At 40.9% G+C, this 121182-nt stretch overlaps 6 protein-coding genes across 8 annotated transcripts; 3 read left to right on the forward strand and 3 right to left on the reverse strand.

The window, feature by feature from the left end:
• Positions 1-4837: 4837 nt before the first annotated feature.
• Positions 4838-80334, reverse strand: ALG9 (ALG9 alpha-1,2-mannosyltransferase; the record flags this gene model as incomplete). Of its 2 annotated transcripts, XM_084251471.1 has the most annotated exons (16): positions 4838-4875; positions 5161-5279; positions 20465-20595; positions 51091-51220; positions 52349-52496; positions 53114-53243; positions 56126-56280; positions 59211-59333; positions 67163-67268; positions 67419-67506; positions 71405-71540; positions 73593-73681; positions 74452-74522; positions 77429-77563; positions 78643-78781; positions 80204-80334. In XM_084251471.1, 16 exons carry the CDS (start codon positions 80332-80334, stop codon positions 4838-4840), a joined length of 1869 nt encoding a protein of 622 aa, XP_084107597.1. The 2 variants fall into 2 exon arrangements, with proteins under 2 accessions (XP_084107597.1, XP_084107598.1); XM_084251472.1 differs by lacking the exons at positions 4838-4875; positions 59211-59333 and having other exon boundaries at positions 5156-5279.
• A 2942-nt stretch (positions 80335-83276) lies between these two features.
• FDXACB1 (ferredoxin-fold anticodon binding domain containing 1) lies at positions 83277-87644 on the reverse strand. The gene is made up of 5 exons (XM_084249250.1): positions 87381-87644; positions 86258-86414; positions 85175-85378; positions 84851-85009; positions 83277-84491 (listed from the first exon to the last, which is right to left on the reverse strand). Exons 1-5 carry the CDS (start codon positions 87550-87552, stop codon positions 83309-83311), a joined length of 1875 nt encoding a protein of 624 aa, XP_084105376.1. The 5' UTR covers positions 87553-87644; the 3' UTR covers positions 83277-83308.
• A 340-nt stretch (positions 87645-87984) lies between these two features.
• Positions 87985-91829, forward strand: CFAP68 (cilia and flagella associated protein 68; the record flags this gene model as incomplete). The annotated part of the gene is made up of 4 exons (XM_084249818.1): positions 87985-88029; positions 90593-90823; positions 91078-91144; positions 91395-91829. 4 exons carry the CDS (start codon positions 87985-87987, stop codon positions 91568-91570), a joined length of 519 nt encoding a protein of 172 aa, XP_084105944.1. The 3' UTR covers positions 91571-91829.
• A 9526-nt stretch (positions 91830-101355) lies between these two features.
• On the reverse strand, positions 101356-104308 carry CRYAB (crystallin alpha B; the record flags this gene model as incomplete). The annotated part of the gene is made up of 3 exons (XM_084248675.1): positions 101356-101749; positions 102864-102986; positions 104108-104308. 3 exons carry the CDS (start codon positions 104306-104308, stop codon positions 101546-101548), a joined length of 528 nt encoding a protein of 175 aa, XP_084104801.1. The 3' UTR covers positions 101356-101545.
• A 1080-nt stretch (positions 104309-105388) lies between these two features.
• HSPB2 (heat shock protein family B (small) member 2) lies at positions 105389-106588 on the forward strand (the record flags this gene model as incomplete). 2 transcript variants are annotated; one of them, XM_084248826.1, is made up of 2 exons in its annotated part: positions 105389-105482; positions 105964-106588. In XM_084248826.1, the coding sequence occupies 2 exons, from the start codon at positions 105389-105391 to the stop codon at positions 106416-106418; spliced, it is 549 nt and encodes a 182-aa protein (XP_084104952.1). In that variant the 3' UTR covers positions 106419-106588. The 2 variants fall into 2 exon arrangements, with proteins under 2 accessions (XP_084104952.1, XP_084104953.1); XM_084248827.1 differs by having other exon boundaries at positions 106216-106588.
• An 8174-nt stretch (positions 106589-114762) lies between these two features.
• LOC311181392 (uncharacterized protein C11orf52) lies at positions 114763-115332 on the forward strand (the record flags this gene model as incomplete). The annotated part of the gene is made up of 2 exons (XM_084249819.1): positions 114763-114846; positions 115087-115332. The coding sequence occupies 2 exons, from the start codon at positions 114763-114765 to the stop codon at positions 115330-115332; spliced, it is 330 nt and encodes a 109-aa protein (XP_084105945.1).
• Positions 115333-121182: the final 5850 nt, after the last annotated feature.

A 121182-nucleotide genomic window follows, 5' to 3' on the forward strand; every position in this document is an offset into this window, starting at 1 on the left:
ATACTTTTTTTATGATTTTATTTATTCATGCATACAAGAGCTGGGGTGCAGGCCAGAGATGCGGGGGTGAGAGGATTCACCAGAGACAGAGTGGGGAACAGAACAGGCTAATTGACTGAAATACACTGCTGAGGGGAGCAGCGGGCAGGGCAGGAGAGGTCTGCTGTGCCATGTAGGCCTTTGGAACTTGTGCTGCAGTGGCTGCGGATTGCTTCATAGTGCTGTGTCTTAACCCCTTGCACCACCAGGGAGGCCCCATTTTGGTTTATACTTTTTATCTCCAGGTATGAAATGACAAACCCAGAAACTAGAAGTAAAGCCCAAGCCAAACAAACAAACAAACAAAAAAACCCTAGTACTTTAAGGTACTTCATGCAGATACCTTAATATTTGCTTAAAAAAAAATTTTTTTTAAGATTTATTTATTTATTTATACAAGCACTGGGTACAGTCAGAAGCGCGGGAGGGCGAGAGAATTCACCAGAGCCAGAGTGGGAAATGGAACAGGCAGAGTGATGAAATACACTGCTGAGGGGAGCAGCGGGCACGGCAGGAGAGGTCTGTCGTGCCATGTGGGACCCTCACCAGTGGGGTGGCCGGGATCGAACCGGCGCTGCAGAGCCTGCAGGCAGCTTCGCAGCCCAGCGCTCAACCGCTGCGCCACCAGGGGAGGCCCCTAAAATTTTTTTAAAGGCTCATATTCAGTAGTTTAAAGGCTGCTTATTTTTCACACAACCTAGTTCTAAGAAGCTACAAGAGGAATGCCCAGATGTCCATGTCACTACAATTCTGTAATCTCATATTCCTTATCTGAATTTCCCTCATTTCATTTATCAAATTTATTAATCTGTTTCAACATCAGATCTCTGCAGAACTCCACTGCTCAAGAGAACCAAGACAGCTTTCCGCTTTCAAAATCACTCACTACTTGATATTATTGAATTGAATGTATCACTACAAAGTCATCTTGCAGTTGAGATTTCTTTTCCTGGCAGGGCACGTAGTTGGTAGGACTATTCATATTTATGAATATTAGACTCTTACACCCACAGATTCTTAATCCAAGAACATAAGGTGGATCCAGAAACTCCCAGGCACAACGTGGACACACTGATTAATTCCTACTGGTACTTAATTTTCTGCAAGTAAAATAAAACTCACGCTGGATTTTCTAAAGTTGCTGTCCTTGAGTTTCCAGAATAAACATTCTTCTGATCTCTTTGGCCTGTGGAAGGCAGGTCTGTATACTGAACAGACTGGGGATGATGGGAGGAGTTGAGCTCCTCCAGTTTCCACCAAATGTTTAAAAGCAAAAGAAGGTGTCACTTTAAGAAAAGGAAAATCAAACCGCCAAGATTTATTTAACTTTTTCTTTCACAGAAAATACAGTATGTTTGTAATGTAAACACTGACATGAGATAAAGTACAAGGCTCAGGAAGACAAAGGAACTGGACAACACTCTTACTTCAACTATAATGCTTCCTGATTTCATGTGCATGAACCACATGCCCATAAAAACAGGGAAAATTAAAGGCAACATTCATTTAGATTTAAGAAACACCCAGAGGGCCACTGAAATCCATACGAGAATTCTGACCTTTCTGTTGCACAAAAATTAAAGCTGAGCACATGTCCATTTATCCATTTGCCCAAGGCATTTGATGTAGAAGTATAAAAATGAATTAACACATGAACTTTAATATGTCTGTGGAGGCAGAGATTAAATTGAGTCTCTTTTCCCCATTTCAGAGAAAATTAATTAACCAAATAAAAAGCAGAGCTGCATGACACTGGCTAGAAGACAGCACAATCACAGTCAATTCTTACTTCAATAAATCCCAGGAAATGCAAACCACAATAAAGAATTGCCCACTGGGGCTTAGCCCAAATGGTCGCTCCAGATCTAAAGGTGCAGAATCAATAAAGTTTTCAAGGTTCTTTCCCAGAACTCCAAACTACGGGGGAATGGCCCAAATAAATGCTTGGGATGAAGAACCACCTTGGTCTAAAACAAGGGGTCTGTTTCTGAACTTGAGTTCAGCAATAAAGAGTATGGTATCTGGGCTCCAATTTTGTGATTCAAAGCAGTAATGACTTTATCAGATGGCACCTAACAGATGCCAGAAAACTTTGATAATGGATATCTATCACAGTCTGGTTCAGTAATGGGACTCTGTCCTACAACCTGGGGCTCAGACAAGGCTGCTGAAGATCTGGAGATCAGCGAGCCCAGAAATTGCCAAGTACACCCACCACTCTCTCACTCAGATCTATTATCAAAGGCTATTACGAATAATCTTCATTGCTCGATACCCAAGAGTCTATCAGGAAATAAGGACCTCAGACACTTGAACCTTACAGTGAGCAGAGCAGTGACCCAAGCTGAACAGTGACTCCCTGGAAGAGAAAAGCCACTCTGACCAGGTGTTTTGAAACTCCTTTTCCCAGGAAAATGTAACTTCCCCGCACTGCTGAGGTGGAGGTTTTCAAATGTGTTTGTGTAGTATCACATGAAAAATACCTTCACAGACCATTTTTCACAATACCTAAATACACACACACACACACACACACACATCCCTATAGTATTTGGCACAGTGTTTTGCAATTGATTGTGCTCTCTAAAGGTATACGTGGAACAGAAAAAACCAAAATCAGGTTTTAAAAGGGATAGGAACTGCTATTTCCAAGGAATGTCTAGACCTAACACCTTTTTTTATGCTATAGTACAAGAAATTCTTGCTCAGAAGCCTTTTCCCTTTTTAATACTCAAGATGGTAAAACTAATTAGCATAGATAGGTAACAAAGATCAGAGTAGTGGATTTGATAGTCATCCACCATGGAGCTCTATTTCTGAACTCTCTTATTTCTGCAAAAAGCAGAGGGTATTTGCCATTGTGAAGGACATACACTATTGGACTTGCAGGGATGGCAAGATTTTTTTTTTAAGATTTATTTATTTATGCATACAAGAGCTGGGCTGTAGGCTGAAGATGTAGGGGTGAGAGGATCCATCAGAGACAGAGTGGGGAAGAGAACAGGTAGATCTACTGAAATACACTGCTGAGGGGAGCAGTAGGTGAGACAGGAGAGGTCTGCTGTGCCATGTGGGTCAGCTCCCTGCCCAGGGATTGAACTTGTGCTGCAGTGGCTGACAGTAGCTTAATAGTGCTGAGACTTAACCTCTTGCGCCACCAGGGAGGCTCTATGGCAAGATTTTTTACTGAAAACTCTCCATCCTATCCTGTAGTCTGACCATGCATGCCTATATTCTCAGAAAACCAGAATCAAGTGCTGAGAATTAAATATCAGTGATCTTCAAAACAGCACGTGGGTTGCCAGTCTATTTCCTCTCCAGCTATCACGCTATACTGTCCAGAACTATTGCCTCTCCAGGGTTTCAGGTCCATCCCAGAATTCCTTTGGATGGGACCCCAAAATAAGAGTTTTTATATGGTAATTAGCCATTTCTTCCCTTATCTTGTCTTTTCTCCCTTCTTGGGATCAGTTTCTTTTGAAAAGTCCTTCTCTTTATAAAACGAAAGATGGAAAATAGAGCCATCCTATTTGCAGATACTGGACACAATTACACTTAGGGAAATAAGGCACCTATAATGTAACCCCAGGTTGACTCTAGGAATGGTACTGATTCTGGATCCTGTATGGCTATAAGGAAGTGTAACTTTCCAACATAAGCACTCTGTTCTTGCCATAGGCCAGGCTGCATCGCAGACACTGGTGTGACAATCTGACCAACAGAGGCTAAAAGCTTCAAATAACTCCAAGAAATACAGAAAAAACGTCTTCCTTAAAATAAAAAATTACATTCCCAGCCAGGTGTCAGGCCAACCTCATCACTCTTTCAGGTACTGTTTTCAGAGTCGAGTGAGGAAGAAAGAGAGAATGCTAGAGGGGAGAGCAGCAACCTGGGTCCAGACCCACTGCTGATACCCACTGGCTGTGTGAGCTGGGACAAATCTCTTCACCTCCCTCCTTAGTCTCAGTGTCCTCATTTGTAAAATGGGGGGAAGCCCACCTCCCTTGTCTACTTCACATTGTGACTGTGAGGATCAGATGAGATCATGACAAAGTGTCTTGTAAACTATGAAATACTGTATGTAAAGGTGGAGAAATAGTATGTACTTTCTACATTTTAATTGGTCCTTATCACAACTTATTTGATCAGAAGCACTCCATGCAGGATATGCTTTGAATACAGAACTCAAAAATAGGTGCTATAAATATATATTGGGTTGTTTAAAAAACTGGGGGGGGGGATTTTTAATTTCCTCAGAAATGGCCTCTGAATTCATTGCTTAAAAATCTGATATTATCCAAACCTATCAATTGATAGAATGAATTTTCTCCAAATGTGTCCTTTACAGGTATAGTATGGTTTGTTATTACCTTTACATAGAGAAGTCTTGAACTCAAGAAATAGCATGCTAAAGCTTAAAAAAAAAAAACAGCCCCATAGAGTTACATTTTGTTGTACAATACAATAAATAAAATGAAAATGAGACATCCTATATCATGGATTCAGTCACAATTCCTCAAATGGTTGCCTTTTTCCTGAGATAGCTCCAGGACAGGGTCCTAGTCTTGTGAAGTACTTTACTTTAGTGTAGCTTAGTCTTGTTGGAGGTGAAAAGAACATGTAGGTTGGCAATTAGGGTGCGTTCATTTTCAGCACTAGGATTTCAACAAGAAGGTCTGCTAGGAGCTGTCGAAGAGCTTTGGTGGAGAAGACCACATGGCCCAAGAGAGACTTGCTAATTCTCGGATGACAGGCCATAGTGTGGAGAACAGCTTAACACAGCCGTCCAGAAGGAGTTTCAATTCTTCCTGTAAGTTGGTTCTGCTCTTCTCTGCTCTAGTAAGTAATTGAACAGAAGAAAAACAATGAGATTTGGAGCGATATATCTACCAGACTTTAGGGTCGTTCTCTGCCTACCTGTGAAAAGTTGACATGCAGAATAGAAACACAGGCAAAGCTGAACATGACTGACTTGACCTTCCCAAAGCACCCAGATTCCAGTACTTGTGTCAGAAGGTCTTTATTACAAGCGTTACAAGTGATGACCTGGAAGGAGCCAGGTCCTTCGAATCACTGGTGAACAGGATGGTTGTCTTTTGGGGCCACAGGCGTGCTGCTAACCTCCACTTTTCTTCCTGAGTTGCTTTGCTTTCCGAGGTTTGAGGATGGTGTAGTTTGCGTACACTGTATATTGATCTGACAGGAAGGGCACGTAGAATGCCCGCAGCAGCTTTGAAGATCTGAAAAACAAAGGCAAAAAAAAAAAAAAAAAACCAAAAACCTCAAAATACAAATTGATACTTGAGAGCATTTGCCATTGGTATTAAAAGTGACTAAAGGAGGGCCTCCTGGTATCACAGGGGTTAAAGTCTCAGCACTATCAAGCTATCACCAGCCACTGCAGCAGGAGTTCAATCCCCAACCAGGGAGCTGACCCACATGGCACTGCAGACATCACCTCTCTCACCCACTGCTCCCCTCAGCAGTGTATTTCAGTATATCTTCCTGTTCTGCTCCCCACTCTGGTGATCCTTTCACAGCTCCTGCACCTCTGGCCTACACCCCAGCTCTAAAATAAATAAATAAATAATGATGAAAGGAAATAAACTGAGAACCATATTTTCCAAAAGTAGAACATTAAAATCTGTTATTACTAGGACATCATAAAAAAATTAAGACCAAGTACCTTGTTGCCCACACCAACAAGATGTGGTGTGGCTTCCCCAAGAAGCCACAGCATGTCCTTCAGAATAGCTCTAGGTCTTTGCTTTGCATTAGAATACGCCACAGAAAAGATCCAGTTCAAGGGACAGACTGCTATTATGGAAATGAATTCATAACACCCAAATGGTTTCTGTCTCTAAGAAACTACAGAGATGTTAAATGCTCAAATGACCCTGACTCCAGCTCTAAGTGTTCCTGGAGAGGTGAAGAAAACTGTTCCAGCAATGCCTAAGTCAAAGAGAGAGTCTGCACACAAGCTCATGTTGTGACACGACCCTGGCAGGTTATAAGATATCCTCTCATTACTGAAATACAAGAACGGCTGAAAGGCTGAATTCTCATGACCTTGTGAAGAATGTGAAAAACACACATTTATTGAACATGTACCATTGGGTAGGCACTGGGAAAAGTACTTACACTTTTAAATATATTTAATCCATCCAATAGTGGATGGGGGAAGGGTATTTTCCCTATTTTGTAGATGGAAAATTGAGACTTAAGTTGATTCAGTAAGTGGGCTCAGGGTCACACATTAAGTGATAGAGCCCTCAATCAAATCCAGATTTCACCCCACAGTCTGCATTCTTAACCATTATGATTTATCCTGCACCCCAGGAACAGGCTAACAGGATTCATCACCTCTTAGAAAAAGGAGCAGTGATAGTTTCAAATTCCATATGAAGTATTACTTACTGATTATGATTTCTGAGTTTGAAAATGAAAAATTGGCCCGGTTACTGCCATCCTAAATGAAGTAGCTGAAGGGTGTTCCACTGCCAGTCCTAAGCTTGTAAATGTCATGTCAACGTGGCATTTGTACTGGCAGCCTACCCCTAGGCTTGGCAGACTCCTGCAATGCCTGCACACAATGATATCGTGCTTGGCATACACACCTCTCAAAGATTCTTCCCAACTGGGACGCTGGCAGGGCTCTGTGATCATCAGAGATGCACTTCACTTCAATAGCCAACAGTTCAAGGGCTTTGACAGAGAAAAGAGGTTGCAAGATAAAGCGGGGCTTCTGCAAACAAAATGAACATAAGGAGAAAGCACCTACCTTAGTCAAAAAGAAGTTAAGCTAGCCTTTCTGTCCAAGCTGCACAGATAAGGGGAGGGTCTGGACAGAAAGACATAAATGTAGTAAAGAATAGCTAAAACTAATTAAGGATTGTTTCCATTCCAGCTCATTCCACAATAAAAGTTTCATTAATACAGTAGTAGTTATTTCTAGTCAGCTCAGTCCTTGGTATAACTTTAGGTCTACTGGATGCCAATTCTAGTTTTTTTCTTTCTTGGACAATTCCTTACTATTTGGGAGGCTGTTGTTTCTTAATTTCCTTTCCCCCACCCCAGAATCTTGCAAAGAACAAAGAGAAATTATGCTTATTCTTAAAAATACAATAAAACTTATTGTATCTTGTAACTATGGTCCATTGCAATCATTTGTACGTGTAAGGTACTTAGTGGTCTTATTTTTTTCTGTATCTTGGATTATTTACAACTACGCTTTAGAAAAAAGACTAATAAGAAAAAAGGAAGAATAATTAAATCACTGAAAAGGATGATGCAAAAGTGAAATAAACCAACACTATTGCATTATCCTTTTTTCTTATTTCATCGTCCAAAGTATTGCATCATCTTTCAATAAGGTATAAAAGACTGGCAACATTATCTTTGGGTTCTGCTTTTAGTTTTCACTGAACACAATTGAGAATTCAGAGTGTTAAGTTTTTCTGTCCATAAAGGCAACGAGAAGAAAACTTGACACAGGAAGACGTTTCACAACTAGATGTCTGAGATGAACGCAAAAAGACAAATAGCAGCACTCCACACTGCAATGAAGATGGTGAAACTGATCGCAAGCAAAATTTAGACTATGGATCTTTAGATGAAAAAAAATATGACAAGGATTTTCTCAAATTCAAGAATTGGCTAGTGAACAATGTATTTCTAAGAACAAAAAGGAAATAAGGTATTTTCATCCAGTTAGTCATTCAACAGGAAGGACTTAATCATATGCAATGTTTTACAACAAGAACTTGGCCCATACTGTTATGCTAATGGGGCATATGATCATATTCTTTCCTTTTTTTGTAATTCTGTATGCCAAATTTGATTTGGTAAAGTTCATAAGTGAATGAATATTGCAGGCAGGTTCGTATACAAAGGTGTTGGAAGGCCATAGTGATGAAAAAAAATTTTAAATTCAGTGGTTTGGGCATTCTCATTGCTTATGACCTTGCGAAGGTCAATGTTTGACTTATGGACCAAAGAGATAACTGATCTCGTACAAATTTATGAGACAAAGAAGTTTTCAAAAAATTCTTCGAGTTTTGCATTTGATGAAGCAAGTGCAAGGAGAGCCAGCAGTAATGATAAACTAGAAGCTACCGGACATATTTATATCTGAAATCTGGACTCAGGCATGTGTGAATGTATACATCACATTCATGTGCTCAAAACCAGGAGAACCGAGTAAAAAATTGGGGTTGTGATATTCAAATGAGATTAAAATTTCAAATAAAGCAGTTTTTTACTATCCTTTTAGAACTTTTTGGTACGTTATTTATAAAATAACTAGAAAATACAAAGAACAAAAGGGTCTGTTAGAAAGAGACAATAGAAATGACTGCTGCAGACCACACAAGGAATTCTAAAAGATCATTTCAGAAAAACAATCTTGGGATATACATGGGACACACTATTATCAAAAGTACTGAGTACACTGAAATAGAAGAATGGCAATTACTGTTACGTGCAAAAGGCAAGCTAATAAAAGGTAAAAGATAAAAAAGAGACTGGGACAAAATATTTGTGACATATATAACTAAGGGTTACCTTAAAAAATATATAAACTAACAAAAAGCAAATCAATAAAATTTGATAAAAAAGAGAATATATAAAGTGTTCCTGCAATCATTAAGACTACTCACTAAGAAAAAATGACAAAGGACAGACAGAAACTGAGCCAAGAAATGTAAATGGCATATAAATATATGAAATAATGTTCATTCTTAAGCTTGACCACTACCTCACACCATACACAAAAATCAACTCAAAATGGATTAAAGAACTAGACATAAGACCTGAAACCATAAAATATATAGAAGGAAATATAGGCGAAACACTACGTGATTTGCACATCAAAGACATCTTTACAGACACATCACCCAAAGCAGTGATAGTGAAGGCAAAGATAAACAGCTGGGACTACATCAAATTAAAGAGCTTTTGCACAGCAAAAGAGACAATAACAAAAACAAAGAGAAACCCCACCAACTGGGAGAACATTTTTGCACCCAACACTAATGATAAAGGACTGATCACAAAAATCTGCAAAGAGCTGAAGAGACTCAACAACAACAAAGAAAATAATCCAGTCAAAAAATGGGCAGAAGAGCTTAAAAGAAACTTCTCTGAAGAGGAAATGCAAATGGCCAACAGGCATATGAAAAAATGTTCAACATCACTTGTCATCAGGGAAATGCAAGTCAAAACTACCATGAGATACCATCTTACACCTGTGAGAATGGCACATATTAAAAAAACTAGCAACAACAAATGTTGGCGAGGGTGTGGAGAAAAAGGAACTCTTCTGCACTGTTGGTGGGAGTGCAAACTGGTCCAACCACTGTGGAAAGCTGTGTGGAGATTTCTGGACCTACTAAACATAGAGCTTCCATATGATCCAGCAATTCCACTCCTAGGTATTTACCCAAAGGACACAGAAACATCAATTCCAAAGAACACCTGCACCCCTATGTTTATAGCAGCACTGTTTACAATAGCTAAGCTTTGGAAACAACCCAAATGCCCAAAAATAGATGACTGGATCAAGAAGATGTGGTACATATATACCATGGAATATTACTCAGCATTCAAAAAAGATAAACACATGCAATTTGCAGCAACATGGATGGCGCTGGAAGGGATCATGCTCAGCGAAATAAGCCAAAAAGAAAAAGAAAAATACCGGATGGTCTCACTCATAGCAGGAATCTAGAAAACTTAAATAAGGGACCAGGAAAATGAATAACTATAAGAAAGTGAAAATCAAAATCAACAAAAAACTATGAACCAGAGACACTTTTGGGGGGGCGGGGGCGGGAGGGGAGGGATTGGGGTCAGAATGGGGGGGCTGCAATTGTATGGGGAATATAACAATAAAATTTATTAAAAAAATAAATAAATAAATAAATAAATTAAAAAAAAGAAATAATGTTCATTCTTACAGTAATCAGGGAAATGCAAAACCAAATATAATTTTCAAAAATCAGATTTGCAAAAGTTAAAAAGTCTGACAGTATCAAACACTGGCCAGGAATTAGGAAATAGATGTTGCCAGTGGAAGTGGAAATATGCAAAGCCACTTGGAAAGGCAATTTTAGCAGTATCAAAACAGCAACTATGCTCTCCCTATAAGAGACCAAAGGTTTTCAACTCCGTACTCCTACCACTCTACTTTCTTTTTATAGCTCACTTTGTTTTTCATTTGTTATCATAGAAAACTTCAAACATACATAAAAGTAGGTGAATTACTTGTAAAAAAATTCTTTAAAAAAACAGTAGTTTTTTTTTAAACAAATTTGTTTAAAATAAATTTGAAAACACTTTAGTGCCTAATATGTGTGGGATTTTTTGTGCTGGTCCTAAAGACAGAAAAATCTTTGTTCCCAAAGGAATAATAATCTAGTTGGAAGAAACAAAGTATGAATGATGCACAACCAGAACTTAGCATGTACTAAGTGATAATACACACATTCAGAAGAGTGGACAAATACTGAAGATGACATAAGTATGGAAGAAGTATTTATTATAGACATCATTTCATTTTCCCAATCAACATTCCAAGGTACACCAAGCAAGAAAAGCAACTTACCTGTCCATAACTGAATCTAGGACATCTTAGTTTTAAGTGCTGTCCACTGAGCAACAGCTAGACAATGACTTAAACAAAATCCAAACTCTTTCTCAGAGCCTACAAAGCCCCAGACCCTGGCTTACTGGCCCTACCTCACTGTGTCCCACTTTCTTGCCCACCATATTCCCTCCACACCAGCCTTTTGATTGCTCAAGACTGATTCTTGCCTACCTGAGGGCCTTGGCACTGCTTTCCTGCCTGTGTCCGGAGCACCTATCCACTCTGTTTTTCTCATGACTGAATCTATCTCATTTTTCACTACGCAGCTTCAGAGTTACCTTTGAAGAGACCTTCCAATCATTCCAGGACACCCTATGTTCCCACTTCTATCACTTTCTCTAGTGTGTGTGCACATTATATTCTCACAATTTATAATTACTTAATTATTGTTTTACTCTTTTCTACCCAACCCACACCCCCAGATTTCTGGGACCAAGTAAAGCCTGCTTTACTTGCCAATAGCACATGGTCTGACACAGTGTTAAAAAACAAGTGATGGCAGGAAAGAAGGGTGGACAGATAAAGACATTAAGGAAGGGATAGTTACACAAATGAGATCTGAGTTTTATTCCAATTGGCTCAACCACAAGGGACTGAGCACCATGTCAAGCAATGGGTTAAGGTCAGGAACACAATGAAGGACAAGAAAGAGCTTCTACTCTCAATGAGGAAGTACAGTTTGCTTGAATTTGTGGTCTGGAATAACCATTTTGCTGAGGACAAGCATGGGACTGACTTGGCTATGTTAAGAAACCCAAGCAGCATCCTCATTCTGCCATGCTTCCTCAGGGTACAATCATCAGAAATTCAGCATCAAATGCTAGGTTTAAGAAGAAAAGAGGCATTTTCAGATAAGCCTGAACAAAACTACTATCAAGGTAAGGATTAAATATAAGGAGTTAAGAAGAATCTATTTATCACTAGAGCTTGGCACTGGAAAAATCCTTATTAGGAGATGAACTTCCTTTCCTGCTGCAGATTTTCCTTTAATAGTATTGTCTATTTTTAACAAATAAAGGTACTAATTTCTTCTAGAAGATGAAGTGAGGAAACAGTCAATATACACAACCTCTGAGTAGGAGGGGAAGATTCTATAATTTTTTTTAGCCAAAAGAACAAGTTAGCTTGAGTTCTTCATTTCTAACACTATAGCTATTGTTCTAGATTAATTTCTTTACCATCAATATGTTGAACATGACTGGGGCCTTTTAAATTTGTTATACTGCATTGTTGCTGGAAAAAGGGAACTCAGAAAGGTTATTTGCCTTTGTAAGAGTTGGGCACTGGAATAATATGTATGTGTGCACACACATTCATCTACATGGAAACAAAGATCAGAACCAATTAGAACAAAACCAACACCTATCACAACCCATACAACAATGTCTGTTAATGAGGTGAAATGCCAAAGTATTGCCCTAGGGGAGCAGAGCAGCACAATTTAGGGAGACATAAAACCTGTGCCTCTATCCTGGAAACTGAAATACTTCTCTCCCAACAAGGAGGCCACCCAAGGGATTCAAGGATGAAACAGACCTGGACAAATCAATTGCCTGAGTAGCATAATTAGCTGACAGCTCAGAATGATTTCTAATTCAATTACCAGCCCTATTTATCAGGGCTAGGGAGCATTCTGCTGTGGAGATTTAAATCTGCTCTTGCTGACGTCAATGGAAGACTGGTGCCAGTCCCTGGTGTCCCCAGTTCAGCAGGCACAAATGGAAATGTCGGGTCAATTTTTTCATTTTAAAAAGAAAACATCCTAGTACTCAGGTTCTCGCTTTCCTTTTTATCCATCCATCCATCCAAACAAGAATATCCCCTGCGAGCAAGTCATCTAGCCCACTGCCAGTTCTCTTTCTCTTTTTAAGCTAGCATCTTCCCTCCCCCACTTAGCTCACATTTCAGTGGCCGACTCTGGACAACCCACAGCACCACAGAACTGGCCTTCCACAGCTGTCTTCAGTACGGAAGAGTCAGAGTTGCCTCAAAACCTAATCTTAGCACTAGTCATCTCAGAGTCCCATAGCAAAGAATTTACAAACTGCTCAAAAGCTGCTATAAGGTAAAAAAAAAAAAGTAACTTCTTAATATTCTTTCAAAGGGAAAGGGAGTAAGGGCCATTACCCTGATGGCCAATAAGTAATGCAGATGTGACATTTATAACTCTTTTCCATCAAAGAGAAAGGGACACAGGAATTACTTGCTATAGGATACACTAGAATGTCAGACCCTTGAGGATAGAACTTTATCTAACTGCTGTATCTCCAGCTTTCAAAACAATGCCACAGAAAGTGCTCTACAAATAACCTGTGAATGAATGACTCTGCCCTGACTCTTACATCACATTGCATTTACCTCTCTCCCTTCTGGAGATATTTTATCTTCCACAAGGTAAAGGCAATACAAAAATCATATGAAGCTCTTCTTTCGCTTTCTTACCTAGCGATTCAGTCCTAACCTAAACCCATGACCAGGTGGGGAAGAGCAAAATAGAAGAGTACAGTGTGTGGGGCAGAGGAAGTAGCTGAGGTTCACGGGGTGTTAGCAGAAGTGAGATGTGGCAGCATTCACACTGGCAAATACCAATGCAAAAGGTAATCCCTCCAGGTTCAGTTCACACAGGGTTTGCTGAATTATCATGACCCATGTGATCAGAATGACATGTAATTTTCAGGAGGTATGTCCAACAGACTTTTGACATCTAGTGAATGCATTCATAGTTTTGACTATTTGGTGGCAGCCTCCAAAGAAGCACACAGTGCAATGACTTGGCAGTCTGCTCAGGCACACACTGGCAGCACAGGGCTGCACCCAAGACTGGTGAGAACTACACAGCGAATCATTTCGCTGGTTTGTGGCCCCAGTGAGTCATCTGATATAACATCATAACCTCCTGACCAGTCACCTTTTGCCAACATTCAGAATGAGGGAATTAAGGATTGCTATAAGGCAACCAGCCATTTTATAACCTGCAGTCTCAGCCAAGGTTGCTAGTGAAACACTTTTCCAGTCTTTTTTTGATCTTAAAATTACTTAAAAGTGCAGGTATATATGCTACATTCATCATTCCTATAGAAAAGAGACACCTAACAGCATTCAAGAAGGTGTCTGCCCCTGCTCTTTGAACCCTCATTTGGGCTACCTCTATGTGACAAATACTAAGCAGCACCAGAGGCCACGTCAGGTATTTGATTCTAGCCAATCTTTATAAAGATAAAATAAACAATGAGTATACTTAAAGTAGTTTGGCCATCTTTATTTAACCAAATAAGGACATCTGAAGCTCCTGAAGTCCTTATCTCCTCCTTCTTTTCTTTTCTATTCTGGAATAAATCTACTTTTGAGAATGTGACATACATGAAATAATTGAAAAATATTTTCTAAGACCCCGCTATGAGCTGGGGGTCGTAGGGAACCAATAAGAGATGGGTTCTAACTCTCAAGTGCTTAGAGCAAACACCTCTGATGGCACCAGCTGTGTGGCCCAAGCTAGCTAAAAGCAGGTAGCCATCAAGAACACAGCATGCATTCTTCAAACCTGAGGATCTCAGTAACATAGACTTAGAGCACAGATGGTCTCTAAATGTCATTTGAGAACACTAATTTTACAGCAACAGAAAACAGACTATCTGAGCTTCAAGAGAGTAAGGTTCATTCTTCTTTAAATGGCAGCGTATCTCAATCTTTAAGTAGTTGAAGAAAATAATGAGCAACACACCAGTGTGGTCTGTAGCCAAATCTAGTCTGGGGTTGATTACGCTGCCAAACGAAGGGTCTAGGGAAAATATCTCGGGGAGAAGGAAAAAAGGAAAAGCCAGGAAAGAAATGGAAAGCACAAGAGAATAATGAGTAGATAAAGAATGAAAGATGTACATAAACTCTGATCGCCTCTTCCCTACAGTTCCTCAGTGTTCTTGGCATAGATGAAAGAGCTGGAGACACCACTGTGATTGACGTGTAGGGAGAGACAAGCGTACTTCAATTACTGGTGAGGAGGGAGAACTAATTCTACCCAACGGATTTGAACACCATCTGAAGCATGTCAAACTGTTGGCCTGCAACCAAATCCCGCCATGGGGTGCAGTCTCCCTTTCCACCTGGGTAGTAAGAAGCTACAGATGGAAACAGCCTGCTGGACTATTTTGTGTACCATATGTCTCTTCTGCAAGAAGCCTTTAAAAAGAAAAATTTCAAAAATTATCCAATTTGTATGAAGAATGGCATCAAAAGAGCTGTGATGGTTTTAAAACATGTCCATAAATTCTTTGACACTCCTATCAACAAGGAAAGATTAACGCCTCTCCCCCTGAACAGAGGCTACTCAAGTGGTTTGCCTTCAATGACCAGAATGAGGCAGCCCTTGGGTAAAATAAAAGATATGTGAATTCCAGGGTTAGGTTATAAGGAACGATGTCTCTCTTGGAAGCCAACCACCATATTGTAAGGAAGCACAGGCCACGTGGAAAAGCCATATGTAAGTGTTCTGGCTAACAGCCCCAGCTGAGATCTATTCAACAGCCAGCAACAGCCAGTGTCAACTGCTAGACATGTGAGAATGTCTCTGAGTCGCCTCCAGCCCCAACCGCCATCTGGTGGTCAATGCCCCCAAACTCTAAGAACTGCCTCACTGAACCCAGTTAATACCCAGAACCATAAGGGAATAATAAGCAATTCTTTTCTATCACTAAGTTTGGGTGGGTTTGTTATTCAGGAATAACTAGAATAAAAGCTTCCAACTAATTTGTCCTTTACAGTGATTACTCCAACTGTTTTATATTCCAGAAATAATCAGTTCTGCTTGCATTGGGGTTAGTGCCTGGGGACACAATGACTGACATCAACTGGACTATCACACAGGACCAAAATGGAGGGACAGATGCCACAGACTCTACTGGGTTCATTTCTTCTTGGAAGCTAGAAAGAAAGTCATAATCTCAGCAAAACAAAAAACCTCCACAGCTCAATGGCACTGTGGTGGGTTCCTGTGAAAGAACACAAGCAGAGCCTATCAACACAGCCCTGCCTTACTGCTATAGAGGCCCTCTGACTAGAAAACCTCTCTCTCCTACCATACCAGCTAACAGTGTTGCTTTTAATGCCACACTTGCACTGACACTTCACCAGAATTATAAATTTGCTGGACTTAGAAATCCCACCTTACCTAAATCTCTCTAAATTATCTCAAGTCCCTAATCAAGCCAGCCTAAAATTCAGTTAGATGAGGCTAAAATGCTCCCAAACAGGAAAGAATAAAATCTCACAATCCAACAACCAAAGGTGAAAGTAAAGCAAGCAAGACAAAAGAGAACTATAATGAAGGAGGAGAGAGTGGGCAGAGAGAGGCAGCGTGAAGCAGTGGCAGGGCCTCCTGACTTGTTTCCAAAGCTGTCACAGGACCTGTTGCTCACAGAGCCAACTCCAACATCCTGCAGAGGCATTTCCTACCAGGCTCCACAGCCAAACCTCCTCAGCACACTGAGAAAGCACCCACCGCTGGGCTGCTGACGTGCTGCCCTCCTCACACCCCTCTCGGGAGACATTACATCCACCCACTTGTCCAGCTATTTTACACAAGGAGCAATTATATTGTGCTTCAAAGGAAAAGTCCTTGTTGATTTTAGAAAGTATGTAATACGAGACAACCACAGAGTGGGTGGTGTACCTGGCTTAAAAAAGTGATAGGGTATGACAGGTGTTCTTTAATGAGTATCTCTGAGCTATCAGTCTCTGGCTATAGGCTCATTTAATCTTTATAACAGAGGTAGCTAATGTCTCCCCCATTTCACAGGTGAGAAAAAAAAAAGTGATGCTGTAGAGAACACGGAAGCAAGACACACATAGCCTGGGAGTTTGAAAAACTTTTACACAATCAGCTAGAGAGAGACATGGCAAACTCAGCAAGAGGAAGGTATGGCGATGGTACCAGCCGTGCAAGGGGTGAATGAAAAGTGATTATTAAGGTCTTATGCCTGGATCGTCTCTCAAACAAATGGAATCTGGGGGCTCCAGTCCTCTGATAAAGCAGTCTATCAGGGAAAGAATGGACGGACATCTGGGCTACCATTTTCCAAACAAACTGACAACACCAAGCCCTGTTTAGACAGTCCCTCTCCATTAATCTGAGAGTAAAAAGCTTTGCTTATCTTCCAACAACTTCAACAGAAAATTAGCCTTCTCACATATCTGTAGATCATCAAAATTGCTAAATCTGTACCAATCAAATTATTGTACTGATAATCTTCAGGTTGTTTCTCTCTGGAGCTGAGTCTCCACTGACAGACATGCATTTGGGATAAGAGTGCTGATAGTGCTGATAATGTCTTCAAACAGATTGTTTCCTTCCAGACATCTGAGACCCATCTAGGCTACCCTAAGGAATGTCAGCAAATTAAATCAAGAAGTAAACAATGGGCAAATCCATATGACAAACACAGATTGGGCGAAGGAGATATATCTGTGTGTTCCATGCTCCTGCCCTGCTTTCTGGACAAGACCCTGAATTTTGGATGCCCATATATCTCAGTCTGCCCAGGACAGGGGCCCTTTTACTTTCAAAAGATTCTGATCTAGATGATAAATATATGTTACTTTACCCAGTAGCACATTTAAACCAGCCAAAGAGGTAAATTAAGCTATTCTTTACTAACCCCGTGCCTATCAGAGTTCTTTTTATTTTATCTTTCTATTTGTCCTCATAATTTTTTTCTCCTGAATGACAGACATGATTCTTTCTTGTTCAACCTGTTCCTGAAGACCACCTGCTTCAGGAAGCCTTCTTGATACACGCCAACCTCCAGAGTTCTCGCCTTTCTTTGAAGTTCCAGCACATCACCTGGTATCTAAGTTGCTTTGTATGTATAACTAGAAAAGTTATACTATGTAAGGGCACATTATTTTTTTTTTATACCTTTGAATAATCTAGCTAGTTAGTAAATATTTTCTGATTTCCAAGCTTGCCTAATCAGCTGGCTTTAGGACACAGCAGGTAGCTGCCAGATGCCATTCACTGCTGACTCCTTCCCACACGGCTCCTGTGTTTTCCTTTAAAGCACTTAACACGGGTTGGAATCATCTATTGATTTGCAAGGTCCAAGTTGCCCAACATATTGTAAGGTCCAAGAGGAAGGGGAGTTTGTGTACGCTGTTCATCACTGTACACCCACAATCCATCACAGCACTGGGTAGTGATTAATACATATCTGCTGATTGGATGGATGTCAGCTGGATGGATAGATGGATGGACAGGTAATGGCAGACAGGAAAAATCTCAGAGTAAATATAAAGAAAATAGATTTAAATTTTAGGGAGCCCCTAGTGGCGCAGGTGGTTGAGTGTTGCTCTGTTAAGCTGTCCACAGCCTCTGCAGTGCCAGTTCGATCCCAGCTGACCAGGGAGAAACTCACATGGCGTGGCAGACCTCTTCTGTCTTGCCCGCTGCTCCCCTCAGCAGTGTATTTCATCAGTTTGCCTGTTCTGTTCCCCGCTCTGTCTCTGGTGAATCTTTTCACCCTCCCACACATCTGGCCTATACCCTGGTTCTTGTATGAATAAAAAAATCTTAAAAAAAGTAAATAAATAAATAAATAAATAAATAAATTTTAGGGAGCCATATATTTAAGAAAAGAACGCTAAAAAGCTCATTTGGCAATAAAGCACATGCTTATTAAGACCTTCTCCCTTCCTCAGAAAGACTCGGAGAGTAAGCATTTTGGCCCCTTCTGGTCTGAAGCCTAAGGCATGAGTGATCAGCAAGTGCAGGTGGTGTCACTATTTCTCCTGGTTAGATCATGTGCTGAGGCACAAGAGCCACTGTTGCAAGAAGCCAGAGGAAAGGCTTGAAGGCACTCCAGGATTACACTCCCAAGAACACAGCCATGCACCCCTCCGCGGGCCGGCTCCCAGACACAGCCTCTGACAGTGCAGTTGAACTTAATCGGCCCAAAGTCAGCAACGTGAGATGTCTCAGGGCTGACAGTTATAAATTGCTGTGGCAAACTGGGCTGAGGGCTCCTGCTGCTTTTGCAGTTATATCAATATATACTTGGAAATGCTGAGGAAGAGAAATGTAAAGGAAATCAGCATAATTTTGGAACCCGGGGCAGCCTAGTCATTAACTGAAAGGCCTGACATTTATATAATGCTTTAGGATTTAAAAGCACTTTCCTGTTTCTGCTCTGAATGAATCCTTATGACATGCCCATAACGTAAATAAAATATTATTATCTCTGTTTTACTGATGTGGAAATTCGGGAAGCAGACAGAACCACCAGCAAGTGGCCAGGACTAAATATATGCGCAGCCTTCTGACCCCCATGCTCTTTTCTCTGCACTTGGCACCCTCAGGTGAACTGTACCTTTTCGGTTCTTAAAACAATTGGTTTCTTTCTTTCTTAGCATAAAAATAATGCCCTGAGTACTACGTATGGGACATGGACAAAATCTCTGAAGGCACTCCCCAATAACTGCCCCCATCTCTCCATCGAGGTGCACTCTGTGGGTGAATGGGACATGAAGAAGCAGCAGGCACCAAGAGAAGAAACAGGACACACGAGGTGGTAATGTCAGGGTCTGGTCTCTATAGCCAATTCTGCTTGCCTTGCAAAAGCCTCTGCTCAGGGGGCATCTCAGCTAAAGAAAGCAATCCACAGGAAAGACTAGCACTGCATTTCAATTGCTGTAATGGAAAATAAACACAGGCCACTGAAGAAAGTCGTGGGTTTTTAGCACCTAAAATTTGGCCTGACCTTTTTCTGTGTGACTCATCTTGTCTCCTGAGTCTAAACCCCAATTTGCAGTCAAGATCACTCCCTCATTATCTCTCACTTAGTCGAGCAGAAGAGCCTCCTAACTTGTTTCCATGCTTCCCTTCAATCCACTTCCCACACTGTCACCAATGCAATCTTCAGATGTGGTCTTGTCTTGCAATCTTCCTTGGTGCCTCCCACCCTAGTCTTTCTGGAGTTAACCCCTTCCTCCTATACTCCAATAGCTCTTCCTCTGGACTGCATCTCCTCAGGTAAGCAACCTCACCAAGGGCAGCAGTCTTTTCTGCCCACTGTCTAAAATGTTAGGTGTAGCTAGTACTCAATATCAAATTGAGCCAGGTGTGCTTTATTTCTACCCTTAAATTCTAGCTTGTTTGGGAAGCAGGACGTTGAGAAGGCATCAGCACCTAGTATCTCTAGGAAAGGCATTGGCATGGCACAGTCTCCCAACCTGTCACCTGCTCCCAGCTGGCTCAGGAAGTGCTGAAGAGAGAGGCCGGCATCATCCCTGACCAAGTGCTGAGCCTGAAAATAGGGAATATGAACTTCTAGCCTAGGGGTTAGGTTTCAGTGCTATCACCACCATGGCCCACCGAGATGGCCTGGGTTTGATCCTGGCCAGGGAACACCCACATATGGTGCAGCAGACCTCTCCTATCTCACCCGCTGCTCCCCTCAGCAGTATATTTCAGTAGAGCCACCTGTTCTGCTCCCCACTCTGTCTCTGGTGATCCTCTCACCCCCTGCACCTCTGGCCTATGCCCCAGTTGTTCCATGCAAAAATAAATTAAAAAAAAAAAAACTTAAAAAAAAGAAGACCAAAGTTTAAAAAAGAGAGATTGTTTAGATTTTTAAGGAAACTGAACAAGAGATAGAAAATATGTTTAAACCCAAATAAAAAGAAAAAGATGGCTATTAGCACCAGCCCAGGACTAGAAGTTACTCAATCCTCAATTCCAATTTTTGCCCTTACTATAATCCTGGTACATCCCTCAGGGTTAAAGCAACATACCTCGAAGCATCAAGGAATGGTCTGTAGGCCAAGTTGATCCATTCTTCTTTATTGGATGAATATCTTGGCTCTCGGGGTGTTTCTCTTATGGTGTCCAAATCCACTAAGTAATGGCATTTGCTGATGTCAATCTGTAATGGAGAAAGGCCAACTGTTAATCAGTAATCACAAAGGTCCTTTCACAGTAGGTAAGAAACATTGACTAAAACCCTAAGAATCCCCAAAGTGTTTCAGAAAAACAAACATCCATGTCCTCAGACCATGTTACTTGTGCTCTTTCCATGCACCTAACATGAGTATTGGGAAGTGACTTAGGTCCCTGAATTGTGGGGAAGACATGCATTCACCTAGCCAGCTAGGTATGTAAGCTTTGGGAATTCTGATACTAGTTTGGGTTATAAATCCCTGCAGTTCCATAGACATTTCTGAAGCTACCACAAGTTTATAACCTGCCTCTCATAAATCTGCCTTCTTCTGCTCACTATTGTTCCCCTCCACTCTATCATGTCTTATTTCAAAGAGACAGATCATGACAAAAAAACAAATGCAACTGAGGAACACTGACTCTGCTGACAGAATCACGTGAGGTTACAACACACCCTGCAAATGGTACAGAAATGCCATGGATAGCATCTCCTTCAAAACTGCAGCAGAACTATCAGAGACATGGGAACTGAGCCCATAGCAAAGACCAGTAAGCAGACATCAAAATGCAGGACTAAAGCTTATGAAAATAATATAGTAACTATTAGCAAAACTACCATCATCCAGTTGCTTACATCTGAATCATAAGAAAGCACTCCTGGGTGCCCACAGGAAAATATTAATCCATTTCATCTCAAGGCACGTTGGTACTGTGCTTCTCCCAAGTTGATTAATTCAAAGGAACACGCTGCAGAAACTGCAGGTAACTTCTTTGGTGAAACAGTTCATTTCAAACTATAATCACATTCTCTTCAGCTCTCCTTCTTCAGAATATTTAATTTAATTGAACAGTCACAGGGAAATTTTTTAAGCTTTTTGATTTTTTGTTTTAACTTTTAAAAAATAAGACAATACACAAGTTTCCATGAGGCTAAATAAAAACTCAAAGATAGAGCCCATCACTCATGTAGTCAGCTAAAAAAGGTAAATCTGAAGGGAAGGAAACTATTATTTTTCACATGCAAACAAAATATCATTTTAAATATCACATCAAAGTCTATAAAAGAGTATTACCTCTATTTTATAAATGAGAACGCTAAGATTCAGAGAAATTAAATAATTTCATTTTTCAACTTAAGCCCCTATTATAATGTACTAAGCATTAAGTTTGAGTTAAGGACACAGAATCAAATTAATAAGACAGTTCCTGGACCTCCCTCGTGGCGCAAGGGGTTAAGCACTGCACTATGAAGCAATCTGAAGCCTCTGCAGCACGAGTTCAATCCCCGGCCGGCCAGGAAGCAACCCACACAGCACAGCAGACATCTCCTGTCTAGCCCGCTGCTTCCCTCAGCAGTGTATTTCACTCAGTCTGCCAGTTCTGTTCCCCACTCTGTCTCTGGTGAATTCTCTCACCCCCTGCATCTCTGGCCTGTACCCCAGCTCTTGTATGCATAAATAAATAAATCTTTAAAAAAAAAAGAATGCAAATTTCTTAAAAAAAAAAAAAAAAAAAAGACAGTTCCTTCCCCAGAAGAATTTATAGCCCTGACCAAAATGACATTTGTAAATACCAGAACCATATTTGAACCTAGGTCAGTGTGACTTCAAAAGTCATACCTCAACCCTATCAAAAAATAACTGACCAAAGAGCAAAGTGCTCTCAGGAGCTCATCTAAATGTCTCTCAAAAAGTAAAACCAAAGAAAAGTCTTAGAGTGGCAGGCTTCAGCATGAACAAAGGCCATTTGAAATATGAATACATCTAGGAAATCTCAGAGTTAATGAAGGGTTAAAAACTTTTTCTTTGGGATCAGGAAGAAGTCAAAACTGCTTACAAAAATTTTTCTATTAACCACTGCACTTAAGATTACTAGTTAGTAGGTAAGACAGGAGAAGGAAACAAATGGCAGAAGAAATGGAAAGGAAGAAACAAAATTAATTCATTGCAATATGACTAGCATACTATATAAAAATCCAAACTAATCTACAATAATTTTTTAGAATTATTAAGATAATTTACTGGGCCTCCCTGGTGGCGCAGCGGTTGAGCGCAGGGTTCCGAAGCTGCCAGCAGCCTCTGCGGCACCGGTTCGATCCCTGGCTGCTCCCCGGCCACCGGAGGAGGGTCCCGCATGGCACGCAGACCTCTCCTGCCGCCCGCTGCTCCCCTCAGCAGTGTACTTCGGTCCTTCTGCCTGCTCTGCTCCCCGCTCTGGCTCTGGTGAATTCTCTCACCCTCCCGCGCTTCTGACTGTACCCAGTGCTTGTATAAACAAACAATAAACAAACAAACAAATAAATAAATAATAAAACTTAAAAAAAAAAGATAATTTACTAAACTTTAGATTCATAGGCTGCAAATAAATGCCACATATTCCTATATAACAGCAGTAAACAAGTCATATTTTTAAAAAATTACATATTTTCAATATATTTTCACATAAAAACATATTTCACATTATATGAAAATACAATTCACAAGGATCCAAAACCATGTGACTTAGAATAAAACAAAATATGGGAAAGTTCTCTATAAAAAACATAGAATTTTATTGATAAATGTCTATCAACTGATGTATAAATATAGTATATTGATCAAGTAAAATGTGGTATATGCCCACGGTGGAATACTATTCAGTTTTAAAATGGGCAAATGCTATAACATGGGTGAACACTAAAAACATATAAGTGAATGAAGTAAAAAACAAAAGACCACCCACTGTATGATTTCATGTAAATTCACATGAAACATACATGTAAGAAAATCCACTGAGACAGAAAGAAGATTAGCTAGGGACTGGGGAAGTGACATTTAATGGGTCCGGGTGGGGGCCGGGGGAAATGAAAATCTTTTGAAATTAGTGATGGTGGTTGCATACCAGGAGTGTACCAAAAACCACTGAACAACACACTTTAAAGTCACTGATTACCATCTAATCCGGCAACTCTGATACTGAACACCAGCCTCAGTTTCCCTCAGCCAATGAAAGGAAACAGAGTTTGAGAAGGAAAGTAGTTTATCGACAAACTGAGGAGGGCAGCAGACTCGTGTCTGAAAGAACCCCCATTCTGCTCCTTGGCAGAGTGCTTATACAAAGGAGTAAAAAAAAAGAGGGGGGCTGAGCAAGGGTCTGCAAAGGAGAGATAGGATCCTTTAACGCAGGCATATGGAGATTTCAGGTGGGCGCCAACTTGCTTTAACACCTGTTTAACTTCCTTATTATCTTCTTAGAGATGTTCTTCCATTTCCTTAAATTGCAAGAAGACAAACTTGTTAAATACAACAGATAGGAGTGCTTATCTGATGAGGCAGGAAGAGAGACCTGTCCTGTGTCACTGTGCCAACTCTACTTCTAGATTTATACCCAAAAGAACAGAAAGCAAAGATTCAAAAAACGATATTGTATCTCAGTGTTCATAGCAGTATTATTTATAATAGACAAAAGGTATAAACAACTTCAGTAAGTGAAAAGATAAAATGTTTGTTTAAATGGTGTGGATGATGAAGTTCTGCAGCGAGACCATGGGTAATGGTTGCACAACAATGTGAATGTGGTCCTGGAGACCACCCTGTTGCAAATGTACTTAATAACACTGAGTTATATACTGAAAAATGATTAAAATGGTGAATTTTATGTTATGCATATTTTACTACAGCAAAAAAGTCATTGAAATGGTGAATTTCAACTCAAAAATATTTTGATAATTAAGTAGCTCCTTTTTTTTTGAGATTTTTTTTTAAAATATATATATATTATTTATTTATTTATACAAGCACTGGGAACAGTCAGAAGCGCAGGAGTGTGAGAGAATTCACCAGAGCCAGAGCGGGGAGCAGAGCAGGCAGAAGGACTGAAGTACACTGCTGAGGGGAGCAGCGGGCGGCAGGAGAGGTCTGCGCGTCATGTGGGACCCTCCTCCAGTGGCCGGGGAACAGCCGGGAATCGAACCAGCGCTGCAGAGGCTGCGGGCAGCCTCACAACCCAGCACTCAACCGCTGCGCCACTAGGGAGGCCCGAAGTAGCTCCTTTTAAATGGAGAGAGACATCAATTCCTAGAGTAAAGACTCACTATTATAAAGACACATCTTTTGAATAAATTGATTGAAGATTAAATGCAATCTCAATAGAAACACATAACAGACTTTTTTGGTGAAACTTGACAAGCTGATACTTAAACATGCGTGGAAATGCAAGGGAAGGATCGCCAAGGCACTCTTAGAAAAGAACAAGGTGGGAGGTTGACTGTAAAGTTAGAACAAGTTAGACAGTGAGGTACTGCTCCAGGCATGATCAGCAGATAAATAAAGAGAACAGAACAGAGCATCCCAATACTCTCTTGCAGGGACATCTCAAGGCACTGGAGAGATGATGGCCTTTGTGCTAACTGGCACTGGGACAAATGGATATTAATTGGGTGGGAAATGAAACTGGATCTCAACCTCATTCCATCTACAAAAATCAACTTAAAGTGGGTTATAGAACTAAATGTGAAAAGCCAAATGATAAAGTTCATAGAAAATAATATGGGACAATGTCTTCATAGTCAAAAGATTTTTAGACACAACACAAAAGCATCAACTAGAAAAAAAAATTGGATAAAATGGGGAGTATTTGTCCATCAAAAGACACCATTAAGAGAATGAAGAGATGAACCACAGAATGGGAAAAGATATATGCAACACATTTAACAATCAAGGACTAATGTCTAAACCATGTAAAGAACTCCTGCTAATCAATAAGATAAACACAAATCATCAAATAGACAAATGGGCAAATAAATATCTAAAATAGGTACTTCGTGTGAAGAAATCTGGTCAAAAACAAATGAAAAATGTTTGACTTCGTTTGAAACCAAGGAAATGCAAATTAAAAGCACAACAAAAATGACTCTACCAAGTGTTGACCAAAATGTGGAGCGACTCTTAAACATCGTTGACAGGATGTGTCATTCCCCAAGTGGCATTATTTACAGTTGGTCCAGACTAGAAACAAACATACTTGAACAACCTAAAATAATAAATTGTGATATAGCCATTCAATGAAATACTACATAGCAGTAAGACCAAACAACCACAGCTGCATGCTATGACATTGGGATTAATATAACCAAAATTTGCTGAAAGCATCAAAACACACATACACAGGGCCTCCCAGTGGCACAGCGGTTGAACGCTGGGTTTTGAAGCTGTCAGCAGCCTCTGCAGCGCCGGTTAGATCCCCGGCTGCAGGGCGAGAGTCCCACATGGTGCACAGACCTCTCCTGCTGCGCCCGCTGCTCCCCTCAGCAGTGTACATCATCCATCTGCCTGTTCTGCTCTCCCTTCTGGCTCTGGTGAATCCTCTCACCCTCCCGCGCTTCTGACTGTACCCAGTGCTTGTATAAATAAATAAATAAATCTTTAAAACACACACACACACAAATGCAACAGGATTCATCAACAGGCAAAACCAACCTATTCAATATATTTGGAAATGCATATAAAAGTGTTAACTCTGAAAAGCAAGGAAATTATTAGTATAAAAGTCAGCACCCCGGTGGTGGGTATGGTAACATACATGTGAAGGGTGTGATCCTATACCTCTAAGTCATATAGAATGCTGTAAACCCATGTTATCTCAACTTTTAAAACAAAGTCAGGCAATTGAGGAAATTGGATCATGAGCAAATGGAACTGCTGGGGTGGGGTTTCTGAAGGCTGTAATATTTCAGTATTTGACCTGAGTGGTAGTTACATTTTTATTAACTTACTGTACACTTATAGTTCGTTGACATTTATTAGGCTTATATGGATTATACTCAACTGAAGATTTTTGAAAGTACATAAAAGAACAACTTGGTCATTTCTGGCTTACAGTAAGCTTACTGCTCCCCAACCTCTAGCTCAGTAATGTTCTCATTCTCTCCCAGCACTATTTATATGTAAGAAAGACTTCAGTCTCACATCTGTCTCTGCATATGGGCTATTCCTGCAGGGGAGAGAAAGCACAGGAGAATTGACGTCAGACCCAATTCCATTCCACATAACTCTCTAAAAATGATCCTTTGCATAAACACTTCAGGAAGCAGCCTTTTTGGTCTGAACACCCACTCTGTAGCTCCAAAGGATTTTAAAAACATGAAACACGTTTTTAAAAGCTTTGCAAGTGCCATGCCTCTGCAATCATTTAGAACCAGCAAGGGGCAGAGACTCTCACAGTCTCATGCCTGGACCTCCCCGAGTGAGGACACTCTGTCCATGACATTACAATACTTGACCTTGACCCATCCTTTTCTGGCCAAGCACTCCACAGGTCTGATTATCTAGTTACGTGTTGGGTAGTAATTAACTAGTACCCAATTATACCAGTTAGCTTTAAGCTCTCTTCATCACACTATCCATATAAAATTTCATTTAAAGTAAAAGTTAAGGAAAAATACAAAGGCAAAAATCACATTGATACACTAATTCAATTTTTGAAAAATTTTTAAAAGATTTATTTATTTATTTATATAAGAACCGGGGTACAGGGCAGATTCTCAGGAGGGTGAGAGGATTCACCAGAGACAGAGTGGGGAACAGAACAGGCAGACTGACGAAATGCACTGCTGAGGGGAGCAGCGGGTGAGACAAGAGAGGTCTGCCGCACCATGTGGGACTCTCATGGGCCAGCCGGGATTGAACCAGCGCTGCAGAGGCTGCGGACAGCTCTACAGTGCTGCGCTCAACGGCCTGCACCAACAGGGGAGGCCCCAGTTTTTGAAATTTTAACTTCTTTCAACCTTTTCTGGAAAGCAGCTACTGAATATTCTTCATTTTTCTGGGAAGCAGATTCGAACAACCAAGGAAAAAGAAAATGATTTTCCATAGAAAATGATTAGGTGTGATCAAGGGCAGTTTCTCTACTAGAGAAGAAATAAAGCAACTAGAAGAGGAGCTGTAACAACAAAATAGAAGGGCAACCTACAGAATGAGAGAAACTATTTACAAACCACATATTTGCTAAGGGATTCACATCCAAAATACATAAGGAATTCATACAGCCAAAAACCAAAAAAAAAACAAATAATCTGATTTTAAAATGGCCAAAGCACTTGAATTTTCCAAAGACATGCAAATGGTCAACAAATGCTCAGTATTACCAATCATTATGAAACTGAGTCAAAACCACAACAAGGTATCAACTCACATCTGTCAGGATTGGCTATTACTTAAAAGATGAGAAACAGGTGTTGGCAAGGGTATGGAGAAAAGGGAACCTTTTCTAGAAAAGATTGTTAGAAAACTATAGGTTCCTTAAAAATCAAAAATAGTTACCATATGATTCAGTAATTCTTTTGGGGAATATATCTGAAAGAAATTAATTCACAAAGTCAAAGAGATATCTGCACCCTCATTTTGATTGCAGAATTATTCATAATAGCCAAGATGGAAACAACCTACATGCCTGTCGACAGCTGAAATGTGGTATGTATATGCCACATAGACTGTGGAATATTAGCCATAAAAAAGAAGGAAATACTACTATTTGCAATAACAAAGTTAAACCTTCATTTATGCTGCCTACATTACGCCAAGTAAAATAATTCAGAGAAAGACACATACTGCATGACCTCACTTATATATGGAATCTAAAAAATTTGAGAACAGCAGAATGGTGATTACTAGAGCTGGAAGAAAGGATCCAATGCACAGCATGCTGAGTTGATCATTAACAATAAAAGACAATAAAAAAAATAAAGAGCTCAACCTCATTACCAAAGTAGTCCCAAATTATATTTCAGAATTTTAACCTATGTTAAAGGAAGGTAGGAGATAGGTTTACTAAAATTGGACATGGGTTAAAAAGAGGTTGAGGGTGAGTAGATAATTCACAAACAAACAAAAAAATCCAAAAGGTCATTTTGAGTTAGAGTTTACCTCTTTATGGCTAAAATCTCTCTGTCCTTACCTGTAACTGATCCCCTGGGACATTTTATACTACAAAAAACCATACTTTTGAATACCTTTATGCCAGTTTCTTAGTAAAACTCTGTTCCTGTAATAAAAATCTTATTTGAAAATCAGAGAAGGAGCTTCAAGTCAGAGTCCTAGATTCAGGTCTGGGCTCCACCACAAAGCAGCTAAGTGGCCAATACTCATTTAAGTTTTTCTACCTCATTTCCTTCTGTAAAATAAGGATAATACATTTATCTCAAAGAGTTGTAATGAGGATTAAGTAAGATGTCTGATATAAATAAAACCTGTAAACTCTAAAGAACTACACAAATAGCTGTAGTATTAGAAGGAATCTTTAAATGTGAAACGTCAGAATTTGATTGGAGCATTTGTGCCTGTTAAAATGACTTCTTCTTGGGCCTCCCTGGTGACAAGGCGGTTGAGCGCAGCACTGTGAAGCTGTCCACAGCTGCTGAAGCATGGGTTCAATCCCGGCTGGCTGGGGAGATGCCCACATGGCGCGGCAGACCTCTTCTGTCTCACCTGCTGCTCCCCTCAGCAGTGTATTTCGGTCAGTCTGCCTGTTCTGCTCCCTGCTCTGTCTCTGGTGAATCCTCTCCCTTCCCACACATCTGGCCTGCACCCCAGTTCTTGTATGCATGAATAAATAAATCTTTGGGGAAAAAATGACTTCTTATTTTGAACATTGATTGAAACCTAGACCTAGGGCAATTCAAGTTAAGCCCAACATAGAGGACAGAAGGGTTACAATATTAACCATTCTGAGTCTTCAATTCGCAATGAATTGGCAGCATCCACTACATGACACCAAATGAATCTTCTGGGCATTATTAAAGCCTTACTAAGTACCTGTTTGGTGAATCCTGAACTAGTGTATGCATGTAAGATTCGTGGAAGATGTCTTTTTTCTTAAACTTATAATTTTGGACAGGAAATGAAATTAGGACAGATGAAATGCACATGTAATTGTAAAGGTGAAAAGATTTATTTATTTATTATTTATTTATTTATACAAGCACTGGGTACAGTCAGAAGCGCAGGAGGGTGAGAGAATTCACCAGAGCCAGAGCGGGTAGCAGAGCAGGCAGAAGGACTGAAGTACACTGCTGAGGGGAGCAGTGGGTGGCAGGAGAGGTCTGCGCGCCATGTGGGACCCTCCTCTGGTGGCCGGGGAGCAGCCGGGGATCGAACTGGTGCTGCAGAGGCTGCGGGCAGCTTCGCAACCCAGCGCTCAACCGCTGCGCCACCAGGGAGGCCCAAAATACACAATCTTATAAAAGCAATCAGAATGTGGAAAGGAAGGGCCCACTAGGTACAGTAGAGACCGCTACAGTAGTTAAAAAGAATGTGGGAGGGCCTCCCTGGTGGCACAGTGGTTGAGCGCTGGGTTGCGAAGCTGCCCGCAGCCTCTGCAGCGCTGGTTCGATCCCCGGCCACCAGTGAGGGTCCCACATGGCACGCAGGCCTCTCCTGCCGCCCGCTGCTCCCCTCAGCAGTGTATTTTGTCAGTCTGCCTGCTCTGCTCTCCACTCTGACTCTGATGAATTCTCTCACCCTTCCACGCTTCTGACTGTACCCAGTGCTTGTATAAATAAATAAATCTTTTTAAAATAAATAAATAAATAAAAAGAATGTGGGAAAAATGAGAAAGAAAAGAAAAATGGCAGAAATGAACAGGGTTTACAAGGGAAACAAGAGGAATAGCGGCTTGTTCCAAAAGATGTGTACTGAGAAAGAAAACAGGAGAGTGCAAAGATTGATAAGGGAGAACCTGATGAGGAGAGTCTGGACTTTTTCATTGCACTCAAGGTTTCTAAGCCAAGAGTCTCAGCAAGAGACATTCATGCTGCTGTGATGGGGAATGTGTGGTGAGGAAATGCTGAAGGAAGAGGCTAGGAGCAAAGACTCAGTCATCATGCAGTATCCAGTTGTGAAGTGATGACACTTTGAAATTTTATGGCAATGGGAGTGAAGAAAAGGTAAACTTCAAACCTATTTCAAAGGAAATCAATGACACCAAAATTGCCAATCCAATGAGCTGTGGGAAAGAAAAGGGTGCGGTAAAGATTCAGTAAAGAGGATTATATAAGTTACACAGCTACTGAGGTGAAAGTGTTCACGTAATTGAAGAAAGTCCATGTGACTGAAATACCAAGAGTCAGAGATTTGATTTTTGTTCTTTCAGCCTGGAACATGCCCTGATTCCACCTCACAAATTCCTACTCATCCTTCGGATTTCAGCTAAGAACGATTTCCTTAGGAAAAATTTCACTGTCCACTTAAAACTAGGACAAGTCTCCAAATCACATGCTCTCATGGCAACAGTACTTCTCCATCAAAACATTGTACAACTATAATTTATGAATTGATTGGGAAGTTAGTAAACGCTCGTCTCTCTCATTCATTCATGTATTTCAAAACCTAGCATAGTACAAAACACACAGTAGGTGCTAAGTAAATGTCTTTTTCACAAATATACAGAAGAATGCATGGGGAGAAAGTGCAAGAGGAGGGAGGAAGAGGTAAAAGTGTAGAAAACAGGCCTCCCCGGTGGCGCAGCGGTTGAGCACTGGGTTGCGAAGCTGCCCGCAGCCTCTGTGGCGCCGGTTCGATCCCCGGCTGCTCCCCTTCCACCGAAGGAGGGTCCCACATGGCGCGCAGACCTCTCCTGCCGCCCCCTGCTCCCCTCAGCAGTGTACTTCGGTCCTTCTGCCTGCTCTGCTCCCCGCTCTGGCTCTGGTGAATTCTCTCACCCTCCCGTGCTTCTGACTGTACCCAGTGCATGTATAAACAAAACAAACAAACAAACAAACAAACAAATAAATAAATAAAAAACATGCCTCTATTAAAAAAAAAAATTAAAAGTGTAGAAAACAGATAAGAAAGGAATAGAGAGGAGCAAAAGACCACAGCTGCCTGGGAGGATGCCAACAGTTCTGGACATAAGATGTGGGAGAAGCAAGGGGTGGAAAAAAAACATTAGAAAGATTGTAGGAGAAGAACCAACATGCAGTTTTGAATATCCAGGGGAAAGTAGATTTTGAAAGGCAGAGGAAGGCCATGAGGAGGCTAAAAAAAGGTAACAACAGGGAGGGGTTCCGCAGATGTGCCAAACAATAAATGTATTGCGGTTTAGAATGCTGCGTGGGGACAGAGAACTAATAGTCCAACCTCCTTTTCTCGGTGACCTTCCCTGCTGTCTATCCAGCTGCCTGAGCCAAGCCCTACAAGTCCTAAGACAGGAAGGATGTGAACTTGCTTTCAGGCATCTATCAGCTGGAAATGACAATGACGCATATAGCTGTAAAAATAGAGATCTCTGGCAAGGGCCAATGTCAAGTGCAGGGAACATCACAGAGACATCATCTCTTTATATAAAACAAATCTTATTTCTCAAATGTTACTTGAAACATTCTGGTAAACAAATGCAGTGAAAAATTCTCTAAAGTTTAAGGGGATAATGCGAACGATCAATCAAAATCAATTTTCCAAGGCAAGTGGGAGGACTGATGCTGAGAAAGCTGTTTGAACACTTTGCTAAGTAAAATTTGGTCATGGCAGAGGCTATCAAATGGCAGCAATGACTGACATATGCTAGGAATTAATTGCTTAACTTTTTTTAAAAAAGATTTATTTATTTATTTATACAAGCACTGGGTAAAGTCAGAAGTGCAGGAGGGTGAGAGAATTCACCAGAGTCAGAGCAGGGAGCAGAACAGACTGACGAAATACACTGCTGAAGGGAGCAGCAGGTGTGGCAGGAGAGGTCTGTCGCACCATGCGGGACTCTTGCTGGGGACCAGGGATCGAACCGGCGCTGCAGAGGCTGCACGTGGCTTTGCAGCCCAGCGCTCAACCGCAGCACCACCAGGGGAGGCCCTAATTGCTTAACTTTTAAGCAGTATTTAGGATGAGTTCCTTCTTCCTGAAACTGCATTAAGTTTGGATTCATCTCTCTTCTCCCTATCCCTCTGTGAGCAAATGTCCTGAGGGCTTCCTATAGCTGAGTTTTCTGAGTTTTGTTGAAGGTAGGAACTGAGGTCATCCTGATCACCAAGGGTCTCCCTGCTGCCTATCATTATCTGGCACAGGACAGACAGTCAAAAAGTATTTGTTAAAGGAAAGTATGGTCACCAACTGTACCAGGATGCTGGACAAACAACATCAAGTGTTAAAAACCAAGACCAATGATCAGTATATACCAAAAATTTCTTCCCTTTCATTAGCTTGCAGCCTGGACTTCTAGTCCATGAAGACTATTTATTTCTCCTATAGTAGCATATAATAAAGATCAAATCACATTGAATAAATCTACTAACAAATCTCTAACTAGCAAAACAGAATTTAAGCTCCATTAAACTACTACTTCTGATCTGAGGCTTATACAATTCACTATGACAAGATTTGATTTACTTGGCTATTTTATATAAAAAAAATTAAAATATGGGAGTTGCCTATAAAAACCAATTTAAACACTCTTCCTGAATTCCACTACAGTGATCAGAATATACAACTCTAGATCTGTGAGTGTGTTCCCACCATCAGAAAAGGGATCAGCGAACCCAAAGGTGACAGAACATCAACAATCACATTTACCAGCACACCAAAATTCTACATGGATATTTCTTGCCGATTCTCAACTCACAAACAAGATGTTAGAGATAATTAAGTCTGGTTCTGTAAGCTTCCTGAACTTTCTGCATGTAAAGAATTCCTCTGAGAAGCTATCTTTTGATTCCATTTTAGCCACAGTTTTTATCATAAAAAAATACAAATATAAAATGAAATCCAGGCCTCCCTGGTGGCCTAGGGGTTAAGTCTCAGCGCTACCACTGTGATGGTCCACTTGACAGGCCCACTTGACAGCCTGCATTCCATCCCTGGCCAGGCAGCTGACCCACGTGGCGCAGCAGACCTCTCCTGTCTCACCTACTGCTCCCCTCAGCAGTGTATTGCAGTAGATCTGCCTGTTCTGCTCCCTACTCTGTCTCTGGTGAGTCCTCTCACTCTCCCCCCACCTTTGGCCCTATACTCCAATTCTTCTACCCAAAAATAAATAAAATCTTTTAAATAAATAAATAAAATGAAATCCTATTGTATATCTTACTACACCTGGGTATAGATTATATCAGCAAGTAACTGCAGAGCAAGTATTTGAAAGAGCTCTCTCCAAAATGACACCACCACCACCAACAAAAAAAACCCCAGAATAATGATCTATACCCACTACCCTCAACTCAACACTCTTATTTAAACATGCCATTTGCATCTAGAAAATGAACCTCCCAAAAGGCTGCCTTTGTAATTTAGAGAAGTGACTTAACCTAGCCTCAGAGGTTTCACCATCTTCCAAAGGGTCTGAACTGCAAACCATTAAGATTCCTCTCAATTTTTAGAAAGGATCATGGAAGGAAAATAACTTCATCACAATTGTAAATACACTCCACCTTGAGGAGTCCACTCTTCTGAGAACTACTCTTGCTCATCACTAGGTACATTTTTATACTGAAAGACATCCCTACAACTGAGGGAACAAATACACAAGATCTGATTTTTACATGGCTGGTACTTGGACAATTAAAGTCTGTTTCACATCTAGCACTCAACATAGTTGAAGATACATTATTTGTAAGGAATGGCAAAGGCAAAATAGGATCATTCAGTTCTCTGAATTTGCTGATGTCAAGGAGTTATTTAAAGCCAAGATAATTATCATTGTTATTCTTTTTTTTATTTATTTATTTATTTATTTATTTATTTATTTATTTATTTTTAAATAAATTTTATTGTTATATTCCCCATACAATTGCAGCCCCCCCATTCTGACCCCAATCCCTCCCCTCCCGCCCCCCTAAAAGTGTCTCTGGTTCATAGTTTTTTGTTGATTTTGATTTTCACTATCTTATAGTTATTCATTTTCCTGGTCCCTTATTTAAGTTTTCTAGATTCCTGCTATGAGTGAGACCATCCGGTATTTTTCTTTTTCTTTTTGGCTTATTTCGCTGAGCATGATCCCTTCCAGCGCCATCCATGTTGCTGCAAATTGCATGTGTTTATCTTTTTTGAATGCTGAGTAATATTCCATGGTATATATGTACCACATCTTCTTGATCCAGTCATCTATTTTTGGGCATTTGGGTTGTTTCCAAAGCTTAGCTATTGTAAACAGTGCTGCTATAAACATAGGGGTGCAGGTGTTCTTTGGAATTGATGTTTCTGTGTCCTTTGGGTAAATACCTAGGAGTGGAATTGCTGGATCATATGGAAGCTCTATGTTTAGTAGGTCCAGAAATCTCCACACAGCTTTCCACAGTGGTTGGACCAGTTTGCACTCCCACCAACAGTGCAGAAGAGTTCCTTTTTCTCCACACCCTCGCCAACATTTGTTGTTGCTAGTTTTTTTAATATGTGCCATTCTCACTGGTGTAAGATGGTATCTCATGGTAGTTTTGATTTGCATTTCCCTGATGACAAGTGATGTTGAACATTTTTTCATATGCCTGTTGGCCATTTGCATTTCCTCTTCAGAGAAGTTTCTTTTAAGCTCTTCTGCCCATTTTTTGACTGGATTATTTTCTTTGTTGTTGTTGAGTCTCATCAGCTCTTTGCAGATTTTTGTGATCAGTCCTTTATCATTAGTGTTGGGTGCAAAAATGTTCTCCCAGTTGGTGGGGTTTCTCTTTGTTTTTGTTATTGTCTCTTTTGCTGTGCAAAAGCTCTTTAATTTGATGTAGTCCCAGCTGTTTATCTTTGCCTTCACTATCACTGCTTTGGGTGATGTGTCTGTAAAGATGTCTTTGATGTGCAAATCACGTAGTGTTTCGCCTATATTTCCTTCTATATATTTTATGGTTTCAGGTCTTATGTCTAGTTCTTTAATCCATTTTGAGTTGATTTTTGTGTATGGTGTGAGGTGGTGGTCAAGCTTCATTCTTTTGCATGTAGCGACCCAGTTTTCCCAGCACCATTTATTGAACAAACTTTCTTTGCTCCAATGCATATTCTTTGCTCCTTTGTCAAAGATTAGTTGACCATAAATCTGTGGGTTTACTTCTGGATTTTCTATTCGATTCCATTGGTCTGTATGTCTGTTCTTGTTCCAATACCATGCAGTTTTGATGATTATGGCTTTGTAGTATAGTTTGAAGTCTGGGAGTCTGATGCCTCCATTCCCTTCTTTTTTTTTCAGGAGAGCTTTGGCTATTCGGGGTTTTTTGTGATTCCATATGAATTTCATCAATAATTGTTCTATTTCTTTGAAGAATGACATTGAAATTTTGATTGGAATAGCATTGAATCTGTATATTGCTTTTGGAAGGATGGCCATTTTAATAATGTTTATTCTTCCAATCCATGAGCAGGGGATGTCTCTCCATTTCTTTGTGTCTTCTTCTATTTCTTTTAACAGTGTTTTATAGTTTTCTTTGTATAGGTCCTTTACCTCTTTTGTTAGATTTATTCCCAAATATTTGATTTTTTTTGTTTCAATAACAAAAGGGATGGTCTTTTTGATTTCTTCTTCTTCAGATTTATTGTTTGTGTATAGGAAGGCTACTGACTTTTGCATGTTGATTTTGTATCCTGCCACTTTACTGAACTGATTGATGAGTTGAATTAGCTTTTCTGTGGAGTTTTTGGGGTTCTCTATATATAATATCATATCGTCTGCAAATAGTGATAGTTTGACTTCTTCTTTTCCTATTTGGATTCCTTGGATGTCTTTCTCTTGTCTTATTGCCCTGGCTAGGACTTCCAGTATTATATTGAAAAGCAATGGTGAGAGTGGACATCCTTGTCTTGTTCCAGATCTTAATGGAATTGCTTTCAGCTTTTCACCATTGAGAATGATACTGGCTGTTGGCTTGTCATAGATGGCCTTTATGATGTTGAGGTATGTTCCTTGTATCCCAAGAATTTCAAGGGCTTTTATCATGAATGGGTGTTGCACTTTGTCGAAAGCTTTCTCAGCATCTATTGATATTATCATATGGTTTTTATATTTCTTTTTGTTGATGTGTTGGATAACGTTGATTGATTTTCGGATGTTAAACCATCCTTGTGCCCCTGGAATGAATCCAACTTGGTCGTGGTGAATTATCTTATGGATACATTGTTGGATTCTGATAGCTAAAATTTTATTGAGGATTTTTGCATCAGTGTTCATTAGGGAGATTGGCCTGTAGTTTTCCTTTTTTGTGTTGTCCTTGTTCGGTTTTGGTATTAGTGTAATGTTGGCTTCATAAAACGTGTTTGGTATTGTCCCTTCCTTCTCAATTTTTTGGAAGAGTTTGTGAAGGATAGGCACTAATTCGTCTCTGAATGTTTGGTAGAATTCATTTGTAAATCCATCAGGTCCTGGGCTTTTGTTTTTGGGGAGGTTTTTTATTACCATTTCAATTTCGCTAATTGTAATTGGTCTGTTTAGGTGTTCTATTTCTTCTTTATCTAGCTTTGGGTGATTGTAGAGTTGTAGGAATTTGTCCATCTCCTCTAGATTGTTGAACTTGTTTCCATATAACTGTTCATAGTAGTTACTGATTATTCTTTTGATTTCTGCTGTGTCCGTTGTGATTTCTCCTCTTTCATTGATGATCCTGTTTATTTGTGCTTTCTCCCTTTTTTCCTTTGTGAGCCTGGCTAGGGGTTTGTCTATTTTATTGATTTTTTCAAAGAACCAGCTCTTGGTTTCATTGATCTTTTGGATTGTTTTTTTAGTTTCAATTTCATTTATTTCTGCTTTGGTTTTTATTATTTCTTTTCTTCTACTGGTTTTGGGGTTTTTTTGTTGTTCTTTTTCTAGATCTTTGAGCTTCGAGATTAGGTTGTTTCTTTGCGTTCTTTCTTGTTTCTTGATGTGAGCTTCTATTGCTATATATTTTCCTCTTATTACTGCTTTTGCTGCATCCCATACATTTAGGATATTGGTGTCCTCCTTGTCGTTCAATTCAAAAAATTTTTTAATTTCTTCTTTGATCTCCTCATTAGTCCAATGGTCTTCCAGTAGTGTGTTTTTTAATCTCCATGAGGTAGGAAAGTTCCTTGCCTTCTTTTTATGGTTTATTTCTAGTTTGATGCCTTCATGGTCAGAAAAGATGGTTGATATGATTTCAATCTTGGTGTATCTGTTGATGTTTGTCTTGTGCCCCAGTATGTGATCGATCCTGGAGAATGATCCGTGTGCGCTTGAGAAAAATGTGTACTCCGTTTTTTTGGGGTTTAGTGTTCTATAGATGTCTGTTAAGCCCAATTGCTCTAGGTCCTTATTTAGAGCTTTAGTTTCTTTACTTATTTTTTGTCTTGTTGATCTATCCATTGTTGATAGTGGTGTGTTGAAGTCTCCCACTACGTATGTGTTTTCTCTGATGTCTGTTTTCAGAGAGGACAACAGTTGTCTGATATATTTTGGTGCTCCTTCGTTTGGTGAGTATATGTTAATGAGTGTTATTTCTTCTTGAAGTATTGTCCCCTTGATCATAATGTAGTGGCCCTTGGGGTCTCTTTTTATCTTTTTGAGTTTGAAATCTGTTTTATCTGATATAAGTATAGCTGTTCCTGCTTTCTTTTTTGGTCCATTTGCTTGTAGGATTGTTTTCCATCCTTTAACTTTGAGCCTATTTTTATCTTTTGTAGCTAAATGTGTTTCCTGGAGACAGCAAAAGGTTGGGTTTTGTTTCTTAATCCAGGCTGCAACTCTGTGTCTTTTTATTGAAGAGTTTAGTCCATTTACATTCAGAGTTATTATTGATATGTTAACATCTGTATTTGCCATTGTGTTTGTCTTTCCTTTGATTTTATTTATTTATTCTTTTAATAACTTTTTTTTTTGGCCTTCTTTCATTGTTATTCGTCCCTCTGAGGTTCTGGCTTTAGGACTCCTTGTAGTATTTTTTGGAGTGGGGGTTTAGTTGCAATGAAATTCCGGAGTTTCTGTTTGTCTGGGAAGGTCCATATTCTTTCTTCAAAGAGGAAGGAGAGCTTTGCGGGATAGAGTATTCTTGGTTGGCATCTGTTTTCTTGGAGTCTGTTGACTATGTCCCTCCACTCTCTCCTTGCCCGTAGTGTTTCTTCGGAGAAGTCTGATGTCAGCCTGATTGGTTTTCCTTTGAATGTTATCTGTTTCTTCCCTCTTGCCAGCTTCATTATTTTTTCCTTGTCCTGGATTCTTGGGAGCTTTACTATTATGTGTCTTGCTGTATTTTTCCTTTCGTCGTGGAAGTTTGGTGTTCTTCTTGCTTCTTGTATATCAATTTTCAGCTCCTTCTTCACATTTGGGAAGTTCTCTTCAATTATCTCTTTGAATATTTTCTCTGTTCCTACATCTCTCTCCTCTCCTTCTGGTATTCCTATAACTCTTATATTTCCTTTCCTCATGGAGTCAGATAGTTCCCGAAGTCTTTCTTCGTTCTTTTTCCTTCGTACTTCTCTTTCCTTTTCTGTTTTGGTTCTTTTTATTTCTATGTCTTCAAGATTACTTATTCGTTCTTCCATTTCATCTATTCTGCTTTCATTGCTTTTCCCAGAATTCTTTAGTTCTTCCATTAATTCTTTGATCTCCTGCATTTCTTTTACTTCCCTCTTTAGGGACTCAATTTCTTTCTTCTGACCATTGTTTTCCCTCTCTAGGGACTCAATTGCATTCTTCTGATCGTTGATTATTTTTCCCTTATCATTGTTTTCCTTTATGACTTCTGTTAGTTTTTTAATCACGGCAATTTTAAATTCTCTTTCTGGAAGGCTCAGAAATTCTTCCAAGTTATTGTCTTTGCAATCTGGGGGCTGGCTTTCTTTTTGTGGTGTGCTTTTTCTCTGGAGAGTTGCTAGGTTGCGTGTGGTTCTTCTCTTCCCTACTGTCTGTTTTCTAATTTGCCGTATGCGTTGGGACACTGTGTAGTTGGGACTGGCCGGCATCTTGGGTGGGCTTCTCTGTTCCCCTCTGGTTCTTCCAGGAGTCATCTGTCAGTTTCAAGCAGTCTTTACTGGAGAAAGGTCCCTGTTCTAAAATGCCGATGTAGGGACACACTCCCCTGTGCGCCTGGTCTGCCCCGGCGGTGGGTTCCTGCTCCCCTCTGGGCTTGGACTGCAGGCCAGAGGGGGTCTGGCGTGGGCGAACTTCCCCCGCTCACCTCTGGCTCCTGAGGAAGCCTTCTGCAGGTAGTCTTTACTGAAGAAATGTCCCTGTTCTAAAATGGTGATGTGGGACACACTCCCTGCGTGTCTGGTCTCAGGCACACTCTTCTGCGCACCTGGTCTGCCCCGGCTGTGGGTGCTCGCTCTCCCTGTGGGCTCAGACTACTTGTTCGGAGGGGGCCCGGTGTGGGCAAACTCCCCAGCTGGCCACTAGCTCCTTCAGGAGCCTCTGCTGGCTTCAAGTCGCTAGGTGGTGCCAGAGATCTCTCCTAGAGCCCTTGGGGAGCTGATTTTCCACCCCGTGGGACAGGGAGCAGAGCGGGGATGGTAGGGTACACCTCAACGGCTTTGGGGTGCTGTGTCTGCCTTGTGCCCCACCGTCGTGGGGAACCCACGCCCCTAATTTCGTGCCCCGGGTCTCTGTTCCAAAGCCCTCAGTTCCAGGACGCGGGCTGTAGCCCAGATCAGTGGGGCGGGAATGGCGCCTTTTGAATCCTGCTCCCCTGCCTGGGCGCCTTGTTCCTGCTCACTCAGGATGGGCCTCCGCCGTCTCCCCCTAATTTCGTGCCCGGGTCTCAGTTCCAAAGCCCTCAGTTCCAGGATGCGGGCTGTAGCCCAGATCAGTGGCGCGGGAATGGCGCCTTTTGAGTCCAGCTCCCTTGCCTGGGCGCCTTGTTCCTGCTCACTCAGGGAGGGCCTCCGCAGTCTTCCCCTAATTTCGTGCCCCGGGTCTCAGTTCCAAAGCCCTCAGTTCCAGGACGCAGGCTGTAGCCCAGATCAGTGGCGCGGGAATGGCGCCTTTTGAATCCAGCTCCCTTGCCTGGGCGCCTTGTTCCTGCTCACTCAGGGAGGGCCTCCGCAGTCTCCCCCTAATTTCGTGCCCCGGGTCTCAGTTCCAAAGCCCTCAGTTCCAGGACGCAGGCTGTAGCCCAGATCAGTGGCGCGGGAATGGCGCCTTTTGAATCCCGCTCCCCTGCCTGGGCGCCTTGTTCCTGCTCACTCAGGGAGGGCCTCCGCCGTCTCCCCGCAAGCCTAGGTCGCAGGCGCGGGGACCTGGGCAGCTGCGATCCGGTCCGGATCCGCGCCGCTTTCCGCACGCAACCTTACCGGGCGGCCAGGGCTGTGTGCTGGTGCTGGTCTCCTCCTGGGGGGCGTGGCTCTCTTTAATGGCGCCTGGAGCTCACCTTCGCGGCGGATCCTGCAGGGTTCGCCTCTCCCGTTCACGGGGTGTGGTGGCTGCAATAGTTCCTTTCCACTCACAGTCCCACTTGCTGCGTCCGTTTTTCTTGTTGGCCGTTTTGGTTTGTTGTTTCCCTCCTTTCTGCCGGTCGGAGAGTGCCGACTTTGTGGGCGGGGGAGGGGAGCAGGGTTCTGCGCTTCCCTCCCTTCTCGTCCTCTTTTATGGCAACTTTCTTCTTCGGGCAGTTTGCTGGAGTAGTCCGTTTATCTTCCGTGTCCCAGTTCTCACTGGGACCTGCCGCTTTTCCTCCCTATTAACTTTTTTTTAATGGGAGATCTTACTCGCAGCGTCTCCTCGCCGCCATGTTGCTCCGCCCCCTCCAAAGCATTTATCATTGTTATTCTGACACTGCTAAATATGGAAAGGGTTAGGGAAATTCTGTGGACCTGAACATCAAAAAATGTTAAATTTTTTATATAACTTTTCAATTCTAAGTTCTTTATCACTATAAAACATATAGTTTGGGTATAGGTCACATATCTTACTGAGAGAGCCTAGAATAAACTACACAGATCTATCCTGAAGCTGGGTGATGACAAATACAGAAAGCATAGACAGTTATTTTCCTTTTCTCTGCTCATGCTAGACATCACTCATCAATCGTAGCACTCTTTCCCTGAGCCTAGACCCAGTCTCATCATGTTTTTCAACCCCAGACTCTAGTAAGTCATGACCAATAGATCAGAAGTATCAAGCAAACAATTTGTCTTTCTTGTTAAATGAGCAGTACATGGGAGTGAGAAACTGGGATGGAGGTACTGCCACTCAATGAAGCCCCATTTGTGTATCTCTTAGTTCTCAAGGACATACCTCAATAAAAAAATAGTTAGAAAAAAAATACCAACTGAAAAAAAAAGAACATACCTTAATATCAACAAACCTACTACATACAAAATACAATAGTAAATTCAGGATTTCTTTTGTAAATTTGATTTTTAAAATATATTTTTAGAGAATCTATTTTTAGGAATGCACCTATAGAGTAGAATGAAAATCATTCATTTTAATATTCAAGGTCATTCACACCACCATCATTAGGTAGTAAATTATGAAATAAAAGAAAAATCTACAACTTTCAGAGAATTTCTACTTTAGAATTAAGGTGAGTCACGCATACAAAATGTCATATCAAAAAAATGTCATGTATATCATTTTTGCCAAAAATTTCAATTTTTGGTAAGGGTTTTAGATTGTTATAATAATTTTAAAAAGAACCAGAGGAAGATAAATATACAGATAGATACCTGTCCTGTTGTAGCTTACTACCTAAAATGGACAATACCAGATAAATTTGTAAGGACATTTAATCAACAAAGTAATTATGCCAAAGTATAGATTAAAAAGTAAGGGGAAATTAAGTATTAACTATGCACATTTGGCAAAACATTGTTACAAAATATTTTGTTATTATCATTATTATCATATTTTTTCTGCTTAATCAGTCAATTGATAATATTGCCAGTTCCTGGTATATGTTTTGAAATCTGAGAAGAGGGAAAAGCTTTTAAAATCCAAACTCTTCAGTTATTTTCATTAACCCATTCAATAGATGAAGCTCTGCCTAGGTTAATATTTGCATCAACTGGGCCTCCCTGGCGGTGCAAGGGGTTAAGATGCAACCTATGAGGCTGTCCGCAACCACTGAAGCACAAGTTCGATCCCCAGCCAGGGAGCTACCCACCTGGCACAGTAGACCTCTTCTGTCTCACCCACTGCTCCCCTCAGCAGTGTATTTCAGTCATTCCTCCTGTTCTGTTCCGCACTCTGTCTCTGGTGAATGCTCTCACCCCCACACCTCTGGCCTGTACTGCAGTTCTTGTATGCATAAATAAATAAATCTTTAAAAAAATTTGCATCAACTTATGAAGTGAAATGAGATGCTGGGAAGAGCTAGGAAAGGGAAATGGAAGGAGAAGGCAACCAATGTTCTGGTGATTTCTACGTTGGACTTCACTAAGTAACTTTACTAGTTTACCGAAATTCTGTGAATTCCCAATATATTCTCACACTGAAAGTTAATAGCAAAATATATCCAAGAGTAAGAATGATGATTTATGTACCAGTTTTTCTACTAATATAAATAACAGGGTTGTCTACATTACATGTGTTAAGAATAAATTATTTTTTAAAAACCTAAAGTAGGATTTTTAAGGAGAAATGGATAACGCATAATTATTGGGGTACTGGGCAGGGTAAGTGGACAAGGAAGAACTGTCCCCAATAATAATAAAAAGATTCCTTTGCTCAATCTGCAAGGAATTCTTATAGAAAAAGAGAGGTTTGGCAGACCAGTTGGGGAAAATGTACAAAAGAGTAGCATGACAGGAACAGCAAACTAACTTTGTAAAGACTTACAGGTTAAGTGAGCCAGCCAGGCAGACTAGGAGGAAGGGGGTAAGTTAAGTAAGGCAAACTGCAGCTCCCACACTTTGAATTAGTTTTCATAAATGACCCTGACAGAGTTCAGAAGCATCTATGTGAAAAGATGCATGACATAGCTAAAAGAGAACTATCCCATCTTTCTGCAATATATCAAACTTGACAGTTGAACGAGCTAAGACACAAATCTGCCGAACACCATACTGCCATTTAACATCATAAACAAACGAGAAGAAAGCCAGATTGTCTCTCTGTGATGCTGAGGTCACAGTTAGGGTACTGAAGGTCTTTGAAACAAAGAGATATTTTCTATCTCTTTTCAAGTTAAAGGTTGGGATTTTGGAAAATGAAGATAAGGGAAGGGAACAGCTGAATGTAAACAATGGGGTCAAATCACAGGAGTATTGTTCTGGATTATGACTTATACATACATTAGTGAGTTCGTCAAGACCAAGTGAACTTGAGTGAACAGAGTTCATCAAGGCCAAGCAACATTCCATAACCACTTCATCTACAATTCAAAAATCAAGACTGGATTTGAATCTTCCTTCAAGTGTAACCAAAGAGCTCATTTTTTTTTTGTTTCTTCAAATTTAATTATTCTTTCTTACATCAAGAAAAAAACATGCTTAGAAAAACTTCCAATTTAATGAAGAAAATTTTAAACTAAAATCTGAAAGAGAAGAAAAAAATCCAGATAAAATTACAAAATTATATATTTTGGTCCAGAAGATGTGATATTTTTTAAAACTACAGAGAAGGGAGAATTAAATAATTTTCAAAAGAAAACAGACGAGACTCAGAAATAAAAACCTATGGTGAAGCATTTAATCAACATGTTAAAAGAAGGCAGCAAATAAAAAGGTAGAGCAGGCACTGGACTCCTGCTATGTCCAGCTAAAACCTGGGACATTACAAAAATTTAGTATCTATAACCCCTCTATGATTATTTTTTTGAATGATGAAAATAAAATATGATCATGAAAAATTTTTAGTTAAAAATTACCCATAATTTCACTATCAAAACCTCACCATTAAAAACCTAAAAACCGGGCCTCCCCGGTGGTGCAGCGGTTGAGCGCTGGGTTGCGAAGCTGCCCGCGGCCTCTGCAGCGCTGGTTCAATCCCCGGCTGCTCCCAGCCACTGGAGGAGGGTCCCACATGGCGCGCAGACCTCTCCTGCCGCCCGCTGCTCTCCTCAGCAGTGTGTTTCGGTCCTTCTGCCTGCTCTGCTCCCCACTCTGGCTCTGGTGAATTCTCTCACCCTCCCGTGCTTCTGACTGTACCCAGTGCTTGTATAAATAAATAAATCTTTGAAAAAAAAAAAAAACCTAAAAACCTCACCATTAAAATCCTACTTTAGGTTTTTAATCCATTTCATTTAATCCATTTCATTTTTAATCCATTTCATTTAATCCATTTCAAAGGAGAAATGGATAACGCATAATTATTGGGGTACTGGGCAGGGTAATTGGGCAAGGAAGAACTGTCTACAACAATAATAAAAAGAAATACCAGTAGCTCTCCTTTGCTCAATCTGCAAGGAACTCCTGTAGAAAAAAGAGGTTTGGCAGAGCAGTTGGGGAAATGTACAAAAAAGTAGAATGACAGGAACAGCAAAATCACCCCAAAATCACCATCAACCTGTCAGTATGTGTCCCAGATTGTTTTCTACAGAGATTTTCCTCAAGAAACGTGGCTCATGCTATATATACAATTTTACTGTGCCCTTTTTCAGTTTGAGATTTCTCAGTTTGAATCCCTAGTAGCACCAAGTGACTACCACAGCTTAGGTATAAGAGAATCAGAAAGAAGAGTTTCTTCTTTCAGTTTCATCCATATCTCACAGTGCAAAATCTGATGCAACATTCCATAACCACTTCATTTACAATTCAAAAATCAAGACTGGATTTGAATCTTCCTTCAAATGTAACCAAAGAGCTCATTTTTTTTTTGTTTCTTCAGATTTAATCATTCTTTCTTACATCAAAAATAACAAAATTATAGGGTGACATTAACACATGATCATGAAACAAAAACGTGTTTCATTTCATTAGTCACAGGCTATATATCAACCAGCTGTTGAAGCTAAAAATATGCCTTAATTTAAAATTTTGTAAAATACAGGCATTTAAGACTCATTTTGAAAGAAATCTGACTTCTTTCAGTTTCTAACAACCCGCTAGAAGCTCTGGAGAACAAATCAGTACCTCTAAACCAAAAGAAAAAAAAGGTGGAGGGGAGGAAGATTCAGTAAATTTATTGATAACCACTATCATATTGTTTATTTACATCTTAGTGGGAACATATGCAAAGGAGGACAATTTAATACCATCCAAGATGTAAACAAAAATAAACATTCTCAAATATAAGGCCTGAGACAGAAGTCAAGATAGCAGTAATAAGAGGTGTGCATTTCATTGGGGAGAGGGGTGAGCTAAGAATTGAGCAACAATATTCTTACAGCTTTCCCTTAGCAGCTGTAGGACAGACTGCCAGGGCTGCAGCATTCAGTGATACTTCCCAATACTCCAACATCAGCATCACACTGGAGCGGCAAGACGCAGCACGGCGTACCCCTGGCAGCACAGTGTACCCCTGGCAGTACGCTTTCCCTTTGAGACAGAAGCAGCCTGCAGACTGCCATCGTGGGTCATTAGACGCACCATCCAGGACTGAATCATTTCTCTAGATAAGACATTTCACCACAGGGAGCCTCCCTGGTGGCCTGGGGTGGGGGTGGGGTTAAGTCTCAGCACTATCACCCCCTATGGCCTGAGTTTCATCCCCAGCCAGGGAGCTAACCCACATATGGTGCAGCAAAGCTCTCCCATCTTGACTGCTGCTCCCGTTAGCAGTGTGTTTTAGTAAAGTTGCCTGTTCTGCTCCCCACTCAGTCTCTGGTCAATCCTCTCACCCCCTGCACCTCTGGTCTACACCCCAGTTCTTCAACGCCAAAAAAAAAAAAAAAAAAAAAAAGTGTCAAGGCCTCCCTGGTGGCGCAAGGGGTTAAGATGCAACTTATGAAGCTCTCCGCAACCACTGCTGCAAGAGTTCGATCCCCAGCCAGGGAGCCGCCCACATGGCGCAGCAGACCTCTCCTGTCTCACCAGCTACCCCCCTCAGCAGTGTATTTAACTCAGTCTGCCTGTTCTGTTCCCCACTCTGTTTCTGGTGAATCCCCCCCACACATACCTCTGGCCCGTACCCCAGTTCTTGCATGCATAAATAAATCTTAAAAAAAAAAAGTGTCACCACAAAGTATCTGATGAGAAAACAGGTAATGCAATATGTTGAAAACTAAACAATGCAACAAGATTTCAGGTGTAGTTACAGTAAATCGGAGAGATGTAAAGATATTTCAAGGGTTTTAGAAACTCACAGTCACATAAGAAGAAATACACTTCATTCAATTCCAGAAAAGAATGACAGGCTCTCTGAACTCCCTGCTCAATGTTCTTGCCACTGCATCATTTGGCCAGGCTTTCGTATTCTCCTATGATAGTTCCTATTTTTGAAATTGGTACCCAAGTCTTTTTTAAGGTAAAATATCACATTATTGTATTGATTATATACTATAGTCACTTATTCTACTTAACCTAGAATTTATTTTTCTTCACTGAGGTAACAGTGGTATACAATACTATATAAGATTCAGGGGAATAGGTTCACACTTCCTCAGACATATGTTTGCACACTGACCCCATCAAAGCATCCCTAGTACTTTACACGAGGCCACTTTGTTCCTCCACACCTACTCCTGCTCTAGAAGCCTCAATTCTGCAATTATATTTTTAGGGTTTACTTTGGTTTAGTCTTGTCAGTTGCTTTGTTTTGTTTTCTATTTCACAAGTGAAATCCTTTTTTATTCTTCTCCTTTCAACTATTTCACTTAGCATCATCCTCTCCAGTTCCATCCACGCTGTTGCAAATAGCAACAGTTCATTTTTTTTTTATAGCTGAGCAGTATTCCATTGTGTGTGTGTGTGTGTGTGTGTATACCACCTATATACCATATATATACCACACCACATCTTAATCCACTGATCTGTGGATGGGACTTTAGGTTGTTTCTCTTAACTTGGCTATTATAAATAGTGCTGCAATGAAGATAGCAGTGCATGCATCCCTTCAATTTAGTGTTTTTGCATGTTTTGTGTAAATACCTAGAGTGGAACTGTGGATCATATGGTAGACCTATTATTAACATCCTAAGGAACCTCATTACTTGTACTATAGTCAATTACATGCAAAACCACGCTACCATTGTTACTGGTTGCCTATCTCTTTTGTTATGTGTCACTAGACAATTTGTGAGTATTTTGTCTCTAACCCCATTTTCTCCATAAGCCTCAGGGTTTTTACCATGCAGTGATTTTGAACTATTTTATATCATGTTATAGCAGAACTGACTATGTTATTTATTGTCTGGGGAACAAGTAGTAAATGACAAAGATTATTTTTTCAAAGATTGCAGATGGACAAGCTTCCTGTAAGTCTGCTTAGCCATTAATCAAGGTCAGAGAAAAGTCAGTGTCTGCACACTCCCTCCTGCAGAGCTGTTTTTTCCCAAGGTTCACTCTTTGACTTGGTAGCTCCCAACTCACATACCAGACTTGGAGTTAGATGGATATCATTCACCTTGAAATAGTAACCAAAATTCAGACTTGTCAAGAAATAAAGAGCCACTAAATATATCTACTAAATTCAAACTTTCATTCTGCCAGAAAATCTTGTCATGTACCACTATAAAAATGTCAACTGTTCAATAATGGGATGTTCAACAGATGTTCAATAACTACTCTGACAGAATAGGCAGAAAAAAAATTACTTTTGCAATAGAAACCACAGAGCCTTTATACTCATTCCTGACTCGATAGACTCAGAGGTTTAAGGAGGAATGTGAAATAAAGGAAGTCTTGTTTGTTTCCCAATTACCATGTACACTAGAAATAGGAGAGAGATCAAATCATTTATCACTGAAACCAACCAAGATTTGGTGAAAATCTTTTCACTGCCTACTAAAGGGCAGATAAAGCAATGCTGCCTTTTAGCATGCTCAAGAGGGACAGAGAATGTAATTTTTGCATTCTTGAATAAACCTGACACCAGACTGACACCAGAAGTAACAAACATAAATGTAGTAAGTACCAGACAAAGTTATTTGGCTCTAGTCACACTCCTGGCACCGGTTCTTAAAGAATTACAATGTAATTATTTTTTAATAATTGATATTTTTCTTTACATATATATACACATATGTTTACACACATTTACATATATATATGCCAAAGAAAAGTATAAATAAAACACTAAAATAGTAACAATGGATTAATATTTAGGTAATGAGAGTACAGATATTTTTTCTTATTGACAATGCCCATTATTTCACACAATAATTTATATGATTTTTTATCACCAGAGGAAAACAAGTATATTTTAAAACAGTTAACTGAAAGAAATAACTCCCTGATAGTAAATTATGTCGAGTTCACAGTAAGACATCAAATAACTCTACTTTCCAAAGGTTACGTAAAGGTAAGTGGACTGGACTTGGAGGACACATTGCCCACCACACAGGAAAATCTAAAGAGAACTCTGCAGGAAAACTCTCAACTACAGGAAGGGTTACGAGCACACTGACAGACACTACACATGCAGCTGATATCTCTGACTTGTTTGTCCCAGTTCTTATCAACCAGCATTTTGGTGACTCCTATAGATATTCTGAGAAAGCTTCACCTTTTTGGGTCAAGTTATAGTCACTTAACCAAATTCAACAATGGTTGGTAGCAGAGAATATGGAAATATGATTTACCCAGAGATGACATCACTGACCAGACCCTAAGAAATGTGCAGTAGCCAACTGCAGATTTCAGAATCAGTTTTCTCTCAAATTCACTATCCCTATAATGATGAATATTCATTTCTCCAGTCAAAAAGCCTGTAGAGGGTACCTGCTAGATTGAAAGCACTAGCACAGACGTTATGGTAAATACAAAAGAAATAAGGTGTACCCATTCTCTGCATAGCATTCACAATCTGATGGGGAAATACATGATATGCTTATCAGAATTATTTAAGACAACATAATTAAATGGCTAAATGAGTTGTACAGATAAATGATTAAAGCATGAAAAGGAATTACTGCTCACTATGGAATTAAGGCTTCAGAGAGGAGAATTTTGATGGTATACTAAGGGACACACAAGCAGTTCAGGCACAGTCGAGATAAGCAGTCATGAGTCTGGATGGACTGGAATAAAAATGAGATTAAGGAACAATAAAAGGAAGGAGAGATTCAGGCAGATTCTAAATCCAAGTTGTTTTGTTGTTTATTTATTTATTTTTTTAAAAAACCTCTAGTCATCTGATATACCATTATCCGATTAAAAATGTTTGTGGGAAAATCTGTATACCAGAAAATTTGCTAAAAATGACTGAGAGATAGAATATTAATCTCATAATATGCTTCCAAAGCAGTTATCATTATTCCCATTTTATAAATAGAAACTGAAATTAGTTAGACAGAGAAATTTGCCCAAAGTCACCAAGAAAAGCAAGGAGCTGGGATTTGAACTTAGGCCTATACTTGATGCCAATGTCCGTGCTTTTTTACAGTCCTGTGCTACTTCTTCGTAGAACTTAGCTCTGACAACATCACTATAAACTGTTTTCCCCCATCACAGTGTATTCCCCCACCCTTTTGACTACACAGTGTCCCCATGGTGATCGCTGTATATGGAAGTCTGTTCTCTGCTAGCAGAGAATCTGCAGCCAAAATGAAAACCACTACTGACAGTATTCCCTGCCCAGGGGCATTTTCATTGTTAAAGGAATCAGAGGCTTAACTTAGAAGGAAGTTGTAATATAAACCATTCAGAGGAACACATATTTTACCTTCACAGGGGGCAAGGCCCAGTGTGTATCTTATGATAATCATACTCATAGCTTATAGTTAAAGCTCTTCAGGAAGAATCCTACTCTGAGGGTCTCAGCCCTGAGGGTCTCTATTAAAGTTTAACTGGCCCCAATCCGAGAGACAAAAGGCCAGATGTGGCTGCAGGTTTGCTTCCAATGAAACTAGAAGTCCTGGCATTTCACACTTTCAGCATATGACATAGGAACACCTAAATGAAATTTGTTTGACATTTAAACTGTTAAAAATTTCTTGCCCCCAAATGTGCTTTCTAATAATTCTATAAACTTATTTTTTACTGTTTCTGGGAACCAGGAGTATTATCTTTATTGCTCTCACCTTTCCCACAAAAATCTTGCAGGTATCAAATGGCAAAAGTGTCATCTTTCAAAGGAACTGTAATAAAATCCACATGGGATCTCTGAGTGCGTCAAGAGAAGTGGGTAGAAGAGCACGGCTCTGACAGAGATTGCTCCAGGGACTTGCCATGAAATTAGCCTTTGCTGTCTATTTGCTAAAATCAGACTATACTAATAGCTAGGTCAAAGGTCTACCTGATAACTTGAAATTTCCCACCAAGTATTCTAATGGGGCAAGGAATAAAAGTTTCAGGATGTCTTTCAAAATAATGATTCAAATTCAACATGATAGAATTTGTAGCCCAGTTTAGAAAATATGTTGAATTATATACTTTACATACAAAAATAGAGGAGATAACTTGAAAAGGAAAGTTGATTCTTTCTCAATAAAAGTTGCTATATTACTCACCCGAATCACTCTCTAAGAAATTCCCATTTCATCAACACTAATATATATGTAACCAATTTTAGGCCTAGAATTCCTTTCAAAGAAGAAGAAGGAGAATGTTGCCCTTACATATCTGGATGGCTCTTCTACATTCTGGTCATTCATGTCAGTAGGAACCATCCGGGTAGCCAGTGGTCCCTCCGCAAAAGGTTTTGGTAGCTGGCCCCTGAACTCTGAAGGAATGAATTGAAGCTGCCAACTGTCAGAAACAAAATAAAGAGAGTAAGAAAAACACCGGGCTCAGATTGCTAAATGTACTTGAAATAAACAAGCCAAAAAAATTTCATGTGAAAAACATTTCACTTGGAGAAAAAAAATAATTTCTGTTAAAACTTCAACCAGGGAGAAGAGAGGTAGAGGTCACAATTCAGTCCAAAATCATTGAGAAATGTTCAACCCATTTCACCAACTTTCAGCTGTGAAATTTGCAACCAAATGGTCATCACAAACAACCAGTGAAGCTTTAAGGTTTATTGCCAATTACCACATGATCAAACAGACTTGTCAAAATCAAAGCAAAGGCATCAGGTATACAGAGAAAAACAGTGAAATGTAAGAACACACTATGGGAGAAATACTTTGTTTCTAAGTAGTCCTCTAAAGGATCTTTAGCTATGAAACAATTTCGAATATAAAAGGTAATGGCTAAAGTTAACGCTTTAAAAGAAAAAAAAAGTTTAATTTTATTATCAATGACTGATCTTATGGCACATAAGATACCACCAGCAAGTTACTGAAGCCAGTCCTCGAATGGAGCATCATGACTCATCTTAAGCTGACTTCCCTTTTCCCTAAATAGGCCTCTTCTCTAAATGGCGTAAGCAAATACTAGGAACTTCATGTCTGTGCTATCACATCCACCAACAGACAGCATAAGGAAAGTGGGACAGATGTCTTAATCACAGAATTCCCCAGGGTCCATACATTGATGGAGAACTTTTTCTTTTGTTGGATGATAAATGTTTCTTCTCTAAAAACGTTCTTCCAGCTAGAGTTCCTAGGCCACATTAAGAAGTGGATTAATATCAGATCATTAGAGAAGTTTTAAATATGGATCCCCAGGAAGGGCCAATAGCAGGAGTCTAGGGCTCAGAGCGTTTTTGGAAATCCCCAGATCTCTATGCTTAGGGGCAGAGCAGGGCGCATAACCAGCCACTGCACCCAGTCTGTTGGACACAACGCTGATGCCGCAGTCCTCTGGGATGGCAAATTGTTCAATAACTTTTGAAGAAAATTCCCCAATGAAAGAAAAATTAAGAAGACATTGCCATCAGATTGCTATTTTTACTCCTTGATTTTAAACTCTGGGAATGAAAGGACAACTTACTTATCTGGCAGAAGGAAGCTGCTGGGAAATCGATACCACTCTTTGCCTACACAGACATTCACAGGTCTGCCTTCTGGGACAGTGTGGATGGCTGGATCTGTAGCGATTCGGTAAAATTCTGGATACAAATCAAGGGGTCCATGATATCCTGGAAAGAAGAAAGGTTTGTGAAAGACAAAGATAGGTAAGATGAGCTTCTGAACCTTTAATTATAATGTACGTTAATGTCCCCTGTAACCCATGTGAAATTTGAGTGTGACAGTCCATAGCAACTCCAGCAGGTAGCCCAATCTATTGGTAGAAGATGTCTCCTGAAGATATTTACAGTAGAAGCCTTATTTTGCAAAAAGTAATTTGTTGCTTGCTCTTCTCTACACCCTTCCACCTTCTTTATTTCTTAACTTCATTTTGCACATATTTTGATATGCTGGATCCCATTGTTGTGTCACAAATTAGCAGGATACTGGGTTTAAGATTTCAATTCATCTTCAAAATTAAAAGGTACCCAGAAAAAGGGGGAGGGAATCAACTAAGAATAAAAAAATAGAGTTAATCACATTAAAAAGTATTTTCAATCTTCTCTTCAATCTTAAGGTACAGAAAATACATCCCAGTCATAATATTAAATCTACAAGTTCTCCCTATATTAAAGTTTTCCTTCTACTGTAAGTTGAACTGTATTAAATAATTGGGCATCAAGTAAAACCCAAGATGAAATGTCTCATAAGTATAGATGCGTTAAGAACCAAGTCTCAGAACATCTACCTCTGAATAGTGCCACAGATCGAGAAAAGGATAGGAGTCCAAAAAGGCAAACTGTTCCCAATGCCAGCCAATTAGATGTCACAGTATAATGCTCCAGGCGGTATTGTTGAAACACGAAGTGGTAACATTTCTAGAAGGAAAGAAAATGTACTGAAAAAAGAAATACACCATGCACAATACACAGAACCACAAGACATCATAGTAACACCAAGAGGAAAGGAGGAGCAGAAGAGGTTCTATCAAGGCTCTGAGCATTTGCAAACACTGAGTGAGGGACCCATTTCAAATTCTAAGCTTACAGCAAACTCTGTAAAACCATCTGTAGGTCGGCCTAGCCAGCAGGATTGCCGTGAATGCTCTCACTAGCAACACAGGAAAATTATTTGCGTATTCTCCTAGTGTTTAAAGTCCTAATTTAGGGCCTCTCTGGTGGCGCAGAGGTTGAGCCCTGGGTTGTGAAGCTGCCCGCAGCCTCTGCGGCACCGGTTCGATCCCCAGCCTCCGGGTGAGGGTACCACATGGCGCAACAGACCTCTCCTGACGCCCGCTGCTCCCCTCAGCAGTGTATTTCGTCGGTCTGCCTGTTCTGTTCCCCACTCTAGCTCTGGTGAGTTCTCTCACCCTCCCACATTTCTGACTGTACCCAGTGCTTGTATAGATAAATAAATCTTAAAAATAAAATAAAATAAATTAAAAGAATAAATAAAATAAAGTTCTAATTTAAAAAAACACTTTAAAAAGTTGTTTTGGTAGTTTTCTTTGATATATGAAGTATCTCATTCAATAAATCTTTCCTTACTGATAAGTTTTCATCTAAGTGTTTAGTATCAACAAATTGTCTCTTGACTAAACAAGCAGGAAAAAGAATTCTTCTCACAGGACATTAGGAAAATGCTGTCAGTAATCTCCAAACTACTTTACAAATTAGATAAATATTATTACAATATATACACTGTGCATGGGTTCTGCTCTCTTAGAGTACTTTCCCATTAGATTTCTTTCCTTCCTTCCTTTCCCATAGACAAGAATTACTTTTGGAAGTAATTTTGCAATATATGACAAAAACCATAAATATGTATGAACTTCTTTCATATTTCTGACAATCTGACCTAAAGAAACTATCCAAATATGTAAACAAAGATATTTATTCTAGCTTTATTTATAATACTGAAAAAAGAATACAAGCTAAATTCTAACAAATTATAGCTAATCATTATATTATATATAATCAATTCAATATATTTCTTAACAGTGTTGTACATTAAATTCAGAACATTATGTTGCTATTAAAATGATGGATATAGGGCCTCCCCTGGTGAACAGCGGTTGAGTGCTGGGCCGCAAAGCTGCCCGCAGCCTCTGCAGTGCCAGTTCGGTCCCCAGTCGCTGGAGAGGGTCCCACATGGCACGCAGACCTCTCCTGCAGCCCGCTGCTCCCCTCAGCAGTGTGCTTCGTCAGTCTGCCTGTTCTGTTCCTTGCTCTGGCTCTGGTGAATTTTCTCACCCTCCCATGCTTCTGACTGTACCCAGTGCGTGTATAAATAAATAAATAAATAAATAAATCTTAAAAAAAAAAATGATGGATATAGATATGGCAACATAAAGAATATTATGATATAGTATTACAAGAGATATAAAGTCATAGATTACTGCTGTAATCAACTTTGATATTTGATAGGCAAAAAATCTGGAAGATGGGTTTTGTTAGAGGGACTAATTTTTCTTTTTACCACTTCCCAAATTATATGCAATGAAGTTCAATTACTATTACAATTTAATGAGGAACACTTTTTTTTTTTAGATTTATTTATTTATTTTTACAAGCACTGGGTACAGTCAGAAGCGCGGGAGGGTGAGAGAATTCTCCAGAGCCAGAGTGGGGAGCAGAGCAGGCAGAAGGACCGAAGTACACTGCTGAGGGGAGCAGCGGGCAGCAGGAGAGGTCTGTGCGCCATGTGGGACCCTCCTCCGGTGGCTGGGGAGCAGCCGGGGATCGAACCAGCGCCGCAGAGGCTGTGGGCAGCTTCGCAACCCAGTGCTCAACTGCTGCGCCGCCGGGGCGGCCAAATTACTATTACAATTTAAATTGTTTTTTTTTTAAAAACTATTATCCTAACATCAAGGAGTCTTAAAAATACTATGCTAAATGAAAGAAGTCATTCACAAAGACCACTTGTTTATGATTCCATTCATATGACATGTCTAGAACAGGCAAATCTACAGAGACAGAAAGTAGATTAGTGCTGGCTTCCAGCTGGGGAGATACCGGAAAGGGGGTGACAAAAGCTAAAGGAAATAGAGTTTTCAAAGTGATGAAAAAGTTTTAAAATTGACTGTCCACATCTATGGACATATTTGTGGTACTGGCTGTCCATATCTGTCAATACACAAAAAACCACCAAGTTATACACCTTAAATGGGTGAACTGCACAGTTTGTGAATTATATCTCCATAAATCTGTTAAGGAAAAATCCTATCACCCTAATTCTTTTTTGCCAACTGCAAGTGGTCACAGAGGTCAAGAAAGAGTTTGTATGGAGGCTTCTAAGGCCATAAATACATGGATATTCAAGATCAACTTTAACAGGGAATGGACAGGTTCTAAGCTAGGATTACAAACTGCCCCATAGAGCTAACTACCTGATATTACCCCAAACACCTGAGCAAGTTTTATTCTGCTCTCATAGTTGAAGAGCAGACTTCCCATTAGCCACTCTGTAGTAGGCTCAAACAATGACATAAACCTCTTTCATAGGAACTGGATTCTTGTTGGCAAGAGACACAAAGTAACACAAATTAACACTGTAAATAGGTAATTAGCAAATATGAATATAATCAACAGCTAAGCAATAGAAAAAAGTTTTAATAATATGACCTGAATAGGGTTTTAATGTATGGGTAAAATGTCTTAGGAGGAAACATTCTGTAATTTGCCTTTAAACCCAGTCAGCAATTTAAAAAGTGAAACAGAATAAAGCAGATATACATTTCTGCTTTATTGCTGAAACTCACCTGAAGTGCAGAAAGGGCCACAGCACCACAGAGACATATAAGTGGATATACAGGGAAAAGAAATCTCTCCTCTTTGTGAGGCTGGATGAAGAAAATCACAAACCAAATATACATTGGGGCCAAAGTAAGCCAATATGGGTGGCCTAAATTCTGGACTGCAAGACAGAAAAATATCCACTTTTCACCATATTAGAACAAAACAACATCTTTAGTTTCAATGTTCTCTTACTTTCAAACTTGGGAGTATGCCTTAGACACCCCTAAAATGTTTCAACTCTTTGTATTCAGTTTCTCTAATGCAATAAAGGAGTTAAGCAGAAAGAGGTAGAGCCCCTTTAGCTCTCCCAAGAGATTCAATACTCGAAGAGAGACACAAGTTTTCCCCAGTATTCAAAAGCAGAACATTTCTATTTGGTGTGATTTTGTAGGTTATATTTGGGGTCTGGGAATGCAAAAAATACTCAATATAAACTAATCATTATAGCATTCCCAGACCCCAAAAATAACTTACCAAATCATGTCAACTAGAAAGATTCTACTTTTATATAGCAGGGAAACCTATACTAGATTTGGCTAGAACACAAATGAAAAAAATTAGGGGACTGGAAACAGAGTTTAATAATTTCTACTACTGATGAAGATAAAAAACCCTTCTCTTCCAATGAGTTCTGTCACTAAGACTAAGGAGTCCTAAGATTAACCAAAAGCATAACATAAACTCACTTCTTCATTTTGAATTGCTATGTTGTTTAGCATATTAATCTTCTTTCTTATATGCCAACTAGTCTGTTCAAATACCTATAGATCAAAGGAAAGCAACAAAGTTGAATTCTCAACCCATTATTGGTTTTTGTTCAGCCACAAATGACAGTTTGCTTCAAAGCAAATATAAAAACACTTTTGAAGCAAGGTTAGTGTTTAAGTTTTTTTTCCTTTTCCGTAATACCCATCCACTCTGAATCCCAAATTGGAACCAAAATGTACTTAAAGCATGTGAAAGAATTAAAGGAATTTAATGAACACTAATATTCAAGCACCTGCTGGAAAGTTCCTGTGGTTAGGTACATGAGCACATAGTGATAAGCCTGCACCCCACAGAGAAGACCTCTCCTACTGTGCTTCTGTTAGTGATAATGAGCAGCATACAAATCACTGGCAAGGGTAGATAGACAGCACCCCCTGGTGTCCACTATGTCTACAAAGAGCAAGTCTGGATGAAAAGATCAAGACCCTCCTCAGCAACACCTAATTGAGCATTCCTAAGTTATCTTTGCAGATAGGGATAAAAATGCTTGCACTGCAACAACAACTTATTTTTAAAACTTTCCACCCTAAGATTTTATTGTGATTATTTTGGGGCTATGATTTAGGATTTATAACTCTTGAGAAAGTACTTTAACTTGGAATTTTCTTAATTATAAGAAAATAAATCTATCTTCTACAAGTTTTTTTCTCTTCTGTATCTTAGGCTAATACATTTTTTAAATGTTACCTAAATTTTGATATGTCCTCCATAAAATGTACAAAATCATAACCATAGTTTTACATAAGATCATGGGCAATTTCTTTACTGTTTCTTTACATAGTCTCTATTTTATCTTTCATAAAAATTATTGTTTCCATTGTAAAACATACATAAATTTTTAAAAAGAAATCAGAAAGCATTCATTTTCTTACTAGGTGGACACGTGTATATTACACATTTTAAAACCAAAATTGTATATTCCTACTGTCAAGAACAGTATTTCCAAATTTTCACAAGCACATAATTTTTAGAGTCAGAAAAAAAATTACTTTATAAAAAAAAAAAAGTGATCCTGATGAAATATAAGGGACAGAGAAGTAAGTTAACACCTCAAGGGAGCAGACAACTGAATCCAAATACAGAACACTACCCAAGATGAAATGTCCTGGTTTCCTTACGACATCCTCAAAAGAAAAAGGTGGGAGGGTATCTCTTAAAAAACTTAAACAAAACATCATAATGGCATTACGGTTATATTACAACAAACCAAAGGCAACTCTGAAGACTGCTTTATTCTAATATTATAAAACTGTGAGCTTTTTATAAATCATTAATAGTAGAAAAGCAGAATGGGAGCAAGAGTCATATGGCATCCAAATCAGACTGAAAGTCTGAAATTCAACCTCTTTCCCAAGCTCATAGAATTATGTGCTCACATCTGATGAACAGAAACTATGGCCCCTAGATGTCCGGAGCCATCAAAATTTGAGAAACTGACTGTGCCACACACAATCAAAATAACTGGCAGGACAAACCTTGCACAATGAGGTAAACATGGAAGAAAATGGAACCAAGTATTATGCTTCTTAGGAAGTCCAAAGCTTCTCTCACTTCAGTATCAAATTTGGGGGAATTCCTAGAATGGTTTATTTTCTAATTTTTTATGGCAGTAATTTTCCAGAGAATGTTTGCCTTCAACATTGATCATCTTAAGCAATTTGCCACATGAACACATTTCTTTAAAAAAAATAAAAAAGAAGAAGGCCTGAATAGGCTTATCTCCTGAGATTTTAAAAATGTTTTTGTTGGGACCTCCCTGGTGGTGCAAGGGGTTAAGCATCAGCACTAGGAAGCAATTGCAGCTACTGCCATTAGATGCCTTGCCAGGCGCAGTAGACCTCTCCTGACTCCCCGCTGCTCCCCGTAGCAGTGTATTTCAGTAGATCCTACTGTTCTGCTCCCCACTCTGTCTTTGGTGAATCCTCTCATCCCCCTGCACCTCTGGCCTATATACCCCAGCTCTTGTATGCATAAATAAATAAATCTTTTTAAAAAATAAAAATAAAAATGTTTTTGTCTACCCCAGCGATTATATAAATTACATTCATCTTCTCATTTGAAGGGGTATAAAACTCCTCCTTTTGTCAGTTTAACTTGTAATTATTAACCAAATCTTCACATAGGTTTAAGCTACAAATACAGATGAAAATTTAATAAGCTGCTATTTTTCATGGGAAGAAAATGGAGAATAAAATCAGTAAGATTCTCTTTCACTTTTTTGGTATATGCTATTACTTGTTTTTTGCTCCCAATAAACCTACCACCCTTCATGCTACTCACCATGAAATCTCTGCAGTAGGTGTTCCATAAGAGAAGTCAGAGGTAAGACCAAGAGAGCCAAAGCAAAGGCAACATTGAAATTCAAAAACCCATTAATTAAATAGAAAAACCAGGGCTCTGTACCTGAGGGACACAAAAAGATAAGGAATCATTAGCCTGGGCCTTCAATACCTATTACAGTGTTTGACTCATAAAGTTCTTTGTTCAAGCAGCCTTGATCCAACAACTCAAGTGAATGAGTCTATAAGCTCGCTGGTTCCATGTTCAACACACAAGGGAAGCACAGGATCAGAAGAAGGGAATCAAGTTTCAAACATTTCAACTGTTTTTCTTCATCTTAGCATTTTTTTTTTAATATTTATTTATTTATTTATTTATTTATTTATACAAGCACTGGGTACAGTCAGAAGCGCGGGAGGGTGAGAGAATTCACCAGAGCCAGAGCGGGGAGCAGAGCAGGCAGAAGGACCAAGTACACTGCTGAGGGGAGCAGCGGGCGGCAGGAGAGGTCTGCTCGCCATGTGGGACCCTCCTCTGGTGGCCGGGGAGCAGCTGGGGATCGAACCGGCGCTGCAGAGGCTGGGGGCAGCTTTGCAACCCAGCGCTCAACCGCTGCATCACCGGGGAGGCCCCATCTTAGCACTTTTTAATGAAAGTTTATGCCTGTCTCTTCTCAATTGTTTCATCTCTGCATTTGTCATTTTCCTTTTCTAGTAGTGAGAATCGGCTTTGCCTTCTAAGATCTTTTTGTGATCTTTGTCCAGTTTTAGTCTCTAGCAATATCCACATTGTGGGGGTGAATGCCCATGCAGACACCTGTGCATTCACTTCTGCTGCACTCACTCAATGTAAATGACGTATTTCTTCCTGTAAACCTTTGCCAACTTGCTGCTCCTTGTAGAATCCTCGCACAACCCGAACATTGTATTTCCCTCCCAGCAATTTGGGATGGAATTGTAGGATCCCACATCCCACGAATGTGGGAAGGTGCATTGAAATGCCTTTTACAGTTCTTGTTTCCATCAGAAGTCACAAAGGGGACTGAACATTTTGGCCACTGGTCCTTCAGCAATGGCCAGCTATTTAGCTGTATTGCTATACTGACCACTATGTCATCCAAATTGCCATGCCCAAATGGGACTAATACTTTTCAGAACAATCAAATCCTTTAAATAGCTTATTGTAATACTGTGGTTCATAATAAGATATGTTTGGTCTGCATCCCTATTCCTGGGGGAATATTCCTAAAATCCTTGGAAATTCCTAAGTGACAAGACCAATGAAGGTACCTTTTGTTATGTTAATGAGATAAATTTTGGAAAGCCCTCAGGTAACCTAAGGATGGGGGCTGGTTGCCAGGGGAACCAACCTTGTGATTAGAGGATTGAAACTTTCAGCCCCTCTCCCTAACCTCCTGGAGAGGAGGTGTTGGCAATCGCTTCAGGTCACCAAAGGCCAATGATTTAATCAATCATGCTTATGTGAAGCCTGAAGTAAAACTGAAGAGGTAGGGGTTTGGGAACTTCCAGGTTGATGAACACGTGGACATGCTGGGAAAGTGCAGGCTTGGTAAGCATGGGAACCCTATGCTCCTTCCCACGCACAATACCCTATGACTCCCTTCCACCTGGCCAATTACCTGTATCCTTTACAGTAAACAAGTAAACATGAGTTCTGTGAGTCAGCACCACAAATTAATCAAACCCAAGGAGGAGCCTGTGGGAACTGCAATTTACAGCTGGTGGGTGAGAAACACAGGTGGTAACCTGGCCTTGCAAAAGGTATATAAAGGGGGCTTGGGAGGGACAGTCTTATAGGACTGAGTCCTCAACCTGTGGGATCTGATACTCTCTCCAGGTGATGGTGGAAACACCTTGGTGCTTGGTGATGTTGGAAAAAACACACACATCACATTATACTTAGGAATACAGAGCCATGTGCAGTGAAAATAAAAATGCCCTTTGAATTTAATCTCTTAACATTCTGCAGGCCTAACAAAGAATGATAAAGGAAGTTAGGTCTGAGCTTATCAGGCCTTTGCCATTTTCCTCTCACCTGTATATCTCATTCACATTCTCCAGTATCTTTTCCCCTGATAAGCTCAACCATTTATGCTATAGCCATGCACAGAGAGGTCCATGTGTTTGGTACAAATCAACAACCCGTTTTCCTTAAGAGAACAATGTCCAGAGACCAAGACCCTGCTCAGAAGCTTTGAGCATTCAGAATGAAACAAAATGACTGAAAACACAAGCCTTACTCACACTAATTTTGATTCTTTAACTCGAAATTCCTTAAAACCGATGACGAGAAACAGCCCCCCTCTGCACATCTAGCAGGTTTTTCATCTGCTCTTCCCCTCTGTGTGATTACTTCAATCAGGCAGTGAATGACACACGGGGTTTTAATCACTGTGTGTTGTGACACCCGCCTTGCACCACAGCAATTTCCTGCAATCAGCGGTGCTTAAAAGGGTAATCAGAAGGCAGAAGAGTAGTCAGAAAAATCTGACATTTTTGCAGCTTGCACAGCAAAATAAGATTAGAAACCAAACCCATAAAGCTAGAAACATTTAGGGGATGGGTGAGGGGAGAATGCTAGGGTAAGGAAGGACTCAAGTTCAATGTGTGTCACCTTTTGGGAACACTTCTTTCTGGCTGAAAATACAATGACTGTGATTGTTCAGAAACAGAGGTCCTGTCCCAGGCCAAGTTCATTATGTACATTTATACTCTATATAAATAACCTCTGGAATACAGAAGATGAGTAGATGCTTTTGTTTACAAACCAGAAATATATATCTTTTCTGGATTTTAATTAATATTTCAACACATTTCCTAAACTTAGTCCTTTGAGAGTGCTGTGTCCAGACAAGTATGTTTTCATGCAGTCCTCTCCTGACCACTGGTATAGAGGCAGCGCTATCAACCTTGACCTGCCTTTTCTCTTGAATAAATTCTGGAAATCTGAGCCAGTACAGAAAAATCACATAGTGACTGACCACTTAGAAAGTAAGGGTGCCATCCTTACATCATCTACTACAAATGCTAAGTTTCAATTTTAAAAAGCCTGATTCTTTTTGTCGTTTGCAAACAGATACTATTTTTTTTTTCAGTTTAATTTCCAGAAAATATCTGTCTCTATCACAATTTACTCTAGCCTCCTTTTAGGGCTATCTTTTAACCTAAGCATTCTGTACTCTGAGGTGTAGAATGAAAATTATTAAGCTGGTAAACTAAACTAAGGGTTATGTGTTAGGAGCTCATAGATCAACCTCACTGCCAGGTTGTGAGCATTTTGTAATAGACTGTTATTTCCCTGAAGGATGGCGCAAAAACTGGGGTATAAAGCCAAGAGTAGGGAAGATTCCAGGGACAACAGTCTTAAAAACAAGAGCAAAAAAAAAGGGGGACAAAAAGAGTGAATTCTACTAGCCAGGAACTTCCCCTACTTGATGAGACACCTGCCTTAGAAGAGAATGAAAACTTTTATCTTTTTCCACAGAGCTAATCAACGCTGCTACTCAGAAAACATCAAAGCTGAACTATGCAGAAAACATTCTCAGAATGACAAGCTAAGAGTTTACCTGGTGCAAAATGCAAGGTGAAAGAAAGTTGGGAGGAGGGTCTCTGCAGGGAATGACTCACCAGTCTCCCTCTTTGTGAAGAAAGTGCCTGAATTCCTTATACTCAAGTGAGCTAAGGATGCTTCGAAAGAGGTGAAAAGAAGGGATCATGTTTACTGTTCTACAGATGGAGTGAAGGGGAACCATATTACAGGTCTTCAATTTTATAGAACTATAGGAACTAAATTATAGTAAATCACGTTTATAAATGTCAAATTTGCACCATCAAGGGGGAAAGTCACCAAGCTTCAATAGAAATTATTTTTAAACAGAGCGAAGGTTCTAGAACAGCTCTGAGTGGCAGTCAGCTCTAAGCAGGCCTCACAAGACCCCACTGTACTTCTTCCTCTGCTGCTGCTGCAAGAAGGGAAAGTGGTGGGTCTTTTAAGAAAGGGTATTCGCCTTTGCCTCTGATGCTTCCCATCCAGTTATCTGAGAAATGCTGATGAAACACATAATCAGTCAGGGATCACAGTCTTAAGTTGCAAAGTGCACCCCTGCAGAGCCCTGCTGTTATTTCTGAGAGAAGAGCATTTCTTCTCCTGTCTGCCATGCCTTCCCAGGCTCATGGACAACTCCTCAGAGAGCACCGTGCTTCCCCCGCCACGCCAACTCACTGACCAACAATAACAGCTGAGAACTCCAAACATGACAAGGGTGAGAGGTAAAATTGGCACCAAGACCAGTCACTTTCTTTTTTTAAACACTAAATGTCACCTCTTGATCTTGACCGGTAGAGGTTGTTGTTTTTGTTTTTGTTTTTTTGCCTACAACTTTGCAATTTTGTCTATACTAATCTTAATTTCCTAAATGCCACAGTATTCCTTATGTCATCCAAACATTTCTCCCTGTTATCTGGTCAATAAAGTATAGAAGATCCTTTTGAAAATAAGGAACAGCAGAGCAGAACAACATTTATGTGATATGACCACAACAGAAAGAAATTATCTTGCTCATGCCTAAAATATAGCTCATGTTGTAAAAACAATTTCAGTTTCAAAGAAAGAACTCAATATTTAATCTTTTGGTTTCAGCAGTCCCTATACTTGACAGACTATGTCTGAAATGCACACCTCTTGTGTCAGCAAAGCAAGCTCCTCTTCCTTCCAGGCTCAGTTCAAGGACACCATCTCTAAGCAGCCTTTCCTGATGCCAACAGATGGACTTGCTCCTACAATTCCCTAACTATCTCTTCACTGCAGCACATAATACACTGGACTGTAATTATCTATAGAAGTATCTGCACCTTTATTAGAAAAGAGGTTCTATGAGGACACATGGTAAACACTCAAAAGCAATTCATTCAATGTTTCTTTGACTTAAGTCCACTTGTTCACTCATTCAAGAAGTATTTATAGGCTTATGTATTATACATGTAACAGCACAATGCATTTTTAATTTTCAGGTAAGACACTGTTTGCCCACCATAACTAATGAAGTCCGTGGAGCAGAAACTCTTACAAAATAGTCAAAGTAATGCCAAATAGTGTGAAATATAGAAGAGCTGGCGTTTCTATGACATAGATGCTGTCTCACTGTTTGACAATTTATAGCATCATTAATTTTAAGGCACCTATTAATTCTTTGATATTTCCTTAATGAACTCACCAATTATAAGAGATTAGCTAATAATTATAAAATACTTTTTGATCTAAAACGTACTTTTGCCTTTATTCCTAATTGATGCTAAGAAAATCACAACCCAGGAATAAGAACAAAATAGTTCTATGTCATAAGTGCTCAGGGAACAAATGCAATCTGATGGACTCTGAAATTCACTCACTCATTCATTCATGACAAATCTTTTCTAAAGACCTAGAATACACAAAGAACAGTCTTCCTACATGCCCTCTAAAGCAAAAAGCAGTTAACACTCATTAAGAGGATAGAAATCAAATGACTCTACCCCAAATTGTCAAATTCAAAGATGAGGTAAAATCATAACAACTCCACTATCAAAAAACAACCTTGTAAAGCCTGGTTGACCACAGCAATTGCAAGACTTGGTGATGTCCAGTAGCTCTGTTCCAACAAAGCTTTTTCTACCACTAGGAAGTGATCAGTTTCTGTACACAAAAAAATAGCAAAATATGAACTGAAGTTATATCATTTCATCGAAGTAGGCAGAACAGAGCTCCAAGAACTATTCCCAGTTAATCACTGGCCAAAGTTCTGCTGGATTCAAAACCTACTACAGGGGTCCCTTCGCTCTCCCTCCTTTAAACTAGAAACCTAAACTTAAATTCAGACTTTATTCTTTCTTCCTTACTCTACCTATCACTGCTTATTTCTAGATTTATAAACCTCATCAATCTAGAGGACTACAAAAATATGTAACTTTCATCTACACTCATACAATATTTATAAATAAGCAATCAGAATACCAGTATGCAATAATCCATTTATGAAAGTAGAAAAGCCAGTTTTTCAAAATTAACTCAACAGTTAATTCATCCACATATAATGTACACTATGCTTTCAACAGGCTCCATGCAAATCCATTTCTAAGGTGCACTTGAAGAGGACAATCAAAAGGAAAGTCTTTCTTCTACTGTCTTATAGGATCAACTAAAACTTTACAAATAAACTAACACAGGAGGCATTTAAATATATGTAAACTCTCCTTAGCTAAAGGGAGACATCTAGAGGCAAAAGCTTCACATTGGTGTTTTTTTCCCCACATCCTTGTGATCTGAAAGCCATTAAGGAGTATTTTTAAGTTCCTCCACTTAGCAATTATTCTCCAATCATGCAGCTTGTGAATTCAATTCACTGAACAAAAATTGTTTATTTTAACCTAGTACTTGCCATCTAAAACGACAATATCCCTGAAATTCCAGTGGGCTCAATTTCATTTCATTCATATGCTTACTTTAAATATCATCCAGTCCGAAGCTTTTATTGGCAAAATGACAGAAACATGAAACGGCTTAAATTGATAAGAGGCACAGACATAGATACTGCTTCCCAGCAGAGCCCTGATCACAAATACAGGATCCTCCAAGACTTTCAAGAGATCACAGCATAAGGAGCCATGCTATTTTAATGATGAACTATCTCCAAAAATGTTTACTGGTTTGGCTTATTTGATCAGAAAATATCCAACTCATCCCTCTGAAATAATTACTACTTCAAATGGCCTCAGGGGCCAAATAAAACAATCTCATTGGCTAGCCTTGTGAAATGCATCAAGGGAGGAGTGGAGAAGCCTGCCTGCAAACTACAGAAGACCACCCAGACTAAAGACATTCCACTTTTTTTCTCTCAACCCTAACCTGGCCAAAGTACCAATGCTGATCCCACCCCCATTCACTATACTTTGTCTACAGGTTTTCCCAACTCTCCCCACCCCACCAGACTGAAGTAATGCAAATTTGAAAAATGAATATCAACTATGTATCTGTATAGAAAATGTGTAGAGAAATAGACTCCAAATTGTTAATTGTCAAGAGAAGAGAAAAACTTAACTTTTAATTGAAAAGAAAAGGAGCAATATCAAAAACTATGGCAGGGCCTCCCTGATGGCACAAGAGGTTAAGCACCACACTACGAAGCCTCTGCAACATGAATTCGATCCCGGCCGGCCAGGGAGCAACCCACAGGGCGCAGCAGACCTCTCCTGACTCGCCCACTGCTCCCCTCGGCAGTATACTTCGGTCAATCTGCCTGTTCTGTTCCCCACTGTCTCTGGTGAATCCTCTTACCCCCTGCATCTTTGGCCTGTACCCCAGCTCTTGTATGCATAAATACATCTTTAAAAAAAAAACAATGGCATACCCGACAGAATCCCTAATACTCTGAAGTGGGAGTAAGTGACAGCTGGACTAACAGAGCCAGTATCTCAACATCAAACAAATCAAGGAGAAATATTTAGTGGCCACATATCATTACTCTGCTATATTCCATTTTTAAATAAGAAAGAAAATTAGGGGCATCCCTGGTGGCACAAGGGTTTAGCGTCAGCACTCTGAAGCTATCCACAGCTACTGCAGCAAGTTCGATCCCTGGCCAGGGAGATGACCCACATGGCACACCAGACCTCTCCTGTCTCACCCACTGCTCCCCTCAGCAGTGTATTTCAGTGGATCCGCCTGTTCTGTTCTCCACTCTGTCTCTGGTGAATCCTCTTACCATCCTACTGCACCACTGGCCTACACCCCAGCTCTTGTATGCATAAATAAAATAAATCTTTGAAAGAAAGAAAAAAAAATTACCAGGAAAGAAAAGCTTTATATATTTGATTAAATGAGGCAACTGAATGAAAATTTTGAATCTCAGACATATTGAGCTGTTTTCTAGCTCCTGCCCAAATTTGAAAAAGCCTTACCATACAGATCAGGTCCGTGAGGAGTAAAGACATTATACAAGACAATATTGAGCGGTGCTATCACCAACCTCCCATAGTAGTAGCTATCAATGACCACCACAGGCACCTAAAACAGCAGGAAATAGACAGTAATTGTAGAATTCTGCTCTGGAAACATTCCCACAACGTTAGTGGGATAAACTCTAGACAAAACTCATATTGTCTTTTCCACATCAGCAGTTACAACTTTTGAACAAAACAAGAAAAAAAAACTCACCAGAAAGAGTATTAGGGCCATCACAGACCAGTAGAAGAAACTCTTCCACCTGTGTTTCATGACCAGCAAGTCAAAGGCAATCGGTAAACTATTTAACAGAGAAATGGAAAGTGGGAGTTAAATACTTCGACTGCAGACTCAGGTCAGATTCACACATACCTCATGCTGAACTGAGAATGTAATATCTCTGACAGTCATGATGAGGAAAGAGTGCTGTTATGTGAGAGGTGTCTTCTTAAAAATACACTGATCCCTGCACAGGACCCAACAGAGCACTATGCACACCACAATGCACAAGAAATAGAAATACTGAGCTTCCGCGATGACCTTCACTGTATGTTTCTATATGTGACTGACATTAAGTATGTCAACTGTAAGTAAATGACCCCTATTGTACTATTCTACCCAGTCAAATAAGTGTTTTCTCCCATCCATGGTTTATTAAGGTTTAGTAATAATATGACAAACTTTGATTTCAATTATCATATATTTCCTTTCAACACCATTTGCTTATTATCTTCCTTTCAGTGAAACTCAAGCAAGTAGCATGTGTGTTGCCATCACTATTTCATTCTTTTTTTAAAGATTTATTTATTTATGCATACAAGAGCTGGGGTATAAGCCAGAAATGTGGGGGAGTGAGAGGATTCACCAGGGACAGAGTGGGGAACAGAACAGGCAGATGGACCGAAGCACACTGCTGAGGGGAGCAGCGGGCGAGTCAGGAGAGATCTGCTGCATCATGTGGGTTGCTCGCTGGCTGGCCGGGAGCTGCAGAGGCTGCGGATTGCTTCATAGTTTGGTGCTTAAACCCCCGCGCCACCAGGGAGGCCCCTGCCATCACTATTTCATCCTTAACATCGAGGATCAAGCTACTGAGGCTGACAGAGAGGAAGCTCCTCTCTGTCAGATGCTGCATTCCCTCACAAGCTTCACTTCCCTTTTGTTTATGCACATGACCCAAAGCATCTGTTCCTCCCTCTTTAGGAGCCCTGGCTCCTATTCTTTTCTGGCTTCTTCCTAGTGCTCCTTTCTAGGTTTCTTTTTTCCCCTACCCCATGGTGGTATCCTGTCTCTAAAAGCAAACTGCAGCTGTTCTTTTTCACACTCATTTTCTCAGTGGGTGCTTCAGCTCATGTTGCATGAACAATCACCTTCACAGCCACAACTAGGATACGAGTCAGCAAAGAATCGCCTACCCACACCATTCTGCTTACACAGAATCCACCCCAATGCCAACTCCAGGCTCTATTCCTACCTCCTTCATAGAATCTCTGCAGAACCAATTTTTCCCATCTCTGAATTTATAAGGCACTAATATCTCTCAGTAGTTGGCAATGTCACAGGATATCTCTTCTATGATTTGAATTTCCATATTCTAGTATCTAAATTATGTATTAAGATTTTTGTTTTTATTTTTTGTCTCCCTACTAGTTACATTTCCATAGCACCTGTAACTCTCTTTTGATGGGTCATCATACCTTTAATTAATTGTTAACTGTCTGTCTTCCCACTAAAATGTAAGCTTCAAAGCAGTAGGAATAACTGTCTTATTTATCATGATATCATCTGTGCTTAGCACTAAGTATTCAATAAAAGATGTCTTGTTAAGTGACTATGCTCCTGAAATCACTTATCTCAGCCAAAGGCAGACCAATTAAAACATGCCACCCAGGGGTACTGGGAACTCATGAAGTTCAATGTAAACAGAGCAGAGAGTGAAAGGAATAGAGGAAGTGACAAAAGGAGCTGGGAAAGGTAAAATAGAATATTAGGGGCTTTGTCATGTCAAGTAGGGGTATTATTAAAGGATCTGTCAGTATATATTTTAAGCTTCACAGGCCAAATACGGTTTCTACTACATACTGTGTATGTGTGTCTTTTTTTTTAAACAAACCTTTAAAAATACAAAAATGTAGTTGTTAGGCCAGCTGGATTTGGCCCACTGGCCACAGGTTATGACACAGAGAAATGGGAAAGTCAGTATAGAGTTTAAACCAATCAAAGAGTGATAAAACCCTATTTGCCTTTTAGGATGATAAATCTATTTTGAATATAGAGAGTAGATTTACAGAGGCAAGACTAAAGACAAGATCATTTGGGAAGTTATGTAGCAATCCAAGAATAGCGAAATAAAGAATGTGTAAGTGAAGCTCAAGAGATAATTAAAATAGGGCCTCCCCGGTGGCGCAGTGGTTGAGCGCTGGGTTGCGAAGCTGCCCGCAGCCTCTGCGGCGCCGGTTCGATCCCCGGCTGCTCCCCTTCCACCGGAGGAGGGTCCCACATGGCAGGCAGACCTCTCCTGCCGCCCGCTGCTCCCCTCAGCAGTGTACTTCGGTCCTTCTGCCTGCTCTGCTCCCCGCTCTGGCTCTGGTGAATTCTCTCACCCTCCCGCGCTTCTGACTGTACCCAGTGCATGTATAAAACAAACAAACAAACAAACTAAATAAATAAAGCATGCCTCTATAAAAAAAAAAAAAAAAAAAAGAGATAATTAAAATAGATATCAAGCTATGGGGATATCAAGATGGTTGAGAGACAGCAGAAAATCTAGAAGAGGGCCTCACACAAAACCTTGAAGGATGTAATAATGGAAGATGATATGCAGAACAGAAGACAGGAGATAGAGTAATCAGACTTTAAAAGGCAATTAGGAAAATTTAAAATGTCTATTCTCTTAGTAACTACTCTTCCAAAAATTTACTGCGTAGATAAATTTCCATGAGTGTGCAAACATATGTTCACTGAAGTATTGTGTATAACAGCAAAAAACTGAAAATCAAACATCTACCAACAAAGTGACGGTTAAATAAATGGACAGCTAAAATAATGGAAAGTTGTGCAACTGATACAAGGAGCAATAGAAAATCTATGCACAATAGAAGATATACAGACAAAATAGTTCTATTTAAGAATGTATATATGTGTATGTTTGTGTCTATGCAGTATATACACAGGATAATTTCTGGAAAGATATACGCAAAGCCATTAGCAATGACTATATTTTTAGATTGAGCTAGAAGAAAAGAGATTACTTGTAAACTCATGCAATGTGGAGACTTTTTTAAAATAATGATATATTATTACTATAATCACTTTCACAGCAAACTAAAATCTTTTCCTAAATTACTAGTGCTACAGGCAAGAAATCAAGGCAGCACAAAGGAGAGTGAAAGAGGTAGGAACAAAAGGTACAAGAAGAATAAGAAGTACCAAGGAACTTGTAAAAAAAAGATCCTGGAGGCCTCCCCTGGTGGTGCAGAGGTTGAGGGCTGGGCTGCGAAGCTGCCCGCAGCCTCTGCAGTGCCGGTTCAATCCCGGCTGCCAGCAAGGGTCCCACATGGCATGCAGACCTCTCCTGCTGCACCCGCTGCTCCCCTCAGCAGTGTATTTCGTCAGTCTGCCTGTTCTGTTCCCCGCTCTGGCTCTGGTGAATTCTCTCGCCCTCCTGTGCTTCTGACTATACCCAATGCTTACATAAATAAACAAATAAATCTTTGATTAAAAAAAAAAAAGAAAAAGAAAAAAAGATCCTGGGACAAGAAAGGAGAAGCACTGACAGGAAGCTCGGATTTTAAGCTTCAGTGACTGGGAAAATGCACAGTCCATCATGCCCAGAGTGTAGGAAATATCAGCTGTAAAGTTCAGAAGGCCTGGTCCATAAGCCCACAAGATCTTAGAGGCAAATTCCTCAGCCTCTTGGGGTCTACTTTCTCATTTATAAAGCACTAATCAGTGTATTTCTCTCACAGACTCATTGTAAGGCTTAGGCAACATTTACAGGGGGATTAGGAATACGTAACATGCAGCAGATGCTTAAGAGTCACTGTTCTTATTAGAATTAACCACAACGATAAAAGCCTTAAAAGAAATATTCTACCATTTTTTAGAATCTTTGTAGTCTAATTAATTACAACAAATATAGAAATAAGTTTAAACACTATATACTAGTGATACAAGGAAGACAAAATGTGTTAGCTCCTTACCCAAGTGCCGCACTGAATGGCCAGCCTAGGATGGCCCCGGCTGCTACTCCAAGCACAGCAATGGAAGTCTTGTCCATATACCAGCCAGTCATGGCTATCAGAGTCGTGTACATACAAAAGCTACTGGGAAGAAATGCTGCAGGAATCAAGAAATGAAAACGGAGAAAGGGATGAGTCTGAGTACTACGAAGTATCAATTATTAAAAATGTGCCTACATTGCAAAATGCCAGTAACCAGGAACATATTTTGGGCAATACTATATTAGAATTGTGCAGTAAAGTGACACTCCTTTAAAGAAAAATTAAGTTCAGTGATTTTGTTGTGTGATTCCTGCTTTTAAGGTACCAACACAGTGCCCAATTACACAATACCAACCAATTAGGTCATTCTTTCCCTGAGATGTACTGCAAATCCAAAACTTAGTGAAATCCAGGTTCTGTACCACTATCCCCAGGTTATATTTCCAGGCCAGGAATAAGCAGCAAGAGATCTAGAGTCTGCTGACAATCTATTTCTGCAAAGTTATCTCCTGATAGTCTCTGAGACTATCCTAGTATAAACATACATCCCGTGTAAATTCAAAGACGTCTTCTCAAGGGTGAAATGCTGGCTGGCAGCATCACTTGGCATCCTATATCCACTGACATAGACAGAGTGGCCCTTTGATGTCCCCCTAATTATTTCCCTCTGGCATTACTTTCTTGTACAGAGAGGACTGAGTATTTACAGTTCTAACTGATGTCTGATCAAAGTGTTTCTAACAACTCTACATAAAAAGGCAGATCTGCTATGGAAGGCCAGCTTCAATGAGCACTAGAAAAAATAAACCAACTCCAACAAGAACCACAATAAACAAGCAGTGTGATTTAAGAAACTCACAAAGGGTTCAGAGGCTCTGTATTAAAGGATGCCTTTGACTGAACTTACAGGATACCTCAACTGAAATTACAAACTAGAGATCCTCCCAGGTATCTCTCACATAAGACTCAATTTGTGGAGTAGCAAAGTGATTAAAGAAACATGTGAGGGAGCCTCCCTGGTGGCGAAAGGGGTTAAGACGCAGCACTATGAAGCTACCCACAGCCACTGCAGCACGAGTTCAGTTCCTGGCCAGGATGCTACCCACATGGCACAACAGATCTCTCCTGTCTTGCCCACTGCTCCCCTCAGCAGTGTATTTCAGTCAAACTGCCTGTTCTGTTCCCCACTCTATCTCTGGTGAATCCTCTAACCACCCCCCTGCACCTGCGGCCTGTACCCCAGTCCTTGTATGCATAAAATAAATAAATCTTAAAAAAAAAAAAAGAAAGAAACATGTGAGGTACAACCTCCACAGATAAATGCTAGATAATACTGCTGCATCCAAAGTTGTCTATTTCAGATGCCAATATAGAGGACTCTGGGGCCTCTGCCAGCTCAGAGAGTAGAACAGTCTCATTAGGACAGTGGTTCTCAAAACTACTCAGGTGTGGAGCCATGAGGTCTCTGCAGAACACGAATTTTTTTATAATTAGTGAGGGAAAAGTAAATATATGATTTTGTACTGGTTACTACTTTTGTGTATACTATGTATACTATTCTTAGAAACTTCAGAGATTTGAGAAATGACTACCTTTGGGAAGCAGGTCACCTTGGCTTAGTTCATACCACACAAACGTCCATGGGGACACTTTAAAAGCCAGCACTCTAGATTAGGGTCTCTATAGTTCTAGAAATGTACTGGAAAAGAAAAAGCCCCAACAATATTGACACTTCTATTGCAAATAGTGGGCTGAAAGCAGAATTATCAAGAACAGGACTTTTAGGTACAAATGACTTCTTTGAGCAAGATAAAATTCTATCCCCCAATAGCAAAGAAAGACAGTGGTTCGTTGAGTTTTTCAACCTTGCAGTGATAAAAACACATTAACATAATAGAAAGAAACCTGGTGAAAAAAGCAGCTCCAATACTTATGAATTCTTTGACTTTCAGTAAATCATTTCACCTTTCTAAGTTTCAATGTCCTCACATATAAAATGAGAAAATATTTACTTTCTTTATACCCAGGATTGTTGTAAAGGTCAATCAAGACCATGTAGATAGGAGAACAGAGCTCTGCAAATCACTGACATCTTATACAAATATACCTACATCTGGTGAAATTTTCCTTTCAATGCAATATCCCTCCCCTGCCCTTTTATACTTACCTGATGATGAACAAAACATGCCAGTGCTGAGAACCAAGAAGGCTAGCATCATTCGACTCACATGCAGCCCAAATTTCTTGCACACAGCCCTAGGAAAAAGGCAAAGATTATCCCATAGCAAACCTTAGGGACATTTCAAACCAAAGCACAAAAACATGCCTACATCACAGGGCAATTAAACATCTAAAGTCAAATACAAATCTCAACAAGTTTGTTAACAATTTCATGGGCATAAGAAACCCAACTTTGTTATTCCTGACACAGGAGAGAAGCACTCTACCTCGGAGGAAATGTACACTTTCCAGGCTAAGCTAATGTCTGTTTTTTTTATAGGAAAACAGCATGATATAGTGATGCATCAGGCCCAAGAGTCAGATGAGCACAGGTTCAAATTCTGGCTCTGCCAGTGCAGTGATGGCCAGTCTAGTTATTGAATCTCTGTCAGATTCCTTATCTGGATGATGACAATACCTACTTTGACAGATTTCTGTGAAAACAATGCATGGAAAAATGCTGAGGAGCACATAGTTCCTCAGTAAATGATAGTTATCAGAAAAAAGACTAGGAGATAACCCAAGTGGTAACAAGTGGTTATCTTGGTCAGTGTTTCTCAAAGCAATTCTGTATTTCCCTTAACTTCTTTCTTAGAGGGTCTTTTTTTTAACCATACAAATAAAATGCTAGATATTACTACTATAATAATAAAGGTGGGGAAAATTTAAGAAGCAATTCAGATATAGTATTAGGAGTGAGAAGGAAAGTGTTTTCTCTCTAAATATTACTTACACTATCAGAGAAATAATCTATGCTATATTGAACTTACTCATTGCACTTTTAGAAGCAAAGCTTTTATACTTACTTGTAAAAATAAAGTTCACAGATACAGCTCACAAAAGCCAGGAGGCATCGTAAAAAGTAAAAGACGAGAATCTGAAACAAGCCCAGAACAAGAAAACAAAAGTCAAAGATACAAGTGAGAAAAAGTCTTAAAAAAAAAAAAAAAATGAAGCCATTCTCATTTGTCATTAATAAAATCATAAAAACTGATACAATCCTTTGAAAAGTAACATGTAACAAGAATCACACAAATTTTCATATCCCTAGACTCAGCTGTGATTCTAGTCAATAGAAGTAATTCAAATTATTAATCATGACAATGTTAGCTGTGGTACTACTATTAGAGCAAAACTGTATAAAAAAACTACAAATTGTTCAACTAAAGGGTAATGGTTAAATAAATCACGCTACATATACCTCATGGATTATTACACAGATATTAAAATTTGTGGTTACAAAGATAATGGGAAAATTCTTTGGTATAAAGTTCATTTATTTAACAAGCACTTCTTAAATAAGCATAACATATTAAGTATTGATTACCACAAAAAACTAAGTGAAAATGCATAATACAATATTATATGCACATCCAAGGTAAAGTTATAGACGTAAAGAAGTCTATAAAAAGACTGGAAAGATATGTAATGGTAAAAGTGACTGTATCAAGCTGATGAGATGTAGGTGTATAATTTTCCTTCTCGCTTCCAAACTTCTGTAATGTCGCTTTATTAATTTTATAAGTAAGGACATCAATTTAAAAAATAAATATATCAAAATAGGAGTTATATCAAATAACTTTCATACAGTATATTGATATTTAACAGCACTAAATATCTCCAAATATAAGCACTATTTAAATATAATTAATGTAACTACATATAACTTGAAAATACTTTCTATTTTCAGCACTACAACCCCCCAAAAAGTCCCAAGAGTTCAACAGTAAGCCAGATTCATTAATTTAAGAAAAATGTACTGAAAATCTACTATATAATGAGCACTATTATAGATGCTACTAGGAATGTAGATAATTTAAGTACAAAGCTTCCATGTTTAAGGGTTCCTTGTCTAGTTGGGGACAGAACAAAATACATGTAAAAGTTAAAAATGAATACAAGAGGGACTCCCCTGGTGGTGCAGCGGTTGAGCGCTGGGCTGCGAAGCTGCCCGCAGCCTCTGCAGCGCCGCCAGTTCAATCCCTGGCCGGCATCGAGGGTCCCACATGACGCGTAGACCTCTCCTGCCGCCTGCTGCTCCCCTCAGCAGTGTATTTCATCAGTCTGCCTGTTCTGTTCCCCACTCCGGTGAATTCTCTCACCCTCCAGTGCTTCTGACTGTACCCAGTGCTTATATAAATAAATAAACCCTTAAAAAAAAAATGAATACAAGAGGCCTCCGTGGTGGCACAAGGGGCTAAGTCACAGCACTATGAAGCTATCCACAGCCACTGCAGCACACTGATCCCTGGCCAGGGATGTGACCCACACGTTGCAGCAGACCTCTCCTGTCTCACCAGCTGCTCCCCTCAGCAGTGTACTTCAGTGGATCTGCCTGTTCTGCTCCCCATTCTCTCTGGTGAATCCTCTCACCACCTTACACCCCCTCCATTGCCACACCTCTGGCCTGTACCCCAGTTCTTGTATGCATAAATAAATAAATCTTAAAAAAAAAGAAACTGAAGTCTATATACACAGATCAAAGAGAATCTGAAAAACCAGAAAAACCATTGAAACTAACAAGGAAATTCAGAAAGATTTAGACTAAAAGTATGGTCCTTTTCTCTAAATCATATACAGTGTTGTGAACCAATATTACTGCAATAAGAAAGATAAAATTTTAAATGCCTCAGCAAGCAATTAAGAACCTGCTTCAAACAAATGTATTCTCGGTATAGAAACCAAAGATATAAAGAAAAGCAAGTGGAAACTTTTCAGAAATAAAAAATACAATAACCGAAAAAAAAAAAAAAAAAAAAAACCCCGTCCAGCTCCATGGATAGGGGTCACCTGTAGAACAGAAGAGACATAATAAAGAATCAGTGAACTAAAATATAGAAGAAACAGTTCAACCTGAAGAACAGAGAGAAAAAAGAGTGGGGGGAAGAAATGAACAGAGACTCAGGGACCTATGGAATTATAACAACAGATCTAACACTCAAATCACTGGAGTCTCAGGTGAGGAGAAACATAGTAAGGCTGAAAAAATAAGAGCTAAAAATTTCCCAAATTTGGTAAAAGACATAAACCTACATTCAAGAAGTTGAATAAACTCCAAACAGGGGGCCTTCCTGGTGGCGCAAGGGGTTAAGACACAACCTATGAAGCTGGCCACAGCCTCTGCAATATGAGCTTGATCCCCGGCATGAGTTCAATTCCCAGGTGGCCAGGGAGCAACCCACATGGCGCAGCAGACCTCTCCTGACTCACCCGCTGCTCCCCTGAGCGGTGTACTTCGATCAATCTGCCTGTTCTGTTCCCCACTCTGTCTCTGGTGAATCCTTTCACCCACACCCCCACACCTCTGGCCTGTACCCCAGTTCTTATATGCAAAAATAAATCAATCCTTTAAAAAAAAAACTCCAAACAGGGAAAACCTAACGAAATTCACACCAAGTCTAAAAAGTTATCTGGTTAAGTCTAACTTCTAATTATCCTTGAGCCTTCTGCTTAAATTAGGCTTGTAATATGCAATCCCATTGTGCTTTTCCTCCGTAAGACTCACTGTGTTTATAATTACTTGTTCAATGCTCATTTTTCCCACTATACTGTCAGTTCCAGGAGGACAGAGATTTGGTCATTGTTACATCTCCAGCACTTAACAAATTTCTACCAAATAAAAGTTGTTCCATTAAATATTGTTGAACAGAAGACTTAATGAATGATTAGTATTCAAAAAAAGTCCCCTCTGAACTAGTGATGTAATATTTCCTTTTCTCAAAACTATTCCAGAGACTCACATTTTGATCAGCTGTAATTGCTTCCAGGGTGGTCTGCCCTTACCTTATTGGTCTGTAGAATTCTTGCATGAAATGCAGCTGGCCAGGCATGAAGCAACAGGTAAGCATAGGAGCGAATGGCATAAGTTGGGGAATATTCCCAAGTCTGAAACCCCTTCCCATAGATGAGGTAGTGCGTCTAAAAGTATAAAACAAGAATAATCAGGGTTATATCATCTAAAAATGCTTATTAAAAGATGCAGCTGAAGTTCCTAAGCAGAAATATTAAAGACATAAAGGTACACAAAAAATGCTACAATTCTCAACAAGATCTGCAACTAATGGATAAAATTAAAACGATATTCTACATTCTAAGTTCTAGGACATTCTAAATTCTCTAAGACTGTTGTTTGGTCAATATTAAAGCCTAAATTTTACCCTCTACTTGTTTTTATTTTTTTAATTCTCATTAGCCAAAACAGAGAAACTCTAAGTCTTATGTTTCCTTAAATTACCTACACTATTCTTCTTTGATGCAAAATGTGATCAGAAAATTTTACCTATGGATTTTCAATAACAGGAGTTACAGAATTATAAATGTATGATTCATGAAATAATATAAACATACTAATTAGTAACATTGTTTATTTTAGTAAACATCAGAAGAAACAGCTTTAGAAGTTCAAAGAAAATGGTTGCTTCTGTGGAGTAGAATCTGGACCTGTAAAGTGGAACCAGAAGCTACTATTTTCCTTCAAGTTTTGCAGTATTTGTTAACTTTAAAAAATATTTATTTTGGGGCCTCCCCTGGTGGCGCAGGTGGTTGAGCGCAGCACTGTGAAGCGGTCTGCAGCCTCTACAGCACAGGTTCAATCCCAGCCGGCTGGCGAGATAACCACATGGCATGGTAGACCTCTCCTGTCTCTCACCTGCTGCTCCCCTCAGCATTGTATTTCAGTCAGTCTGCCTGTTCTGTTCCCCACTCTGTCCCTGGTGAATCCTCTCATCCTCCTGCACATCTGGCCTGTACCCCAGTTCTTGTATAAACAAATAAATATTAAAAAATTTTTTGATTTTAAAAAATTAATTACAAATTATATTTTTTGTAACCAATTTCCTATAGCCTTCAATAGAAGATATATCATCAGTTTAGAAAGCAAAAGTGAAAATAATGTCACTTGACTAGTCACATTCATATATTATTTGTATCTTGATTGGTAACAAGGTCCCAAACAGTGAATTCAAAAACAAAAAAAGAAAACTGAAGAAATCACCTACTGGCTCCCAGTAGTTGAACGTTTCATCACAGTCAGAGATGTTGCTTAGGAGAGCAGCACATAACCTTGCGGAGAGCAGACATTTGAAAGCAGTAGATCCTTCAGGCGCCCAGACTTGTCCTGCCTTGTTCCCTGATAACCTGCTCAGGAGAATACACACAAAAAAAGAAGTATGTATCTTTTTGATTGCTGAGTAATATTCCATTGTGTATATATACCACATCTTCTTGATCCAGTCATCGATTTTTGGGCATTTGGGTTGTTTCCATAGCTTAGCTATTGTAAATAGTGCTGCTATTAACATAGGGGTGTAAGTGCCCTTTTGAATTAATGTTTCTGTGTCCTTTGGTTATTGCTGGTCATGCAATTTGCAGCAACATGGAAGGGATGGAGCTGGAAGGGATCACGCTCAGTGAAATAAGCCAGAAAGAAAAGGAAAAATACCGGATGGTCTCACTCATAGCAGGAATTTAGAAAACCTAAATAAGAGACCAGGAAAAAAGACTAATTATAATAAAGTAAAAATCAAAATCAACAAGCAACTGTAAACCAGAGACACACTATTGGGGGGGAGGGGAGGAGGGATCAGAGACAAAACAAGGGTGTAGGAATTGTATGGGGACTATAACCAAAATGAAAATGCATACATTGTGCAAAAATGAAAAATGATGTAAAAAATATATAAAATAAAATTTTAAAAAAAGTATGTATCAGGAAGATATGTTAACCAGAACTAAAACTAGACAGAACAAGAATGGCAAGGGACCGGTTATTCATCTAAAAAGATGACCCACTAGTAATTCTGAGTAGAATAACTAAGAATTAAGAACGTATTCAACCTTAATCATTAACTCCTTCCATTTCTTGCTTTAAGGTCTAAATTAATTCATACACTTTAGGTCTTTGCCTCTGACACTCCCCTATCTCAAGATAACTAATCATTTTCAGCCCACGAAGTTCTCATTTCCTTCTTTTCTTTCTTATTTTAAGATCATTACTTTCCGTGGTTTTGTTCCTCTCCCCATTTGTCCAAGTGCATGGAGACCCAATATGTGCACGGTCCATATTGTTCCTCCAGTTCCATAAACTGACAGCTCCTTTAATGCTGCCCTAACCCCCAGAACCCCAGACTTGGGGAGAGAAGAGGCTGCAGACGCAGGAAGGTTGTGGGGCTCACCCAGGTAAAGGGTCAGGACTTTGCAGGAAGGAAGCAGTAAGAAACACCCAGATCAGGTACACTCTTTGCTCATGCCAACGCCTCCACCCAACTCAAACACCCTAACGCCGGCCTGGGCCAGGACCAGGAGCCTCAAGGACCCGCACCCCAAGATTCCCCTGCAAGAAGCAAGGGCCGCAAGCAGGGGGATTTCAGGTGGGGCGAAAACCGCACGCTGACCAGCCGCGCAGAAGCACCTGGGTGAAAAATCCGACCCAGTGGCGGAAAGGCCCGCGGTGTGGGGCGGAGACCCCCACCCCAGGGTACCCCCACCCCAGGGTGCCCCCTCCCCGGGGCGCCCCGCGCGGGCCGGCCGGCCACGCCCCCGCCGCGCCCGCACACGCACTCGCCCCGGGGCTCCGCGCCGCCCGCCTCCCGGCTGCTCAGCAGCTCCCGCAGCTTGTCCGCCGCCGAGGCCGGGTCCCCGCCGCTGCCTCCGCTGCCCTTCAGGCGCTGCCGAGCCCCGCGGCTGACCATGGCCGGCGAGCGAGGGGAGAGCGGAGTCCGGCACCCTAGGAGGGCGGCGAGCGCGCAGACTTGGCTTTGGCTGCCGGACGGTGTCCGCCGAGGGACAAAAGTCCTCGACATGCGCAGAAAAGGCTGAATTATGTCACTGGGCCAATGGGGCAGATCCCGGAGTCTGAGGGGAAGGCGATCTGAAGCTTGACTTTCACCACCTAAGTTTTCCCTTCCACTTATTTGTAACTGGGCATTCCCTCCCTCCAACTCTCTCCACTTTTCAGCATTCTCCACTCATTACATAAACGGTTCCTCGTTTCTTTTTGATTAAACAACTCAACGAAGAGAGTCAGCAGAGGCATTTGTTTAAATAGCACAGCACAGCTGCTTAGCAAACGGGAGGTCCCCACAGGGCAGGGCTACCTACCTTGCCTCGCTGTCTTTTGGTGCAAGTGATCTGTAGCTAATTAATTAGCTGCTCTAGAGACAGATAACGCAGTAATGGCAGAAGGAGGTGAGAGACAGGAATTTTTTGCAGCGGATTTAATCAAACACCAGTCACTGCCATTGCTACTTAGGCATTATGTTATACATTTTATCCTTTTAAATTTTAATACAACGATTTTTTTTATGATTTATTTATGCCTACAAGAGCTGGGGTACAGGCCAGAGATGCAGGGGGTGAGAGGATTCACCAGAGACAGAGTGGGGAGCAGAATAGGCAGACGGACTGAAATACACTGCTGAGGGGAGCAGTGGATGAGACAAGAGAGGTCTGCTGTGCCATGTGGGTAGCTCCCTGGCCAGGGATCAAACCTGTACTGCAGAGGCTGCGGACAGCCTTATAGGTTGCGTCTTAACCCCTTGCACCACCCAGGAGACCCAACAATATTATTTTACAGAAAAGGAAGGCCCAAGGCTGTGTAGCTCATAAATGGGGGGCTATATTTCAATTCAGATCTGCCTGACTACGCAAAGTCCATGCTCTTCCACCAGAGCTGGAGAAATCTGATTTCATACAAGTCTTTTCATACAGACACTTTGATGATCACACCTGTGACACTCAGGGGTGATTCATCTGTCCTAATGTTCTGCACGCTTTCCCAATCACAGAACTCTGCCCATCCTGTGGAGGTCTGCACCTGTAACTTAAACTTATTTATAGAGAGTGCTAAACTTGACAGACCCCCAAGTTATGACTTCATATTAAAAATGCACAAGTATTGAAAATGGAGATTGATCACATTGCTTGGCAATTATTAATTGCCAAGTTCAGACACCCCACATGAGCTACATTTTGTATAGCCACCTCTTTTCCATTCCCATTTTCATTTCACTCTCATGCAACCCCTTCCCTGCCTCTACCCAAAACTACTACATCCTTACAGGAATCTCCCATCTCAAATTCACCCTGTGCAACACTGTCCAGTTAATTTTTCAAAAGCATTACTCTGTGTGTTGCTTCCTCAATTAAAAATCAAAGGATTTTTCTTATTGCCTGCCTAATGAAGCACAAAGTCCTTATTCTAACATTTATAGTCTTTCGTGACAAGAACTGAATTATTTCATGATATGAAGTCCAGTCCCAAACTTTTTTTATATCAAACTTTATTGAGGTAACATTGCTTTAAAACTTAAGTTTTAAGTGTACAGTATTGCAATTTCAATTTACTTGTTTAATCTTATCTCCCACTACTTTCCGATACACATTTTACATTCCAGCTAACGTGAAAAGTGCCCAAAATGTCCCCTTATCCGTACCTCTATTCAAATAAGCCCTCTGCCTGGAATGCATGACCTCCTTGTTTGACAATCCTTCTGTCACATCCCTCATTTTAGGAGCCAGCTCAAATGAAACCTTATCCACATACAGGTGCTACTGGGAATAGATGAAAGGTATAAATTACATTAACTACCCTAAAGTCTATATGGAGAGCTAAGCAATCATATGTCCCCAAGAGAATCCTAGATTCTTTACTGCACTCTCTAAAACTTACTCCTATGCCAGTCTTTCCATTCCAGTTAATGAAACTCCTACTCTTCCAGTAGCTTAATATAAGCACCTAGGGGTCCTATTTGATTCCTCTTTTTCTCTAGCACCACTGATTTCACCTGTGCATATATATTTAATTCACAGCAAATCTAAGTGTTACCCAATCCAACAACTTATCGTGCTGTTTCCAGTCATCATTATCTCTTACTTGGATTACCGTGATGACTTCCTAATTTGTTTCTTTTATTACATCCCTTCTATTCTTGCCTTCTTGCATGCTTCTCTCCAAGTACAGTAATAAATATGTGTATATCCTTCACAGAGATTACAATCTATGGAGTCTTACCTTTTAATTAGGAAGATACATAAATTCATATTAGAGTACCTCACTCTGCAGAGTCCTGGGCATATAAAACCTCCCAGTGTCCCCCCCCCCCACCCTCCAAAAAAAATCTAATGCAGGGGCAAGGGGCTAGGGAGGCAAAATTTAGAGTTAATCACAGTTGAGAGGCTAGGGAAGGAAAAGTAACAGAAAGTGGCAGAAAGAACATGGGCTTTTGAGCCAGACAGACCCAATTGTGAACTCTAAATCTGATATTTATTAATTCCATGATTTACAGTAATCAACCATGGAATAAAAATGATAATGCCAATACTACTTATGAAGCACTTGCAAATTATTTGACTCCTTGAAATTCATATAGTGAGATATACAATAGAGGTAGGGAAGAGGAATTGACAGTGTAGGAAAAATATATATATGATGAGACACCAAAATTCTACTGCCTCTTCAGCAATGGAGCATCTACAGTATAAGATACTGTTTTGATCACATTACGGTCTCTAAGTCTAAGTATCATCTTTAGAGTCAACAGACAGTGGTTAAAATTACATAGTAAAAGAGTTAAAAATAAAAAGCAGTTCAGAAAATTCTTGGTTATACATTGGTGGATTTTGTTCACACCATGGAACTCCCACCGTAAAAATGAACTTATACAACTACCGAGGTGTCACATGTAGTCGTTGTTGAATCTCTTTCCTAAACTGGGACTGCATTGATGCTACCTGCTGCTGGGTGAGGGCCTTGTCATAGGTCTGGTAGGTCATTCTGTAGCAGAGACTACTCCGACCAGTCTTTGGATGTTGAAAACAACTAAGGAATTGAATGGCTATGATAGTGTCCTGGGACACTGCCCGGGCCACAGTGTGAAACTCTAGTTCATCAAATCCTTTCTTCTCGTCCAACCAAAAACTAATATCATGCACATAGCATGGAGGATAGAGGGAATAGTTTTTAAAGGGTTCAATTTTCCCAGGGACAAAATGCTTTAGGAAACGATTATCAAAGGTCCACAACATTCTCCAGTCAGAGATACCCCAGACAAGCATGGCTAAAAGGTCCAAGTTTATAGACACAAACACAAAACCCTGGTCTTTGTGCATAAGGCTTACTGCAGACGTGGTGACAGACCCAATAATCAGATCCTTGGCACAATCTGGGGCAAAATGATGAGACTTCACACTGATCACAAAATCTTTCTCATCTGGTTGAAAGACAAATTCCACTGAACTGCTCATCTTAGAGCCTTCCAACAATGTCTGGTTCAGGAGGCTATCTAGAATGCTCTTCAGGTGATCCAGTAGTGATTGAAGACAGACATCCTTCCGATTTTCATTAAATCCAAGGATGAATAAAGTCTCATGAAATGCTGGCATTGTGAAAGAAGAGATATGGCATTTCCGAAAGACAGGTCCACTAAGGATGTGCAGATTACCTGGGAGGAAGTCTGGTGCTTGGATGACATCCTGAACATGAACAAGGAGAGAAGGTCTAAGGCAGACCTTGGCTTGGTCACAGTGTCCTTCATGAGCTTCTCCCTCACTGTTTCTTCCAGGAGTGTTGGAAAGACTAAGTTCTGAAAATGACACAAGGAAGCCCTCCATGTCTTGTGTTGTCCTACCAGTTAGGAACTGGGAATTTGAGTTATCTTCACAGAGACTAATCCAGAAGGCCGCTGACAGAATGTCACAATTCCAAGGAGTGAGAACACTGGTGCCTCCCAGTGGCAGCAAAGGGAAGGAACACTTCAGCCTTTTTAGAGGGAAAGCTTTGCCCAATTCAGCAATGAGTTTCTCATTTATGGTTTTGATAGGATGACATGAAGATGCTTCTAGGAAATCCCTGTTTAAACACATACAAAAATTAACTTTTCTAACTTGAAATAATTATATCTAGAGTTAAAATACAAACAGCTATATAGAAAAGAATTATTTTTAAATTGATCCTGAAGGAAAGAAGTCACTTACCATAAAAAAAAAATACCATGTGTTTCAGAACTCTGACAGCTACCATCCCAATAATATACCAGAAAATATGACAATTTTCAATTCTAAAGATATTTGTTTATACCGGACAGACAAATACCTGTGGCACTAACACTATTAGCAATTTATGTAGTATCCATAAAATATATAGTTGCTATCAAGCTAATGAGGATACAACTAGAGATAGAAGTGATTTCTGGTAAAATTTCATGTTACCTATTCAGTTTTCCCACAAGAGCTTCTGGTTCCGGGAAGGAAAACCATTGATCACCCACTTTGAGCCTGAAGATTCTGGGCTGTAAACCTTCAAAGGGTAAGCTCCGTGTGAAGATATGGTTCAAAGCACCTTCTACATGAAAGGATTTATCTTGACTCCTGGCAAAACAGATCCCAGGTGTGAAGTATGGCATTATTAAAGAAAGCAAGTATTTTTAGAGACAATCAGGAAACTGGCAGAGGAAATGTTTGCTTATGTGATTGCTTTTTATCGTTAGTGAGAGAGATAAAAAGGAGAACATTGAGACCATCATTACTACTTACTTATATCCAGTGCACTTGTAGCCTGGCAGAGTGTGATAGCTGAAGGGATGCACATCACTTAGAATGAATCCCCCCAGTGCGGCCATAGCAACCACTTGCCAACTATTGTACCATTCTCTTCTGGGCTTATCAGCAGGAGTTCCACCTTGTCCTCTACACAATGCCACGTGAACTTCTCCTTCCTCTGCAAGGACATCTGCACAGCTAGGGGTAGGGGAACATCAATCACTTATCAGAAACAGGAAAAACTGCCACCAGAATTATGTATACATACATGGTTTAGCTGTGAAGTCATTAAAACCAAATCACACCTATTTGGAAAGATCTACTAGACTTTAAACATGTAAAGAAAGAAACTGGAAGTAAATGGGAATATACATTTAATATCTCATAACTGATACCAGTGACTAATCAGGGTTTTATCCAGCTTTACATTTGCATAATTCAATATGTTATAGAAAGGTCAATGTCTGCAAAGTTCCTATACATTATTCACTGATGAGGCAATTCTCAGTTTAGAAAGTTTTCACTCCTGCTTATTAAAAACCTATATTTGAAATACTAAAAATATTGCTTCTATGTTTTTTCACAACTATGATCCACAGAAACCTACAATAGTTTCACCTATTTTGTTATAATAGTGTAAAGTACATTTTCAATTTACAATAATTTTGTGAGATATTGTTAATATCCTCAGTTTTTAAATGAGGAAACAAGAGTACCTAAGGATTAAGTACATTTACCTAAGGTCACACAACTGTTAAGTGGTGGGTGGGGATTTGAATCCATGCACTTTGATTCCAAAATTCATGCTTTTGTCAATTAGCCTATACAGGCTACCACTATTTTGCTACCTCCTTTTGCACACTCAAGAACACATTATTTGGACTCTCATTTAGCATTTAGGGTTTTATGTCTGCCTTTCCAAATATACTGTGGGTTCCTTTGGACCTTTATATTCTCTAAACTGATCATGGTAACTTAAAGATATATGCCTTAATCCCCAAACAAACATGTTTGAGTACAGTAATTATGTAATATAGGTCTTAAACATTTTACTAGTGAGTGCTGGCCTTTCCTCACCTCCGAAAAAATTTGGCAAGCAGTTCTCTGTTCTTAGCTACTCCAGCTTTGCGTCCACAGTGGGGAAAGTTAAAATAAATTCGATAGAACTCCCTGTCTTGCAGTTCAAAGACATCTGCCAGCTGGGTACAGTCCACACCAAAACGTATCTCTGCACCTGGGAGGAAATGTAGACAGGAGGATGTCTTAAGACCTGGAATTATGGGCCTCCCTGGTGACACAAGGGGTTAAGCACCGCACTAAAAAGCAATCCACAGCCTCTGCAGCACGAGTTCGATCCCCGGGTGGCCAGGGAGAAAGCAACATGGCAAGGCAGACCTCTCCTGTCTCACCCACTGCTCCCCTCAGCAGTGTATTTCAGTCAGTCTGCCTGTTCTGTTCCCCACTCTGTCTCAGGTGGCTCCTCTCACCCCCTGCATCTCTGGCCTGTACCCCAGCTCTTGCATGAATAAATAAATAACTCTTTAAAAAAAAAAAAAAGACCTGGATTTAGAGAAAACCTCTCCCTGACCGGAACAGTGCAAAAACACCCAAGTGTTGGAGATAGCTGGCTTTTCTGTAAAGGTTGGAGAGAGAGTGAGTACCAGATTAGAATGAAGAACTAACTAACCAGAAGGCATGTTGCAGAAAGTGTAGTAGACCTTTTTTTTATGCATACAAGAACTGGGGTGCAGGCCAGAGGTACAGGGGATGAGAGGATTCACCAGAGACAGAGCGGGGAACACAACAGGCAGACTGACTGAAATACACTGCTGAGGGGAGCAGCAGGTGAGACAGGAGAGGTCTGCTGTGCCTTGTGGGTTAGCTCTCTGGTCGGCCTGGAATCGAACTCGTGCTGCAGAGGCCGCTGATAGCACCACAATGCTGTACTTAACCCCTTGCACCACCAGGGATTGCTTTGCGCAATCCCAAAGCGAGGGTCCTCACCTCTCCACCCGACCACGTTGGGTCGAACAGGCAACTGTGCGGGACTTCGCGGAGGGGCGGGACTTCGAGGAGGGGCGGGGCTCCCAGGGGCGGGGCTCCCCGGAGGGGCGGGGCTCCACAGGGCGGGGCTTCGCGGAGGGGCGGAGCTCCGCAGGGCGGGGCTTCGCTGAGGGGCGGGGCTTCGCTGACTCGCTACCTCGCTCACGCAGGCGCTCCAGATTCTCTCGGGTCACCGGGTCCCGGTTCGCGTCGGCCTGGCGCTGGAGGCAGGTGGCCGTCAGACTCGTGCTCAGATCCAGAGTCCTGCTCAGCGCGGCGGCGAAGGAGAAATTCCCCTCCCCAACCAACAGGAGGCGCCGAGGGCCCATAGCCTGCCCTTGCTGGCCTTCTCGGAGGCGCTCCTTTACGTCACTTCCTTGGCCAGTCTCTCCCGCCGCCCTTCGCGCGTCGCTGGCTGATGACGCTCTCCCAGGGCCGCGTTGTCTTGACAAACTAGTGTAGCGACTTCCAATGGGGAAATCAACCATGAGTACGAGAGGGACACGCACCTACCACCCTGTCCCCTCAGCCCTCAGCCCCCCGGGAAAGTGAACGTGAGGGCCTTTTAGCCCGAGGGCGACCCTGAGGGAATTGGGCACCCTGCATGAGGTCACAAGCAGGCACTACCTCAGAGGGTCAGGTGGAACGTGAGGTGAAGTCTGACTGAAAAGCCAGGCGCGGCTGAGGAAAACGCGAAATTGGGCTGTATCCTGCACGTTCCTGTCACATAGGATTGTGTAACAGCCTTCGTCTTGCCCGAAATGGCTACCACCGCCCGTTCTCATAACGACTCGGAATGTCGTCAGGTGCCTTTATCTCCTTCATTCGTTCAAGAAATACTGGGTGCCTGTCGTGCACCAGGCTGCCGTCACTGAGGTTAGATTTGTGGATGAACAAGATGTGCCTGTGGCTTCACTGAGCTGGAGTGCGGTGGCGACTGCACAGCTGAAGAGAGGCATTCTCATAGGGAAGGATGGGGGCTATGAATGGAGTTATTCAGGATGCTGTGGGAAAACACAGAATGGGAACCTTACCAGTTTTGAGGTGAAGTAGAAAACTCTGGGTGAAGTAAATTTTAGTTGAAAGCTAAGGAATGGGGCTGGGGGAGAGGAGTACATCTTACTGTGTCAATAGGAATGAAGAGGTGGGAGGAACAATATGAAAAAACCCGCTGGGTAGGGCCTCCCCCGTGGCGCAGCGGTTGAGCGCTGGGTTGCGAAGTTGCCCGCAGCCTCTGCGGCGCCGGTTCGATCCCCGGCTGCTCCCCGGCCACCAGAGGAGGGTCCCACATGGCGCGCAGACCTCTCCTGCCGCCCGCTGCTCCCCTCAGCAGTGTCCTTCGGTCCTTCTGCCTGCTCTGCTCCCCGCTCTGGCTCTGGTGAATTCTCTCACCCTCCCGCGCTTCTGACTGTACCCAGTGCATGTATAAACAAAAAACAAACAAACAAGCAAATAAATAAATAAAACATGCCTCTATTAAAAAAAAAAAAACCCGCTGGGCAAACAGAATAATTGAGCTGAGCTGATATGCAGTTGGAAGGGAGAGTGAGTACCAGATGAGACTGAAGAACTAAGCAGGAGGCATGTTGTAGAAAGTGTTGTAAGCCTTTTTTTTAATGCATACAAGAACTGGGGTGCCGGCCAGAGGTGTGGGGGGTGAGAGGATTCACCAGAGACAGAAGGGGGAATAGAACAGGCAGATTAACTGAAATACACTGCTGAGGGGAACAGCAGGGGAGACAGGACAGGTCCAGCTGCGCCATGTGGGTTAGCTCCCTAGTTGGCCTGGAATCAAACTCGTGCTTCAGAGGCGCTGATAGCATCACAATGCTGTGCTTAGCCCCTTGCACCACCAGGGAGGCCCTGTAAGCCATTTTAACAGCATGAACTTTATTGTGAAAACAATAGCCCCTGAAAGATTTTAAATAGGAAAATTACACAATCTGATTTTCATTTTTGAAAGTTCTGCCTAAATGAAGAAAGGATTGGAGAACACAGCTGATGACAAGGAGATCAAATAGGAGGCTACAGAATGGAGACGAGGACTGATAGTAATCTGAATTAGAACTTGGCAGTGGGATGCAAGGTAGTGGAGTGATTAAAAAAAATCAGCACGACCTAGTGATTGGCTAGATACCCAAATCAGAGTTAAAGATAAGTCCTAGTTTTTGAGCTTGGACCACTGAGTGGATGGTGTCACCTGGGCCTGGAGTCTGAATACTAAAACTGTTAGACTTTGTAGCACCAGCTACTCTTTAGTCATATGCTGTTTGTTGACATCAGTGCATACATCTATCGTCACAAAGACACATGAGGTGTAGGTAGTTACCTTTACAACTACAGTAGTGCTTTGTCCCTACTGTGGAAAGGTGGGTGGGTAGTGACTCTCATATCATGTCCACTTGTCCTTGGTGATCTGGGTGGTCTCCATTCTCTTTGCTTGAAGAACTGTGAAGTCCAGGTTTGGTGATATCTCTTCCTTTAAAGAACATGGAACAGCTGAGTAAGGTTTTCTCTCTCTGCTCTCTAAATCCTTCGTTCAACATAAACGGCTCAAGATCAGAGTCCTGTTCTACAGGGAAGGTATTGTCTTGCTCCCAGGGCAAAAGACTCACATATTGGCCCAAAATAAAAATGTTTAGACTTTTGATTCCTTACCCAAAAAAGTGAAATTCAGGTGAAATTGATCATCTGAAAGTGTGGAGCTCTGCTTGTTGATAGAAAGAGCAGGCATAAGAAGAGACTGTGATAATGATTAAGACAGAATCCTGTCTTCAAGAGGTGTATAGTTCAGTATAGGAGATTTGACATATTTAAAGAATTCTAACATGATAGAAAGTTATAAATACAGAAAGACATGAAAGTAAAGTTCTGTGTGAGACAAAACAATTATATCTACTTTTAGTTAAGGGAAGACATTTGGGAAGAAGTGGCATTTGAGTGGAGCCTACAAGGAAGGAAACTATCATTTGTTGATCACTTATTGTATTATCTAGTTACCCAACTCTCCCTTATCTTTAGTCTCCCTTATCTTTAGTTCTAGATTATAGAACTCCCAGTTCTTAAATAACCAAATTTCAAAATTAGCCAAACATTTAGTTTTTCATAAAGTATTGGGAGTTTTTCTGTCTTTGGGGGAAGTGAGGTACGGGCATGTAATTTACGTAGGCATTTGCTTCGGGTGACCCAGAGGATAAGTCAAAGGATTCATGAATCCAGAGAAAAAGAAACAGCCCTGATTAAATTGGGAGGAAAGCCTAGATCCTTAGTAAGATGCATTTATGAAGTGCTTTATTGAAGGTAAGAAACAGATGCCTTTTCTGCTATCTGGTTTGTGTAACAAAGTTTTCACTTTTTGCTTTTTCCCAGCTACAGTCCCTGGTCTGCTACCTTGTACACCCACACTATGGCAGCCTCATTAATGCAGATGGCCATGGCGAAGTTTGGACAGATTGGAATAATATGTCCAAGTTTTTTCAGTATGGATGGAGATGCACTACTAATGAGAATGCCTATTCTAACCGCACCCTAATGGGCAACTGGAACCAGGAAAGATATGACCTAAGGCATATTGTGCAGCCTAAACCATTGCCTTCGCAGGTAAGCTAACTTTACATTTGTTTCTTTCTGTTAGCAAAAGAAATACCAGGTATCAGCTCAGTGAGCTGGTTCAGGAAAGGTCCTAGATAAAGATAATAAAAAATGTGAAAGTTAGTGGGATATAAGCAAGTGACAGACCTCTAGTCAATCTAAATACTATATGACAGAACCTGTTAGAATTTGTTAGTGTGTGTTTTATTTCCTAATATTAGCTATGGATGCCTATATTTTTAATTTATTACTTTTTCCTCCAGTTTGGACACTACTTTGAAACAACATATGATACAAGCTACAACTGCAAAATGCCAATTTCAACCCATAGTAGGTGGACTACTCTTCTCAATTCTTAAATTCTCAGGACCTAACTCAGTGTCTGCAACAGAGAAAGACATTTTTTTTTTAAAGTATACTGAATGAGTAAATAAGTGAGTGAATGAGTGAACAATTTCTCTCTCTTCTCAATTTTGACAGGACTCACTGTCTGTCCCCTTAGAATTGTGAGATCAGTTAATAGTACTCCTTGTTGTTGACTGATTCCATCTGTCTTTCCCTCTCTTTTATCTTTCCTCAGGATTTCAGCGAGAGCCTCACTGGTTCCCAGGACATCAACCTGAGCTGGATCCTCCTCAATACAAATGCACAGGAAAGTCAACTTATATGACTAGCTATTCAAAGCCTCAAATTGGACAGCGGTCTCTGTGTGGGTGGAATTCTAATAGCTGCCAATTTCAGGGTCCAGGATTCTAAGTAAGAATAAGAAGCTCATTTTTCCAGAGTAGAATGTAGGAGGGAGCACATTCTAGAAGCACAACTAAAAAATTAGCTGACTGAGAAACAGCTCCTAATAAAAAGCAAAAGGAAAAAAAAAAAAAAAAAACATGGAAAATGGTCTCTACCTTTTTTTTTCAATTTTAACAAATACTTAAATGTCCATTTTAATTATATCTACATTTAGTTCTACATTAGAAGTATTGCAGAGGGCGTTGAAAAAACTGACTCCACTCAAATCTACAACACTCTGCTTTCCTCTGCAGAACTACAAATCCAGCATGACTTAGGTTACATTTGGCCACATGTTTTCTGGATATGAAGCTGGTTACCATCACAATGACTTTATTATGACATTAGTGAACATCCCCTCTTAAGGACTAGAAAAAAATAACTTTTTATAGAGAATTTAAATCATACAAAAATAGTAATAGTTTAATGAATACCCATGTACTGTTATCTAGCGTCAACAATTTTTCACCAATCTTATTTACCCCTATCTACTTTTTCATCCTTTTTTGAATTTTGGAACATGCTTCAGAATTATATCATTTTATCTATAAAAATTTCAGTTTATATCTCAAAAGGATAGGGCTGTTAATTTTTTAATCCCTCACAAAAATCATTAAGGAAACTTGATCAAATAAAACTGGGTTATTAAACCTGTAGCAGTGAAGATCATCAGCTTGATGCAGAATCTTGATAATGATTCAAAAGAGGGCTATTGGGCTTCCCTGGTGAGGCAGGCCGGTTGAGCGTTGTGCTGTGAAGCTGTCGGCAGCAGCCTCTGCAGTGCCGATTGGATCCCTGCTGACCGCGGAGCAATTCACACGGAGCAATAGACCTGTCCTGTCTCGCCCCGCTGCTCCCCTCAGCAGTGTATTTCCGTCATTCTGCCTGTTCTGTTTCCTGCTCTGTCTCTGGTGAATCCTCTCACCCTCCCGTACATCTGGCCTGTACCCTGGTTCTTGTATAAATAAATAAATCTTAAACAAAAAGAGGGCTGTCAGAGCAGGGTATTTATTGGGATTTGGGATAAAGGCTTGATTGGTTTATAGGTCTTTCAAAGTGGGGACCTAATAGGGCATTGAGAAAAAGTGGTGAGTAGTTTTGGGTTGGTCAACACAAGGAAGAAACTGTCTTAATATTGTTAAACATACCAGTATTTTCCTTTTTTAACATATCCTGTTTAAGATAACAATGTAATATATTGTACTTCTGAGCACATATTACCTCCTGAACCTTCATTGTTTTGTGTTACAGAGATAGGTATGGAATTTATGATGTAAATACTAGGTAGTGAATAAGTTTCCTTTTTTATGTGGCCATTCAGCATATAAATTTTCAGTGTATAGATTATACCAACATAAATTACTAAAAAGATCATACTTTCTCCACTACTCTTCAGTACCATTTTATTTTATTTTTTTTAATTTTATTTTGTTTATTTTTTTTTAAACATTTATTTATTTATTTATACAAGCACTGGGTACAGTCAGAAGCGCGGGAGGGTGAGAGAATTCACCAGAGTCAGAGCAGGGAGCAGAGCAGACAGAAGGACCGAAGCACACTGCTGAGGGGAGCAGCGGGCGGCAGGAGAGGTCTGCGCGCCAAGTGGGACCCTCCTCCGGTGGCCGGGGAGCAGCCGGGGATCGAACTGGTGCTGCAGAGGCTGCGGGCAGCTTCGCAACCCAGCGCTCAACCGCTGCGCCACCGGGGAGGCCCTTCAGTACCATTTTATTTTAAAGATTTATTTATTTATGCATACACGAGATGGGGAACAGGCCAGAGATGTGAGGGGCAAGAGGATCCACCAGAGACAGAGTGGGGAACAGAATGGGAAGACTGACTGAAATACACTGCTGAGGGGAGCAGCGGGCAAGACAGGAAAGGTCTGCCTCGCCATATGGGTTTCTCCCAGGCTGGCCGGGGATCGAACTTGTGCTGCAGAGGCTGTGGATTGCTTCATAGTGCGGTGCTCAATTCCTTGTGCCACCAGGGAGGCGTTCAGTACCATTTTTATTGTAAGTCAGCTGTCTTTATATTTAGGTGTGTTCTGGACTTTTTGTTGCATCCTTAATGTCATTCTTTAGCCTATCTTAGCTACAATGACTTAACAAAAGTTATGTAGATTTTAGCATAAGTATTAAAAAGGAAATAAATAGAATAAGATATAAAGCATAAATTTAAAATATGTGCCTATAAAACAGTATTTGTATCTCAAGGACACACACCAAAGAATTACTGGAATTAATAAGAAACAATAACTCAAATTCTAAAGTTCTAATAGTGCAATGCAGTTTCCATCAATAACCTTATGGTATCTTTTTTGTGGAATTTTACAAAGTAAGTCTAAAATTCATATGGAAATGCAAAAGGTGAAAAATAGCAAAGACACTTTTGAAGAAAAACAAGACAAAAGGATTTGATCTATTAGATATTAAGGCAGAATTATCATAATTAAGATAATTATTTTATTCTTTTTGGATGAAGATTATTTTGGACTTGCTTTCTTAATTTTCAGATTTATTCTTTGTCTAGAAATGCAACTGATTTTTGTGTGTTGGTTTTGTATTTGCTGAAACATTGGTGAATTTGTGTATTCTATGTGGTTTTTTAATGAAATCATTAGGATTTTCTCCATGTATTTTGTCATCAATAAATGAGACAATTTTATTTCTTCTTTCCCAATTTGTTTTTTTTTTGTTTGTTTGTTTATAGAGGCATGTTTTTTATTTATTTATTTTGTTTGTTTGTTTGTTTTGTTTATACATGCACTGGGTACAGTCAGAAGCGCGGGAGGGCGAGAGAATCCACCAGAGCCAGAGCGGGGCGAAGAACAGGCAGAAGGACCAAAGTACACTGCTGAGGGGAGCAGCGGGCGGCAGGAGAGGTCTGCGCGCCATGTGGGACCCTCCTCTGGTGGCCGGGGAGCAGCCGGGGATCGAACCGGCGCCGCAGAGGCTGCGGGCAGCTTCGCAACCCAGCGCTCAACCACTGCGCCACCAGGGAGGCCCTTCTTTCCCAATTTGAATGCCTTTCTTTTTAGTGTTTAGTTGCTCTGACCAGAACTTCAGTAATATACTCAGTGCAAGTAGTAAAAGGGCACATTTTTGTTTCAATCCTGCTCTTAAAAAGACTTTCAGTATTATGCCATTGAGTATGATGTTAGCAGTGGGTTTTGATGTATGCTCTTCAATATATTGATGTAATTAACCTGTTGTTTCTAGTTGAGTGTTTTATATCAAGAAAAGGTGTTCAATTCTCTCAAATAATTTTTTCTGTATCAACTGAGAGTATCATTTCCCTCCTCTTTGTTCTTTTAAGGTGCTATAGTATATTGATTTTTATATCTTGTATCAACTTTGCATTCAAAAATAAATTTCACTTGGTCATGGTGTACTCTTCATATGCTACTGAATTTGGTTTGCTAATATTTTGTTGAGGATTTTTATCAATAGTTATAAAGGATATTGACTTATAATTTTTTTTGGTAATATCTGTCTGGTTTTGTTATCAGGGTAATTAATGCTGACCTCATAGAATGAGTTAGGAAGTATTCCCTCTTTGATTTTTGGAAGAGTTTGACAAGGATTGGCATTAATTGTAAGTTAAATGTTTGGTGAATTTCATTGGTGAAGCCATCTGGTCTAGGGTTTTTCTTTGTTGGGTTGTTTTTTATTACTGATTCAATCTCTGTTGGTTATTCATAGTTTCTGGTTTTTTTTTTATTATTCAATTTTTATAGATGATGTGTTCCTAGGAATTAATTTCATTTATGTTTTCCAATTTACTAGCATACAATTGTTCATAGGGGCCTCCCTGGTGGCCAAGGGGTTAAGCACAGCACTGTGAAGCTATCCTCAGCCTCTGCAGCACAAGCAAGATCCCTAGCCAGGGAGGTGACCCACGTGGCGCAGCAGATCTCTCCTGCCTCGCCCGCTGCTCTCCTCAGCAGTGTATTTCAGTCAGTCTGCCTGTTCTGCTCCTCACTCTCTCTGGTGAATCCTCTCACCGCCCCCCCCCCCTCACACACCTCTGGCCTGTACCCCAGTTCTTGGATGCATAAGTAAATAAATCTTTTAAAAAAAAACAACAATGGGCCTCCCCTGGTGGTGCAGTAGTTGAGTGCTGGTTCATGCTGCCAGCGAGGGTCCCACCAAAAAAAAAAAGATTTTTTTTTTTAAGATTCATTTATTTATGCATACAAGAGCTGGGGTACAGGCCAGAAGTGCTAGGGGTGAGAGGATTCACCAGAAACAGAGTGGGGAACAGAACAGGCAGACTGAGTGAAATACACTGCTGAGGGGAGCAGCAAGCGAGGCAAGAGAGGTCTGCTGCACCACATGGATTGCTCCCTGGCCAGCCGGGATCGAACTCATGCTGCAGAGGCTGCAGATTGCTTCATAGTGCTGTGCTTAACTCCTTGCACCACCAGGGAGGCCCTGTTCATAGTATTTTCTTATAATTCTTTTTATTCCTGTAATATTCGTAGTGATGTCCCTCTTTTTTTCTAATTTTAGTAATGTGATTTTTCTTTTAGTCCATCTAGTTTGATTTGTCAAATTTGTAGTCTTTTTGGAATATCAACTTTTAGTTTCATTTATTTTCTCTGTTTTTCTATTGTCGTTTTATTTATCACTGCTCTAATTTTTATTATTTCTTCCCTGTTGCTAACTATGAAGTTAGATTTTCCCTTTTCTTTTTTTCTGGTTCCTGAAGGTATAAAATTAGGTTATTGATTTGAAATCTTTCTTTTTTAATATTTGTGTTTATAGCTATAAATTTCTCTCTTAGTACTACTTTCACTGCATCCCATGAATTTAGGTGTATTATATGTTGTGTTTTCTTCTTTATTTGTCTCAAGGTACTTTCTAATTTCCCTTTGATTTTTTTCTTTAACACAACAGTTATTTAAGCGTGTGCTATTTCATATGTAATTTTTCCACTTTTCCTTCCGTTATTAATTTCTAGCTTCATTTCATTGTGAAATGATACTTTGTATTATTTGTCTATTAAGACTTTTTTGTGGCCTAATGTATGATCTCTTTCACAGAATGTTTCATATTCACTGAGAAAATTGTATATTCTCCTGTTGACAAGTATGCTGTTCTGCCAACCCAGTGTAATTTGCTTCTCACTCCCCACTGTTAGACAAAATACAGAAAATATCCTCACATATGTCCTTTTATAGACCTATATAAACTACCCAATTGCTCAATTGCTGAATCATGAGGTATGTATATATTTAAATTAACTGTTGCTTTAAAAAATAACTGCCACTCACTTATTCACTAGTAATACTGAAGTTTCCTATGTTGCCACATCCCTGCTGACATTTAGCATTAACCAGCTTTCTATTTTTTGACAAGCTGATAGGTGTGTAAAGTAGTGGATGTCAACCAGGGGTAATTTTGTGCCCCAGGAAATAATTGGCATTGTTAAAGACACTTTTGATTGTTACAAGGCCTGGGAGGGGGTTGCTCAGCATTCTACAATACAGAGAGGCAACAATGAATCTGTAACAATGAATTATCTAACCCCAAATGTCATTAATACAATATTGAGGAAAACCTTTAAAAGTAATCGCTTATTTTTATTTGCATTTCACTATCAATGATTTTCAATATTTCTGTGTATGTATATTAATCTTTGGTTTCTACTTCTATAGATTTCCCATATATATACTATATAGGAAATACTATATATAGTATTTTTTACAGTAGCTTGTGTTTTTTTAAGTAGCTGTTCTTTTCCTGATTTGCAAGAGTTCTTTATATATTTCAGCTATTAATCCCTTGTAAATTTTAGAGATTACACATATCTTAAACCCTTACTCTCAGCTCCTGTGGAAGAGAAGTGACCACAGATTCTTTGACACTCTGCCATCTAGAGGTGGAGGTGTATTCTCTTCCTTTGGATGTAGTTATGCTGCAGCTGCTTTGACCAATGGCAGAAGTAACTCTGTGCAAGTTTTCAGACCCAGGCCTTAAGAAACTGAAAAGTCCCACTTCCTGTCTTGTGGAAAACTCCTTAGATCTCTCAGCCACCATATGAGAAGTCCAGCTACCTTATATGGACGCTACCTATGGGGAAATCCTAACACTACAACCAGAGTAGGTCAGCTCAGCCCTGCCTTGCAGCCATCCCCATCGTATCAGGAATGAGAGTTAAGTCATCTTGAAGTCTACAAATCAGACCACTCTCCATTTGAATCAGCAAGTGATCTCAGTCAATGATATAAAGAGCTGAAGTGCCCAACTGAGCCCTATGCTACTAAATAGTAAGTTCTAACAAATTATTTTTGTTTTAATCCACTACTTTTTGGCGGTGGCTGGGAGGGGAGTAGTTTGATGTGTAGGAATAGATAGCTAGAACAGTATTCTATTTGCTGAGATGTTAGCCTATGAAGTTGCTCAACTTTTTTATTGGTTCTAATAGTTTGTTGCTTCTGTTGGGGTTATTTTGGCAGATGATTATGTTATTTACAAATAATTATAGTTTAATCTCTTCTCTTTTGATTCTTACATCCCTCCTTTACATTTTTTTCCTGTTACAGTATTGCCAAATCCTTTAGTGTCTTGTTTAATATTAGGAGTGATAATGAATATCTTTGTCTTGCATTAAAAGGAATATCTTTGTCTTGCATATTTTCTTTGGAAAGTATGATGATTGCTTTCAGTTTTGGTAATAGTGTGTTTATTCAGACAAGGAAATTCCTTTATTCCTGTTTAGTATTAGGCCAGGGATATTCCCTGCTATGAATCAAGAGCCTGCATCATACAACTGATGTATAAGATGTCGATAATCATAAAATTTGTTTTCTTTACTCTAGTAATGTTGTAAATTATATTGACAGAGATTTCCAATATTGAACCACACCCGCATTTGTGGAATATTTTACTTTGAGTGACAATTTACCTTAAATTATCAGTTAACAGCTATTCCTGCCCCACTAGCACTTTGAAGACTTCACTTCATTTTCTTAAATTTTATTAATGTTAAGAAATCTGCTATCAGTCTAACTGTAATTCAGTGGTAGTTTAGGTATCTTTTTGTTCTCTTATCTTTCAAGATTTTCTCTTTATCCTTATTGTTCTAAATCTTCAGAGTTATATGTTTAGGTATATATTTAGTCATATTTATCCTACCCAGTATCTGAGAACTCATGTTTCTTTTCAGTTCTAGGAAGTATTTTCAGGGTTTTTTAAAAAACATTTTATTTATTTATTTTTGCATAGAAGAACTGGGGTATAGGCCAGGGGTGTGTGGCGGGGTGGGGGTGGGTTTGAGAGGATTCACCAGAGACGGAGTGGGAAGCAGAACAGACAGATCTACTGAAATACACTGCTGAGGGGAGCAGCGGGCGAGGCAGGAGAGGTCTACTGCACCATGTGAATGGTGCTTATGGTCAATCCATGTTGTTGCAAATGGTAGGGTGGCCTCCTTTTCCATGACTGAATGATATTCCACCTCATAGCATTTCTAACATCAGTTAATTTCATATATATTTATTTTTATATATTTATGGTTTTTAATATTTCTTGCTTTTTTCATATAAGTTTTTTTTATTGGTTTTATTGTTGCCTATTTTGTTATTCGATGGAAGAAATTTTGGGTTTTTTCTTTCTTTTCTTACCTCTGTACTTCTCCTTCCCTACTCCCCAGCAGTTTTGTACTTGCCTCTATTACCCTACATCCTCCCCAATTGTAAACCAGGTCTTATAATAATGTGTGAATTTGCTGTCCTGTTACTTATTGGGTAGTATCATTGAGTCACAAGCAAGCTTATAAGAATCTGTAATCATGATACTTTGTCTTCCTATCTCTATAAGCCCAGAGTTTCTGTTCAACTATAGCCCCAGAAGTAGATGGACACGATTTTTCCAGATTTTTCTCATGAATGAGACAATCCCAACACAGTCCCCTACCTTTAACTAAAGAACTAGTTCTTTCTTCCATTGTTGGTTGAACACTTTAGTTTCCATTACCTATAGAAGTCAAACTCTTCAGGGCCTCCCTGGTGGCGCAGCGGGTTGAGCACAGTGCTAGGAAGCCTCTGTAGCACGGGTTCGATTCCCCACTGGCCAGGGAGATACCCACATGACACAGCAGACCTCTCCTGTCTTGCCCGCTGCTCTTCTCAGCAGTGTTTTCAGTCCATCTGCCTGTTCTGCTTCCCACTCTTTCTCTGGTGAGTTCTCTCACCCTCCTGCACTTCTAGCCTGTACCCCAGTTCTTGTATAAATAAATAAATCTTAAAAAAAAAAAGTCAAACTCTTCATCTTCCACTGCCTACTTCTTTAATTAGAGACCAATATACCCATTCTCCTAAATTGTGTTTTTATTTAAACATTTTGTTATATACGTTGTCTGTATTGTTAATTTCTCTTTTCTGCTTCAAAAGTTCCACCATTGTTATGTATTAGGAACAGAGGGATTGTATTACATATGAACTTAATTTTTCTAGCTCATCAAGAAATCTATTCCTTGTTTACTCTTTGACCTACCACTTTTCTGAAACTATATTTATGAAAGTGAAAGTTTTGCTCAATCTAATAAGACCTCAGCCCATATTATTTGACTTTTATAATCTCCTTTTGATAATCCATTTGATTCCCTTCCTCTTCCTTCTTGAAACATCATTCTTTTATCTCTGTGACATTGTGCTAAAGTTTTTCTCCCATCTTGTTGACCACTTCTCTTTCTCTGCTAATTTTATGTTAGCCTTTCCAGTGATTCTATATTGGCCCTCTACCCCCACTTTTTTGCTAACCCTAGATGATACTATCAACTCGCATATCTTCACTTCCCACCCATGCACTTCCAAATTCTAAATGTATACTTTATCCTAGATGTGTCTCCAGAGAGCTGAACATCCACATCCAAGTAAGTATTGAATACCTCCATTTGAATTCCCAAAGATTCCACAAACTCTGTATATCTACAATTTTATCATAATCTTATGTTGAAAAATATTTCCCCCAATACACCCAATATTTTGGTAAATTACATAGCTCTTGTTTATGTATTTTAAGTACTTTCTTATTTCTAACACTGTACATGATGTAATATGTTCACACAGTTATCAAAACCAGAAACCAAGGAATAATTTGACTTCCCCTTTCTTATCCTCCCCATTCAAGCTCTATAAATTCTATCTCCATGTTATATCTTAGTTATGTCCTCTCCCCTTTTTCATCTCTACTGCCTTTGCTCTATTCCAACTTCCCATTATTTCTTACTCAGTTTGCAACCCTTTTGGTTGATGTCTCTGTTTTCCCTTTTGTCCCTCCCTTATTGACAACTCTTGCTCCAAGAGCGAATACAAAAATGCAAAGTTGATCATGTCACTTGGTTAAAATCCCTCATTGGCTTCTATAGACTTAAGTAACACTGGGGACACCATCCATCTCCTTCCTAGTGACACGATTAATTTCAGAGTTGCATCAAGGTCTTTTATACATTCTTATCCAGAGTTCATTCAGGTCTGTTTTTAGAACTGAGAGCCAAAATCAGAATGGGAGGAGAAAGAGGAACTGACATTCCTTGAACTCTGCCAAGGGCTTCACTTACTTTTTCTCCCTAATTTACTCCTTCCAACAAGTGTACAAATCACTACCCCATGTTATAAATAGAAGACTTGAAAACTAGAAAGGTTAAGTGTCTGCTAAATTTATACCATTAGTAAGTAATGGAGAGTCATTCTGACTCTAATCCCTAGAGCCCCCTAAATCATGTGATGATTAAATAGAGCTGCTGTATTTGTATATTTATTTCAAAGCATGCAGAATATTCAAACACAAGACAACCAGCAGTTGCTGAATGATATTTTATTAGCTTAATAATTTGGGCCTGCCCTTAGCATTAATAAGCTTCAGCACTAGTCGCATGGTTTCCATTTACTGGTGGGAAAATGTTCTTGTTTTAAAAAATACAATTAGAGAAGGGCATCTACTTCTTGGAGGCTGCAGTGACAGCAGGCTTCTCTTCACGGGTGATGGGAATGGTACGCTCAGGGCCCAAGGCCTGTTTCCTTGGTCCATTCACCGTGAGGACCCCATCAGATGACAGGGAGGAAGTAATGGTGAGAGGGTCCACATCAGCAGGGATTCGGTATTTCCTTTGGAACTCCCGGGAGATGAAGCCGTGTTCATCCTAATCCAAGAGATTGAGGACAAAAGGAGAGAGCTAAGAACAGGAATAGTACCACTTGTCTAGAACTCAGACTCCTTCCTCAGAGGTATGACCAAATGTCATGACAACATAAGAGAAAAATATATTGTTGGGGGCTAAGATGAAGCTGTCCAGGTGATCATTCATATCAGTATGAGTCTGGAAAGTCTGAAATAGCCCCAGACTTCATAATTCTTCAAACCCTCAGTTGTGGATATGTTTAGGAGTATTTCGCAAAGGTTTAAATCAGTGCTTGTTGGGACTACAGGCTTTGGAATCTCATTCAGCATGGAAGATGTGAATCCCTCAGATTGTCCTAACTCCTCAGGAATGTCTCAGAATGCTACAGATCAATAGAATAGTTTCCTATAGTTCCCCATCTAGGGAAACTATGACCCAAATTTAAATCATAAATCATAAAACTGAAACAGTCTGAGGACATCAGACTATAATGCATGATGTATAAAATTCTGTTATTTCGAATTGATGAGAAGCAAACTCATATAAAAGCCCTCCCAGAAAGAAGCTTTTCTGTTCACAATTTCCTCATAGTGGTTGATCCTAACATTTATACTTGCTGAATGTCAAGCATTTATTCAGACAGACTCTCAACGATCTGATTCCCACATGGGCTAGCAGAACCAGGGTACCAAGGTGAACTCTGAAACTTAGGCAGTCCAAGTGGTTCAGCATTAAGTTCCCTAGGGAGCTTTTAAATGCTTATGCCCGGGTTCCAGCTCCTGAAAATTCTAATTTTGTTGATCTGAGATCATCCGTGCATTGAGGTTTTTAAAACTTTCTCTGGTGATCGTGTAATGTGACCAAGGTTAGTGACAGCACTAGCAACCACTGGCTTAAATAAGGCATGAGCATCACTTCTATCCCATGAAAACAGATCAAATCAAACATCCAAGGCTACTTCTCTGACCAACTAGAGCAACAGGTCTGTCCCTAATTCAGTCTTCTAGCCACTGATTTGTAGCCCTTGATTCAGACCCTTAGAACTGGAATGGTGCCAGCCTCAGAGACTGGTCTCAGTGTCTGGCATATTATTGTGCACTGAATGAATGGGCAGAAGTGAAAACAAGTGGCTTACCTGGCGCTCTTCATGTTTGCCGTGCACTTCAATCACGTCTCCCAGCACTTTGACCTTGAGTTCCTCCGGGGAGAAGTGCTTCACATCCAGGTTGACAGAGAATCTGTCCTTCTCCAGACGCATCTAGGTGGAGGAGAGAGGATAGCAGAAAAGATGGTGAGAATGTGGATTATCTTGGTGTAGTCTCATCATTCTATAGATTTGCTTTCTTTCCAGATAGCTCAAAGCTTTCTATCCTCTTTTCAGCTTAAAGTCCTTTTTTGAATAAACGTGGCTCTCTAGTTCAGGGGAGGCCCTGCAGTGGCACCCAAGGCATACTGCTTGGACAGCAGGCTCAAACTTTAGGTACAAGGAAGAAGACAGGCCACCCAAGGGGGCCAGTCACCAGGATGAGTCTGGGGATGACTTCTGCTGCCTCTTCAACCCCAGCGCCTGGCCTTGTCAGTTGTCTGTGAGACAAAGGCTCCTTCTTCTTGCTCATGTCTCTGCCAAGTTTCCCACCCACTCATTCTGGAATGTTCTGCTAGCCCTGATTGTCCTTCCAAAGCCCTTGTCCACTCAGCTCCTGTTTACTCACACTTGCATATTTTTAAACCAGAGTATTATCTGTGACAGCTTCTATCAACCTTATCTGTTTGACTACATTCTCCCACCATCTCAGAACAAGCAGGGGTCCCAAGACTGGCCTTACATTCTTTCCTCCTAAGGCTTGGACCCAAGCCAGGCCCTGTCACAGCCCTGAAAAACCTGGAAGATCATTGCAGCGGGGAAGAGAAAGGAAGAAAATAGTGGGTTGCTACTCCAGCTTCAGCCAGCGGGGATGAAAACTCAGAATAAGGTAGGACTGCCTCCTGGCAATGAAACTCAGGTGATAAAAATTGCCAGGAGAATGAGGTAGTAAAAAAAGGTGAGCAAGGAGTCTGAAGGCAGCCTTTTCCCTGTAGATAATAAACCAAACCAGAAAGGGGCATCCTACTAATAAGGTAGGGGACAGAGGATGATCTTCAGATAACATGGAAAGCATTAGATAACATGAAGCGAAGATAACATGAATCAGAATTAGGAGCACCAAATACAAACAGGTGCTGGGGGAGGAAGGCATAGTCACCTCATCTTTCCTCACTGGCGGATACCTAAGCACTCAGACATAGTCAGATATAGGGGGGAGGAAAAGCAGAACAAATGGAGATGTTTCCAGGAAGTTCCAGGAAGAATTCCCCTGTCCTGGCAGAAGGGAGACTTACCTCTGAGAAGCCTGTGTCAATCCAGCTGGATGGCCGCAGGAAGGAGGGCAGCCGAAAGTAGAAGGGGCTCATGGAAGTAGAAGTTGGGAAGAGGTCAGACTCCAGCAGGTGCTCTCCGAAGAATTGGTCGAAGAGGCGGCTGGGGGAGTGGAAAGGAAAGAAGGGGCGGCGGATCCAGGGGTGGTGGATGGCGATGTCCATGGTGGCTAGGTGAGTGTTGGGTGTCAGCTGGCTAGTCAGCTTCTTCAGCTGCAGCTACAGCCAGCCCCTTATATACACAGTCTTGTGAAGCTTCTGGAATGGTGATGTCAGGGGTTTTATTATCCCAGCTCACTGCCAGTCCATGGAGACTTGTGATTGGGGATTTGGCAGTGTGACACATACCCAGTACTCACTGAGCTAAGAAAAGAGAAACACAAACGCGTCTTAGCTGGCCAGTGACTTGTCCTGGTCTTGTTTCACTGGCTTTCTGTCCACACCCACTGGCATCCCCCACCCCTTTCTCTGGGTCTGGGACAGAGTCAGGAATCCCAAGCAGGCCGGTGCTGGGCCCCTCCTCTTCTCCAGCTTGCCAGGGGAATTGGGCCAGGGACTATCTTGGGCCTGGGAAGGAACTGGAATCTTCTTAGGCTGGGCCCCAGGGACATTAACCCTTTGTGGGTGCCTGGGGGAAAGCAGTGATCACCAACATTCAGTGCCAGACTGCTGTGCAGCACCCTGGGCTGACCTGAGTTCAGGAAAGGACCCTGACATTGATCTGGGTATGAAGACCCCCTAAACATGCACACCCCTCTTCTCAAAGAAAGCAGAATGTTTCTTGCATCTTTCACCTAATGTGGTTGGCAGGACATTCAATCCAGGAGAGTTTTGTGAGGTAGGGTGCAGGGTGCCTGGGACAGGGGAGAAGAAAAGATGGTGTGTGAAATGTGCAAACTGCCAGCTAGGCCTCGCCAGGGTCTCAGGCACCAGCCTCCCTTGCCCAGCTCGCTCCCCAGCCTGGGCCTCAGCTGTCCCCTTGGCCCCCAGCAACAGCTGAAGGGCGTGTGGGGGGAGGGCAGGTAGGAAATGAGGGGGGGGGTCCGTGCACTGCCCTCACACAGTCATCGCTGGCGCTCAGGGCTGGGCTCCTCGCCCCTCCTCCCCCAAGCTAGGCACTATTTTGGGTGGTGTAGACCCCGCCCCCACCTCTGACCAAGCCTGGGCTCTCCAGGCAGCTGGAGGGGTCCCGCGGAGCCTGTTGGGGCAGTAAGTTCGACCAGGGCCACCTACGCATCTGCAGCCATGTCGGGCCGCTCGGTGCCACATGCCCACCCAGCCACCGCGGAGTATGAATTTGCCAACCCCAGCCGCCTGGGTGAGCAGCGCTTCGGAGAAGGTATGGCACAGACGCCACCTCCCAGCTTCCCACCCCCACCTCCCGAAATTCTGGGCAGGTCTCCCAACCGGGCTGGCCACTACCCCACTCCGGGCTTAACTGAACTCTTGGGCCAAGCTCTCTCCCACCCCGGACTGCCGGCCACCCCCAGCAAGCTGGGCGCCTTCCCCTTCTTTTGACCTCAGTGCAGGCTTGGTGGTGCCCTAGCCGCTCTGATGCCTGCCCCCCGCCCCTCGCAGCTCGCAGCTCGCAGGCTAGCTCCCAAACCCGCTTTGCTCTCCTCCACTGCTGCCCTCTCATTTCCTTTCTCAGTCCCCTATGCCCAGCTGCCTCCTCCTAACCTCCTGCCTCCCCTTCTTGGCTTCTCCAGACACCCCTCTGTGGGTCCCTCCCTCCTGCTCTCCCTAGCGCTCTTCTGCTCTCCTTTCACTCCTGTTCCCACCTTATCCTACCTGGTGCCTTCTCTCTCTCTACCCCTCAGGCCTCCTGCCAGAAGAGATCCTGACCCCCACTCTCTACCATGGCTACTATGTGCGGCCCCGGGTCACCCGAGCTGGGGAGGGCAGTAGGGCAGGGGCCTCGGAGCTCAGGCTCAGTGAGGGCAAGTTCCAAGCTTTTCTGGATGTGAGCCACTTTACCCCAGATGAGGTGACCGTGAGGACTGTGGATAACCTGCTGGAGGTGTCTGCCCGCCACCCCCAGCGCCTGGACCGCCATGGCTTCGTCTCCCGAGAGTTCTGCCGCACCTATGTCCTGCCTGCTGACGTCGACCCCTGGCGGGTCCGCGCCGCCCTCTCCCATGATGGCATCCTTAACCTGGAGGCGCCTCGGGGTGGCAGGCATTTGGACACAGAGGTCAATGAGGTGCACATCTCCCTGCTCTCTGCGCCTCCTGACCCAGAGGAAGAGGAGGAGGGCACCAGAGTTGAGGCCTGAGTGCTACAGACCTGGCACCCAAGCAAATCCTGAATCCCAGCGGTGATGTGGGCAGCTGCCCACCACCCCAGAGGGAGCAGCATCCTTGTGGGGAGGGAGAGGGCATGGTCCACAATGTGTGGTTTGGTCCTTTGGGACATGCATTTTTGGCTTAGTTTGGTTTAGTTCTGGGTGGATGTGAATAAACCCAAATCTCAGGGCTTTGTTTGTGCTGCTCCCTATTCTGTGACCTGGAGGATGGCATGAGCAGGGAGGGAGGAGGTCACACCACCTAAACAAAAAGCTCCTCAGATGTGCCCACGTCACAGCACCCCAGCTCGCACTTGGATGCTGAGATCACACCCTGAAGCTGACACTGGCTCCAGACCAAATTCCTACCCATAGTTTTCTCACCGTGCAACAAAAGAGAGCATGATCCTGGGAGGGAAAAGGGATATGCCATCTAAACATCCCAGAGAACAGTCTGAGCTGGTGATTAGAGACACAAAGACAAGGGTCTCCAGACTGTCTGACCTGTTTGGAGCAGGGGGTGGGAAAATAGTTTTTAGTTGGAGGGAGTTACCTAAAGCCCTGTTTTCCCATACTAAGGTCAGTCTGCTGAAAATGGTGTCTGTTTCTGAGGGACAGGGTGTGTATACACTGGGGCACAGGCACAGTCTCTGCCATTGTCACCAAACCCCAAAGTCTCCCCACCATCTGCACAGGAGAGGCCGTGGAAAGAAAGTGTTGGAAAGTCTCTAATCTTGGAATATCCCAAAGAGAGGGAACACTGCAACCCCTCATTCATTTCAAGACTAAATGCAAGTGATCAGGGCTCTTGGTGATGACAAGAAACTTCCTTTGAAATAGAGTTTTAATACTAGGAGTACTGTGTGTACAGAAAAATCTGGGTCTCTGACCCCTCACCCCTCAATTACTTTATATTCATGAGAGCATGCTTGTGTATGATTTCAGGAGTGTCCAGAAGAACTTCCTGCCCCCAAATAAATATTTCACCAGGCTGGGGGAATCCTGAAATTCTCCTAGAAAGTGGTTGACTTTTGGGGGTTTCAGACCCATTTGAAAATCTGACAAAAGTTATAGATCCTCTTACCAAAAAATACACAGACATTCCCAAGTTGGACATGGATCTGTAGACCCCCATGGATAAGAATCCTCAGTTGCCAAATGTAGTTTTTGGTTAAAGAATTATTGTCTGTTAAAAGTGAACATGCTTTAGAAAAATAAGGATTGATATATTCCTTTGCTTATTCATTCAACAAATATTGTCAAATCCCAAGTAAATTATTGGAGATATATATATTGTCTTTTATTGTCTAATCTCAAGAATCTTTAATATCTAATTGAGGATAAAAAGAACTTTAAAAGGACTCTTGTTTAGATTTCACCCAGAACAGCTTCATATTGATATGTTTTGTAAGTGAGGTTTTTAACATAAGTTGTTTTTGTTTTTTTTTGTTTTTTTTTAAAGAAAGGATTTCTTAGCTAGGAATTTTTTTTTTAAATGTCTGATTTAATTCAAATCCCCTACTCCATTTAAATACTTTTTAGATATCAGTCAATTTCTGGACATTTTGAGTGATAAAGAACTTAGAACTTCATAAAGTAGCCTAATTCTTTCTCCTTTTGTACATATCAATTACAAATTCTTCCTTCTATTAAATAAAAATCTGCATCTCAGTAACTTCTGCCTGTAGGTCCAGAAAATAAATGTAATCTTTCCTTAATGTCTAGCCTCTTAAAAGTAAATACCATGCTATTTTCTTAAGTCTTCCCTTTCCCAACTAACCATACCTTTTTCTTTTCATCAGACAATTTTCTCTGGAACACATTGCCTTTTGACAGTATCACTTGAAATTCATCTTTAGACCTAAAATTGTTATTCTAGCCATGGAACTGGCTATTACCAATTTCAATAATAATTGAATAATAAGTGCCTTGTTTATCACCCGAGGTTTCTGTTAATGCTATTTCAGGTGTGTCAGGTTTTCTGTCTATCATACACCTTTGGTTCCTTTGGAGTTTCTGGTCATATAAATTTTATTAGGTGTTTTCCTTTAAATCAGAGAGGATGTGGCTGGAAAGGGACCACATTATAGATGGCTTCGAGTGCCAGATTTAGAAGTCTGGGTAACAGGATGAAAAGAATCAGCTAATGGTAGAGTACAGAATGGATTTGCAGGGAGAAGCACACACTTGTGCAATAATCCAGCACAAGATAATAAAGGAAGATGTTTTACCGTCTGACAATTCATTAGGAACAAAAAGTAATAACACTTGCTAAAACTTTCTGAGCGCTTCCTATCTGTCAAGTCCTAGAGTAGTGCTTTCTATGCGTTATCTCATTTAATCTTCACCACAACCCTTTTCATAAGGAAAGGAGATGGGAAGGAGCAAAGAGTCCAGGGTGTACTCTGTGGAATGCAGAGCTGAATACTGCTTGGGTGCTGAGCAGCCACAAGGCTCACACAATACTGGAAATGAGAATAAGATGGAATGAAAACACTGAAGACAAGCCTTTTGGGTTTCCTAATTCTCCCCAAGTCCATATTTTCTACAGAGAAATTAGCTTGACTACATCCTAGTTGCTGGTGAGTGTGGAAGGAATCTGACTTGGGATCACTGGAAGGAGAAGCTGAGTTGATGGGTAAGTAAAGTTTCTGAAGGTCTGTACTGGGGATGGGGAAGTGAGTGGTTTAGAAGTGCTGAAGCATCGTAATTGTCGAATCATATGATTTTTGACCAGAAAATGGATTACATAATGAGTCCAGTCCTCCATTTTACAATTCTAGAAAAAAGTTTGCCCACATTTATTCCACTATCCAAAAGGAATTCATTTTCCTAAATCTTAATTTCCAGGAGAGTCCAGTATTCAAACCCAGAGTCTGACAGGGACAAGAAGAAATTGATACTGATTGTCTTGAAAGTGAAACTCAAGCCTGACCAGTGCTGGGCAGGCATCAGGTGGGATTCTCAATATTATAGCGAGTATATTTCAATGACAGTGTGAGGAAGCAGAGAACCCCTTCCCAAGGAAACCCAGAGCCCCTTTCTCTCTTAGGTTGCTTTTCATTGAAGCCTGAGGCCCAAAGTCTCCAGTTTCTTCAAAGCAGCTCCAAATTCCGAAGGTGAGATAACGCACCTGGAGCCCGTGTGTGTTCCTCTACCCTTTGGCTAGGAGGAGTCACCTGGGAATCCTTCCAGCAGGTGGCTTCCAAAGTCCAACCTGCTGGGTTGAAACCTGACACTTGACAGACTCCGCGGGAGCTGCCACAGAAAGTGGAACCAGGAACCAGGAAATGCTGAAGCCTCTTTACATAGAAAAACAGCCGGGCTCCCTCCGAATCAGAGCGCCATGGGAAACGGGCTGTGCTGTGGGGGAAGCTGGTGAGTAGGGGCAAAGGGTGAGGGTAACGTCTCTGCCAGTGGACTTGGAGGCTGGAGAATAAGAGAGAACCTGCAAATGGCTCCTGGTCAGTCATCCTCCCACTACCTTCTTCCTAACCTGGTGTGTCTGGTGCCCATACCACAGCAGCACCTCCTTCTGTGCGCGCTCCTTTCAGGAGACCTTAGAAAACAGCCATGTCAGCTTTCTGAAGAATGACCAGAGCAGGGCTGGATAGTGGATTTTCATTATTTCTCTTTGTGCTTGTCACCCTTTCCTTTTAGCATTTGAGAGCTTAGTATATGCTGGAGCAATTTTTAAATCTTATTTAATTTTTCCAACAATTCCATGAGGTATGTGGTCTTACCCCTCCTCCTGTTATACAGTGCAACAGCCCAGAAACTCAGGCTCAGAGACATTACCTTGTCCACGGTCACATGACTAGTAAGCAAATAACCCAGATTCCAATCCAGGCCTGTCAAATAGTGCCTCTCAGATCAAGCAAATCCTATTTAGAGAACTGTTTATTTCAAAAGGGCAAAAATGGGGAGGAGCATATCCATGGAATATTTGAATATAATTTTCACACTTAATAGCTGCGTGACCTTAGGCAAATCCTGTAACTTCTCTTTCTATTCATTATAAAATATTGATGATATGACCCACATTGTTTAAATCACAGATTTAAAGAGCAAAGGATATGTGACAATCTCACAATAAATTATTTGGTGTATCTTTATTGTTCTTTCTCAGAGTTATCACTATAAACCTCTGGTTTATCTCATCCACAGCCTTCATAGTCATTCATGCCTAGGTTAGCCTTAAGGATGACTCGTTTATGATGAAATCATCTTCATATGTAGAGAGAAAGGTGAGGTACATTAGAACAGTACCTATGATTCAGAGTCAGTATATTGGATTCAAGACATACCCCTACTACTCTTCCATGTATCTAACCATTCATTTCCTAAACAAATATTTTATTGAACACCTAGGTGGAATAGGCATAGTGATAAATGTAGAATAGATAGTAATAATAGCAAGTTCTGTCCACGCTTCCTTGAGTAAGATACCAAAGTTCTAGGGCCTTAATTGACCCAATTGTAAAAATGGGAACAATAATATGTTTCCTGGGATGACATGAGAATTTAAAGAAAGCAATTTTTTAAAACTCTGAAAAGTCCTACTGACTCATGATATCTAGAAACATATAGAAGCTTCTAGAGACAGTATAACAGCTTTTTTTCCCCATTCCCTTTCAAATCTAGAAACATATAGAAGCTTCTAGAGACAGTATAACAGCTTTTTTTCCCATTCCCTTTCTTTCTTTCTTTTTTTTTTTTTTTTAAGATTTATTTATACAAGAACTGGGGTACAGGTCAGAGGCGAGGGAGAGTGAGAGAATTCACCAGAGACAGAACAGGCAGACAGACTGAAGACACTGCTGAGGAGAGCAGCGGGCAAGGCAGGAGAGGTCTGCCCCACCATGTGGGTTTCTCCCTGGGCCTGCTGGGAATGGACCCTGCGCTGCAGCCTCTGCAGCAGCTGCTACAGACAGCTTCACAGTGGGGTGCTCAACCCGCTGTGCCTCCAGGGAGGCCCCCCATTCCCTTTCTTTCCAAGTCCCCTTCTTCTTTAGTTTTGGCCAGTTTTTCCTCTGATGGAGGTTAGCCATTACTGACAAAGATTAAATACTCACCACCGTGCTAAGTAATTTACTTTTACTGTTTGATGTAATTCCTACAATAACCCCGTGAGATTTAGTTTCTATATCCTCATTTTATTTTTAAGAAAATGAGAAAAATTATAAATTTGTGAAGGTCACACAACAAGTTTGATGTCTGTCTGACTCCACAGCTGTGGCTAGAAAAGACACCAGATATTCTAACCAAATTATTTTTTTTTCTCCTCATGATCCCAGTAAACTTCCAGAGACCTCAAAATACTGTGACAATTGAAAAAATATTTAAAAATATTTTTATGAAATATTTTAAGTATGAAAGTAATATACTTCCACTGTAGAAATTATGGAAAATACCAAAGAGCAGAAACTAAGAAGGAACCATAACTATAAACACGCAAAGGTACAGAAACATTTTGGTATATTTCCATGTAACCCTTTAATATAATTCCATGTATAGTTTTTGCCCCCAGATATCTTAGCTTTTAATTAATTAAATAAAAGTAAAATTTTCCACACTCAGAGTTTTTTGAGAGCTTGTTTGGAGGTTCTAGCAGGAGAGCATACCCTTGACTTAAGAACTGTCTCTGCAGAAGGCTGCTCTCTTCCACCAAGCGCAGCATAGGGAGCAGTGAGGGAGGAGGGGAGCACCTGCCTAGCTGGCCAGATCAGCAGGAAAAATCCTGGTGATGAGTGGGGTGACATGTCGTAACTACATTGTCCTCATATCCCCAACATCTTTCTTAAATGGATATTGATTAAATGTTTCATTGATGAGCTATACCAGTTACTGATGTTGGACATTTGAGATATTTCCTAATTGGGGCAATTATAATCATTGCTACAGTGAGCATGTTATTTCTGCTGATATGAAAATGCTATAACGTAGCATGTACCCATTTATGTTTAAGGCTGCTTATACTTATTGCCCATTGTATTCTAGAAAGGTTGCACCAACTTTTATTCCTACTACCAATGTAGGAGAGTACCCATTTAGTTTCCTTAACTCTGAGCTAAAAATAAAATCCTACCACCTACAAATCAAATTGTATATGCCACTGGGACTGTGTCCAAGCATTGTGCAATATTCAACATTGGGAACAGACTCTGTTCACTAAGGTTGAGTAACCCATGTCTATGCTATTTTAGAATTAATATTCTCTTTATCCACTTAAGTAGATGTAAGTAGGAAGACAATAGTGACATGGGGCAAGGAATTAGAGGCCAGGATAAGGCTATGACTAGGCAGCAATAAGAGATAGGAAGAGATGAAGTGGTAGAAGAGAAAGTAGAAAGATCCAGGGATAGTTTCAAAGTTTTTTTCTGAACCACCTGTAGAGTTCAGATGGAGGCGGTTACAGTTCTCAGTATAATGGGTCTCAACTCAGCAATCTGCGATAAACTCAAAAATCCAAACTAAAACACAAATCCCTGTCAGATGTGTGGAAAAATCCCATAGTAGTGAAATGAACATGATTTACAACTCTCTCCCTCTCATTAGCAAAAGAAGAAAACTTCCATCAGGAGACGTAAATCAGACAAATATGGTTGGCTCTGGTGACAGTTGGAAATGTACCAGCAAGAAAAAGAATGGGAAGTAAGTCCTAAACTATGCTGCCTGTTTCCTTAGACAAGTGTTGTCTCTGTGACCATCAAAGAGTTGATAGTCACATAGACACACTCCATTGGGACACCAGAGGCTCAGAAATGAATGTCTGTCCTGCAATGAGAATGAGGTAGCTGAGTCACTCACCAAATTCAGAGTTCCCCGTGCTTTGGATGTTAAAGGTTAAATATATCTCACTTTCTCTGTTAATTAAAAACAAGGACAGGAAGCAAAAGGGAGGTCACCTATTAGGAAAGTGTTTGCAGGGGCCCTAACTAGTTAACCCTGGATGTGGCAGCTTCTATGACCCTGGGTTGGCAGAGACCTTGGAAAAAAGATAATATGGAAGAAAAAGCAAGAGGGTCTCTGAATCCAGGAATATCCCATTATTTGGCAGATTTCCCTTGCTCTCTGCTGGGATTAGCCTGTGACAATCCCAGAATAGCCCACAACCCAGCTACATCCCTGGCAGGCAGTGCCTGGCTGAGTGAGGCTGTATTTTGGGTTTGGTTATGTCAGTTGTACCACTTCACCTTCCAGAACCATCCCTTTAGATGTGGAGTACCCTTGGTGAATGCTTTGGGGCTGGCCCAGGGTGAATCTATGTTAGAGGGAGGTAGGAAAGGTCATCCTAGAATGTTGATGGGACCACAGAGCAAATGATGAAGGAGGGAAGGCAGAGGCCAGGGGGACTCTTACACATGGGTGACCTGTTTTTCTTTTCACAGGAGCTGCTTATCCTCTCTTCAGAGGGAAAAGACGACGGGTAACTGCAGGGATTGGGGGGGGGGGGGAGGGTGCAAATTACACAAGATAATAGAACCAGCTTCTTTGGAAAGGACCTAAGGGTGGAAAAGAGGAAGTCTTGGACAAAAGGAGAGAGTATACTGAAGAGAATCTTTAGGTAACTGAGTTCAAGATCAGCTCTGAAACTCTGGTTCTGATCCTCCCATTATCTCAGAGTGGCACCATTGACCGCTCATTCTTTCATTCATCCATCCAAGCGCTTGTATCATGCTGCTGGGAACCCAGGAGGCACAAGAGGAAGAACACATTAGCTCGATCCTAAGAGAGTTGAAAATCAAATTTGAGATACTCCTCTATTGCTAATGTAATCCCATCTACTGTGCTATCATAGATGCAGCCTCATGCTGTGAAAGGAAATGCCATGTCAAGGAAATAACAGCAAGTTCACAAGAGGAGGGGAGAAGGGGAGTGGATGCAAGGAGGAGAATGCATTCACTGAACAAAAAAGAGAGAGAGAAAGGAGAGTCTGACTTGATTGAAAGTGACCCACTGGTGTCACTTGTTTGGGGGTGACTGAGCACTTACCACACTGCACACTGCATTGTAATAGTCTCCATACTTGTTTGTCCCCCCTAGTAGGCTGTAAGCTCCCCAAGGCAGAGAAAACAACCTACTCATCCTTCTAATCCCAAAATACAACACAAAACCTGGTGTTTAACGGGCTCTCAAAATCTATGTGTTCAGCTATCACAGGGGCTGGGGAGAAAGGAGAATGGAGCCTATGATGAGCAGATTGAGCATACAACCGGGATTGTGTACCCAGTTGAGGAGTCTGGAAGTGAAAATGGTAGTGGGGTTTTTAGAAGCCCAATACAATAGTAAGAAAAGTGGGAAACCTCAGTAGAAGCAGGGAAGAGAGAATGGAATGAAGTCAGATTTCTTCCCCTCAGGGAGCCAAGCAAGATGGACACAGAAGCAACAGCAGGAGCTGCAGCAGAATGGTACAAAGGTAATAACAGGTCTTTTCCACCCTTTGGTGGGGGTGGCTGCTCTGACAGGGATCCCACCACCCACCCTTTTTACTCTGGAACAGAAACATCTCAGTCATTGGTAAAACTAGTTGGCACTGACTCTCCTGCTTTACTCCACAAAGGAGCAAAGCAAGAGACTCCAGTCTACCTGACCCTGCACTGGAGGTGAGGGCAAAACCAAGGCAAGGATCTCCCTTAACGCTGTCCATTCCTTGCAGGGCCATGACACAGCAAGACATACCTATGAGGTGGTGTTAAAGCATCCCGTGTCTCAAGGGAGGAGTCAAGACCTCAGTTCGGAGAGCAGCTTACATTATGCAGACATTCAAGTGTGCAGTCGTCCCCAGCCACACTCTGCCCAGCGTGTGAAGCACCAGCAGTCAGAAAACAGGACAGAGTATGCCACCCTTCGCTTCCCCCAGGCCACACGCCGCTATGACAGCAAGAACGGGACACTCGTGTGAGCTGTGGGCAGGAGGGGCCTGTCTCATTTCACCACTACTTCTGAAGGGAGAATCTACTGCTGTGAACTGGGTGGCAGCCTGGGGATGGTGGCTGGCCACATTTTAAATTTAAAGAACTCAGGAGTCCTTGGAATTATGTGCCCCCAAGCTTGCTCTCTTTCCTAAACCTGTCTTTTATTTGCCCCCTGTTCTTTATCTTGGGGTTGTATTTGGGTTAGCCAGAGGGGGATGGAATTCCACATAAAGGGGGTTAGGTTGAATGTGCAGGAATGTAGGTTTGAGGCCCCCTACCTTTGCTTCTGCTTGAAAGAAAAGTACAGAAAGAACAGGTTACACCTTTAACACTTGAACTGATCTTGTTGGACTTAATAGGCTCTCTTTCACGCATTTTAATTCTAAAGCTGAAGAAGAGGTGTTGTGGAAAAGCTTTCTAAACTTTCACACTGCCCCCTGTGCTGTTATGAGCAAAATATCCTCAGTGGCTAGGCCAAGGTCCCAGATCTAAACAGACAAAAATGAGGCATGGTGGACATTTTCGATCGTGGCAAGGACTTTAGGTCACTGTTACAGCACTGAGAGCCCCAGAAACGCCCCTTGGCTGGTCTGTTGGCTTTCACCAGTGCGGAGCCGCTAGGATCAATAAATCCTGTAAGAATTGTCTGGTGCGTTTCCTGGGGTGGGGCTCTGAGCTCCCTAAGCAAGCGCCAGCAGGCCTCACTTGGCCCACCGGCCTTTGGGAAATCAGCCAGCCTGGAGGCCTCGGTGCCCCAGTCTGCCCGCCGGGGCTGGGGTGGATCAGTGTAGTTTGGACCTGCAGGAGGCGGACTACCACGTGCAGAAGAGTCCCGACCAGCTAGAGGCGGACCGGCCGGGGCAGGGGGCGGAGCCAGGACTGGCCGGGACAGTGCATTGGGCCGTTAGGAGGCGGGTCTGGACGGTAGGGGGTGGGACCCTTGCTGGTAGAGGCGGGGCCAGGGCCAGCAGGGGCGGGGTCCGGGCCACCGAGACAGGCTCCAGCCGGCTGGAGGCTGGCCAGGCCCTGCTGGCCTCCGCGTCACCATGGCAGCGGGAACGCAGCGACGCTGTAGCAACTGGATGCCCAGCCCCGAAGGGCCGAGAACAGAGATGTTGAAACCGACGGACCCCTGATTTAAGAGGTAGGGACTGAAAGGTGGCGGGTACCTGGGACGTAGTATTAGCATCGATTGAGCGGCCAGATCAGAACTGGGGACACACGGAAAGTCGAAGGTGACATGAGTAGAAGGAGGCGGGCAGTCTCAGGTTCCGAACACGCTTTGAGCCTCTATAGGTTCTTGGAGGTGTAGACTTGCAAAGCTTGGAGATAGAGAGGTAAAGCATTTCCCTTCCTCAAACTGAGCACTATCCTCCCCAAAGACTGCTGGCCCTCTCTTTGTCCCTAAAAGGGATGGATGATTCCTTAAGATGGTTAGAATACTGAAAATGGAACCGTAGCACACACAAAAATGTTGATAATGATTGTAGCAACTTCAAAGAGTGTGAGGATTAAAATGCCTGGAGCCGTATGTGGTCACTGTTGGCTGCCATTACTACCATCATCGTCATAGTCGTCACTATTTCCTGGCCTGTTCTTTGGAACAACCTAGTGCAAGTGGATCCAGAAGAAGGGCCAGAGAATGCCTCCTTCACCACTAATTGGCAGAGAAGCGCCCTCACCTATTTCCTATTAGGTAGGAGTAATAAAAATAACTATTTCTAGGCCTTATTTACTGATGGCCAAATAAGCTGATGTAGGTGACAGCACTTTGCAAACTTAAAGTGCTACATAAAATTTTCCACAATAGAAGAGAAATGCTGCCTTTCTAGGTTAAAAGTGAGTTCCTGAGTATGAAGAAAAGTGGGTTTGAGAAGCAGATCTTTCCCTATTCTCTCCCCATTGTCTTCAGAATCCTTCCTTATAATGTCTTTGATAAATGCTGGGAGGAGGGAACATTTATCCTTGATTGGCTAGTGAGAGGAGGCATTGCTTTTTATTTGTATTAAAACTAATGACTAGTTTTAAAAATACCAGTGGGGTGATCCTGTTGTGATTATTATCTTGGTATGAATTTCCTGCCAATCAGGGTCCTGCTTTCGATATTTCTAGATAAGTTAGTAGGTTTGGGACAAGGGCCTGACCCTATAGATAGGTTTAGTTTCGGGACTTTTTTCCCCCTATCCTGTATTTTTGCACATTTCTTCCTCTTCTATTTTAAGGTGGCCCTCATCCAGCTCTTCTAGGGACTCTGAAGATGGGGACCCAAGTGGTTAAGAGACTCTATAACTCTCTGCTGCCAGGACAGCCCTCTGTAAGTTTCTACGGTACTGTTGAGAGTAGTGTGATGACATTGCAGATATTTCAGTATGGCTCTACAACTGGGGAATTTCTTCATCAGGGACAGGATTGTAATGTATTTGCTTTCTTTTTATGCTTCCCCTTCTTGTGGAAATTATAACTCGCTTGATTCATCATCTTTTTCTGGAATTAATAAAATCAGGCAGAGGATGAAGAATTCTAGCAATTAATCAAAACATTTGCATTATATAAAAGTGTTAAATAAAGTTCGTTATAGAAATAATGCACAATAATTACAGAGCATTTGACAAATATTTCAAAGCATAAAAAAAACCATTGTCCTTTTCTATCCACAAGCAATCACTGTTAATATTTTAGAATATTTTCTTTTAAGTATTTTTGTAGCTATATATTTTAGCTTTTTGAATTAAAAATTTTTGACTTTCTTTTTTAACATAATATTTATTAATATGAAATGGTTAAAATATTTCTTTTAATATGGGTACAAATGTTTGGTAAACATTTTAATGATTGTACTTTTCATGACCATTGCTCTGTGGTGGGACTTTTAGTTTCCCCTCCCTCAATGGTAAATAATTAATTGATTCCCTAATTTATAACTTTTCTCTTAGGGTTGAGTCCTAAAAGTGGAATCCCTAGATCAAAGGATGTGAACATTTTAAGTAATAAATTACCTGTTAAAAGGTATCAGATTTTGTACACAACCTTTTAAAAGAGAGAGGGATGCCAGTTGGGAGATATAGAAGTCCTTGGTAGTAATCTGGCTACTTCCTGCAGCCAGTCCCTGAGCCCTGCAGAAAAATTATTGAACAAAACGTCATCAGAGAGTCCTAACACATTGTGCATGGAGGCAGTTGCATTGTTTTCCTTGTAGAGAAACTCAAGGGTCATTTCAAAAATACCCACCAGATGGCACTAGTCTTAATAGAATTTTTACCCATAGGCTAACTGGCAGATAACTTCTGATATGTACATTTTAAAAATTCATGAAGAGTATATTTGCATATCTGCTTTGGCTCAGTTTATATTAAGCACAAGCATCTGGTGATTACTTTGGCCTCTTCCAAATCTAGTCTCTCACCATTTTGTTTCTTTTTTCCTTTTTCTACCCACTCAGTCTGTCACACTCACCCTATACATTCTGTACCCACATGCTAATATTAGCTCCTCAATTTTACTAGTTTTACTATTCTTTCTTTTTGACTTGTTTCTTGTGTGTGCATTTGTGAGTTCTTGAGGTTTTTACTAAAAAAAATGGGCCAGGTTATATGATGACATACAGTAGGCACTCAATGTATGTTTAATGAATGTTTAATGAAATAAAGTATTGATGGAGAGGAAACTACAGAGGGATACTAAAAATTATTTATACTTATCTTGGAAAGACAATAAAAGAGACAGAGTCCCATTTTTTAAAAATTACTATAATTAAATGTTAAATGACAGAGAGCTTACTGTGATCTTTGAATTTTCAAGGAAGATGCATTTATTTATTCAGACGGTATCTATTGAGCATCTACTATGTGCCAGGAAATATTCTTGGTTCTGGAGATAAACCAGGAACACAGCATTGAAAATTCCCTGCCTCATGGAGTTCACAGTTTGGACATGAAGAGGTAGACAACAAACAAATAATGAAGCAAATGTAAATACACAAGATGTGATGAATACTATGAAAAAAAGTGAAAGTAAGTCAGGCAAAGAGGTTTGAGAGTACCAGGGTGAAAGGGGTGTTGTTATTTTAAGTAGAGAGGTCTGAGAAAGCCAACGGACAAACTGACAGTTCAGCAAAGACCTGGAGGAGCAGGAGCAAGCCAGGGGTGCTCTGGGGAGGTGAGTGCTACAGACAGCTTAAGAGCAGGTCGGTCTGGGGCCTCCCCAGTGGCGCAGCGGTTGAGCGCTGGGTTGCGAAGCTGCCTGCCACCTCTGCGGCGCCGGTTCGATTCCCGGCTGCTCCCCGGCCACCAGAGGAGGGTCCCGCATGGCGCGCAGCCCTCTCCTGCCGCCCGCTGCTCCCCTCAGCAGTGTACTTCGGTCCTTCTGCCTGCTCTGCTCCCCACTCTGGCTCTGGTGAATTCTCTCACCCTCCCACGCTTCTGACTGTACCCAGTGCATGTATAAACCAAAAACAAACAAACAAATAAGTAAAGAAATAAGACATGCCTCTAGAAAATTAAAAAAAAAAAATTAAAAAAAAAAAAAAAAAAAAGAGCAGGTCGGTCTGGCCTGTAGCAAAATCAAGAATGGTGAGAGGAATTTCATGAGAAAGTGGGGCTTGAACCAGGCATAATAAAGACTGAGCTGTAGAAGTGTGGGGTGTCTAGGCAGAGGGACAGCAGTGAAGGCACAGAGGGTGAAAATGAAATTTCTATATCTTTAGACAGTGAGGAACCTGCTAACCTGAGCAAAGGTGATTTGAAGGTGAGGCCTGAGGCATCAGCAATTTTTATCTGACACTAGTGTTTGAAGACATTTGCGCAATTGAGCAGCGAGATGAGTGTATTGTCTATGGAAGATGAAGGGGAGCAGACTGGCAGAAGAGACTGGAGATTAAAAGAGCAGTTTTGGAGACAGTTTTGGAGACAGGAAGGTTTGGCACCTTTGCCAGCAGATGTGAGCCTTTTCACGTTATTTATGCTAATGTCTGTGAAGATAAATGTAATGGAAATCGCAAATTCGTGTTCCTGCCAAGGAACATTGCTAAGGTAAAAAAATAGCAAAAAGATCAAGAAATTATTTCAGAATCATTTAAAAAATCTGCATTGACAAATGTTTTTATTGAAATCACCTTTCTGCTTCAGTGTCATTAACGATTGCCCATAATAGATGTGTTGGCTTTTACATTGGTGTGAATTTCACACATCTTCCTTCCACACAGAGAGAGTCGCTGTCAATATTTTCACTACATGACAATTCTGTTGAAGGCTCCAAGTCCTACTTAGGCTAATATGTTATTATCTGTATTAACAGAAGTGATGAATGAGCTTGCTAATGTTTCCTCCACTGGCTCATTCATTCATTCAACTGAAAACATTTACTGGGTGCCTTCTCTATGGCAAATAAAAGGAATTGTGTAATGAGTAAGAACCTGGACTTTGGCACTGTTTAGTAACTTTAGAGCCTAGAGCAAATTACTTATCTTCCTAACCTGTCTTTCTTCACATATAAAACAAGGACAATTAAAACACCCTGCTGTTTATGGCAATTGTGACCATCAAATGAGCTAAAGTATATAAGTGTAAGTTTGCCACGTGCCAAGTACAGGACTTGGCACGTGGTGAAAGATAAATTTTGCTGTTATTACTATTATGTGTAGCTATTTGGATAGCTTTTAGTTAATGAGGGAAGGAGCTGCAGTTGTTGCTAATATTGATATAATATAGGGCTGAAGGGGCCTATCAGAAATCAGGCAGCGTGGCGGAGAGGTAGAGAGAGCAGCTTGGTTACTCTGCCTCTCCTTCCAGACAGTGAATGAAAGGGCTACAGTGGTGGTAGTGGTTTGCAGGTTTCCCAAG

This window comes from Talpa europaea (genome assembly GCF_964194135.1).
Source record: "Talpa europaea genome assembly, chromosome: 12".
NCBI classification, from domain to species: domain Eukaryota; kingdom Metazoa; phylum Chordata; class Mammalia; order Eulipotyphla; family Talpidae; genus Talpa; species Talpa europaea.

Bases quoted from the DNA above. Each gene is read 5' to 3' on its own strand.
- FDXACB1 (XM_084249250.1), bottom strand. From the start codon at position 87,552: ATGGGCCCTCGGCGCCTCCTGTTGGTTGGGGAGGGGAATTTCTCCTTC. The intron at 86,415-87,380 runs GTAGCGAGTCAG...ATTTCCTCCCAG, and splicing joins GGAGCGCCTGCGTGAGCGAG to GTGCAGAGATACGTTTTGGT. The intron at 85,010-85,174 runs GTAAGTAGTAAT...CTGTTTTGCCAG, and splicing joins TACAAGTGCACTGGATATAA to GAGTCAAGATAAATCCTTTC.